This window comes from Cupressus sempervirens, chromosome 3 (assembly GCF_028749045.1).
Source record: "Cupressus sempervirens isolate cs-2001-9-10 chromosome 3, ASM2874904v1, whole genome shotgun sequence".
NCBI classification, from domain to species: Eukaryota; Viridiplantae; Streptophyta; class Pinopsida; order Cupressales; family Cupressaceae; genus Cupressus; species Cupressus sempervirens.
In genome coordinates, this window is record NC_143120.1 from 978,301,122 (window position 1) to 978,445,300 (window position 144,179).

Here is a 144,179-nt window from a genome sequence, read left to right on the forward strand (position 1 = left end):
TTTTAGGTTTGTATGAGTATCATGAAGCTAAAGTTAGTTTGGATGAAAATTTAGATGCAAAACAATAGTATCCTAAGAAGCAATTGGATAACATACAAAGGATATTAAGGAGATGATTCAAGAGTGTTGACATTCTAGTCATGTTTGTTATTAGTGACATACTATTATTCAGATTGTGAGTTCATACTGAGAATATTGTATAGTTAATAGTGTTAACTAAGCATTTTAGTTGCTACTGAGTCCTATACTTGCTACCGAGTCCTATGGATAGATTTCAATTTGAAGTGAGTAGTTACTAAAAATTTGAAATTTAGCAGTGTAAATCGAGCATTTTAGTGTATGCCAAGTTTACTAGTGTAAATTAAGTTATGCAATGCTTATCGGGTTCATAGCTAATGTGATGTGAATCGAGTGTTGACCAAGCAACTCAGTGTTAACCAAATGATTTAGTTTATACTAAGCTTGAGGTGATAGTGTTTATTGATCTATATAGTGTAAACCAAGTGATTTAGTTTATATGACAAGTTTTAGAGCATTTGTCGAGTCACCAGTGCAGACCAAGTTCAAGACTACTTGGAAGTGATCAGTATGGATCGAGCCTCTACATCTACCAAGTGCATGATAATGTCAAGCATTGATAGTGGATGCCAAGTATCAGAACCTCACCAAGTCAGTCTTTAGAGCCCAATTTTCTACACTTTGGCTGACTTTGTAATATTTTGTGTAAACTTGTATTGTGGCTAACTTTGTAATTGTGTAATTGGATTGATATATATGTAATGTATTGTATCACATCAAGAGCATGTATGGAATCAAAAAGGAAATAATGTAATAATCATAGAAGAGTAGAAGAGAAAATTACAAAGGCTACAATAGTATAAGGAGCAACAAAGATTCATCTATCATAACAAGGTGATTTGTACACTTAGATGAATCTCATTTAGGAAACCAAGTTGTAGATCAGATATCAGCTATTGTTTCATCCTAATAGGTGGATTATTCAAATCCTTTAACAAGGTAGACCTAATAGGCTTATGTAAATATCTTTACTGAGTGCATACTTTATTGTATATTTGTAAATCCTTTCACAAGGTGGAACTAGCAGTCTTTATTGCTCCTAACAGGGAAGATCATCAGAAGTAATCAATGTAAGCCTTAGCAGGCCAACTTTATACTACATTACTAAAGCTTGTGGGTATCATTCTTATCCCAATTTTACTTTCTATTTGGGAGGTTTCTGGGTCACCAAATCTTTTGTTAAAGTGTTATGTATGCTTTCATGTTTTTCAGTTTCAAATGCATAAAGTTAGATCAGAATTCATATAAAAGATTAATTGCTAATTGGGATAAAAGTTTTAGAGGTTACTGATTCACTCCTCCCCTCTCAGTAACTTAGCTTGTCATAATATTTCCAAAAATTGGTATCAGAGCATTGTGGTTCTCAGTGAAAAGTTTAACAAGCTTGAGCAAAGATCAAAGGTAATGGAGGTATTCATACTTGACAAGGCTATTGACAATGAGAAGCTATATTTGGAATTGGCTATTGGACAACTCAAGAAAGAAAAAGAGCAACTCTCCCAATCTTTGAAAAAAAGAAAAGATATTGAAATCTAGATGAATGATTCACTCTACATTGAAGAAAGAATTGAAGACATCATTCCAAGAAATTCAGATGAAGCTGATGAATAAATCAATGAACTATTGGAAAAGAATAATACTCTTCAAAAAGAAGTAAGAAAACTAAGAAAAGAGAAAGAAATTGAGTTAGTTAGATTGTGTGAAGTCATGGAAGAGAAAAATAAGATAAGAGAAGAGATAGAAGGAAAGAACAATGAAATTCAAAACCTATCCCTTCAGCAAGAAGACTTCATTGATCACCTTACCAATGCAAATAAAGAAATCATGAACCTGAGATCAAAGGATGAAGGATTACAGAATGATCTAAACATTTAAAGACAAACCAATGAAAGAATGTTGAAATCCCAAGCAGATGTGAATTAGTTAAATGAATAAAGTCACTTTAGACAAAAAGGAAAAGTAAGAATTGGATATACAGAAGGAGAATCATCCAAGCAAGGAGCTTAAAGCAACCAAAAACCTATTTTCAATTACTATGGTAAGATGGGTCATACTTCAAACAAATGTTGAAGCAATGGGAAAGAAAAATTCAATGGAAAATTATACTACTATAATCAACATGGTCATAGATTAAATGAATGCAAAGAGAAACAAATATTTGAAGGTAAATGTCACAAATATAAGAACCATGGGTACAAATCATTAGAATGCAAAACCAAGATATTGAATCTAGCAGAACAAATTGTGAAAGCTATATTTGGTTAGGACTATAACACTTGGTACATATTCCATTACTATGCAGAATTTGGACACATTGGTATGAATTGTGTAAAACATCACATGAGAAAAAGAGATAGTACCAAAAGATGTTTCATTTGTACAGAACTTGGTCATCTTGCCAGGAAAAGTATGAACACTAGAAAAATAGAAGATGAAAAGAAGGCAAAAGCTGATAACATCAGAAAACAAATGAGACAACAATGGGTTCCAAAATCTACCGAGACTACAAGACCTAATGATCAAGTCACTCAAGAATTGGATGACTCCACTATTTCCACTTGATTTCTCATAGGAAAACTTGAACTAGGCTACCAAAGAAGACAGCCAAATAAGTGCTAGCTGTTAGGAAAAAAGATCCATATTAGCATTCAATATGTGAAAGGGATCATCGAGTAAAAGGTACATGTTACTATTGAGTTACCTTCCTTATTGAGTGAGGTTGGGTCATAGACTCTACTTAGTGAGGTTGCGAATAATTGAGTTTTACATGTGGTCACCGAATGATGAAAGACTTTACCAAGTAATCAATGCAAGCAAAGTGGATGACAGTCTATTAGATCCATTTAACTTTCATACCAGACATTTATGGTGAAATGTGATAAAAGGAATGAGATCAAAGTCATTTTCACTATGAATTTTTGAGAGCAAATTATGCAGAGTGATCTTCAAGAGCATTCAAGTGATTTGAGAAAATTGTTGTAAAAAAATTTGAATTCTATAAACCCTACTAAGTGAATATGATAGCTACTAGTAGCAAAGAAAAATGAGGACTAGACATGCTAGTTCGTGGTGTAGAATGGAAGGCACTAGACTTCAAGCTCACTTTTGCAATCATTGAAACCCTAGACCTGAGTGGAGTGTAGTCAAAAATCCCTTCAAGATACTATTAATCAAAAAAATCCATTCTAATTTTAAATGTGTGATTCAAAATTTTGACACCCTAGAAATGGATAAATGTTTAATAGAGTTATGTGTTGATGGCATTTTGAAACCTGAGCACTAACATCTTGAGGCTAAAGATTTAACCCATATTCCTCACATGCCCTGTGATTTCCAAATCAAATGGATTAGGTATATCCTCAACCATTTGCACAACAGATAGTTGTGGTTGGAAAAAACTATTTTTAATACAAAGAAAATGATTCATAAGATCATCGGTCTCCCTATGCTGGTTAAAGTTAAAATGACAAAACCCTAGTAGAGTAGGATGGTAGGGGAATGAAGATTAGTAGTGTGACTAACATGGAGTTGATATTTAGCATTCATGTCATTGCACACAAGATCTATAATTCGAGTAGGTTAAATAGTGTGTCGTGTGAAGTAGTTGGCCTAGCATACAAAATTGTCAAGAATAACCTTTCTCTTGACCTTATTGACCTACTATTGAATCAATTCAACAAGAACATGGATAGCATCAAAACATAAAAGAAAAATCCATGTAAGTTTTTCTCTTTGGTGACATGCTTATTCTTTTATGTTCAAAAATTATTTCCATCAAAAGGTACTATTGTTTGGAGGAAAGTTGTGCCACTACTCTATCAGACTAATGAATATATTGCTGAGATGGGGGAAAATTAACTAGTATTATGGATAATTATTTTGATGCTTTCAAGGAGAAAATGAATAATAGATATCGAATCCCCAAGAAACTAGTTGAAGATTATAAGGATGATATATGTTTTATGGTGGATAGTGATAAGGTATACATTCAGGCAGTTAGGCCTAGAATTGCATGGGTGAAACCTCTAGGATATGAGATAAATATTGATGAAACCAATGATATAATTGAGGCACTAATTAATGGACTAGTTGACCCTAAGGCTACATACTTTGGAACATGTGATGAGGCTAAAGCCCAAATAGAACTAGAGATCAAGCTCCCTCAGGTGGTTAGCAAAGGCAAGAAAAGGATTCCCAAGTTAAAAAAAAGTTCTACTCTTTTGTTGATTGAGGGAAAATGTAAAGATGAAAAAGTAGAGGATGAAAAATTAGAGGAAGAGGAACCACTAAAGAAAAAAAGATAAGGTAATCATTACCAAGCCTGCCAAGACATCCACTACAGTATTCACCAGAAGATCATCTAGGAAGAAGGCAGACAAAGAACGGGGAGACATAATTTTCAAGAGGTCTCCAACCACATTTGAAGAGATGATGAAGTAATTGGAATCAAATTATGGGATAGAAAATTTCAAAGCATTAAAATATGAAACTAGAACAACTGATGAGAAAAGGTAGATTGAAGATATTCTGATATCTAAAATGGGCAAATGGAAATACTCTCCTAACCAGCTCACTCGAAAAATTCGATATGCTTTAATGGATAAAATCAAGCCAAGATGGGAACATGCAAAACAAACTGAAAAGGAAATTCATGAGAAGAATCTAAGGCAAATGATGTGAAATCTGACTGACAAGGAAGTCAAGGAATCTTTGAAGAAAAATGAAGAAAATTTGACTTTAAGATTCAATAGTTGTCTATTTTTTTTGAAAGAAATAGAGCACGTTGTGAAGAATGCAACAAACAGATAGAAAATTATTTATATCTTCTTCACAAACTAAGTGATTTTTCTGTTAGCATAAGTGATAAAGATGAAGATGATGATCAAGAAAAGGATGAAGAAAAAGATGATGAAGAGGTAACACATTTTGATAACGTGGATGATGAAGAGGAATAGAAGCAAGAGGCTAACAAGGAAGATGCACAAGAAGTTGAGGAAACTAACTGAGTTAAGATTGTTATAGTATTTATTGCCTCACTTCCTCACTCTCCAAGAAAAATAGTGACAACATCAAGCATGAAGAAAACCTTTGTAGGATTGATTGTCCATCATTGCAAGCACAAACATCCAATCAATCTTTGCACTAGTTCAACTTAGGACATCATTGACTAAAGTGTCAACCACTTCATCTACTGAGTTACACACTCTTCCCTCTTCAATAGTTTTGAATACATTAGTTTTGGATACATCAATTTTGGCTTTAACAAATACTTCTATTAATATTTCTACAATAAGTGCAGTATCAATTTTTGCAGCAAGACCCACTATTTCTACTATTGTGTCCATTCCAAGTACACAAGAAATAAGTGCAAGGAAAGTTGAGACCAAGCCTCAACCAAGCACAAAATTTTTGGTAAAGGTAAAGAAAAGGAGGATGTTGTTGATCTTGACTAGGAAATTGTGATTCCTAATTGGGATATTTCAAAACTCAATCCTGATCAAATGAAAACCTTCAGAGAGTTACTTCAAAAGAAAGCCAAACAACAAAGGCTAAGAGAGGAAAGAGGATATTTCAAAACTCAATCCTAATAAAATGAAGACCTTCTATTGAGGATGCCAAGAATATTTTAGTAGATGCTATAGATACAAAGATTAATTTTTCTTAGCTAGTTTTGTATCAGTTGGCAAAAGTAGTCCAAAAGTATAATGAAGATCAAGATGGACAAGATAAATTATTATAGAAAGAAAAAAAGAAGTTTGAGAATAAGGTCTTAGAACTTATTTCTCAAAAGATTTCCATTTACCAAGTAGAGTTATCTACTATTTTGGCTTCTCTTGAAACTTCTTGTACAAATGTAACTTTAATTTTTGTCAAATTATGTGATATTCCAAGTTTTACAAAGGAAAAAGAAAAGACAAATTGTCAAAGACTGATAAAGATCTTAAGGTGAGTGCTTAGCAATTGTAGCTTGACTCGAGTTCAAGCTCTACCCATTTCAAAAGGATCAATTTTTTGACAGATATGTTGTCAAAATTGCTTAAAGAAGAAGCTAGAATTAGATTTACTTTGGTGGATATTCAAAATATGATACTCCCTAACATAGATGTACTATAGAAGCATATTAATTATTCAAAAAATCTCATCCATGATAACAATTTCTCTATTGTAAACCATATGATTGAACTTTCAACAAAAGTATAGGTGGCATTACACACATGTAGGGGCTTGCAAGAGAATTGCCATAAGATATTGGAAATCATATTAAAGGTGTTGGTCTCAGATTGGTATTGAAAATTGAGTGTCAACACACTTAACCAATTTTCGTATAGAAGCCGAGTACACTATATATGCTGAGCTACAGTATGTACCAAGCCAACATTTTTATAAGTGTTGAGTCACAATTAATGTCAAGAAAGTTAGAATGTAACATGTGCTAAGAAAGCTAGAATCATACATGTGTCAAGCAAGATAGAATCATACATGTGCCGAGCAAGACAAAATGCAATATATGCTGAGCAAAGCAGAATCATATATGTGCCAAGCACTAGTAATCCAAGATGTGTTGAGTAACACAGGACCAACATACAAGTTTATGCCTTCAAAAACTTAGATGCAAACCATTTTTTGGGCCAACATAGAAGAATCTCGAAGGATATTTAAGATAAGAACAAATCTTTTACGTTTTCTATGCAATCAACATGTGGCCAATAAGAAAAATGGAGAAAGCATGCAACCAATAAGAAAAGTACAAGGAATGAGTGAGAATTAAAGATTCAATATGGATCATAGATCCATACCTAACCCTAAGTCTTTGAAATCCTTAAAAGGAGGACAAAACCCCATTGTATGTGTGGATGAGAGCAGTGTATGGGAAAACAATAGTGAAATTCAATGGGAAGAGTGAAAAGACTTAGAGGAATAGAGTCGTATTGCAACATCTAGTTTATGAAGAACTAAGTATTAGAATATCAAATAGATATTAGATCTCAGAGGATCAAGATCAAAATGAGCATAACCAATGCCTAAAATCAGCAATTTGAGATTGTAAGCTATTAGGTTTATTAGTCTAATACTCTCTAGAAATTGTATTAGAAGGAAAATCCAATGTTGATAGGTTAGCTTAACAACTAGGTTTGTAGATCCTTTAAAGAGGTGATAAAATCCTTTAACAAGGTGACACTTCAAGTAAAGTGTTTGTAAATCCTTTAACTAGGTAACTATTGACACAGTGCAAAGCCTTTAATAGGGTAGACCATCAGAGGTGGTCAAACATTATTGCTGTAGTGATTTTGTGGGTATCATCTCCACCCCAGTTTTACCTTCTCATTTTGGAGGGCTTCTAGGTTACCAAATTCTGGTGTTATGTGTTGTTGATGCATGTTCTTACTTTATGCTTATTTGATATGTTTACATGCATGAAGTTTATTTTCAGTTAAAAGTTTTTAAAGTTAAAAGTATGATAATTCTAATTCAAACCCCCTCTCAGAAGTATTCTTCCCATTTGATTATTCCAACAATTGGTATTAGAGCCGAGTCCTCACAAGAAGAAGCCTAACAACTTAGAGAAAACATCTGAAGATGGAAGTCTTCAAACTTGGGAAGATCATAGAAAATTAGGTGATTGATGTGCACCTCACTCTACACAACTTGGATGAAGCCAGAGAAGAATTGAGAAAATCCTTTAAAAGAAGGAAGGATATAACCATAGCTGAAAATGACACACACTAAAAGGAGTTTGATACCACAAAAGTGTTTGCCAATGGAGATTCTAAAGAATTTGATGCAGCAATAGAAGAGATAATGGAGAAAAATAGATCTCAAGTAGAAGAAATTAGAATACTCAACCTTGAACAAGAATCACAAGCCATAATTCTTTGTGAAGTAACTAAACAGAAGAAAAGAGCCATTGAAGACAAGGCCATGCTAGAAGATGACAAAAAAAATCTTACCAATAGACTGGAGGAAAAGACAATTGAGTTTGAAAGAATCTCAAACATGCAACTTGACACCCTAAGCTAGATGATGAATGCACATCATGAGCTGAATATGAAGGAAACTAAGATATCTACTCTAAAGATACAAAATGATCAACTACAAAATGACTTGAAAAGAGAGAAGGAAGTTGTAGAAAGCTTCAAAAAACCCAATGATTCTATCAAGTACTTTGAGTAGCTACTAAAATCACCAAGGGCTAGTAATGATACTTTAGGACTTAGTTACACTAGCACTGAACAAGAAGAATCATCCAAGATTGTAGAAGAAAGGAGTAAAAAGGGTAAGAAAACTAAACCTCCTGGCCATTTCTGTGGTAAAAAGGGACATACTTCTAATATATGCAGAAGCAAGAAGACCAATTAGCAAGACAAACCCAAGAACAAGGGTCATTGTCACAAGTGCAACAAGCAAGGACACTTGACAAAAGATTGTAGGACTAAGATTATCAGGACACCAGAATTTGATGGTCACTGCTACAATTGCAAGAAGTATGGACATAGAGCATTTGAGTGCAGATCAAAGCCTATGTGGAAATTAAATCAAGCAACAAGAGAAGGTAACCATGGTCATCACTACGATTGGGACTATAACACCAGGTATAGCTATCACTACTATCAGGAATATGGAGGGACTCCTAAAAATGGCATAAGGACACATTTTAGAGGAAATTATAGTAGATGGTTAAGTCAAACCACATGTTTCAATTGCTTAAAGACTAGCCATATCAGTAGGTATTGTCCAACAAGGGCCAAGGAACCCAAGTCAGAAGTCAACAAAGGAAAAGAGAAGGTAGATGTTGAACACATCAGAGGGAAAATGAACAAGACTTGGAAGAAGAAAGATGAATCTACCTCATCAAATGAAGGGATCACTTCACCTAATAGGTCAAGTGCTCACACCTCATCCAACTAAGGAAGGATAGATGTATGGAACTGATATACAAAGCCACATCATACATCAGTTCCAAGATAAACAAGCACTACAAAGAAGAAAATAGTATGAGAAAAGATGCCAAGTCAAAAACTTGAAGATTTTACAAACACTGTCGAGTTGTCCTCAGATGTCAAATAAATGTCAATATATGTCGAGTTGTCAATGGAAGCTGAGTGAAGTGGAAATCTAGTTAGTGCTGAGTAATGGAAAACTAATGAAAGCTGAGTCATGTTGAAACCTTCAGGAACTGACTGTATAACTATATCTACTAAGCATTTAATGCTAGGTTTTGAAAGGTATAAGGTCAATTTTTGATCATTCCACACCATTAAAATGTAGAGCAAAGATGAGAAGAGCATAGAAGAGATCAAAAAATAGCATTGAAGCTTTTGTATGGATTTCAACAAAAATTTAGCATCATTTTTGTCAATCTAATGTATTCTTCAAGTGTCGAGTTGTGCAGTGTTAAAGTTTAAATCTTTTAAAACCCTAGATCAGCAAAATGGCTTCTAGTTCTAAAAAACCTAAGGATAAGGAAGGTCATGAGGTCTCTTTAGTTAGTAATGAGGTCAAACAATCAAATTTTAGGCCAATCCCAGAAGTCACCTATAAAAACAACCATACTGGTGCACTCTCCATTATTCCGCCCAAAGTTGTTATGGTACAAGATGTTAGGAAGTGTTATAATTGTAAGATAGGAGCAATAGGAGATTTGAAATTTTTTTAAGCATATGATAAACTGTGTGATAATAGAATATTGAAGGAAGAATTTCAAATTGTTGAGAAAAAGGGTTTAACCAGTGCCCTAGTTTTCCCCACAGTTTTCAAGACCGAGTGGATATAGATTATCTTGAGCCAAATTAACAATGGATGTTTGTAGTTGGAAAGAGGACTAGTTAAAATAACAAAGGGGATAGTGCATAGGGTTATGGGATTTCCAACCCTAGACTGGCATAAGACCCTGAGAAGTGACTCAAAAGAGGCCATTGAAAGAAACACAAGGGCCAAATGGAATAAAAGGGGCATGACAATTGACACTATCACAGATCCCCTTTTGGATTTTACAGTAAGAGTGATTTCTCACAATTTCTATCAATCCAGTAGACTGAATGGTGTACCATGTATTGCTATGGATGTAACCTATAAACTTGTTAAGAAATATCATACATATGATCTAGCAGAACTAATGTTGCAACAAATATATGAGAACCTGGGAGCAATTAGAAGATCTAAAGGAGCTCAGTGCAAGTTTGGTTCGGTCCTTGTCTGCATATTCTTCTATGTTTTGGAAGAATTTCTCTCAATTGGTAAAGTGAACTGGAAATCAAACAAGTTAGTCATTACACAAATCAATGAGTACATTGAAAAAATGGGTGAAAACTTTGAAGCACAAATGACAAGCTATTTTGAGGATTTCAAGAATTCCATGAAGCAAAGATTGAGAATGCCAGTTTCCCTAGTGGAACAACATGTCAATGACATTTTCTTCTTAGTTAATATTGATTACATGTACATCCAAGTAGTAGTTCCAAGGGTGAGATGGCTAAGGCCATTGGGTTATGAACTAGATGTGGATGACTCATCAGTAGCAATAAGTGCATTTCTTATAGAGGAAATAGACAAGACTACCAAACCTTTTGGCACATATGATGTTGTAAAGTATAAAGTTGAAATAGAGTTGAAGATAGCCTCTATAATTAAGAGGAAAGATAAACTAGTGAAAAAGATAAAGAAGAAATTTGGTGCATAAACTAAAGGGACAATAGGTGCTAAAGAGGAAGAATAAGAAGAAGGTGAGAGTAAAGAAGAAGAAAAAGGGCAAGGCCCAATGGAATTAAGTCAAGGCTTAGGTGAAGATAAGAAGGAAGGTGTTGAGGAAGCACCGACACAAGTTGAGTCAAAGAAAAGAAAGGCCAAAGTACAGCCTCTAGCCCAGCCCAAAGCCAAGAAGGTTACAAAGCCTAAAAAAGCCAAGAAGACACCTACAACAAGAGCTACCACAAGGGCATCTACTCAAAAGGCCAAAGAGAAAACCAAAGAGAAGAAGAAGGCCACTGAGCAAACTAGTGAAGTGCAAAAGAAAAGGAGAAAGTATGTAGCACAAGTAGATTTTGATGATTAGGAGAAGACTGAATTAGAGGACATCAGCCAGTATAAAGTGGTAAGGCATCCTACTAAGTCACATATAGATAAAATCTATGAAAATATGAAGAATGCAGATTTTACTAATTTGAAAAATATTGATTTCAATAAATTAAGGAGAGAGGATCAAAACAAGATAGAAGAGTCAGTGTATGCCATGATGGTAGAATTCAAGTACACACCTCTTGAGTTAGACAATACTATGCCTATGGATTTATATGAGATTATTAAAAACAAGTGATATTATTGTTTAAAAATGGAGAAGGAAATAAGAGAATCAACACTGGCACAATTAATGCTTGATTTGACTAGAGGTCAAATAACTAAGGCTAAGAAGAAAAATGGTGGCAAATTTGCACCAAAGTATAGAGCCTTTAGTATCCTAAAAAATAAAATTGAAGATGTAGTAAATAAGTCCACACAATTGTGGAAGTCAATATACAAATCGACTGATGACAAGGATGAAAAAGGAGAAGAGGAGGATGCAAAAGAAAATAAGACAAAGGCTAGTGAGAAGGAGAAAGAAGACAAAATAGAAGAAGAGGAAACAAGAAAGGAGAAGAAGAGAAGAGAGAAGAAGAAAAGAAAGAAGAAGAGAATAAAGATGAAAAGGAGAAAGAAAAAGGTGAGGAGGAGGAGACACAAAAAGGAGATCAAATGGCAACAACTGAGTAGGAGTAGCAACAAGACCAAAGTGTGCAAGACACACAATTGCCACCTCCTAGCCCTCCTCATGTAACCATCACACCTAGAGACACTATAACTATAAAGGATGTTACTAATAAATCATTTCAGAACACTAGTCCACTAACTACAGAGGATCTCAAGAAGATCCTTCACTAATGAACACTACAAGCCCAATTATGTACAAATCCAATATTAGTGAGTGTTGATGAGCTACAAAAGGCAATAGCTGACTCATCAAGAGACAAGGTGAATCTATAAGAACCACTTTCCATCTCTATAACTACTAGTACTCAAATTTTAATGCTTCCACCACCAATTGCAATAGTAGATACATTTTTAATAGTTGATACCATAGTGCAGAAGCTGAGTGTAGAGGCAATGAAACACATAGAGAAAATAGGACGGATTACTACATCTGATCCTATAGTATAGTCAATAGGTACACCTTAGATTATTGTGATTGATCAGGGGAGAACAGATGAGAAAAAGGAGGGCAAATCAAAAGAAGAGGAGCAAGCTGCAATATAAACATTGGTAGAGTTACCAAAAATAGGAGCTCCTACAAAAACTCTTCAGAAGCCAAGCATTGAGATGATATCATTGCAAATCTCTACACTAGGTTCGAGCTCAACCAAAGTGACCAGGGTACTTCACTATGGAGACCCTAAGTTAGATGAAAAAATTTTCATACCTACTTATGACTCCAAGACAATTAGCATTGAGTAGATCATAGAGATGTAGGATGCATTGAATATGAGAAAGAGGCAAGAAATACTCAGGAAGGAGTATAAACATAAGCAAGTATTGCATGAGATTAAGGACATATTTATGGATTCCTTTAGCTTGCAGTCAATAGATGAGACTAAGCCTATAACGAAATAATTGTCAAATATTGTTGACTAGGTGACAAGTGAAGACAAGGAGACAAATGTGAAACTCATGGAATGGTCTGAAAGGAAGTTTCAAGGAAAAGTAAATGAGAAAATATCCAGTGGCATAGCACTTCAACAAGTTGAATTGGCCAAGAAGATTGAAAAGGTTGAAAATGTACTTGAGAATATCTTCTAATTTTACAATAAGCTATGTGATTTTTCCAATTTCACACAAGAGACAAGCCAAAGAATATTGAGCTTGGAGAGAAATACAAGGATTTCTAGCATGTAGCTACCAAGAGATCTAGCCCAAAGTGAGAAGCATTTTACCTAATCGCTTCACACCCAAAAGGAGTTAGTTGCACTCACAAGTGAAGAGGCCAATATAAAGGCCAAATTAATGTAGATTCAATCTTCCATAACCCCACATTTGGAAGTACTCCATAAAGAGCAAGTCTATGCTGAAACTATTTTAAAGAAATATCCTAATATTTCTACATTAGATGGACTTATACATCTTGCTGCAGAGACTACCATCCAACATAAGTCACGAGAAATTTCTTTGGAGAATTGAGATGCAACTCTTAAGATGATAATGGAGGTCAATAGTACATTTTTTGTGAAATATGGTATTACTCCTTAGCATCCTTTGACATAAGTGTCAAAAAGGGGGAGAAATAAAATAAAGGGGAGATATAATAAGGGAGATATAAAAAAGGGGGAGAATACTAAGTTTTTTTCCTTTTTTTTTTCATTCATATAGCCAAACAGGGTAGATAAGAGATAAGACATATTGTGGGGGAGATGCAATGTTTTGGGAATTGTATGGAAGGTAACACAAGTACAGAGTATAGAAATAGGGCAAAGGAAAAGAGTATTAGATACATTAGCACAAGAATTTTGGTTATAGGAATGAAATGGCACAATCAACATAGGGGGAGTTATAAGAATTTTAAGGTATATTGTTCCTTACAAAATTTTAAAGAAGTTTTTTAAATTTTGTATATATGTCAAATAGATTGGATAATGTACTCATAAGGTCAGATAAATAATGCTTAGTTAAGTGTTTTTGACACTCATGTCAAAGGGGGATATTATTGGTCTTATATTGGTTTTGACAATTGAGTGTCAACACACTTAACCAATTTTCATATAGAAGTTGAGTACACTATATATGCTAAACTATAATATGTGTGGAGCTAGAATTTCTATAGGTGTTGATTCATAGTTGATGCCAAGCAACTCAGAATGTAACATGTGTCGAGCAAGCTAGAATCATACATGTGTCGAGCAAGACAAAATGCAATAGGTGTCGAGCAAAGCAGAATCATATGGGTAAGTGCACCAAGTTGTGGTGCCAAAAAGATGACACCTTTTTTTTCATTCTAGTTTTGAAAAGTGTGCATGCACTATGGCTTGGGTGTGCCAATCCATAGTACATATCCACTATAGTGTGTATGCATTAAAGTGCATGCATAGTTTTGAAAAAAAAAATTTACAAAGCGCGTACGCGCTATTTAGAACTAAATTTAAAAGGCTTTAAATAGCACGTGTGCACTATAGTGCACACACACTATAGGGCACACACGCTATTCAAAGCTTTGCATTCTACCAAGCCTAATGTTTGGCTTTGCCTTGGGGATCCAACCCAAAGCTTTGGAGTCTTAAACTAGTCTGAGACGTGTTTTGCTACAAACATACAAAAAATGATTGATTTTTCTTGTGTGCTCTCCTTCAAGTTTCCTCATAATTGAGTATTGATAAAATCAAGTTACATGACATTGTAGGTCTCCGTGTTAGCTACACAACCATATAATTTATTTTTAATTTGACCTATTTCAAGCCTTGCATCTATAATTTCTTTTGAATGTATATCCATTTTTTGTCAAAAATTGACATGTACTAATTGGGCTGTAGATTTTAGCTCATTCATCAAATTTTGCAAAAACTTAATTTTTTAGAAACTAGACTCCATTCTACACACTTTGAAAAAAAAAAGTTTTGATTTTAGATTACTTTTCAATCATTTCTAGGGGGAGCACATAGGTATTTCACGTTTTTGGGATGTGTCTGATTAAAAAATTCATAATAAAAAATACACATTATAAAATTACCCAAAAATTTTGGGGATAAACTACATAGTGTTATTTAACTTTTGACTAAAGTGATTAAAGAATTTTGAAATTTTTAAAAAAATTTTAGGGGGGCCACACTTTGTACTATGTTATGTTTTATTGGAATAAACAGTACCACTTTCTGTGGACCCCTTTTTTGAGGACCTAAAACTAAACCATTTTGAAAACAAATTAGTAGTTTAGAAACTAGATTCAAAGGACTATGACTTTTGTTTTTGTCATATCTTAAAATTTTGAGTGTAACTATTTTCAAATTCTTGCTAAAGTCCAAAAATTGCTAATTTCAGGATAAAGGTGTCCACTTATACCCCCCTTTTGGCACCAGAACTTGGTGCACTTACTCATATATGTGTTGAGCACCATCAATCTAGCATGTGCTGAGCAACACAAGATTAACATATAAGTTTGTGCCTTCACAAACTTAGATGAAAAATATTTTTTGGGTCGACATAGAATAATCTCAAAGAATATTTAAGATAAGAATGAATCTTTTACATTTCCTATGCAATCAACATGTAGCCAATAAGACAAGTGCAAGGAATGAGTAGGAATTAAAGATTCAATATGGATCATAGATCCATACCTAACCCTAAGTCTTCAAAATCCTTAAAAGGAGGACAAAACCCCATTGCATTCATGGATGAGAGCAGTGTATGGGAAAACTATAGTGAAATTCAATGGGAAGAGTGAAAAGATTTAGAGGAACAGAGTAGTATTGCAGCATCTAGTTGATGAAGAAAAAAGTATCAGAATATCAAACAAATATCAGATCTCAGAGGATCAAGATCAGAATAAGCAGAACTAGTGCCTAAAATTAGCAATTTGATATTGTAAGCTATCAGGTTTGTTAGTCTAATACTCTCTAGCAATTGTATTAGAAGGAAAATCCTATGTTGATAGGTTAGCTTAACAACTAGGTTTGTAGATCCTTTGAAGAGGTGATAAAATCCTTTAACAGGGTAGACCATCAGAAGTGGTCAAACATTATTGTTGCAGTGATTTCGTGGCTATCATCTCCACCCCAATTTTACCTTCTCATTTTGGAGGGTTTTTGGGTTACCAAATTTTAGTGTTATGTGTTGTTGATGCATGTCCTTACTTTGTGCTTATTTGATATGTTTACATGCATGAAGTTTATTTTCAGTTAAAAGTTTTTAAAGTTAAAAGTGTGATACTTCTGATTCACCCCATCTCTTAGAAGCATTCTTCCCATTTTATTATTCTAACAAAAGGTACATTCAAATTTCTTGTCTCATTTTGGAATTACTATGTAAATACATATAGTATATATCTTTGGCATTAATGTCTAAATGGGGGAGAAGATATTGAAAAAAGATGATATAAAGAGGAGAAAGACGTAAAAAGATAGGGAAGAAAATTGTAAGAAATGTGTGGAGAAATATATATTGTATGTATAGTATGTTGTATATTATCTTTGGAGGAGTATTACCATGTACAAAAATGTATCCTTTTCCAAGAAAAAGAAAATTTGAAAAATCTCAAAAAAAGTATACTCTACTGAGTTGGAGGTGTAAGGTGATGGATAATTCAGTTTTGATTGATAAGTGTTTTTGTCACTAATGCCAAAGGGGGAGATTTTTGACATTTCAGTCATGTTAGTTATTAGTGACATACACTTATTCAGATTGTGAGTTCATATCGAGCATATTATATAGTTAATAGTGTTAACCAAGCATTCTAGTTGATACCAAGTCCTACAATTACTACCGAGTCCTATGGACAAATTTCAGTTTGAACTGAGCAGTTACTACAAAGTTGAAGTTCAACAATGTAAACCAAGAATTTTAGTGTATGCCAAGTTTACCAGTGTAAACTAAGTTGTGTAGTATTTATCGAGTTCATAGTTGTGTGATGTGAATGGAGTGTTGACCAAGCCACTTAGTGTTAACCAAGTGATTCAGTTTATACCAAACTCAAGGTGTAGTGTTTATCGAGCTATATAGTATAAAACAAGTGATTTAATTTATATGACAAGTTTCAAAGTATTTTCCAAGTCACTAGTGCAGACCGAGTTCAAGACTACTTGGAAGTCATCAGTATGGATCGAGCCTCTATGTCTACTAAGTGCATGACAATGTTGAGCATTGACAGTGGATGCCAAGTATCAAAACCTCACTGAGTCAGTCTTTAGAGACCAAGTTTCTACACTTTGGCTAGCTTTTTAATATTTTGTGTAAACTTGTATTGTGGCCAACTTTGTAATTGTGTAATTGGATTGATATATGTAATGTATTGTATCACATCAAAAGTATGTATGGAGTAAAAAAGGAAGTAATATAATAATCATAGAAGAGTAGAAGAGAAATTTTAAAAAGCTACAACAATATAAGGAGCAACAAAGATTCATCTATCATAGCAAGGTGATCTATACACTTAGAGGAATTTCATTCAGCAAACCAAGTTATAGATCATAGATCAGCTATTGTTTCATCCTAATAGGTGGATCAGTCAAATTCTTTAACAATATAGACCTAATAGTCTTATGTAAATCTCCTTATCGACTGCATACTTTATTATATGTTTGTAAATCCTTTCACAAGGTGGACCTAGCAGTCCTTATTGCTCCTAACAGGGCAGATCATTAGAAGTGATCAATGTAAGCCTTAATAGGCCAACTTTATACTGTAGTACTAAAGATTATGGGTATCATCCCCAACCCAATTTTACTTTCTATTTGGAAGGTCTTTGGGTCACCAAATCTTGTGTTAAAGTGTTATGTATGCTTTCATGTTTTTTAGTTTCTCATGCATAAAGTTAGATCAAAATTCATATAAAGGAATAATTGCTAATTCAGATAAAAGTTTTAGAAGTTACTAATTCACCCCTCCCCTCTCAGTAACTTAGCTTGTCATAATATTTCCAATGGAGAGGAGTACATGAGGTAAAGAATAGAAGAAGTATTTGATCAAGTGGAAAGACATACCGATTAACGATTCTTCATGGATTTCTTAGGCTAAATTTCATCTTATGTATTATTTTTAGAGAACAAAGTGTGAGATTCAATTTCTTATCAATCCTGGGTGTCTGATGAAGGATAATCTTAGGTTCATAGAAATTTTACATTGAAAAAATGTATTTTGTGTTCATTTTTCATGCTTTGCCAATTTTGTAATCAATTGATTATTTTACCAATCATTTGGTTGATCAAGTAACTACTTGTAATGTTTAGAGTATGATCTAGAACTTATCTATTTCCTCTTCCTAGGTTCACAACTTATTTGGATCATTATTTCTTGAGTTACCATTCATCTTCTCAAGTAGCATGTTCTTCAATAAGATTTCACACCCATTGGTGGATCTTTGGTAGTGCATTCAATGTTTTTTTTAGATCATGTAAGGGCTTGAATTTGGGACTCAAAGTATTAAAACATATAATGTTATTTTTTCCTTATGATTTGGACTAGCCCTAGGGTATGTGCAGGATCATTTTGGTTCAAACAATGTCATTAAGTAGCAATGAAAAAATAAGACATCAATGTTAGTCAACTTGATGTGAAATCTTATGGTGCCTTAGAAGGCAAGAGTTGTTGTGATAATGAATTTAAGTTGGCTCACCTTTTCATTAATTGTCCTAAATATGAATAGTCACATTAAGAACATGTTTCTAACCCTAGGAAAGATTTGTAACAATTTTTTCAATCCCAAGGGATGGGACTTTCCATGTATCGATAACTTGTTTTATTAACAAGTTGTGTTGTCAGGAATGAAAAGGTTTTTCTCTACTTTCTTTGTGCATTTTGCTTGAACTTGATGGTAGTATGGCTATGGAGATGATTTGGTGGTTGAACTTGGCGAAGAAGAACTAACGGAGAGTTCCAATTGTTGGATTAAACCACGCAAAATCTAAGATTCCATTAGAGATGATAAGGATGTGTGGACTTATATGAAAGGATGGAAAATTCTATTTATGGAGTGCATTAAATGCTATGAAGAGAAGGTATCTTGGCCATTTGTCAAATCTTGGAAGAATTGCCAAGTGAATTTTAATGGGGTTTTGTTTGAGGTCATAGAGGATCTAATAGAAAACACCACTAGTCTTTTTTTAGAGGGGAAAAATGGATAAATTAGTTGAGAATCATGGATGAGACAAGCTTGAGAAACAGGTTTAGAAGTAATGAAGGTCTAGTTCGATTTCACATCGGTTTTTCTCATGAGAAGCTTCCAGAACCATGGGATATGGTTTTTTATGTGATAATGAGATACATTACCATGAAAGATAGGTATAAGGTGATTTATTATTACCATTTCCCCATTCACAACCATATTAGGAATAGGGAATGTACGTCTTTTCCTTATAATTTCATTCAATAGAAGATTGTGCTTGGAACATTTGACATAAGAAAGAACAGGGTAAAATTTTTAGTGTTTACCACCAAGCCTAAATGTTTCTATTTAACTTTTATATAGGTGTCCACCCTTATATTTCTAGTCCAATCCCTTCCCCTCTCAAAATTACCAAGGTTTCCAAACTTTTTCCCCTTTTGGTAAAACCCAGATTGGTAAGGAGTCATCTAGTATTGGTAAGAAGGTTGAAATAGAGAAAATTGAGGTTTTTGTTGTACAAATTACTAATGATATGACCAAAAGGGTATTAGCAGAACTAGTAAGAGACTGAGAGAGAAAAAGCCCTCAACAAATCCTAGTAAAGAGAAAACCATTAATTCTAACTCCACAAAGAACTTTGGGAAGAAAGGTGACCCCCGACCCAAAAGGAAAGCCACTGGAAGAAACTATCGAGATTAGTATGAGAAAGAGACAAGTAGTGATGATAAGAGTGAGGAGGCACTTGGTTGGTGTCAGGATAGTCCTTTACCTTCCATTGTGTTTGATACTTTTAAAATTGAGACTAATTAACCTAGATTCTATGAAAGGTGGTGATATAGGTGAGAAGAGGATGGTCAACTCCCATGTTAGGATCCTTAATATAGAAGCAAAAATGCAAGGGGTGGAGAAGAAAATGGAGGGTCAAGAAGATAAGCTTATGGGGGATGATAGTTAGAAGGGGAGGAATATGGCAAGGGGTGATAATTAGAAAGAGGGGAATACTATAGGGCATGCTACCATTGACAAACAAGCTTTAGTTATTCTGAATCTCACCAAACTAGAGAGATCTATCGTTAGTCTTGTCAAGAGAAATGAGGTCCTAGAAGACAAGTTCGATAGGGTGGCCAAATTTTATGTTTGTGTGATGCATTCTACTACAACCACCCTTCATTTTATACATGTTGGGAAGGAGGAGAGAAATGATTCCAAGAGGATGGAGAAAGCCTATTTTCTATATAGCTTTTTGGCAGACATTTAGCTATGTCTATTACTAGAGAACTCAAATAACTAGAAGACAGAGAGTTAGCTCTTGGTCTCTTACTTTTCCTTTTTTTTTTAAATGTCTACTAGTTACTTCTTAGCCCATAATTCTTTATCTATTATTAAGCACTTAACTTGTTTCATGCTCATAAATGTTAATTGGGCTATCTTTTTCTATAATTATGACAATATGGTAGTTGTTAGTTGTAGTAAGCTTTTAATTATAAAAATATGTTAGTTTGAGGTTTTTGATATTAAGGAAGTGGGTTGTTTAATTCTATGAGAATGACTTTCGACTAATCTTTAGCCTTGCTTTTTTGTTATGGGCCAGCCTCATTTTGGTAACTTTTCAATATTAAAAACTTGATGTGAAATCTTGAACTAGTTATGAACTTTATGTAAAAAAATTCTAATAATAGGATTTGTAGTAAATTGAATGTAATTTCTAAAATACTAGCTCTTTTCTGATAAAATAATAATTTAATTGGTAAAAATTTGGACAATTCATGCAAAAGTACAAATATTTTAGGAAAAAAAAGAAATAGGTTTATATCTGAACACCTTAATCACAATCAAATGATAATTTTTTTCTGAAGATTCTAGATAGAAATAGTAGACTCATAGCTAGATGTGATGCATATTTCTTTCTTATTTTATTCTAAGTAAATAATTATTTTTGAATTTTGTGCTACAATAGTTTTTGGAATAAGAAAACTCTCATGTCTAAACACCTTGACTAATTGAAAAATACACAATTATTATTTTTGTTTTCCATATAGTAGGAAAACCATAGAATGTGATGTGTCTTTCAGATATTGAAAATCTTATACCATTTTAAAGTTATAACTTTTTTTTCAATCAGTATGTAAATCAACACTTTATATGTAACTCCATTAGAAAATAAGTAATAATTACATATTAAAGACATTGACACCAATTATGTCAATGAAAATATGATAATGTCCTTAACAAACCCTTTTCATTTCATCAAATTTAGATGAAAAGTGATTTTTTTTCCATATCGTCACTTGTTGGCCCCTCATGATCATGCATATACCCCCTATTTTGTTGTAATATACATCCTATTCTTGGAGCATATTCTTGATCTTGAGCTCAACTTGTATGTCACAATCTCTTTATATTGTAATTTATGTATCCCATGAGGTATTTTTGAAGGAATCATATATTGATTATCATTAGAATTGGATATAAGGTCTTTAACTAGAAGATGAGGCATGTATGAAGTTGGCATGTAAGGGCCTAAATTTGGAATTACAAGTCTTGAAACATGTAATGTCATTTGTTCCTTATGATTTGGACTGGAGCTATTTTGTTGTAATGTGTTTCATATTGTTGGAGAATGTTCTTGATCTTGAGTTTAACATGCATTTCATGATGCCTTTATGACACAATGCTAGGAAGCCAAAGGAGGCAACTTGAGCTATCCTTGCTACGAGTTGCAAACATAAGCTTTACTCAAATAATTAATAGGGGACAAGAGGCCATATTGAGCATCATATTAGGTATAATTATTTCCCTTCACATATAAATAAAGATATATGCCCAACTATGAGGCATTCTGGGTTGGGGCCATATACAGTTCAAGAATTACAAAATCTGAGTCCAAGCTCGCATTTTCTATCTTCTTTGCTCTAAGATCTAAGAAAGATTCTTATATAACTAGCTAAAAGACAAATTGAATGGTCAAGCATTTAATTATATTTCTGGTATAGTCTTGAAAGAGTAAACCAAAACCCAAGAAAATGACAATAGATCATGTACTCTTAGGAATAGGTCCAAACATAGGTCAGAAGTTAGCTCCCAATTGCACAAGATGCCACATCATCATAAAGATCTATGCCAAAGGAAATAACACACTATAGGAAACAAAGATTGCAAAGAACAACACATAACTAAAAGAATAGGAAACATTAGTACATATGCATTTGGGACAAGGATCAAGGATATGTCCTCAACATGATATCAACTACTCACAACCTAAAACCAAAAGTAGTAACAACTACTTTGCAAACAACTGACTATTATAGACAAAAAGAAATATTTTTGGTTGATGCAAGATTCTCCTACAACACTTTATATTATGATTTATGTATCCCATTCGGTATTAGTGAAGGAATCATATATTTATTACATAAGAATTGAATCTAAGGTCTCTAACAAGAAGATGAGGCATGCATGAGATTGGCATGTTAGAAGACTAATCACCAAATCTATGTAATTTATTTATCTATTAATGAATATTGATCTTTCTTGGTTCTCTTTGAATTCTTTTTTTGTCTATAGTGTTTACTCTTTTTTTATGATTAGCTTGATCTCCTTGAGCTCTCCCCAATCAGGAACTACATCACTTTTGATTATATTTTAGAGTATATTTTTGTCAAACTAGATCAGGACATTTATCATGCTTTCTAGGAAAAAGAATCTTGACAAGTGACTTTTATGGGAAGTGTGTCTTGTATTCTTTACAAATTTTATCAAGTATGTAATACTTTCAAGGTGGAGACTTTTAAACATATCAAATGTTAAATTGTGGTGACTGATCAAGAAAATACTTTACATACTTCATAAATTCTTTAAAAAAAAATTGGGCCCTCTTTTATGAAGATTTTTAGGCCGACATGTAATTATTAATTATAACCCTAAAGTGATAAAAATACTTGTATAAAAGGGCTTAGGGTTAGTGATTATTTCATAGTTGTAATGGAAAAATTGGTTCTTGTGGTGGTATTTAGCTGCAAAGGATTACGAATTGTAATTAGGTTGTAATTACTAGATCATAAATCTTGCTATTTGGTGGATGTAGCCTAGGGATTGGGTGAAGCATGTTAAATCTTGGTGTCTTATGTTCTTTTTTGTGTGATCTATTATTTTCTGATATTGGTTATATTTCCATGTTATTGTTATTTTTGTCTGTGGTTTATTCCTAACAAGTGGTATTAGAGCGAGGTTGTTTTTTAGGTATCCTCTGTAGTAAAGTTTCATGATTAAGTTGGAGTCTCACGGTTGAGTGGGAGCAATGGTAGACAAGGGTAAGCTAAGGGTCGATAGGTTTAATGGGCAGAACTTTCAATTATGGAAGATGCAAATGGAAGACTATCTGTATTAGAAAGATTTATGGAAACTAAATGATGAATCCAGGATCTATTGAATAGAAAAGCACTTGGAAACATTTGATTATAGTTGGTATCATTAGTGGCATTTAATATTACAAAAGTGAATACAATAGAAGAATTGAGGCAAACCCTAGCGAAATTAGATGAAAAGCCCTCTGCTTCAAACAAGGTATCTCTCATGAAGCATTTATTTAATATGAAAATGGTGGAAGGTGGATTTGTTGCAGATCATTTAAATGAATTGAATACTATTACTAGTCAGTTATCTTTTGTGTATATCAATTTTGATGAAAAAATTAGGGCTCTCTTGATTTTGTGTTCTTTTCCTAAAAGTTGGAATGACTTGGTAATGGTTGTGAGTAATTATGTTCCTGGATCTAGTACCCTAAAATATGATGATGTAATTGGTGTTATTTTGAGTGAGCAAACTTGTAGGAAAACCTCAGGTGGATCTACATCAGGAAGTTCTTTAAATGCACAAAGTAGAGGCAGATCAACTAAGAGAGAAATTAATTCCAAAAATTATGGAAAATCAACAGGAAAGTCAAAGGGGAGGAGGTCTCAATTGAGAGGACCAAATGACTATTGGTACTATGGGAAACCAGGGCACAAAAAGAAAGATGGTTGGAATCAAAAAAAAAATGATGGAGATAAACTAGATGGAGACAAGGAGGCAAATGTTGTAAGTAACAAATCCAAAGAGGATGCTTTTCTTTTTTCTTTAGAAAGTTTTGACGATTCATGGGTTTTAGATTTTGGTGCTTCATTTCATGCTACACCTCATAGAGGTTATTTCATTGATTATGTCCAAGGGAATTTTGGACTTGTTTATTTTGGTGTTAATGAACCCTGTCAAATTGTTGGAAAGAGAAAAGTTAAGATTAAGTTGTAGAATGGGAATCATTGGCTACTACATGAGGTAAGACATGTTGCAAGGCTAAGTAGGAATTTAATTTCAGCAGGGCAACTTGATGATGAGGGTTGTGTAGTTGCTTTTAATGATAAAAATTGGAAGGTTTCAAAAGCTTCCCTTGTAGTAGCAAAAGGTGTGAAAGTAGGAAACTTATATCTTTGTATAGGTCATATTGTTCCTTCTACTTTAATTGTTTCAGAGAAAAATGAATATTCAGGAACAATTGTTGTAGTTGAGTAGGGAGAACAAATAGCTACTGTAAATTCTAATACAACATTGTGGCACAAAAAACTTGGGCACATGAGTGAGAAAGGTATGAAAGTAATTCATTCCAAGAAATTTTTAAGAGGTCTGAAATGTGTTAATATGGATTTCTATGAAAGTTGTGTGTATGGAAAACAAAAGAGAGTGAGTTTTATGATAACTAGGAAGGAAAACAAAAGGGAGAAATTAGAGCTTGTGCATACCAATGTATGGAGAACGACTCATATATCTTCCCTTGGTGGCTCTCATTATTATGTTACATTTATTGATGATGCAAAAAGAAAGGTATGGGTTTATTTCTTTAGAAATTTGATGTATTTCAAACTTTTAAGAAATGAAAATGCTTGGTTGAAAATGAGACTGGTAAGAAATTAAAATGTCTTAGATCTGATAATGGTGGTGAGTATTGCAGTCATGAATTTGAAGATTATTGCTCCAATAATGGTATTCATAGACATAAAATTGTTCCAAGGACTCCACAAGAAAATGGAGTGGCTGAACACATGAATAGGACTATAATGGAGTGTGCAAGGAGCATGAGTTTGCATGTTGCGTTACCCTTACACATGTGGGTGGAGGCTATCAGTACTGCTATATATTTGATTAATAGATGTCTCTCTACTCCTTTGGGTTGTGGTACTCTAGAGGAAGTATACACTGGTAAGAAGGTGAGTTATTCTTTTCTCAAAACCTTCACTTGTGAAGCATTTGCTCACATAGATTCTGAAAGCAGAACCAAGCTAGAATCTAAGTCAAAGAAATGTGTATTTTCTGGATATGGCATTAATGAATTTGGTTATAGGCTTTGCGATTTTGAAAATCATAAAATTGTAAGAAGCAAGGATGTCATATTCAATGAGTAAGTGTTGTACAAAGATCTATTGTAGCAACATGAGAACAAAGAAGATGATTATGTAGTGCTAGATGAACTCCAAAAGATGATGTTCTAGCCATTCCTCATGATGTGCAACAACCACAACAAAAAATACCACACACACCAGTAATGTTAAATGGTCAACAAGGAAAATTAGACCTCCAGAAATATTTTCTCCCTCTTTGTAGTCTATTTTACTTACTAATGCTAATGAACCTGAATGTTATGATGAAGCTATGCAGGTGGATACTAAGATTTAGTAGGAGTCTGCAATGAAAGATAAAATGGACTCTTTAATGAAAAATAAGACATGGGATTTATGCAAGTTGCCTAGAGGTAAAAAGGCTTTATAGAATAAGTGGGTTTATAGGTTGAAAGAAGAGGAAGGAGGTAAGAAAATATTTAAAGCCAGGTTAGTTGTAATAGGATTTGTACAAAAAAAGGGCATTGATTTTGATGAGATATTTTCTCCTACTGTTAAGATGACATCCATCCATACTATTTTAAGTATTGTGGCTATTAAAGATTTGCATTTAGAGAGCTTGATATAAAAATAGCCTTCCTTCATGGTGATTTGGATGAAGAGATATATATGGCTCATCCACAAGGATTTGAGGTCAAAGGTAAGGAGAACTTAGTGTGAAAATTGAAGAAAAGTTTATATGGCTTGAAGCAAGCACCTCGGCAATGGTATCTAAAATTTGATAGTTTTATGCATGAGTATGGATATAGCAGGTGTCATTCAGATCATTGTATTTATTTTAAGAGTTTGGATGATGAAAGCTACATTATTTTATGATTATATCTTGATGACATGCTTGTAGCTGGGTCTAACATGGATCATATTAAGCGACTAATATGCCAATTAGCACATGCATTTGCTATGAATGATTTGGGGGCAGAAAAATAAATTCTTGGTATGAAGATTTACAAATATAAGAAGAATAGAAAATTGGTGCTATCTTAGGTTGATTATGTGGAGAAGGTGTTGCAATGTTTCTCTATGGAGAATGCTAATGCTATCAGCACACCTTGACCTGGTCATTTGAATTTGACTAAGGAGATGTGCCCCAAGACACAAGAAGAGGAGGATAAGATGTCCAAGGTACCCTATGCTTCAGTTGTAGAAAGTTTGATGTATGTTATGGTATGTACCAAGACAAATATTGCACATACAGTGGGAGTTGTTAGCAGGTATATAAGTCATCTAGGAATTGAGCATTGGAATGTAGTCAAATGGATTCTCAGATATCTGAGAGGAACATCCAATAAGTATTTACACTTTGGAGGCTCTACTACTAATTTAAAGGGTTATGTTGACTTAGATTTGGTAGGGGATATTGATACCAAGTGGAGTACTATAGGTTATGTCTTTACTATTGGTGGGGCAGCCGTGAGTTGGGTTTCTAGGTTATAGAAGATTAATGCTCTATCCACTACAGAGGCAACCAAGGAGATGATATGGCTTCAGTTCTTCTTAGAAGAATTGGGACATCCTCAGAAGGATAATTATTTTTTTATAGATAGTCAGAGTGACATTCATCTTGCCAAGAATTTAGCTCTATATTCAAAGACCAAACACATACAGTTGTGGTACCATTTTATTTGGTCATTTTTGGAGGTTGGACAATTATAGATAGAAAAGATAGATACAGATGACAATCCAACATATATGTTTATAAAGGTAATAACAAGGGAGAAGCTGAACTCCTGTTCAACTTCGGTTGGTCTTCTAAACTAAACATGGATAACAAAATAGCAAAGTCTAGGCTAGGTTGATCTAGTGGGAGCCTAATGGAGTAGCAACATAGCTACATGATCAATCTCCAAGTGGGAGATTGTTGCTTAGAGTAGAGCCTAATCAGTCCCCAAATGGGAGATTCTTAAATTGTGGTGACTGATTAGGAAAGTACTATACATACTTCATAAATTATTTAAAAAAAAATTGGGCCCTATTTTATTAAGATTTTTGGGCTGACGTGTAATTACTAATTGTAACCCTAAAGCAGTATAAATACTTGTATAAAAGGGTTTAGGTTTAGGGATTGTTTCATAGTTGTGATGTGAAAATTGGTTCTTGCGGCGGTATTGAGCTATAAGGGTTTACAGATTGTAATTAGGTTGTTATTACTAGATCGTAATAATATCAAACTTGTTGTTTGGTTGACATAGCCTAGGGATTGGGTGAACCATGTTAAATCTTGGTGTCTTGTGTTCTTTTCTATGTGATCTATTATTTTTTGATATTGGTTATATTTCAATGTAATTGTTATTTCTGTTTGTAGTTTATTCCTAACATCAAAAGATATAATTTATACCATTTTCACTTACATAATTATTGATCAATGTTTTCCTCTTCCCCTTTTGAAAATTATTTGTTCTGATGCATTACTATAGATCTAGATGTAGGAAAATGATGTTGTCTAGAAGTGGCTCACTTTTAAATTTGATAAACCATTGAAAGAATGCCCTATTTATTATAGAATTATCTCCACCATCTTTTTCCTCCTATTAGGGTTGTTAGCCTTCTTGGAAGTGTTGATGAGGCTAGAATGTTTTTACTCAAACTAATTGTGATTCTTGATTGTAAATGTCTATCGTAATTGGTAGAAAAGATGATGGATATCGGACTCTATCACAACATACTATATTACACTATACCTTTATCACTTTGAAATATGGAACTCTTAGAAGACTTTCTAGTGGATTTTCTAAATGACTCGTTTCTGAAAGTTTCCTTAGCTAGCATTTTTTCTTCTCTAAGACACAATGAAAAGATATAGATAAAGATGAGAAATGTTGGCTCCCTCTCATGGAGATTTTAGACCCAACTAACACAGGATAAATCCAATGATCAAGACCATTTTGATCTCTCTTTTTCTATTGGTTTTGCCTCTTTTGATTTTTTGTTTAAATAGTTCTAAAAAAAATTCTAGGTGTTAATCTTGTATGAACTTTAACTACGAATTCTTACCCAATAAATATATAAAATTAGTGTTTAATGTTTTAATATATTTTTTCTTTATTCACTAGACAAATAATAAATTTCTACGAATACAAATAGTTTCAAAAATTTCAAAATGAAAAAAGAACTTACATGGTCAAACAAGCCAAATTGTCTAGGACTAATGTCAATTTTGTATCTACAAACATTGAACATGTGCCTTGTCTTTTTAAGTGAGAGGTCACAAATTCAATTCCCACAAAAAATAATATGTGTGGTACCTCTTGTAAGAACAATAGAGTAGTCCAATATTATTATTAGGGCACCATAATATCCCTCCCTTTGTTTCTTTCTTTTTCCTGGCTAAAAGAACACGTGTCAAAGAAATGGTTAAACAAACTTATTGGAATGCAAATATACTATCTGAGGTAGCTTATCCTCAACTAACAGATCTTAAGAGGCTATGCAAGGCCTCTGACCATATATTCCAATTGCCATGACAGTCAGATGGGTATTGAGGTGGTCAATTTCTAGTCTTGGAGGCCATTAAAATTGGTTTACTCACAATTATCATCCCCGATCTTAACATCAACTCTAATAATCATGATCTTTAACACAGACTAACACTTATTAATTGAAACAAAGTTCAATTCATTCATCACATTCCTCTTATAAAGTGAAATAAATTTACAGAATATGATAGTCATGTCAACCTCATGACATAATTAGATTTTGACACACATAAGGGTGAAGTGTCTCAATGTGGGAATGGGATGATATTCTATAATAATACATCTAAATTGCAAATTCGATCATACAGTAATAGAACTGAAATATATATGCAAAAAAGTTAATCTAACTGTATTTTATTTTTATTTCTCGATAATGGATCTACAAAATTTTAGCTCAAAGAAAAAAACATATTCTCCCCACGATATCTCCATCTTGATACTATCTTTGATACAAATATTAAATAACAAAAATAAAATGCAACTACAATTTATAGAGGTCTTAGATCATTTCTGGAAACATCTACATTAGCCAACACAGGACAAATAAACTTTTCTAGAACTATAGATATGACTTCTAGAACTTTACCTAATCCTATATGACTTCTAGAACTTTACCTAACCCTATACGACTTCCAAAACTTTACCTAACCCTATTCATAATCCTCTTGAAATTTCTAGAATCCTCTATTATTGTTTTACAATTCATTTGAGTTGAAATTACACATTCCAACACCCCCCCTTAATTTCAACCTTAAATGTTATTACATACAAATGCCAAAATGCTTTCTTTTGCCGAATGCCAAAATGTCATTTTCCAATAATAATGCCTTTGTTAATGCATGCCTATCACTTGCCTCATCTGCCACAAATGCCAAAAATCTTCTTCGATGCCATGCTGAAAACCTTTTTCTGCTTTGATGCCATGCTGAAAACCTATTTCTTCTTTGACTTGCTCTAATCCCTTTCCAAATGTTGTTGTATTTCTTCTTACTCTTGAACATTTATACTTAAATAGACTTTTGATCACACTTGTAATCTTCTGCCAACTCGATCCGTAGCTCCATCCACAATTCATTTTGATACAACCTGCCATAGAATTACTTTTGCAATCTCTATTCCAACACATCTTTTCACTATGACTCTTTAAGCCACAAATATTACATGGATGTAGATCCCAACATTTTTCTTTTGTGTGTCCTTTCCTGTTACAATGTGAGCACTACAAAATATTTATGCCTTCAACTAATTCTCTTAAACCTTTATTCAGCTTTCCACTGCTTGCATCATATCCAAGACCTGCATATTTTGGCTTGACTGTAGTCTCAATTGGATTCCTTATTCCCTGTTCATCCTTTCCTAGACCTTTACCTTTAAAACCCATTCTTTCCATAATCTTTAAGCCAATACTATTATTATCATAACAAACAAGATTTGCAAACTTCCTTTCATCATGAACACTTTCAGCTTCATAAAAATCACAATTTTCAATCCCATAATCACTTAAATCATTTGTGTCACAAGATACATCACAGAAAGATGGATTAAACTTTAAATTTCTACTCTCTTGTTTTAGATTAAACAATTCAATCTGCAGCATACTATTTTCCTCTTGCATTTTCTTCACCTTTTCTTCTAAAACTTTGTTCCTTTTTTTAACATCATCAAACAATTTTAACTGTTCTTCTAAATCTTTATTTCCAATCTTAATATCATCAAACAACTTTATTTCTTGTTCTAGTTCTTCATTTGCATTTATATAAACACTCATTTGATTTAGAAAATTATGCCTTTCGACACTTAGTTCATTTCGTAGTTTTGTCAATTCTCCTTGCAAAACATCATTTTCACCCAATAATTTTACATTTTCTTTCTTCACCTTTATTAATTCTTCTTCTAAATTATTTGTCTTCTCTTTCTGAACTCTACTACCTTTTCCCATTGAAACACAAGAATTTAATGCACTTTGCTCTTCTTTCCTTTTAACAACCACAGGGAAATTTTTCAACTAAAATTAAATAAAAATTTGTACCATACCTATTTGCCAAATCCTTTCTCTTCCTTAGATCTTCAGCTTTGCTCCCATTTGCCCTTTGCCCACGATGACATCTACTCACAAAACAATGCCCAAATTTTCTACTGCTCAACACTTCTTGTTTTCAAAACAATTGTCTTTTCTATTACACAAATTAATCCTCCATATTTTCATCAGCACCAAAACATTGCTTCCTCTTTAATCAACAATTTTGTCAACCTGGGTCTGATACCAATTTGATGGATAGGCAGAGGACAAAAAAATAAATGCACAGAATAATACAATGTGCTGCCGCACAATAAACTATGTTATATTTCATTCCACTGTCATGTCTATTGTATTTACATTACATAATGCCTCTATTTATAGAGGTCTTAGATCATTTCCGGAAACATCTACATTAGCCGACATAGGACAAATAAACTTTTCTAAAACTATCTATGACTTCCAGAACTTTACCTAATCCTATACGACTTCTAGAACTTTACCTAACCCTATACGACTTCCAAAACTTAGAAGAGATGTCAATGCCTCCATAAAAGTCTATGTTTAGTGGAAGCACAAATTTATGATGACTACAGATAAATGTAAGCCTCTAAGCCATGAGCCCCTTCTTCCTTCTTTTCATATTATCCTTCCTTTTTCTCACCCTCGTTCCTCTCTTTATCTTTATCTCTGCTTCATTGTTCTTGCCATCAATCTTCCCATGAGAAAAATGAATGGGTGTCATGATAATGCGCAGGATTGGGGATGACACACTGATTCAACAAAGAAAAACACTTTCTCAAACAACAATACTGAATTGAAATATAATCTTCTGCTTATCTCCATAAATATATAGAGTAATTAGGAGTTCATCCCACCGTAATTCACACGCCAAGAAGAGTCTTTCACATGCCAACAAGAGTTTGAGACGTCAGATTAAGAAGATGAGATGGAGTTTTCAGTAGCAAATTTCTTCATTATTTCTCTTGATGCCTAAAAGTAGTTGTTGACCCCACATTTGTAGCTATGTTTGTAGTTCTACTTACTATTCAATATATTGTAAGTGGGAGAATGATGATGTTTTACCTGCTACGTTCCTTGCTGTGTAGTAAAGGGGACGCTAATTGACCGACTAAGTAATTGATGTAGAGTCACGAGCTATTATGAAAAGAGTGACATATAAATCTTTGAAATTGTAACGTCACTTCTCCACATATACTGACTTTAGAGGGATCTATTAATTATAATAAATTATTGGCAATTGCATCTTGATTTGCAATAGGTATATTTAAGAGGTGTGAAAGGTTGAATTGAAAGAAATTTAATCTATCTTATATAAATATATACATTTTGATTGTGTGAATTTTGATTTTTTGACATAACAGTCATTAGAGAAAAGAGGGGTTTTACGAATCATGAGGTGATCAAAATTAACATATGAGAACAATGAAAAACAAGAATATACCTCCCAAAAGAGTTCACAAAAAAAAAAACTTTGAAAAAATGAAGAGGAAAAAGAGCTTGTTTTTTGATAGATTCAATTTGATAATATTTTCATTAAATTCACGAGGGTTATAAAGTCTTATTATCCTTTGTAGTGAATAACTAACCGACATTTAACTATTTAACTAATTTATTTTATTTAATCTAAATGTAGAAACTAAAATTAATTTAATATACTAACATTCTCCTATTTATTACATTAATTTTCAAACAAAAATTGAAATTACAAGGGTTATTAATCCAACCCTTTGGAGACTTTGATGAAGCACCTTCATTAATCCTTTTTGCTTGCTCAAGAAAAACCAAACTAATTGCATCAATGGATCTCTTAACCACAAAATATGAAGTTATTCTCACAACATAAGTGATCCATATTCCCTCTGAAATTTGACATCACCTTCAAGTATATCTAATGCCTCCTCCAGTGTTGCACATGAAATGTCTTTCCTAGAAAGTCCACTTCTTTTTTGAGTGTGTCTAATGTTGCCTCTTGTGTTGTGGAAATAACCATCACTGATATGTCTTTTTCTCTGATGTATTTTCTCTAAAATTCCACATCACCTTTGAGTATATCTAATCTCTCCTACAGTGCTCAACATATCACCAACTAAAGTCCCCTTGTTCCTTGAAGAGACAATCCTGATGCCAAGCCCCCTCTTCTCTTTAAGGACACAAATGATTCAAGTTCCCTTCATCTTTAAGGATGAATCCACCAATCCCTAACTATACAATTACACAAATAGTTCCTTCTCATGCAATAATAATCCTTAAACAAGAAACTAGCTCAATATGATAGACACCCTCCTATCTTCACTGCCTCTAGTCTCCTATTGATCTCTTTTACTCTTTATCTATTAGTTCATTAATGTAATACCACATTATATATGATGAAGATAGTTTTAAAAATACAAGAAAACTATGTGCAAAGAGGACAAATGGAACCATAAACCTTACACTTTTTGATGCAATTAATTTGTTGTATAACTATATCCTACAATAGATGCAAGTTTATAACTTACACTTTCTAATGCAATTAATCATTATCCACAACTCTCAAACAATATGAAAATGTGGACTTCACAATAAATTTAGACTTGCTTTATTCATTGTACATTTCATTTTTAACATCTTTAAATATCATTGGGCACAATTGCTGCACCTAAGAGACCTCTTAGGTATCCCCCAAGACTACAATCTCAAACCAAGTGATAAGCACACCGAATTTTTCACCTTCAAGCAATTTGAGTTTGTACTTTACATTTGTCAAGCTTTTCGCTTCAATAAATTTCAAGTGTGAATAATACCACATGAGAAAAGAAACAATCAAAGAGCACACAAATTTATCCACAACAATGATGGATGGTATGATTTATTTAAAACTTTTAAGACTTCTTGTGACAAGAAAGTAGAATCTTTATTCAATTAAAAACCACATATTTGCACCAAAATCTTACCTAATAAATCTCAAACCCTCTCTTCCCATTAACATGAATCTATTAATCTCTTTGGCTTTAATAAAATAAACTTCTTTTCTATCACCCTTTATATTAACACCATATACATTTATGAACAAAGTAGTCACATGGTTACCAAATGAAAAAGAGGATCCAATGTATGAAACGTTGTCGCACATTCTTACATCTTCTAAAATACTAGATGATTCAAACTATTGATGTAGGTTGGCCCTCTATTCACAAGGACTATAAATGAGCATTCCCTCAATTGGATTTGGCTATATCCCCTCCCAAGTAGAGGAAGAAAAAGAAAAATATGATTCATTGATGCCACTAGTGATGGGTGGGATCCACATGAGCCATCCACCAACCCTGCTGATGTATGAGGTTCTAATGAAGGAGATTCCCCCTTAGCTAGCACTACTCTTGGAGCTTAAGGGATTTCTTCTTATTTTGTTTTCTATTGCTCAGTCTTCAGCCTTTGGGCTTTTATGTTATTTTGGTGAATAGTTGGCCCTTTTGGCCATGCTTGAGACGACATCTATCAAGGCAATTTGTTAGTGGATTTAGCTTTGAGCTACATATAAACACATTTTGTCCAACCATAAATTTATTTCTATGGACTCCTAGAAATATTGTATCTTACAACTATTCTAGTGATGGGATCCAAACTAAAAATAATTTAGGCAAGTCAATAAAAACCTAATTAATTTAATATGCCAACACCAACTCCAACTACTAATTTTTGAAAACACTACTACCTTTGAGGAATGGAATAAAAAGTTGTAATTTGTGGGAGCTTTTTTGCTTATCTGAACTTGTCTACATTAATATAACAACCATTAATTTTTTTTCTTGGATAGATTTGTGGTGTTGACCATGAAGTGCAAAATTTAAAGAGGAAGTAATAGAGAAGAGAAAATAATTGTAATGGATGAATATATATAGTCAATAATTAGTTTATATACAAATAGAGAAAAATATATATGTTTGTCAAGCTAGAACATGTGAATACATAAGAGTTTATAAATATCATATTAATAAGAGATAAATAAATTCATTAAGAAGAAATAAATACATTTTTTCTTCATTATATATTATAAATATCTATTGATATATGTGAGATAAATAAAATTAAATTGTTCATCTTAAAATGCAACATTATATTACATAAATACACCACGATTATCCATACAACTATTTGTTTCGCACTTTATTTGCATTTGAGTACTTCATATTTTATATTGCCATAAAAAAGAAGAAAATTTAACCCTTATAAATATCGTGTACTTTAGTACAAAATGCTAAATATTGATATAGATTTTAGGACTATTTAAAGTTGACTATAAGTTGTATCTATTGGAAATATAAGATAGGCTAGGTTACTCAGAGGGGAGGGGTGAATCAGGAACCAATAAAACTTAATTTTAACTCAGCAATAAATCATTTATATGTATTCTGATCTAATTGCATGCATAAAAAATTGAAAGCATTAAAACATTCATAACACATTGACACATAATATGGTAACCCAAAAACCTTCCAAATAGAAAGTAAAACTAGGGTGGGGATGATACCCACAAACTTTAGTACTACAGTTTAAAGTTTCCCTGTCAAGGCTTATAATGATCATTTCTAATGATCTACCCTTTTAGGAGCAACAAATAATACTAGGTCCACCTTGCAAAAGGGTTTATAAACATCAAATTCCTAAATCAAATTCCTCTATAACAATCAACTTACTGTGATAGATAAAAACTTTGTTTCTCTTTATATTGCTTGTAGCCTTTTCGCTTCTCACTTCTTCTTCTCATATATTCATACTTCTTATATCTATATGTATTCTTATTTGGATGTGATATAATACATTACATATATACCAATCCAAATTACAATTCATCAAAGTTAGCTACAATACAAGTTTCACCAAAATACACAAAGTCGGCCCAACTACAGGTACTTAGGTTCTGAAGAAAAACTCAGTAATGTTCTAACAGTCAGCAACCATTGTCAACTCTCAACATCGTCATGCACTTAGTAGATATAGAAGCTTGACTCATACTAATCATTTCCAAGATGTCTGAACCTAGTTTGCACTAGTGACTCAGTGAACACTGTGAAACTCAACATATAAATGGAATCACATGGTTGACACTACACAGCTCGGCCAACACTATCAGTTCAAGCTTGATATAAAATGAATCAATTGGTTGAGACTACATAGCTCAGTCAACACTAGATTGACATCAATGAAGCTGTAAACTTGGTAAATACTTAAAAAATCAATTTGCACTAAGAAACTCAGTAAACATTATGAAGCTCAGTTTACACTAATAATCACCAACTTGGTAGATATTACTCGGTGTGAACTAAATATTATTCTTGGAACTTAGTAGCAACTATAGAACTCGGTAGATCCTGAATTACTTGGTTAAAACTATAAATTGCAAGATAATCTTTGTATTTGCTAACCATCTAATTAATTGTGTGTGTCACTAATAAAAAAACTTGACTGTAATGTCATAAATCTCCCCCTTTGACAATAGTGACAAAAACATTTATCAAGAAAAACTAAATTGTCAAAAAGTTCAAAAAAATCTTTAGTCTCCATGCCATCTCTTCAAATCAGTAACATACTCTATTTTTGAGATTTTTCAAAATTGCTTTTGTAGGATATGTTTATCTTAATATCTATACATGTATATGTATAATATTATGATGCTCCCTGAAACATATATATTCAACATACTTTACATGTTATATACATATGTCTTATGTCTTTATATTACATCTTCTCTTCTTATCTTCTCCCCTTTTATTGCATCATCACATCTTCTCCCCTTTTACATATTCTCCCCCTTTTTGACATAAATGCCGAAGGTGTATGCTACATGGTAATGCCAAAATGTGACAAGAAGTCAGAATGTACCTTAAAAATTAGTGACATTGTGTTGTCCCAATTTTCTTGTAACACCTTGCTTACATGCAATGCAACCTAAACTTCTGTTAGTAACTTCATCATGTGATCAACTATGGAGAAGTTGTTGTCATGGATGAGAGTTTTGACATGTGCAATGTGTTTATGCAATGCATCCATGTTTGGAGGAATCATTCCTTGTATGTCTACAACTGTGGTCCTTATCCTGGCTTCTTCCCTTAGTAATTATGCTTGAATATTAGTTAGAAATCTGATCTTTGTGTAATGAGTAGAACTGTAGCTCAAGTCAAGTGACAACTAGTGTGCACTTTCCTTCAAGTCTTCATCTATCTTGCAGATTTTACCTTTGATTTTTTGAGCAAAGATAAATGTATCACATAATTTACTAAATTGAGAAGTGACATTGTTGGCAGAAGTTTCCAATGAGCTAAGAATAGTAGACAAGTCTACTTGATATAATGCAATCTTCTATACAACTAGCTCCAATACTTTCTTTTCAAATTTCTTCTCTACTCTTTGCAAAAAAAATTATTACCCATTTTAGATCTTCATTAAATTTTTGAGCAACTTCAACTAATTGAGCCAAAATATGTTGAGAAGTATCAACCTGAGTGTTGAGTGCATCTGCAAGTATGTTCTTTGCATCTTCTAGCACTTGATTTTCTCTGTTTCTCTCCTCTGTAAGCCTCTGTTGCTTAGCTTTCTTTTGCAATAGCTTAGGTCTACTATATGCATTTGATTAGGATTTAGAGTAGAGATATCCCAATTTAGGATATAACTATATCCCCATCAAGATCAATTTCCTCTTCTTTATCTTTGTCTTTGCTAGAACCTTAGTACTCAGTTGAGGCTTGCTCTCAACTATCTTTGTAATAACTACTTGTACACTGGGAATAGTAACAATAGTGGAAATAAAAGGACTAGTAACAAAAATAGATATTGCACTAATTTTTAGAAATACCTAGTTGTTGACTAGCCAAATCTGATGAAGGAGGAAGCACTAACTGCTTGGTAGATGAAGTGTTGTTCACTTTAGTTAATGAAGTACTTAGTTGAATAGGTGCAAAGATCGGTTGAGTGCTTGGATTTGTAGTATTTTCCACAAACAACTTGATAGAAGCTTTCTATGAGATTGATGGCTTTACAAATTTTCTCAGAGAGTGAGGAAATGAGGCCTTAACTGCTACTACAATCTTCTCAGTGTCAATTTTGTCAATGCTCTGAATCTCAAGGATCTTCTCCTTGGTAGCTTCATATTCTGTCTCCTCATCATCTTTATCATCATCATTTTTTATTCTTCATCATCATTGTCTTTTTCTTCCTTGTCATCTTCATCATCATCTTTATCACTAATATAAACAACAAAATTAGTCTTTTGATGAAGATTGTAGATATTCTTCCATGTAGTAGTGGCAGTCTTTACCACATTTCAATGTCATTAACCAATATCAAGAAAGTGTTAAATTTCAAAGTGAGTTTTCCTTCATTCTTCTTCATGGACTCATTTACTTCTTTATCATTACGATTTGACATGAGTTTCCTCAAAGTTTCCTCATATATATCCTTTGTAGTTTTCTTGGCATGTTCCCATCTCGACTTGATTCTTCCATCAGTTCATTGGAAATTTTCTATGAAAGTTGATTAGGTGAATATTTTCATTTACCTAGCTTAGACATAATCATGTCTTCAACTTGCTTCTTCTCCTCTGCATTTCTAGTCTAATATCTCAGTGATTTAAAATTTTCCATGCTAGCTCTAGAATCAATCTCTTTTAGTTTCTCTTGAAATGTAGATGGAGGCCATTTGAAAACAACATCCTTTGCTTCTTCACCCAATTTCAATTTCTTTCTAGATGTTCTTCTAGTAAATACTACAGTAGATGACTTGGTAGGTCTGATTATGATAACTATACCTTTCTTCTTGATTGGCTCTTCTTCTTCTTCTTTTAATTTAGTTTCATTTGCCTCATCTTCTACATCATCTTCTACCACATCATCTCCTTTACCTTCTATCAATAGGAGAGTAGAACTAGTTTGTATTGGTTTTTCTATCCTCTTCTTTCCTTTGTTCATAGCTTGAGGAAGCTTTATTTCTAGTTCAATTCTAGCTTTGGCTTCATCATATGTACCGAAATATGTAGCCTTGGGATCCATAGGTTTATTCATCAATGCCTCAATGATGTCCTTGGTGTCATCAATGTTAACCCTGTAGCATAGAGGCTTAACCCACACCACTCTAGGTTTGACTACTTGTATGTATACCTTCTCACAATCTATCATAAAACAAACATCATCCTTGTAATCTTCTACAAGTTTCTTGGGAGTTTTGAATTTTTTATTCATCTTTTCTTTGAATTAATCAAAACAATTATCCATGATATTGACATAGTTCTCACCCATCTCTATTATATACTCATTGATCTAGTATAGTACAGGCACATCTTTTCTCCATACAAATGTACCTTTTGAAGGGAAAAAAATTTGTACAAAGAAGAATAAATAGGCTAGAAGTGAACCAAACCTACACGGGTTATTCTTCATAGTTTTGATGCTCTTCATGTTCTTGTTGAAGTGGTTCTACATTAGCTCAACAAAGTTGAAGGACATGTTGTTCTTCACCACCTTGAGAGCCAAATCAACTGCCTCACATGATATGCTATTGAGATGACTAGAGCTATATATTTTATATGCTATCACATGTATTCCAAACATTAACTCCATGTCAACTACACAGCTAATCTTCATACCTTTTCCCTCCCATTCAGCAAGAGTTTTTCTTTCTATTTCTACCTGACTTAGGGTTTTGGTAGTATTTTCCCTGGTCAACATTGGGAGCCCTATGATTTGATGAATCATTTCCTTTGTTATGAGAATAGGCTTTCTCCAACCATAGCTACCCATTCTGTACATTACTAAGGATAAACCTTATCCATTTTATCTAAATGTCTTGGGGCATATGTGGAATGTGGTTTAAACCCTTGGTTTCCAAGTGTTGATGCTCGAGTTTCAACTCACCCTTCATACACAACTTTGATAGAGTTTCATCCATTTCTAAGGTTCCAATGTCTTGAATCAAACAATGAAAATGCAAGTGAATATCATTAACCAGTAGTATCTTTGGTGGAATCTGCGATTGAGCTCTGGTTGGATCAAGCATTTCTACAATTGTTGGACTTAACTTGAAGTTTGGTACCTTCCAATGAACTCCTCAAACCAACATCTCAGACCTCTTCTTGGCTTTGTTGCGGGGGGAAGCCATGCTTGATAAGGTTTACGAACAAATGGAAAACTTCAACATCAAATCATCTAGATTGCTTGGATGCATAGAAATCACTCTTCACATATAAATCTTTGAATATTCATGGTGACAAATGAATTTGATTTTATCCTTTATAACAAATTTCACTTTTAATCTTTGTAAATGCTTGGTGTGTTTGCTTGCTCTATGAAAGACTATCTTCCACTCGGTTTAATCTGATTGATTGGTAGAGTCATTCATGACTCAATATCCACACAATGACTTAATTACTCCTGACCTTTCTCTACTAGGTCTTGCAACCCGACCTAGCTTAGTAAGGTCTAGAATTACCGTAGACACTCGGTGATCCCTTTGCCTCTTGAATGCTGATATAGATCTTTCCTTCTAGTTGATTGGAACTTATGTAAGATGTCTACTTTGTAATCTTAGGTCCAGTTATCCTTGTGGAGATCAAGTAGAAATGCTTGAGTCACCAAATTCTCTAGAGATATGTGCTTCATTTCTTAGACTTGCATTCTCAGAAGATTTTAAAATCCATTGTTGTCTCATCTACTTTTTGATGTTGTCATCCTTGTCTTTCTTTTCATCTTCAATTCTTCAAGTATTTATACAGTTATTAGCAAGGTGTCCAAGTTAAATACAAATAAAACATCTTCTAATTGTGTCTCTTGTGCTCATGTGATGATTTACATAGTTTACTCCAATGTGTCCAAATTATCCATAGTAGTGACATCTCCACCATGTGTTGTAGTCCCAACCAAATATAGCTTTTACAAAATATGATAGGCATCTCAACCTCATGACATAATTAGATTTTGACACCCATATGGGTGAAGTGTCTCAATGTGGGTATGGGATGATATTCTATAATAATACATCTAAATTGCAAATTCGATCATACAGTAATAGAACTGAAATATATATGCAAAAAGGTTAATCTAACTGTATTTTATTTTTATTTCTCGATAATGAATCTACAAAATTTTAGCTCAAAGAAAGAAACATATTCTCCCCACTATATCTCCATATTGATACTATCTTTGATACAAATATTAAATAACAAAAATAAAATGCAACTACAAACTTAGAAGAGATGTCAACGCCTCCAATAAAGTCTATGTTTAGTGGAAGCACAAATTTATGATGACTACAGATAAATGTAAGCCTCTAAGCCATGAGCCCCTTCTTCCTTCTTTTCATATTATCCTTCCTTTTTCTCACCCTCGTTCCTCTCTTTATCTTTATCTCTGCTTCATTGTTCTTGCCATCAATCTTCCCATGAGAAAAATGAATGGGTGTCATGATAATGCGCAGGATTGGGGATGACACACTGATTCAACAAAGAAAAACACTTTCTCAAACAACAATACTGAATTGAAATATAATCTTCTGCTTATCTCCATAAATATATAGAGTAATTAGGAGTTCATCCCACCGTAATTCACACGCCAAGAAGAGTCTTTCACATGCCAACAAGAGTTTGAGACGTCAGATTAAGAAGATGAGATGGAGTTTTCAGTAGCAAATTTCTTCATTATTTCTCTTGATGCCTAAAAGTAGTTGTTGACCCCACATTTGTAGCTATGTTTGTAGTTCTACTTACTATTCAATATATTGTAAGTGGGAGAATGATGATGTTTTACCTGCTACGTTCCTTGCTGTGTAGTAAGGGGGACGCTAATTGACCGACTAAGTAATTGATGTAGAGTCACGAGCTATTATGAAAAGAGTGACATATAAATCTTTGAAATTGTAACGTCACTTCTCCACATATACTGACTTTAGAGGGATCTATTAATTATAATAAATTATTGGCAATTGCATCTTGATTTGCAATAGGTATATTTAAGAGGTGTGAAAGGTTGAATTGAAAGAAATTTAATCTATCTTATATAAATATATACATTTTGATTGTGTGAATTTTGATTTTTTGACATAACAGTCATTAGAGAAAAGAGGGGTTTTACGAATCATGAGGTGATCAAAATTAACATATGAGAACAATGAAAAACAAGAATATACCTCCCAAAAGAGTTCACAAAAAAAAAAACTTTGAAAAAATGAAGAGGAAAAAGAGCTTGTTTTTTGATAGATTCAATTTGATAATATTTTCATTAAATTCACGAGGGTTATAAAGTCTTATTATCCTTTGTAGTGAATAACTAACCGACATTTAACTATTTAACTAATTTATTTTATTTAATCTAAATGTAGAAACTAAAATTAATTTAATATACTAACATTCTCCTATTTATTACATTAATTTTCAAACAAAAATTGAAATTACAAGGGTTATTAATCCAACCCTTTGGAGACTTTGATGAAGCACCTTCATTAATCCTTTTTGCTTGCTCAAGAAAAACCAAACTAATTGCATCAATGGATCTCTTAACCACAAAATATGAAGTTATTCTCACAACATAAGTGATCCATATTCCCTCTGAAATTTGACATCACCTTCAAGTATATCTAATGCCTCCTCCAGTGTTGCACATGAAATGTCTTTCCTAGAAAGTCCACTTCTTTTTTGAGTGTGTCTAATGTTGCCTCTTGTGTTGTGGAAATAATCATCACTGATATGTCTTTTTCTCTGATGTATTTCCTCTAAAATTTCACATCACCTTTGAGTATATCTAATGTCTCCTACAGTGCTCAACATATCACCAACTAAAGTCCCCTTGTTCCTTGAAGAGACAATCCTGATGCCAAGCCTCCTCTTCTCTTTAAGGACACAAATAATTCAAGTTCCCTTCATCTTTAAGGATGAATCAACCAATCCCTAACTATACAATTACACAAATAGTTCCTTCTCATGCAATAATAATCTTTAAACAAGAAACTAGCTCAATATGATAGACACCCTCCTATTTTCATTGCCTCTGTCTCCTATTGATCTCTTTTACTCTTTATCTATTAGTTCATTAATTTAATACCACGTTATATATGATGAAGATAGTTTTGAAAATACAAGAAAACTATGTGCAAAGAGGACAAATGGAACCATAAATCTTACACTTCTTGATGCAATTAATTTGATGTATAACTATATCCTACAATAGATGCAAGTTTATAACTTACACTTTCTAATGCAATTAATCATTATCCACAACTCTCAAACAATATGAAAATGTGGACTTCACAATAAATTTAGACTTGCTTTATTCATTGTACATTTTATTTTTAACATCTTTAAATATCATTGGGCACAATTGTTGCACCTAAGAGACCTCTTAGCTATCCCCCAAGACTACAATCTCAAACCAAGTGATAAGCACACCAAATTTTGCACCTTCAAGCAATTTGAGTTTGTACTTTCCATTTGTCAAGCTTGTCGCTTCAATAAATTTCAAGTGTGAATAACACCACATGAGAAAAGAAACAATCAAAGAGCAAACAACTTTATCCACAACAATGATCGATGGTATAATTTATTTAAAACTTTTAAGACTTCTTGTGACAAGAAAGTAGAATCTTTATTCAATTAAAAACCACACAATTGCACCAAAATCTTACCTAATAAATCTCAAACCCTCTCTTCCCAGTAACATGAATCTATTCATCTCTTTGGCTTTAATAAATAAACTTCTTTTCTATCACCCTTTATATTAACACCATATACATTTACAAACAAAGTAGTCACATGGTTACCAAATGAAAAGGAGGATCCAATGTATGAAACTTTGTCGCACATTCTTACATCTTCTTGAATACTAGATGATTCAAACTATTGATGTAGGTTGGCCCTCTGTTCACATGGACTCTAAATGGGCATTCCCTCAATTGGATTTGGCTATATCCCCTCCCAAGTCAAAGGAAGAAAAAGAAAAATATGATTCATTGATGCCACTAGTGATGGGTGGGATCCCCATGAGCCATCCACCAACCCTGCCAATGTATGAGGTTCTAATGAAGGAGATTCCCCCTTAACTGGCACTACTCTTGGAGCTTGAGGGATTTCTTCTTATTTTGTTTTCTGTTGCTCAGTCTTCAGCCTTTGGGCTTTTATGTTATTTTGGTGAATACTTGGCACTTTTGGCCATGCTTGAGATGACATCTATCAAGGCAATTTGTTAGGGGATTTAGCTTTGAGCTACATATAAACACATTTTGTCCAACCATAAATTTATTTCTATGGACTCCTAGAAATATTGTATCTTACAAGTATTCTAGTGATGGGATCCAAACCAAAAATAATTTAGGCAAGCCAATAAAAACCTGATTAATTTAATATGCCAACACCAACTCCGACTACTAATTTTTGAAAACACTACTAACTTTGAGGAATGGAATAAAAAGTTGTAATTTGTCGGAGCTTTCTTGCTTATCTGAACTTGTTTGCATTAATATAACAACCATTATTTTTTTTTCTTGGATAGATTTGTGGTGTTGACCATGAAGTGAAAAATTTAAAGAGGAAGTAAGAGAGAAGAGAAAATAATTGTAATGGACGAATATATATAGTCAATGATTAGTTTATACACAAATAGAGAAAAATATATATATGTTTGTCAAGCTGGAACATGTGAATACATAAGAGTTTATAAATATCATATTAATAAGAGATAAATAAATTCATTAAGAAGAGATAAATACATTTTTTCTTCATTATATATTATAAATATCCATTTATATATGTGTGATAAATAAAATAAAATTGTTCATCTTAAAATGCAACATTATATTACATAAATACACCACGATTATCCATACAACTATTTGTGTTGCACTCTATTTGCATTTGAGTACTTCATACTTTATATTACCATAAAAAAGAAGAAAATGTAACCCTTATAAATATCGTGTACTTTAGTACAAAATGCTAAATATTGATATAGATTTTAGGATTATTTAAAGTTGACTATTAGTTGTATCTATTGGAAATATAAGATAGGCTAGGTTACTCAGAGGGGAGGGGTGAATCAAGAACCAATAAAAATTAATTTTAATTCACCAATTAATCATTTATATGTATTCTGATCTAATTGCATGCATAAAAAATTGAACGAATTAAAACATTCATAACCCATTGACACATAATATGGTAACCCAAAAACCTTCCAAATAGAAAGTAAAACTAGGGTGGGGATGATACCCACAAACTTTAGTACTATAGTATAATGTTTCCCTATCAAGGCTTACAATGATCACTTCTAATGATCTACCATGTTAGGAGCAACAAGGTCTACTAGGTCCACCTTGCAAAAGGGTTTATAAACATATAGTGAAGTATGCACTCGGTAAAGAGATTTCCAAAAGAATGTTAAGGCTATCTTGTGAAAGGATTTAACTATTCCACTTGTTAGGATGAACTAGTGGCTAATCTCTAATCTACATCTTTGATTTGCTAAATCAAATTCCTCTATAATGATCAACTTACTGTGATAGATAAAAACTTTATTTCTCTTTATACTGCTTGCAGCCTTTTCACTTCGCACTTCTTCTTCTCATATATTCATACTTCTTATATCTATATGTATTCTTCTTTGGATGTGATATAATACATTACATATATACTAATCCAAATTACAATTCATCAAAGTTAGCTACAATACAAGTTTCACCAAAATACACAAAGTCGGCCCAACTATAGGTACTCAGGTTTTGAAGAAAAACTCAGTAAGGTTCTAACAGTCGGCAACCATTGTCAACACTCAACATCATCATGCACTTAGTAGATATAGAAGCTTAGCTCATACTAATCATTTCCAAGTCGTCTGAACCTAGTTTGCACTGGTGACTCAGTGAACACTGTGAAACTCAACATATAAATGGAATCACTTGGTTGACACTACATAGCTCGGCCAACACTATCACTTCAAGCTCGATATAAAATGAATCAATTTGTTGAGACTACATAGCTCAGTCAACACTATATTGACATCAGTGAAGCTGTGAACTTGGTAAATACTTGAAAAATCAATTTGCACTAAGAAACTCAGTAAACATTATGAAGCTCAGTTTACACTAATAATCACCAACTTGGTAGATACTACTCGGTGTGAACTAAATATTATTCTTGGAACTTAGTAGCAACTATAGAACTCGGTAGATCCTGAATTACTTGGTTAAAACTATAAATTGCAAGATAATCTTTGTATTTGCTAACCATCTAATTAAGTGTGTGTGTGTGTCACTAATAAAAAAACTTGACTGTAATGTCATAAATCTCCCCCTTTGACAATAGTGACAAAAACACTTATCAAGAAAAACTAAATTGTCAAAAAGTTCAAAACAATCTTTAGTCTCCATGCCATCTGTTCAAATCTGTAACATACTCTATTTTAGAGATTTTTCAAAATTACTTTTGTAGGATATGTTTATCTTAATATCTATACATGTATATGTATAATATTATGATGCTCCCTGAAACATATATATTCAACATACTTTACATGTTATATACATATGTCTTATGTCTTTATATTACATCTTCTCTTATTATCTTCTCCCCTTTTATTGCATCATCACATATTCTCCCCTTTTACATATTCTCCCCCTTTTTGACATAAATGCTGAAGGTGTATGCTACATGGTAATGCCAAAATGTGACAAGAAGTCAGAATGTACCTTAAAAATTAGTGACATTGTGTTGTCCCAATTTTCTTGTAACACCTTGCTTACATGCAATGCAACCTATACTTTTGCTAGTAACTTCATCATGTGATCAACTATGGAGAAGTTGTTTTCATGGATGAGAGTTTTGGCATGTGCAATGTGTTTATGCAATGCATCCATGTTTGGAGGAATCATTCCTTGTATGTCTACAACAGTGGACCTTATCATGGCTTCTTCCCTTAGTAAAGGGGACGCTAATTGACCGACTAAGTAATTGATGTAGAGTCACGAGCTATTATGAAAAGGGTGACATAGAAATCTTTGAAATTGTAACGTCACTTCTCCACATATGCTGACTTTAGAGGGATCTATTAATTATAATATATTATTGGCAATTGTATCTTGATTTGCAATAGGTATATTTAAGAGGTGTGAAAGGTTAAATTGAAAGAAATTTAATCTATCTTATATAAATATATACATTTTGATTGTTTGAATTTTGATTTTTTGACATAACAATCATTAGAGAAAAGAGGGGTTTTACGAATCATGAGGTGATCAAAATTAACATCTGAGAGCAATGAAAAACAAGAATATACCTCCCAAAAGAGTGTACAAAAAAGAAACTTTGAAAAAATGAAGAGGAAAAAGAGCTTGTTTTTTGATAGATTCAATTTGATAATCTTTTCATTAAATTCACAAGGGTTATAAAGTCTTATTTTCCTTTGTAGTAAATAACTAATTGACATTTAACTATTTAACTAATTTATTTTATTTTATCTAAATTTGCAGACTAGCATTAATTTAATATACTAACATTCTCCTATTATTACATTAATTTTCAAACAAAAATTGAAATTGCAAGGGTTATTAATCCAACCCTTTGGAGACTTAAAGAAGCACCTTCATTAATCCTTCTTGCTTGCTCAAGAAAAATGAATCTGATTGCATTAATGGATCTATTAACTGCAAAATATGAAGTTATTGTCACACCATAAGTGATCCATATTCCCTCTGAAATTTGACATCTCCTTCAAGTATGTCTAATGCCTCCTCCAGTGTTACACGTGAAATGTCTTTCCTTGAAAGTTCACTTCTTTTTTTAGTGTGTCTAACGTTGCCTCTTGTATTTTGGAAATAATCATCACTAATATGTCTTTTTCTCTGATGTATTTCCTCTAAAATTCCACATCGCCTTCGAGTATATCTAATGTTTCCTATAGTGCTCAACATATCACCAACTAAATCATGCCCCCCTTGCTCCCTCAAGAGACAATCCCGATGCAAGCCCCCTCTTCTCTTTAAGGAAACAAATAAGTCAAGTTTTGTTTATCTTTAGGGATGAATCCACCAATCCCTGACTTTACAATGGCACAAATAATTCCTTCTCATGCAATAATAATCCTTAAACAAGAAACTAGCTTAATATAATAGGAACCCTCCTATCTTTGTTGCCTCTAGCCTCCTAATGATCTCTTTTACTCTTTATCTATTAGTTCATTAATGTAATACCATGTTATATATGATGAAGATAGTTTTGAAAATACAAGAAAACTATGTGCAAAGAGGAGAAAGGGGCATATGCACCGAGTTGTGGTGCCAAAAAGGTGACAAGTAGTTTTTTTTTCCTATTTTAAATAGCGCGTGTGCACTATAGCACGTGCGCACTATTACCAAAACAAAAAAAGTATATATGATGGGCTGCAGACCCACAGCCCATCATTTTCATTAGTATTTTGCTGTACTCCTACAGTGAGCAGCATGTACGCAAGTTGAAAACTTAACATTTTCACCACCATTTGCCAAAATGCCTACTCGTCGACAAAATCCAAGACCACAAGCGCACCCATGACGATGTCGTAAGTGATATAAACCTAACATTGCATTGTTTGATATGTTTTTCATATTGTTTTGTAGGTTTTTTATATTGTTGTGTAGGGTTTTTACAAATTTCATTTAGATTTGTTTATTTATTTGGATTTCAATTGATTTTTTATTAGGAAATGTCCATAATCAACCAAAAAATCCACAAGAATGTCAAAACCCTCAAGAACCTCAAAACCAAAACCCTCCTCAAGAAAAACAACAAATTCCACAACCTGAACCAATTATAAGACCTCTGCCTGGCACACAAGAAAATATAATAAATGAAATAGTGAGAGACAAAATTGAATTAGAAAGACTCACTTCTCGGTTGAAAGAATTCGGACAAACCAATCCAATGAGGACTCAATTGGAATCATCCCTCAAATCCATTAACACCCAGATAGCCTTAGTTAGTGGTTAGTTAGATATTTGGCGAGTTAAGAGGGATGAACAAAAAAGATTTTATGCAAATAAATTGTAATATGAAGATTTAAAAAAAAAAAAATACCAAAAGGTAGTATAGGTGCATTAATTAGAAAACCCAGTGAGCAAAATACTATTAGAGAGGGTACTAAACAATTCCCCATCCATTGGTGCATACACGATGCTATTAGAAATAATTTTTGGGATAGATGGTGGATGGTTTTTGATGCCCCTCCTTGCAACAATCATGAGGTCCCCATGTATTTTTTGAAGAAATTATATTGTGAGTTTGTCCTTGGGGAGATCCCCAATTATTTTGATATATTAGGCTCCCAGGGTAGAGGTGGGGGGTCATCATTTGAGATGTCAGGAGCACGTTGTGACTCTAATGTAGTTAGGGCACCTGTGGTCAAGCCTTAGTGCAAGCATGTGACTATTCCTTCAGTTGTGAAGGAAAATGTAGAGGCCAGTACTCTAGGGACCATTAATGCTTTGACACTGACCCTCATCCATTCCATGAGCCCATTAGTTGAGGGGGAGCCTTCTATGCATGATGGTCACATGTGCACTTCATGTGGATCCCTATGCACATTTGGCACTCATGCTGGAAATGGTGCAGATGATGGGCTTGTCATCGATCAGTTCTTGAACGACACATTTGGCATTGGCACACAGGGAAATTACAATTATAATTTACTAATTTGATCACATTTCATATGTATAGTGAATGATTAATTAATTAGCATCTATTGACATTGTTCAAAATTCAGGGTCAGAGTGTTGTTGGGCCTAGCAGCGATCCTCCAGGCCAATTTTTTGTCCCTTCCACGAGTCCTAAGGTATGTATCGATTTAATCATTTTAATTAATACATATATTTATTACGTAATCATATTAAGGATTGACAAAAAAAATTATGCATGTTACATGTTACAATTACATATATTTAGTTAATGAATTTGATTATATTTATTTTATGTTTCATGTTACATGTAACATGTATTGTATGACATGCAGCTCATGATGTCGGACACACCTCCTCATATGCGACAGTCTGTTGATAGTGGAGTGGCTGCAGTTGTGGCTAGCTCATAGCCACTGACGGAGGTATGAAAGAATTTTCTTTGTTTTAGTTGTTGTTAATAATAGTTAATCTCAAATTTTCTATGTTAACCTTTTTTTTATATATTACTATAGCTTTTATGGTTTTTACACAAGCAGTATGTATGTTAGGCCTATTGATACTCTTTTAATTATGGATCGAAACCCTGTTTTTGTTTTACTAAGTGGCAAGGGGTAGTTTTGTTTAATGGTTATCTGCTAATAGTAGGTCATTTTGTTGTTAAAGGGTCAGCCCCCTATTTTTGGCTACTTTTAATTCAAAAACTAGGAGTGAAGGTAGAAGTGGTAGTGAAAGAATTAGATAAAGAAGAACTAGGAGCACATATTGAAGTTAGAAGTAGAGAAGAAGTAGGAAAATCAAATAAAGGTATGAGGACTAAGAGTAGGAGATAATGAAATTAAAAGTAAAGATAGGAATATAAGATTGGTTGTATTCCAAGTTGATTGCAACTAGGAGTAGGACCTACAAGATGGAAGTTATATGTTTTCTATAAATAATAGTCAAGTTTAAAGATATAATTGGTGATATGATATACTCACCTTGGTCTAGTAGAGTCATAAGTGCAAGAGAATTTGTGTTTTAAATTAATATTATTCATAGGCCAAAGTCAAATGTTGAACTTTATAATAGAACTAGGCATATCCTTAGGATTCAAAGAAACTATAGTTTTTGGAATCAACACCATCAACTCTCCTTCACTATTTCTTTGGGATGAATGGAACTAGCATTAAAAAATTCTATATTCTTTCATTCTCATCCTCCTCCTCCTCCTCCTCTCATACAAAATAAACTTGGGTAAGATAACTTACTAGACTTTTGGATTAATGGCCCTTCTCTCTTCTTTTCATACTCTTATAGCTATGCTAGTGGGATAAATCATTGAGTATTTTCTTATCTTTTATTTTTGCTCTTTCTTTTCTCAAGTGACCACTTGAGCTTTTTCTATAGCTTTTTCAACACGATGCTTGAGATTGAGACATTTTCTTGAGTGAGGTCTCTTCAACTAATTGACTTGGAATCTTAGTAAGCTTTAGGATTTTGTTGTTCTTTTATGTATCCTTGCAAATGAATGTAATAGTTAATATTCTGGGTTTGGGAGCTTCTTTCCTTCAGCTTGGTGATATTTAATCTCCTTGTAGTTTTCCCAAAATCTTTACCTCTTTCTCATTTTTTCTTCTACTTTATTGTGTGCATGAGGTGGACACATGCTTCCAATAAAGTGGGGACTACATGTATCATTTGAAAAAGTAAGAACACTTATTTGGTATTAATTTTAGCCCCATTTTAATATACATTATGGGTTCCTACATTGATTTCACACTCTCCTAACACTCATTGGACCTTCAAATTATTATTTAAGTCCTATATTGATTCATTTTCTTTAAAAACTCAAGGTTACCCTTATCTATAAGTGTGCTTCTCTATTTCAAGTTCAATCAAATAATTCCTTTCATTTATTGGACCTTATCTTACCATTTATGACATGTATTTTCTCTCTAAACCCAAAAATAAGTTGTTAGGTCAAATTTCACACACTCTAAATATCTTGGACCCACAATCAAAACTTGGGTTGGAATTGGTGGGTATAAGATGACTTTGGTGATATTTACTTGGGTACAATATTTTTGTTGGTGATATGTGTATTTATAAGTGATTATATTTATTGAATTGTTGTACAGTCTCGTCACGCATGATTGTCCATGAGCATTTGAGGTGAACTTACAGAGTGACTATTTGTTGGTGGTAAGAAAATAATTTATTTTGTGTGTACATACATTTGATTTCAACGTATAATAAATATTGATTCATATCTACTTTCTTTGTATCAATTGGAGCTGGAGAAGAGCCTCAACAAGAGGTTGAGTGAGCGTGTCAGGAGGGCCCCATCATCTCTACTATCTTCCTCCACACGACGAAAAAGGACGTCGAGAAATTTTTTTCCTTCCCCTCATGGGAAGGAAAAGATGTAGTTGATCTAGACATGTATATATATAGGCATCAGTGGACATATTCGATACACATTTGATGTATATGACATTCTATATTTTATGTATGACATTTATTTGATTTATGACATTATTCGACTTATGACATTATCGGTTAATATATGACATGTTTGTTCATATACGACATATGATATGATATGTTTGTTCATGTTTGTTCATGTATGACATTAAATTAGATATGTTCGTGTATGACATTAAATTAGATATGTGCATGTATGAAATTAAATTCAATACCTAATCTATTCAAAACTTTGATAGAATATTGATTAACAATAAACTTTATCATTGTTTAAGCATAAGCTAATCATTTGCAATATGTCATTGCCATATGATTTATGATCTTGTTCATGTTTAAAGTTTCCGTTCTCTATTATTTGTTTATCAAGTTTAATTCAATACCTAATTAGTTTGAATTTTTGATACAATATTGATTGGTAATAGACTTTATCAAGCAATATTCATGGACCTCCTAGAAATTGGTCACCTAAATGAGAACCTTGAGATTTATTAGGAACTCCATTAAAGAAATCAGTAGTTTGAAATTAATCTATCCAACAAAATAGTGGTCTACAAATATTAGAGAGATAGACTTAATATTTACCAAGTGGCCATCCAATGCCAAGTGTTGTCGATGTATCTCCATTCAAAGTTCAATCACATGTTAAATAATAGACATTTTAGGAGTAAGAATAAGTTATCTAACCTTATTAACATTCTTTTGTATGAGTTCCAAGTAAGGTATCAAGAGTGCTTGAAATTCAAGACTTTGTCTTCTCATCTTGTCCATGTCTTTACTTAAATCAACCTAGATTAACAAAGGTACCTCAGTTAACTTAGAAACACTATTCTTTAAATCCTCATCAATATTTTTCAACTTTCTTTAAAATATATTGTGTCAAATGTAGTACATCACATAACTATTGGAGTAGGTGGATTATCTCCTTAAGAATATTTTCTAGCTCGGTTGTAATACCACCAAGTTCAACTTGTTGAGTAGCGATGGACTCATTTAGTTTCTCCATAATCTTCTTCTCTACTATTTTCTCTTCTAATTGTATCAAATTTTCATTAACATCAACATTAGGTGCACATACCTATTTTATAGGTAAACTTAATTGATCAATCATTGGAGTTTTGTCATTGGCTGGTGCATCTAGAACAATTTGTAATAAGATGTCCTTTACATCTTATAATACTTGTTTGTACTTCACTTCCTATCTTTCTCTTTTGCATCTTTCCCCTTCACAATTCTCCATAATTTATCATAGCATCAGAAACCATTTTTGTATGATCATAGATTGAAACTATGATAGCTTCATCTAATCTTATCTCTTTCTTGTCTTGTAATGTGATTGATCTTGTACTTGGTGATATAATTGGTTGCACTGAAGCCATCTCCTCCTTAGATTTCTTATTTTTCTCATCAATTAAAGGTTTTTCTTACTTTACCGACTTTTTTTTGTGCAAATATTAGGCTATTTAGCTAGTGTCCCTATAACAACATTTGAAACAACAATTTTGTTTAGTTTTGGCTATGCATATACAACTGTGTGCATTATTATTTAAGGGAATAGTGATAGTTACTAATCCATGTAACCCCAATAATGTTTCATTTTATTCATTATAGTCCTATAATAGTTGATAATTTCTTTAAGGATTTAACTAATTTTGACTTGGTTGTGCATAAGGTGCCTATTAGTCATATTTTGTGAATAAGGACTCTAAGAAGAATTTTGATCCTTTGCAAAGCTATTCTCCACATCAAACTCCCATGCTTGATCCAATTCAAGTGTCTACTTGTAAGAGACAACAAAGAAAACCTAATGGTTAAAAGATTAAGGAGAAAATTGACCTTGGTATTCAACCTACTTTGGATAAAAATTTGATAGATAGCAAAAGGAAAAGGAGTGCAAAAAGCACTCCTTAGAAGAATGAGGGACCTTTTGTGAAATGTTAGACAAAAGATCTACTCTCTAATCTAACTTGATGTGGGTGGTGCTAATGTAATTTCATGTCTCAATAATAATATTCTTCTATAATTGTAAAGTTGACTAAGTGGAACTCATTTCATGTTCATGTTGCAGGTGCTTCGGGTGGTTCATGTATTCTTTGGAACCATAAATATTGCACTGCTATATATTCAGTCTTTTCCTAACTAGTGGCAAGTAGTTGTTACTAATTTTGGTATGTCATTCACGGTGCTCAATATATATGGCCCTACTTCTACATGTGATGATAAGATAGAACTTTTGGATTCCTATTCTTAGGCTATTTTCAACATTGAAGATGATAAATTTATTGTGCCTGGGGATTTCAATGGAATTCTATCTCAGGATGAGAAAATTGAAGGTATATTCCCCCTTTAATTGTTTCTAAATAGAAGGGGGTTTATTTTTGGAAGAGAAACTATGGATGGTGCATTAGTTTTTCATGAAGTATTGCATTCCGTTAAAAAAAACTCCCTTCCCTCATGTGTCATTAACCTGACTATGATGAAAGCTTATGATAGGCTTCAAAGGGATTTCTTGCACAAATTTATGATAAAATTTGGTTTCGTTAAGAAATGATGTAAATGGAATATGTCTTTTTTAGAGGGTGCAAGATTTTTTGTAATTATCAATGGTTTGGTGATCATTTTCATGCAACAAAAGACATTCGACAAGTCATTAGAGAGATAGACTTAATAGTGGTCTAAAAATATTTGTTTAATAGGTTGAGGATAGGGTTTACCTGGCCACCTAGAGCTAACAGAGTAGACAGTTCAATCCCATGACGAAAGATGAGAGAGATTTGGCAATTGGCAACTTTGTACTAGCCAACACTATAAGTTTTAGCATCACCCAAGATGGCATTGTAAAATGAAAACAGAATGTGATCTTCAAAAAGTGAGAGAGGTTATTGTAGGTCTTTGCAACATGGTCCTATAGGAACTATAATCGCATCCATACCTCACACAAGCTCTGAGATATACCCCGTCAAAGATCACAGTCCTGTGGGATTTAGTGACCCTTGGGGACATTTCGGTTCAGCATGCCTGAGAATGTTTGAGTGTTGAAGGGGATAGGGTGAGGTTGAGGATAGGGTTTACCCAGCCACCTAGGATAGGGTTTACCCAACCATTTTGGGATTCTAGAGACATTGCAAAGTAAGATTTCTAGAAAGCCCTAGGGTAAAGGGGCTAGAAAGGAGGGTTTTGTAAAAATCATTGTAAATTTGATCATGAGACCCAAAAAAAAAAGGAATCCTTGCATTTGAGTCATCTCTTAAGACTTTTTTGGGTCATCGAAGTTCCAAAAGTCAAGGGATTGTGAGTTGCTTTATAAATGGCCTTAAACTAGGCCTAGTTGGTAGACTGAAATAGCCAATTTTGAGTCTTTATAATAGTTGGCATGTACTAGGTGCATGGTGCATGGTAATCTAGCCTTCTGGTGTTGTCAGTTTTGATTGTTCTAGAAAATCAGTTTCAGTTTGGTATTGGAAATAGTTTGGAGTTGGAGGACAAATGATGGGGAGGATCTTGAACAAGGTTCTAGCCTCAACTACTAGAACTCACTCCAGGCTTTCTCCTAGCCTCTTAGGGTATTTCTCCTGTACCCTATTCCAAGGGAATCTTCTCTCTATTCCCTTATTACACTAATCCTCACCAATCAACTCAAAACTCTATTTCACCATGGGGTCTCCCTAGTGCTCTCATTGCATCGTTCTTCACAACTGGCTTCCAAGAGTGCATTCTTGGCTATATTGAATTCCAAGGCTTGTATTAGGTCTCATTCAATATTTTTTAGGATCACTAAATGGATTGGAGTATTGGGTTTCCAATCGATTTGTAGATTGCATAGTTAAGAGGGCTACTAGGACTAATAACAAATTAGGCCTCCAAAACTGATTTTTGGCTTATATCTCCTCAAACCCTTAAGAAGAACTCAAAAAAATTTATGATTTGGGTACCCTTTTGGTTCCCCTTGAATATTTTTCAAGTTTGCAACACCTAGGTCATCCGTACAAGGGATTCCAGAAAATATGCCTATTTACAAGGGTTTCTTGTTTGTATGAATAGGAATATAGAGGGTTTTCCCTTCCACCACTCAAATGGACTCTAAATGACTAATCTTCTAGAATTAATTTCCTTCACTCACCACTCTTGCCTTCCATGAATTTGTATTACACCCAACTGATAGGGAGAAAAGGGATGAATCAATCATTGATTCATGTTTCCAGTCTACCTCTGAGACTTAGGGTGTCCTCCAAGATCACCACATGGATTTATAGGATCTTTTTAAAGCAAATATCCCCCAATCCTAAACCCTTCTCCACTATCTTGAGAAGTTTTCACTTCTTGCTATGTGCTAGGCTACCATTCTCAATGAAGATCATTCAAAACCTTCAATTAAACTAGGTCTTCTTGACCAATCTTACCAACCACTTGTAGTATCATGGAAGGAGTCTCACACCCTTGCAATGTACAACTTTATCATGTCAAAATAGGTTGTTGAATCCTTCTTCTTTACTGATTTCACCAAATTGCTCCAAAATAGAGCTACAAGGAATCAAAGGACAACTTGTTGCCCTATCTTGTTTGTTGGCCAAATGGATTGGTGGAGCACTATCCTTTCACCCAAAGAAAATCCTTTCAATCCTCTTCCAACCTCCTTCAGCAACCTGCAACAAAATCCACAATCTTGCAATGTAAAATGCTTATTTATGCAACTCTTCCCTAACCAGGCTTGCTTTGGCTCGCTTAGGGCAAGAGATTAAAAATGCTTGCTAGCATTTTCAAGGGCCCTGCTTTTTCCTGCATATAGTACATTGACTGTACTCACTATCCCCAAAAGGCCATACAATTCCTACGGTGGGATAGTAAATTATCTCATTTTCTTTACAACATGCTGTAAACTGAACAGCAAACTACCTAAAAACAAAAGATTTTTATAACTACCAAACGAAATGCTTTCAAGCCAAACTTCCAAAATAAAAATTGTTCTAAATCATGCCATCTAACATTATATCAGGTACATAATGAAAAAACAATGAAGGAAAACCTCAAAACTGGAAAAAAAAAAGTCTTTTTGCTCTTAAAATGCATGCTACAACACTTGTTTTTTTCAAAATGACAACTTCTTCGTCACTTTAGGGTTTGGGAAGTCATTTGTACTTCCTCCTAGGTCTTTTCCTTCCCTCCTAATGTATTGCATCAGCCTCTTTATGTTTTAAAGAAAAAAAAAATCCATTTTCTAGCAAAGGACAACATTTTTTTCAAAAATTGCAAAATTGCAATAGAGCAACTTTTGCAATTTTTCTTGCTTACATGCCTTTTTACACTTCCAACTTGTCAATTAGGTCACCCCTTAGAAATTTAATGCTAGAGACCCTTTACTAAGTTATTTACTCATCACTTAAGCTACCCATTACCCCATGGTAAGGTATACCTTGCCTTTTAGGCCATTTTGCACTCTACTTAGGACATTTTAACTTCCTACACCCCAACTACCACACTTAGGTCCAATGACCCTTATTAGTATTTACAAGAGCTCTCTTGGAGAACAAGACAACAAAAATAAAAGGTGAGGGACCTATGTTTCAAGGTGCCCCTGCACCACCAACACCCCATTCTATGCTCCTTTCAAACACTTATTTGCTGATTTTATTGCCTAGCCGGGTATGCAAACTTGCCTAGGGCCTCTTGGAAAAAAAAAAAAAAAACCTTTGCAAAACAAGACCAAAATACATATTTACATTTTTTATACAGTCTATTACTTGATTCCAAAAGGCCATCATGGTTCCACCATTGGAATTCAAGTTATAGATGTTTATTTGCTGATTGCTTTGTACAAACTAGCGAACTGGCAACTTTAAAAAGATTTTTCAAACTAGTAAAGAAACTGATAAAAAAAACTTCTAATCCCATATAGGGCCTTGGGTTAGAAATATTGATATTTTCTTTGTACGTGAAGGGTAATTAGGCCTATTTTGTTGAATCCATAGTGTTGGATCAAATAGTTGGTCCAAAGGAACTAAAAATGAGATTGCTATATGTTTTCATACTCCAATAGTAGTATTTGTAACTATAATTTACTTGTATGGGGTTTGGGAAAAATTGGTGAAAATAAGGAATGACATGATTCATAGCGATACTAAGATCAAGCCTAGATAATGTCCAAGTAAGGGGTTTTGAATAAACCTATTAAAGATATGCATTTAGACTATTGGAAAAACCTAATTGAGATATTTGAAGACCTTAGAAAGATTTGGGACAAGCCAATAAATTTGGTAACCCAATTTGAACATTTGGAGGGACCCTTGTGGAGAAGGGTAGGTATTTAGTTTAATGGTTTGAATCTATTCTTGAAACAAGTCATTTGCTGAATGTTCATTACTTCTTGGGGATCTAGTTTGACTCCTCAAATCATTGTTATCAAATCTAGTAGATCTATTGAGGGGTGCAAAATTAGTTACTTGTGTTGTAGATTGTTATATTGAGAAGATGCCTCCAAAAAAAAATATAGAAGGAGATACAAGAGCTGATATAAGCTACTAAAATAATGGATAGAGAGTTGAGGAAACAAAGAGACTAAGATGCAATAAGGTAAAGAGAACTAAGACAAGTAAGCAAGTAAAATGCAACCATCTTGGAAATCTTGGAAGCTTTGGAAAGGATTCCTATGAGGGATGTGCATGAAGAACAAGAAAGTGATGCTTAAGCACTTGAGAATCCTCATGGAGAGGATGGAGGGGACTTAGATCTTGAAGAAAGATGGATGATAAGGTTGTTGAAGATATTTCAATGTGGTAGAAGAAAGACAATAATTGATTTCCATATCTATCATGGCAAGATAGATAGTGAAGAGGTTTTGGGGTTGATAGATTCCCAAGAGAACTATTATAATTATGGAGATATAAGTGAAGTAAAATAAGGTAAATCTATACAAAACATAGCTAAGAGGGACAACATTGGCATGGTGGAGTAGTGTAATGGAAAAGAGGTTGTGTAAGGGTGGAACAAACATGACCAAATGGTGAAGGATGTGCCTCTTCCATCAAATAATACAATCCAAAAATAGAGGATAAGGAATAACTTGAAAGAAAAGGAGATGGGTTTGATGATCTACATAGAGGAATTTCACAAGTTGAGCATAAGAGGTAGATTAGAGCATAAAGACGAAAATGTTGTAAGGTATCTTAATGGGCTCATATAAAACTTGCAAAATGGGATTACCTTGATTTTTCCTAAGATGCTTAGAGATAGTTTCCAATTGGCTATAAGTGCATAATATATGGTCAATAGGAAGAAAGAGAGACAAGAAGGTGGTAGAGGAAATGCAAACAGAGGAAGGGGAAGAAAAACCAATAATATAGGAATAGGACAAGGAAGAAATGACAAGGGTAATGAACCTTTTTTTCTTATCAAAGAGGAGGCTATAGAGTCGGAGGAAGATTTTGTTTAGGTAGAGGAACATGGATGTTTATAGGAAGGGTAGGGAACACATCAATTAAGTGTCAATTAAATGATCAAGGTTAAAGGAAGATTAAGAAGAGGGTCAAGAAGTTAGAGCACATAGAGGTTCAGATCCTTATGTTTAACTAATTTTAGAGACTGAAGGATAAATGTTGACTTTTATAAGGGGAAAACAAAAAAAGTGAAACTAAAGATATGAATTTTTAGAGCACAATATAAGAGTCAAGATAAGTTGTGAATGACAAGAATTCATCTAGGTTCCAATGATAATTTAGTTTCATATGACATGGTGAACAATTTATATTTGGAATGGTCACCACACAATAGGCCGTATAGAGCATCACATGTAAGTAGTGATGATTTTCTTAAAAGATAGATGACTATGAGGTGACTATCCTGAATTGAATAACATCTCTAGGAATTGATTGAAATCCAGTTATATATGATTGTGCTCTACTTTAAACAAATGGAAATTCTGAGCATTCTAAATCCGTTTCAAGTCATTAGAATGTGACTTCCCAGAAGTATGTACTTATAACTATTTTAAACTATGTCAAACTCTTCATGAAAGCTATGACCCAAATACATCACCATTGTGTTAAATCTTCTAATATACATCTCCATTAAAATATGTTTGCTGGTGTAAACCTGTGAGGAATCGTTGGTCCCAATTTAGTTGTGTGTCACTATCAGGAATGTGAATTGATAATACCATTTCGCAGATGATTTTGGCATCTCACCCTTTATCACTTGTGCGTCAACTTTATTAGCCCTCTTCTTTGGTGACCTGCAAATGAAGAATTAGCACAGTAAAAAATCTAAGATAAGATTAATCCACTAAGATTAACACACATGGGATGAATATTCATAATCAACTATTAACCCTTTCCAACATTTTAACTTTATGATAATAATGAGTCAAAGTCCAACAAATTGGAATCCTTAGAGAGAACTATATTTGTCACTACCCCATTATCATCAGATCGAGACCTATTTTCCTTCTTACTTTTTGATGATTGTGATCCTCTACAATTCTAGGCATAAGATGATTAGCATACAATGGCACTTGAACAAAGAACACTAATAAATATTGAGGATGTGAATTGATAATACCATTTCGCAGATGATTTTGGCATCTCACCCTTTATCACTTGTGCGTCAACTTTATTAGCCCTCTTCTTTGGTGACCTACAAATGAAGAATTAGCACAATAAAAAATCTAAGATAAGATTAAAAAAAATGGGTCCTATTAAAGAATCTAATATAAATTCAAATAATGTATCTAGATTCTAAACAAATAAAAATTAAATCTCATCACTTACACATCATAACAATATGGTCCACCTTAGTCATGTGATTGTCTTGGGGAAGAGATTGTAACATTATATTTGGATCCAATTGATAACTTTTTATCTCTCTCCCTCTCTCCCTATTCAATCTAATGAGCCAACTGGATTTGCTCGACATTTTAATGTCTCAAGTATTGCCTCATAGTCTGACTCGTGAAATTTCCAAAGAATCTTATTATGTGGTTTTCTACCATATTTTATCAAGTGGAAATTTGATGCAAAAAAAAGGTTTGAATAATGAAGAATCTTCCTCTCTATTTGCCAATCCTCGAATAACCACAAGTTAGGATTCTTCATAGGATATCGTCTAAGCCATGTGCCTATTACAACCACCGCACCAACATGGTACTCTAAACCTTCACCATCTATAACTGAGTGATCCAATTTTTGTTTGGATTCAACACAATGACACAAATAACAATCTGTCCCTTCTTCTTTGTCTTTAGGTGCAATAATGGCAAAAACATGGCTAGCAGTGACAAATGTACAAAATACGGTCATTAATTCAAAAAATTCTTGGGTAAAAGTTATAAAGTTACATATTGAAATTACAAAGATATATATATATATATACACATATATATACATATATATATACATACATATATATATATATACATATATATATATATATATACATATATATATATGTATATATACATATATATATATATATGTATATATATATATATCTCTATATATATATATATATATATATATATGTATATATATATGTATATATATATATATGTATATATATATGTATATATATATATATGTATATATATATATATATATATATATATATATATATATATATATATATATATATATATATTACTAGGTTGCACTAGATCTGACAAGCAGTCAAAGTCAATAGACAAATCCATCTCTACCATTTTCAGTGCTTGTGGGGGATGATAGGTGTCAATTGGGTCCAACACCCATATATCCCAATTTTCCTCTACACTTGATGGACAATAACATGCCAATTTTTGTGTGTGGATACTCCATGAACCTACATTGGAGCTTCTAAAAGAGTGTAACTCACTAGATCCTGTTAGTGTGCAACAATCCTGATATAGTACAATGTTAGTATTATCTATCAACCAAAAAAATCTATGAACTATAGACTCAACTTCCTTACTTGGACCCATTGTAGCGTTACACCATTGGATGATGGATTTTGCATCTATCAATATTGCTCCATCTTTGTGCTTTAGTTCTTCACAAGCCAAGGCTCTTTTAATGCATGCACCTGCACCATCGTGCTCTCCCTTACCATGACCAACCTCTATGAAATTCCACATATATTGAATTCTACACAACCTGTGCATCCTGCTTGACCAATAGAACATCCATGCATTCTTGAATTGAGATGCACAATTGTCTGACCAAATAATGTCCTGACGATATGATATGCCACTGTTAGCCAAATCTCCATAAAATAGTTGAAAACAACCATGTACAAACTCCATAGAATGTGATCGATCATCATTGATGTAAAAATGGTACTCGCTCAAAATCTTCCTATCATCCTCTATACTTGTAGGTGAATGCATGAATGTTATGTGAACAAATATGAAAACCTATTGAGATGTATAATACTTTGCTTGCACCTCATTTTGTGGTTGTAGTGTGTAGATCTTTGCAAAATCTACAATTAAACCAATGGTATCCAATGGAAATGTGTCCTTGCACAACTTGAATTGCAAATCCAAGCATCATGCTCTATGGGTATGCCTTGCATACTCGTAAATAATATTTTCATGAAAAATCTTCATAAACTCATACACTAGAATCTTTTCAATGAATAGATCACATCTTTTACCATGTTTCCCATCTTTTAGAGCATATGTCACTGTCTTGAATTTTCTGTAATCTACTATTTCATTTCCAATTGCATGCATACTATCCCTATGTTGACAAGTTGATAAAAGTTGCAAAGAACCACAAAATAAGCATGTACCATCCAAGCATGATGTCTTGTAAAATTGTTGGCTATCCCCTATTTCACATAAAATGTTGGATATGAATTCCCTTGAAGATCTTGGTGGCTCTTTTATGTCACAATCCTGTAAAACAAACTGAGAATGCAAAACTATGCATATATGCCTAAAAATATCAAAATGGTTAGAAAATTCAATATGTATCCTACAACAACAAGTTGTGCATGTGTGATTTATGTTCACATAAAAAGGTTTACCCATCTCAAAAAATCTTTGACTTATTTGAATTTGAGGATACATACCAATAAATTTTGCAAAAAATTGTGTCTGAGTTGAGTCCAAAAATGTTTCGCATGTGGCTCGTGATTTTAGCTGGCAATCCTCCTTCTTACAACATCTCTTTGATTAGGAGAAACCCGTGTATTATTTTTCCAAAAAATTTTGATCAATGATTTCAAGGCTTCACTAATTTTTTTATCCTTTCATGGTAGTCTACTGCTAAATGTCCATAACTCTTTTTTTGTTGGATCTTCTAATCTCTCATGCCTTAGCATGGCTCTCCTTAGGGTACCTCTACCAATTTTAAATATTTTTCTTGTCTTTCTCATGAGTCAAGCTTTCTTCATTTGGCTACTTACTATTGTTGATGTGAGTACTCGTCGTGTGATATTACTATCTTTGGTACGTGATTTAGAACCCACTTTGTCATAAGCACTCATTAGATTCTTTACAATATTTCTTTCATTTGAATAGTCCATCATTCTTAGCCCAAGAATCTTCATGATAGGCCTAAATTTCAAATTTCTCATCATTTCAACAAATAATTGGCATTGACTTGTAATATTTAATTCTTCAAAAAATAATCTCCACATACTATTAACTTTTCTTTGACAAGTACACTTGCTAATCTTGTCAGGCATTGATTTCAAAATGTTAGTATCAATATCAATCAAATATTTTGGTCTTATAAAACAAATTCTAGAAGGTGTTCTAATCTCTTCAATTCTCTCAACATTTTGAACATCAATATAAGGCTGATTGTATTGCGCACCTTGAACTGAAGATGATGTGCCTTGGCAATAAGATGTAAAAGATGGAATATCACCTACTTGATGTGTTGATATTGTGCTTTCAACATGACATGATGGAGTGTGTATATCGTCGGATCTACAAATCAGTGTCTCTTCTACATGAGAGGATGATATGCTTTCAACATTGGAAGATGGTACCCCAACATTGGAAGATGGTGTAGTGGACAACATCACTCCAACATTGGAGTATGGTGTAGCTTCACAATTTAATTATCTTCTTGAGCGTAACAATCTCATTCATTCTTTCTAATTCTTCCTCTTTATTTCTTTGTACTTGTGGTTCTTGATCCTTTTTGAAAGTCAATTATTCATTATTGCTTTGTAATTTTCTTTGTTCACGTAGTAATTTCATTTTATCTCTTTTAATTGCCAAATCTCTCTCCCTATCTTCATTTGTTTTAATCTTTGGTTTCCTCCTTGGCATGATGATGATTTCTACATGTCAAATTATTCAAACATCTAAATTTCTTAAAATGTGTAAATTACAAATTATTCAATTACATATAAAAATTATAATTATTTGAATGAATACACAATATATATCAAATGACTTGTCAAATTTCTAACCATTCTGAAATAACATTTCATTCAAACATACAATTTTCAATGAGTTCATTATATATTAAATAACATGTCAAATTATAATCAAATTTGTATCTATATATTGACAAACAATATTTAAAATGGATTGCACTAACCTTTTCTATACAAGGAATATTCAAAAAGTCTTCAAATCACATATCCAATGATTAAATTTGGTGTTTTCTAACTTCCAAAAGTGTTGAAACAGTGTTTGCTATGTTGAAAGCCATGATTTATGTCGAAATAACAGAGTGCATAATAGACCAAAAGCAAGAAATGGATGAAACGGGCCCCAAGGTTGGTTTTTTACCATTTTTAGGTGATTTGAGATAGTGCATACGTACTATAGCACGTACGCATTATAAAGCGGGTACGCACTATATGAAATCACATCATTCCCCATCCTCCCTACTCCCCATCCTCCCTACTCTCTATCCTTCCTACTATCTCTCCCATCCCCTCCCTCTCTCTCTTCCTACTCTCTCTCCCCTCTCCCATCCTTTACTCTCTCTCACTCTCTCTCTCTCCCACCACCTACTCTCTCTACCTCTCTCACCCTCTCTCCTCTCCCATCCCTGACTCTTTAGATCTCTCACATGCACTCTTATCCCCCCTATCTCTCTCCCTCTCCCTCTCCTACTGCCTACTCTCTCTCTCCTCTCCCATCCCCTACTTTTTCTCTCTTACGCACATTCCCATTCCCCCTATCTCTCTCCCTCTCCCTCTCCCTCTCCTACTTCCTACTATCTCTCTCTCTCTCTCTCAAGTTCTCTCTCTCCCTCTCTACTCTCTCTCTCTCCCATCTTGTACGAGCTCTCTCTACCACCACCTACTCACTCTCACACTCTCTCCCATTCCCTACTCTGTCTCTCTTACACACACTCTCTCATTCCCCCTCTCTCTCTCCCTCTCCCACTCCCTCTCCCACCGCCTACTTTCTCTCCCCATCCCCTACTCTCTCTCTCCTCTCCCATCCCCTACTCTCTCACACTCACACTCTCTTCCATCCCCTACTCTGTCTCTTTCACACACACACTCCCATCCCCTCTCTTTCTCTCTCCCTCTCCCATTGCCTAATTTCTCTCCCCCATCCCTTGCTCTCTCTCTCCTCTCCCATCCCCTACTCTCTCATACTCACACTCTCTTCCATACCCTAATATGTATCTCTCATACACACACTCCCATCCCCCTCCTCTCCCATCCCCTACTCTCTCACACTCACACTCTCTTCCATCCCCTACTCTATCTTTCTCACACACACACTCCCATCCCCCCTCTCTCTCTCCCTCTCCCACCACCTAATTTCTCTCCCCTGTTCCTTGCTCTCTCTCTCCTCTCCCATCCCCTACTCTCTCACACTCACACTCTCTCCCATTCCCTACTCTATCTCACTCACACACACACACACACACTCCCATCCCCCCTCTCTCTTTCCCTCTCCCACCACCTACTTTCTCTCTGCCATCATTGTACTCTCTCTCTGCCACCCCTACTCTCACACTCTCACACTCTCTCCCATCCCCTACTCTCTCTCTTTCAGAGATACACACACTCTTATGCCCCCACTCTTCTTTTCTCCCATCCCCTACTCTCTACATTTGTCACACACACTCCCATCCCCCCTATCTCTCTCCCTCTCCTTCTCCCACTCCCTCTCCTACCACCTACTCTCTCTCTCTCTCTCTCTCTCTCTCTCTCTCTCTCTCCCTCTCCCTCCCTCCCATCCCTTACTATCACTCTCTCTCTCCCATCCCCTACTCTCTCTCATGCTCTCCCATCCTGTAATCTCACTCTCTCTCTCTCTGTCTCTCCCATCCTGTACGAGCTCTCTTTGCCACCACCTACTCTCTCTCACACTCTCACACTCTCTCCCATCCCCTACTCTGTCTCTCTTACATGCACACTCCCATCCTCCCTCTCTCTCTCTCCTCTCCCATTCCCTACTCTCTAGATTTGTCACACACTCCCATCCCCCCTCTCTCTCCCTCTCCCACTCCCTCTTGCACCGCCTACTATCTCTCTCTCTCAAGTACTCTCTCTCCCTCTCTACTTTCTCTCTCCCATCCCCTACTCTCACTCTCTCTCTTCCATCCCCTACTCTCTCTCACACTCTCTCCCATCCCCTACTCTCTCTCTCTCTCTCTCTCTCTCTCTCTCTCTCTCTCTCTCTCTCTCTCTCGTCCCCATCCCGTACAAGCTCTTTCTGCCACCTCCTACTTTTCTCAAACTCTCACACTCTCTCCCATCCCTTACTCTATCTCTCTTATAAATAAATACACATTCTCATTCCTCCCCCCTCTCTCTCTCTCAGTCCCTTTCCCACTACCTACTCTCTCTCATCCCCTACTCTATCTCTCTTACATGCTTCCATTCCACCTCTCTCTCCCTCCCACTCCCTCTCCCACCACCTACTATTTCTCACTCTCTCCCTCTCTCTCCCATCCCTCTACCATTTCCTACTCTCTCTATCTCTCTCTCCCTTCTCTCATTCTCTACTCTCTCTCTCTTTCACATACACACACACACACCCATCCCCCCTCTCTCCTCTTTCATCCCCTACTTTTTCTCTCACTCACTCTCCCTCTCCCACTCCCTCTCCCACTGCCTACTCTCTCTCTCTCTCTCTCTCTCTCTCTCTCTCTCTCTCTCTCTCTCTCTACTCTCTCTTACATTTTCACACTCTCTCCTATCCCCTACTCTTTCTCTCTTACACACATTTCTATCCCCCCTTTCTCTCCCTCTCCCACTCCCTCCCCCATCGCCTACTCTCTCTTCCATCCCCTACTGTCTCTCAAGCTACTTTGTCTTCCCCCTCTCCCATTCCATACTCTCTCTCTTTCACACACATGCACTCTCATCCTCTTCTCTCTCACTCTTCCTCTGCCATCGCCTACTCTCTCTCTCCCCCATCCCCTACTCTTAATCTCTCTCTCCCAACCTGTACTCTCTCTCACACTTCCTCTCTCTCCCATCCCCTACTTTCAATCTCTTTCCCCCATCCCGCACTCTCTCTTTTCCACCCCTACTCTCTCTTACACTTCCTCTCTCTACCACCCCTACTCTCTCTCCCATCCTATACTCTCTTTGCCACCCCTACTCTTTCTCACTTTCTCTCTCCCCTCTCGCATCCCCTACTTTCTCTCTATCTCTCTCTCACACACACATGGTCATTCCCTTATCCCCCCCCACCTAGTTCTCTTATGCAATTTAGGTCTTAATAGTGCATGCACACTATAGCACGCATGCGCTATTGATAAATTATGTTTTAGATAGCACGTGCGCACTATAGCATGTGTGTGCTATAGGGTACACATGCTATTGAAAGCTTATTTAAACCCAAGCCTAAGGCTTGGTTTTTCCTTGGAGATCCAACCCAAAGGTTTGGAGTTTATGAATAGGTCAGAGACGTGTTTTCCAGTAAACATACCAAAAATGATTGTTTTTTCTTGTGTGCTCCCCTTCAAGATTCCTCATGGTTGGGTATTAATAAGATCATGTTACATAGCATTATAGGTCTCTGTGTTAGCTATCTAACCATAGAATTTACTTTTAATTTGAACTATTTCAAAATTTTCATCTATAATTTCTTTTGAATGTATGTTCATTTTTTGTCAAAAACCATCATGTACTAATTGGGCTATAGATTTTAGCTCATTCATCAAATTTTACAAAAACTTAGTTTTTTAGAAACTAGACTCCATTCTACACACTTTGAAAAAAAAAAGTTTTGATTTTAGATTAGTTTTCAATTATTTCTATGGGGAGCACATAGATATTTCAAGTTTTTGGAATGTGTCTAGTTAAAAAATTCATTAAAAAAAAATACACATTAGAAAATAACCCAAAAAATCTAGGATAAACTACATAGTGTTAAGTAACTTTTGACCAGAGTGATTAAAGAATTTCAAAAAAAAATTTAAAATTTTAGGGGGACCACACTTTGTACTATGTTATGTTTTTTTGGAATAAACAGTACCACTTTTTGTGGCCCCCTTTTTGGAGGACCTAAAACTAAACCATTTTGAAAAAAAATTAGTAGTTTAGAAACTAGATTCAAAGGACACGATTTTTTTTTTTTTCATATCTTAAAATTTTGAGTGTAACTATCTTCAAATTCTTGTTGAAGTTCAAAATTTGTAGATTTCAGGAAAAAGGTGTTCACCTATACCCCCCTTTTGGCACCACAACTTTGTGCACTTACACAAATAGAACCATAAACCTTACACTTCTTGATGTAATTAATTTGACGTATAACTATATCCTACAACACATTCAAGTTTATAACTTACACTTTCTAATGCAATTAATCATTATCCACAACTATCAAACAATATGAAAATGTGGACTTCACAATAAATTTAGACTTGCTTTATTCATTGTACATTTCATTTTTGCCATCTTTAAATATCATTGGGCTCAATTGGTACACCTGAGACCTCTTATGTATCCCCCAAGACTACAATCTCAAACCAAGTGATAAGCACACCAAATTTTGCACCTTCAAGAAATTAGAGTTTGTACTTTTCATTTGTCAAGCTTGTAGCTCCAATAAATTTCAAGTGTGAATAGCACCACATGATAAAAGAAACAGTCAAAGAGCACACAACTTTATCCACAACAATGATGGATGATATGATTTATTTAGAACTTTTAAGACTTCTTGTGACAAGAAAGGAAAATCATTATTCAATCAAAAACCACACAATTGCACCAAAATCTTACCTAATAAATCTCAAACCCTCTCTTCCCATCAACATGAATCTATTCATCTCTTTGGCTTTAATAAAATAAACTTCTTTTCTATCACCCTCTATATCAACATGGTATACATTTACGAACAAAGAAGTCACATGGTTACCAAATGAAAAAGAGGATCCAATGTACGAAACTTTGTTGCACATATTCTTACATCTTCTAAAATACGAAACAATTTAAACTACTAGTGCAGGTTGGCCCTCTATCCACAAGGACTCTAAAGTGGCATTCCCCTGGTTGGATTTGACTATATCCCCTCCTAGGTTGGAGGGAGAAGATGGAAAAATAAGATGTTGTTCCTACTGCTATTGACAGGTGGGTTCCCATGAGCCATCGACCAACCTTGCTAATGTATGAGGTTTTGATTAAAGAGATCCCCCTTAGCTGGCACTACTCTTGGAGCTTGAGGGATTTATTCTTATTTTGTTTTTCATTTCTTAGTCTTTAGTCTTTAGACTTTTATGTTTTTTTGGTGAATAGTTGGCACTTTTGGCGATGCTTGAGATGACATCTCTCAAGACAATTTGTCAGGCGATTTATCTTTGAGCTACATATAAAAACATTTTGTCCAACCATAACTTTACTTCCATAGAATCCTAGAAATATTGTATCTTACAAGTATTCTAGTAGTAATATCCAAACCAAAAACAATTTAGGTATGTCAATATAAACCTAATTAATTTAATATTCCAACACCAACTTTGACTACTAATTTTTGAAAAGACTACTACCTTTGAGGAATGGAATAAAAAGTTGTAATTTGTGGGAGCCTTTTCTAAACTTTTTTGCATTAATATAACAACCATTGATTTTTCTCTTGGATAGATTTGTGGTGTTGACCATGAAGTGCACAATTAAAAGAGGAAGAGAGAAAAACACATAATTTAAATGGATGAATACTACATATAAAGGATATAAGGCTAATGTTGAGTAGAGTTTTATTGTTTATATAATATTTGTGGTCATGAGATTTAGTCTTATAATATATCTACACTATATATACAAATAAAGAAAAAAAAAATGTTTGTCAAGCTGGAACATGTGAATACATAAGAGTCTGTAAATATAGTATTAATAAGAGATAAATACATTCATTAATAAGAAATAAATACATTTTTGCTTCATTATATATTATAAATATCTATTGATATATGTGTGAGAAATAAAATTAAAGTGTCCATCTTAAAATGCAGCATTATATTACATAAATACAACACAATTATCCATACAACTATTTGTATTGCACTCTATTTGCATTTGAGTACTTCATATTTTATATTACCATAAAAAAGAAGAAAATGTAACCCTAATAAATATCGTGTAGTTTAGTACAGAATGCTAAATATTGATACAAATTTTAGGATCATTTAAAGTTGACTATAAGTTGTATCTATTGGAAATATAAGATAGGTTAGGTTACTCAGAGGGGAGGGGTGAATCAGGAACCAATAAAACTTAATTTTAATTCACCAATTAATCCTTTATATGTATTCTAATCTAGTTGCATCCATGAACAATTGAAAGCATTAAAAAATTCTTAATACTTTGACACACAATATGGTAACCTAGAAACCTTCCAAATAGAAAGTAAAACTAGGGTAGGGATGATACCGACAAGGTTTAGTACTGTAGTATAAAGTTTCTCTATTAGGAGTAATAGTGACTACTAGGTCCACCTTGCAAAAGGATTTATAAACATATAGTGAAGTATGCACTTGGTAAAGAGATTTACAAAAGATTGTTAAGTCTACCTTGTGAAAGGATTTAACTATTCCACATGTTAGGATGAACTAGTGGCTGATCTCAATTTGCAACTTTGATTTGCTGAATGAGATTCCTTTATAATGATCACCTTACTATGATAGATAAAAACTTTGTTGCTCTTTATACTACTTGTAGCCTTTTCACTTTGTACTTTTTCTTCTCATATATTCATACTTCTTATATCTATGTGTATTCTTCTTTGGATGTGATATAATAAATTACATATATACCAATCCAAATTAAAATTCATCAAAGTCACCTACAATACAAGTTTCATCAAAATACACAAAGTTGGCAAAATTGCAGGTACTCAGGTTTTGAAGAAAAACTCAGTAAGATTTTGACACTCAACAACCATTGTTAACACTCAACATCATCATGCACTTAGTAGATGTAGAAGCTTGGCTTATAATAATCACTTCCAAGTTGTTTGAACTCGGTCTGCACTGGTGACTTGGCGAACACTATGAAACTCAACATATAAATTGAATCACTTGGTTGACACTGCATAGCTTGGTCAACACTATCAATGCAAGCTCGGTATAAAATGAATCACTTGGTTGACATTGCATAGCTCATTCAACACTAGATTCACATCACTAAAGCTGCGAACTTGGTAAATATTGGAGAACTTAGTTTGCACTAAGAAACTTGATAAACATTATGAAGCTCGATTTACAATGATAATCACCAACTTAGTAGATACTGCTCAGTGTGAATTGAATATTTTTCTTGGAACTCGGTAGCAACTATAGAACTTGGTAGAGCCTGAATTACTTGGTTAACATTGTAAACTACAAGATAAGCTCGATAGTTGCTAACTATTTGATTAATTGTGTCTGTCACTAAAAAGAAAAATTGACTGTAATGTCAACAATATCCCTCTTTGGAAATAATGACAAAAACACTTATCAATCAAAACTAAATTCTCAAAAAGTTCAAAACAATCTTTAGTCTCCATCCTATGTCTTCAACTCAGTAACATACTCTGCTCTCGAGAATTTTCAAAATTGCTTTTGTAGGAGATGTTTATCTAAATATCTATTAATGTATATGTATAATATTATGATTCTCCTCGATACATATATATTCAATATACTTTACATGTTATATACATATGTCTCATGTCTTTATATTACATCTTGTCTTCTTATCTTCTCCCCTTTTATTGCATCATCACATATTCTCCCCTTTTACATGTTCTTCTCCTTTTTGACATATATGCTAAAGGTGTATGGTACATGGTAATTCCAAAATGTGACAAGAAGCCAGAATGTACCTTTAAAATTAGTGAAATTTTCTTGTTCCAATTTTCTTGTAACACCTTGCTTGCGTGCAAAGCAATTTGAAGTTCTGCTGATAACTCCATCATGTGTTGAACTATGGAGAAGTTGTTGTTAGGGATGAGAGTTTTGGCATGTGCAATGTGTTTCTGCAATGCATCCATGCTCAAAAGAATCATTCCTTGTATGTCTACAAGTGTGGCCCTTATCCTAGCTTCTTCCTTTAGTAATTATGCTTGCACATAAGTTAGATATCTAATTGTTGTGTAATGAGAAGAATTGTAGCTCAGCTCAAGTGACAATTGGTGTGCACTTGCCTTCAAGTATTCATCTATCTTGGAGAGTTTATCTTTGATTTCCTAAGTAAAGATAGACGTATCACATAGTTCACTAAATAGAGAAGTGACGTTGTTGGCACAGGTTTCCAGTGAGCTAAGAATAGTAGACATGTCTACTTGATATATTTGCAATCTTCTGTGCAACTAGCTCTAATAATTTGTTTTCAAATTTCATCTCTACTCTTTGCAATAATTTTTCTTGTCCATTTAGATCTTCAAATTTCTAAACAATTTCTACTAATTGAGCCAAAACAGGTTGAGAAGTATCAACCTTAGTGTTGAGTGCATCTGCAAGTATGTTTTTTTACATCTTCTAGCACTTGGTTTTTTCTGTTTCTCTCCTCTCTAAGCCTATGTTTCTTAGCTTTCCTTTGCAATAGCTCAGGTCTAATATATGCATTTTATTAGGATACAGAGTAGAGATATTCCAATTTAGGATAACTATATCCTCATCAAGATCAATGTCCTCTTCTTTATCTTTGCCTTTGCTAGAAACCTTAGTACTCAGTTGTGGCTTTCTCTCAACTATCTTTGTACTAACTACTTGTACATAGGAAATAGTAATAATAGTGGAAATATAAGGACTACTAAAAAAAGTAGATATTGCACTAATTGTAGAAATACCTAGTTGCTAAGTAGCCAAATCTAATGAATGAAGAATCATTGACTACTCAGTAGATGTTGAGATAATGGGTATTGCACACATTGCATAATATTGTTATATTGTATTATTTTATTTTATTATGTAATATGGTATCTAGATGGATGTGTAACATGTAAAAATTCCCATAGGATATACTTGATGAGTTGTATTGTAACATTGTGATAATATTTCATGTAATTATTTAATATTGGGAAAAAGAATTAAATTTTTAATTTTAAATGTGGGGTCAATGGGTTAGGTAACACGTGGTTTATGTAATACCACTTGGTGGTTTTGTGGGACTTGCTACTATATAAGCAGCCACAAGGGTAGTTGTTGGTGAGTGAGAAGGGAAAGAGTTGAGCGGGACATGACTTGACAAGTTAGCCAAGGGAGCATTTGTGAAGGTTGGAACCATGGCATGGGATGTGTGGATTCATGATTGTTCTCATGGTTTTCTCAGTTGTGGCTATGGCTTTGAAGGCTTCCATGGTTGTATTGCAATGGTGTTTTTTGCTAAATAATACATGGTGATGGATGCTTTTGGAGGCTGGGTTTTTCCCTCAATGAGGGTTTCCTGGGGAATATCTTGTGTTACATTTTGTGGGTATGTTGTCTATTCTCTTGCATGTGGATTTTAATTACATATTTATTTCAGATTTATTATGGGTTATGTGGAAACGATTATATTCTTTGTTGCCAAGTTTCCTTACGGTAGATGAAGTGTAGATCACTTTAGTTAATGAACTACTTAGCTAAATAGGTGCAAAGATTGGTCGAATGCTTGGATTTGTAGTGTTTTCCACAAAAAAATTCGATAAAAGCTTTCTATGAGCTCGATGGCTTTAAAGCTTTGCTCAGAGAGTGAGGAAACAAGGCCATATCTACTACTATAATATTCTCAGAGTCAGTTTCCTCAATGCTCTGAATCTTAGGGGGATTCTCCTCAATAGCTTCTTATTCTTGCACCTCATCATCTTTATTATCATCATTTTTTCCTTCTTCATCATTATTTCCTTTTTCTTCCTCATCATCTTCATCATCATCTTGATCACTGATATGAACAACAAAATCACTCTTCTGATGAAGATTGTAGATAGTCTTCCATGTAGTGGTGGCAATCTTAACCACATGTTCAATGTCATTAACCAATATCAAGAAAATCTTAAATTTCAAAGTTATTTTTTCTTCATTCTTCTTCATGGACTCGTTTACTTCTTTATCATTAAGACTTAGCATGAGTTTCCTAAGAGCCTGCTCATATATATCCTATGACATTTTCTTGGCATGTTCCCATCTTGGCTTGATTCTTTCCATTAGTTCATTGGAAATTTGTTATGGAAGTTGATTAGGTGAATATTTCTATTTACCTAGCTTAGACATAATCATGTCTTCAACTTGCTTCTTCTCCTCTGCATTTCTAGTCTAATATCTCAATGATTTAAAATTTTCCATGCCAGCTCCAGAATCAACCTCTTTTAGTTTCTCTTGAAATGTAGGTGGAGGCTATTTGAAAACAACATCCTCTGCTTCTTCACCCAATTTCAATTTCTTTCTAGATGTTCTTCTAGTGAATATTGCAGTAGATGACTTGGTAGGTTTGGTTATGATAACCTTACCTTTCTTCTTGACCGGCTCTTCTTCTTCTTCTAATTTAGTTTCATTTGCCTCATCTTCGACTCCATCTTCTACCACATCATCTCCTTTACCTTTTGTCAATAGGAGAGTAGAACTAGTTTGTCTCAATTTTTCTATCCTCTTCTTTCCTTTGCTAATAGCCTAATGAAGCTTTATTTGTAGTTCAATTCTAGCTTTGGATTCACCATATGTACCAAAATATGTAGCCTTGGGATCCATAGCTTCATTCAACAATGCCTCAATGATGTCCTTGGTGTCATCAATGCTAACCTCATAGCTTAGAGGCTTAACCCACACCACCCTAGGTTTGACTACTTGTATGTATACCTTGTCACAATCTACCATAAAACAAACATCATCCTTGTAATTTTCTACAAATTTCTTGGGAATTCTAAATCTCTTATTCAAATTTTCTTTGAATGAATGAAAATAATTATCCATGATACTGACATAGTTCTCATCCATCTCTGCTATATACTTATTGATTTGGTACAGTATAGGTACATCTTTTCTCCATACAATTGTACCTTTTGAAGGGAAAAAATTTGCACAAAGAAGAATCAATAGGTTAGAAGTGAGCCAAACCTACACAAGTTATTTTTAAAAGTTATGATGCTCTCCATGTTCTTGTTGAATTCGTTCAACATTAGCTTGGCAAGGTCAAAGGACATGTTGTTCTTCACCACCTTGAGAGCTAGATCAATTGCCTCACATGATATGCTATTAAGATAAGTTGAACTATATATTTTATGTGCTATCACATGTAATCAAAAATTTAGCTCCATGTCAACTACATAGTTGATTTTCATACCTCTTCCCTCCCATTCAACAAGAATTTTGCTTTCCTATTCGACCTGACTTAGGGTTTTTGTAGTCTTTGCCTTGGTCAATATTGGGAACCCTATGATTTGATGAATCATTTTCTTTGTTATGAGAATAGGCTACTCCAACTATGGCTTTCCATTGTGTATGCGACTAAGGATAAACCTTATCCATTTTATCTAAAAGTCCCGGGACATATGTGGAATGTGGGTTAAACCCTTGGTTTCTAAGTGTTGATGCTTGGGTTTCAATGCACCATTCACACACAAATTCTCTAGAGTTTCATCCATTTCTAAGGTTCCAATGCCTTGAATCAAACAATGAAAATGCAAGTGAATATCATTAACCAATAGTATCTTCAGTGGAATCTATGACTAAGCTCCGGTTGGATCAAGTGTTTTGCAATTGTCAGACTTAACTTGAAGTCTTATACCTTCCAATCAAATCCTCGAACCAACATCTCAAACCCCTTCTTGGCTTTGTTGTTGGAGGAAGCCATGCTCAATAAGGTTTACAAAAACATGGAAAACTTCAACATCAAATCACACAGATCGCTTGGATGCATAGAAATTTCTCTTCACATATAGCTCCTTGAGATTCACGGTGACAAATGAATTTAGTTTTATCCTTTATAAAAAAAATTCATTTTTTATTTCCATAAATGCTTGGGATGTTTGTTTGCTCAGTGATAGATTATCTTCCACTCAGTTTGATCTAATTGTTCAACAGAGTCATCCATGACTCAGTGTGCACACAATGACTTTTTTACTGCTGACCTTGCTTGGTTGGGTCTTGCAAGTTGACCTAGCTCAGTAAGGTCTATAATTTCCTTAGATACTTAGTGATCCCTTTGCATCTTGAATGCTGATATGGATCTTTCCTTCTAGCTAATTGGAACTAATGTAAGATGCTTGCTTCATAATCTTAGTTCCAGTTATCCTTGTGGAGATCAAGTAGAAATGCTTGAGTCCCCCAATTCTTGAGTGGCATGTGCTTTATTGCTTGGACTTGCATTCTTAGAAGATTTTAGAATCTATTATTGTCTCATCTACTTTCTAATTATGTCAACCTTGGCTTTCTTTTCATCTTCAATTCTTCCAGTATTTATACAATTGTGGGCAAGGTGTCCAAGTTCTATATAAAAAGAAAAATCTTATAATTGTGTCTCTTGTCCTCATGTGATGTTTCACATAGTTTACTCCAATGTGTTCAAATTCTCTACAATAGTGACATCTACACCATGTGTTGTAGTCCCAACTAAATATAGTTTTTACAATCTATTTTTTTGGGTTCAATATCTTGGTTTTGCATTTAGAGAACTTGTGCCCATGCTTTTTGCATTTGTGACATTTTCTTTCAAATTTAGGTTTCTCTTTGCATTCATTAGCTCTATGACCATGCTTATTGCAATTGTAGTATTTTCTATTGAATTTGGATTTACCATTACTCCAACATTTTTTTGATGTATGACCTAACTTACCACAGTGATCTTGCAAGTAGGTCATTAATTCTATTGAGCTCCTTGCTTGGATAATTTAGCTTCTTCTGTATATCCAATTCTTGCTTTTCCTTTTTTTTCTGTCATGGTTTTTCTCATTCAATTGATTCATGTCTACTTGAGATTTCATCATCCTCTCATTGGTTTATTTTTTAGTGTTTAGATCATTTTTTAATCTTACATTCTCTTATCTTAGATTCATGATTTCTTCATTTGCATTGGTAAGTTGATCAATGAAGTCTACCTATTGAAGGGATAGATGATGAATTTTGTTATTATTTCCTTCTATCTCTTATTTTATCTTTTCTTTCTTCTCCATGACTGCAAAATATCTTATTGACTAATTTTCTTGTTCTCATTTCAACTTTCTGACTTCTTCTTGGAGTTTACCATCCTTTTCTAATAGTTCTCAGGTTACTTCATTAGCTTCATTTTAATTATTTTCCTAATGGATATCTTTGATTATTTCTTCAGTGTAGAGTTTTTAATTCATCTATACTACAAGATCTTTTCTTCTTTTTAAGGATTGAGAGAGTTGCTCCTTTTCTTTCTTAAGTTTCCCAATGGCCAATTCCAAATCTAGATTTTCATTATCAATAGCCTTATCAAGACTAAATACCTCCATTTCCTTTGATCTTTTCTCAAGCTATTAAACTTCTTCTTTGAGAACCACAAAGCTTCGATACCAATTGTTGGAAATATAAGATAGGCTAGGTTACTAAGAGGGAAGGAGTGAATCAGGAACCAGTAAAACTTAATCTTAATTCACGAATTAATCCTTCATGTGTATTTTGATCTAATTGCATGTATGAAAAAAATGAAAGCATTAAATCATTCATAACACTTTGATACACAATATGGTAACCCATAAACCTTCCAAACAAAAATTAAAACTAAGGTGGGGATGATACCCACAAGCTTTAGTACTATAGTATACAGGTGGCTTGTTAAGGATTACAATGATCACTTTTGATGATCTGCCCTATTAGAAGTAATAAGGACTACTAGGTCCACCTTGCAGAAGGATTTATAAACATATAGTGAAGTATGCACTTGGTAAAGATATTTACAAAAGAGTATTAAGCCTACCTTGTGAAAGGATTTAACTATTCCACCTATTAGGATGAACTAGTGGCTGGTCTCTTATATGCAACTTTGATTTGCCAAATGAGATTCCTTTGTAATGATCAACTTACTGTGATATATAAAAACTTTACTACTCCTTATACTACTTGTAGCCTTTTCACTTCACACTTTTGCATCCCATATATTCATACTTCTTATACCTATGTGTATTCTTCTTTGGATGTGATATAATACATTACATATATACCAATCTAAATTATAATTTATCAAAGTTGGCTACACTATAAGTTTCACCAAAATACACAAAGTCGGACCAACTATATGTAATTGGGTTCTGAGGACAAACTCAATGAGGTTCTAACACTCGAAAACAATTATCGATTCTTGGCATTGGCATGCACCTAGTAGACATAGAAGCTTGGTCATACTAATCACTTCCAAGTAGTCTGAACTCAGTTTGCACTGGTGACTTGGTGAACACTACGAAACTTGGCATATAAATTGAATCACTTGGTTGACATGACATAGCTTGGTCAACACTAGATTCACATCACTAAAGCTGTGAACTCAATAAACACTGGAGAACTCAGTTTGCACTAAGAAACTAGGTAAACATTATGAAGCTTGGTTTACACTGATAATCACTAACTTGGTAGATACTACTCAATGTGAACTGAATATTGTTTGTGGAACTCGGTAGCAACTATAGAGCTTAGTAGAGCCTTAATTACTTGGTTAACATTGTAAACTGCAAGATAGGCTTGGTAGCTACTAACCATCAAATTAAGTGTGTGTGTGTTACTAATAAAAAAACTTGGCTATAATATCAACAATATCTTATTTAAAAGCATTTTTTTTAAACAAGAAATTCTAAATCTCTTCTAGACCCTTTTATAAGAAAGAAGGATAAATGATCTACCAAATCTAAACAAGAAAAGAATGTGATTAGATTGTCTCTCAAGGACTGAGAAAAGCACTAGAACATAATAATATAATTAGGAAAATTGTATTTGTACACAATCATAATCCACCAAACAAAAAAATAGGTAACCCATGAAGGTTTTAACCCATACTTTAGTGAACTCCTTGAATGAGAAGTAGACTAATAGTGGATTTTCCTACCATTCTTAGAAGGAAAAACAATTCAAGGACTCTAATTTTTATTTTTAAAATAGGTTTCTCTCTTTATAACTTGGTAGAATCACCAATTGGAAATGAGATATTTTCACAACAAATCCATTTAATGAGGTAGAGGGTCTCTATAATGATCATTCATAAGGAACACCACTTTTAGAGGTTTTGAAAATGGTGTAGAAATCTAACTAATCTTAACGGGGGAAATACCATGGTTAAGAATATTTGAGATAGACTAGTACTAGGATGGATGGCCTCCTAGGAGGGTGCAATTATTTAGCTATATGACATCACCTAGATTCGATAAGTGCTAAGTTTACCATTAATTCTAACAAGAGATGGGTTCTTCTTAACAACTAATCATTAACTTGGTCTCAATAAATTTGAAGAATAAACTACCATGCAATTAAGTGTTAATAGCACTATCATAAATGGAATTGTTATGGAAATATATTGTACTAATTAATTGATGAGCTAAAGGGGACATATAATGAATGTTTCATAAAGAACAATACTTATTGAAAGTTTTTCAAATTAGATAGGAATTAAAGTGTGAATAAATTATCTAGCAAGTCCTCCTAATTCAAACCACTTCTTACTATTTATCATATTTAAAGTGGAAGAATGATTTTTTCAATTATTGCTTACATTTTTAATGTAGTAAAGGTGATACAAAATTGATTTACCTAGTAATTAATGTAAACAAATGAGCTGTAAGGAAAAGGATTTCATAGAAACCTTTACAATTATAACTTGAACTCTATAGTAACCTTGATTTAGAGAGATTTTTCATTTAAATAAAACTTATAATTAACACTTTTGGGGATCCTTTTTAAGATTAGAATTGAAGACATCTAGTGTGAGAATTTCCCATGATCTACAAAGCAATCTTTTAGTTGAATAAAAAGTATATACAAACACATTAAATCCAAAGCCTAGTTTGGAAAGTACATAAAGGATTAAATGATCCTCTTAATCTTTTAATTATGACTCTAAGAAAAATTGATATACTAATTCTATAGACACATTTAAAAATAAAAACCAAAAATCTTTGTTTTACTTATTGAAATTTTTTTCTTTGTTTAGATTCAAATTTTGTGATTTTTCTTTAAGGTTGAAAAAATTGAATTACAAGACCTAATAGTTGATTTTTCAACTCCTAACTTCTAAGTTTATCGATTCTCCAAAATATATTTTTTTAGAGCTTCCCCATATTTTTGTGTTTTTGTACTTCTCAACATGAAATATTAAATGAGAGGATAGATTTAAACATAATAATTTAAATGCTTGGTCAAGCTTATTAAAAAAATTGAATCACCCTTAGTTGTGTTATGATTTATTTTGTTCCTATTGTTACCCTTACCTTTATTCCTAATTACAAGAATGGGTTTCAACTTCCAATCATGATATTTAAATGATGTTCAAGGTTTTACAATCACATTAGAACCCATAGTCCTAGACTTGAATTACTTCTTTGTAGAATGCATAAATGAAGAGATCTTCTTGGGGAATTGCGAAGAATGGAATGCACACAACACCACCTTGATTATATTTTTGTTCTCCATTATTTTTTGACACTTTCTTGAGGGACTTAAAATTATAAAAAACCTAAAAAATATCAAGAATGTGGCAGTGTAATGAGAGAACATGAGTGCACACTTTAGATTTATGATGAAAAACACACACATTTGCAAAAAAAAAAAATATATATATATATATATATATAACTCACTCTTGTGTTAATGAGAAGAACTTATTAGAAATAATAAATTTCCCCTCACTAAATTAATCCTTGTTCATAAATTTTTTTTTATTTATGTAGAAAATTTATTAGTTCCCACACCCGCCATCCAAAAAAAGATAATTCCCAAATAACAATGGACTAAAATTAAGCCTCCTTGGTTGGAAGGAACAAAGGGTAAAAGTCTAGGGCCCTAGAAGAAAGTTCAAATTCTGCCACAAAATACATGTGGGAGGCTTTCAAACCCCAACTAATTAAGTCATATCCCAAGGCCCACCATCCATCACTAATTGAGTTGTATTATAAGATTAAAGTAGATTAATGCTCAAACATGAGGGAATAAGAGCTAAAGGACACATGTCCTCACCATTCAAAGGAGAACATGTTGTAAGTGTGCTAGGTGAACTTAAGTAAAATAATCAAAGTTGCATTAGTTGACACATGCACAATAGAGCATTTCAATTCCTAATTGATTCTACATTGAACCAAAAACTTTCCAAAATGAACATTGCAGGCTTCCAAATATTCCTTAATTATTTTGATGTACCACATAGAACTCCATAATCTATACAAATATAAATAAAAAATTGTAATAACCTCAATTAGAGAAAAGTCAAAATTACCAATAAGATCGAGAAACAATGTCCACGTAGGAACAATGATTGGGTTGATTAATAAGTTAAATTTAATATTCGATAAGTTGTGAAATTTTTCTTCCACTAAATTAACATGAGGTTTTGGAGTAGAATCAATGACTCTCCCACCATCTACTCAATGATGACAACATGTATGAACAAAAGCTAAATATGCATGGATGACTAAATAGATATAATTTAGACTCACTATACATAAATAAATTAAATACACTTTATCTCATAAATTTTATTCAAAATTTATTTTTGTTATTTCATCTTTCTATTTGTGGATACTAGAAGATGAAAACTACAGTTTCATTGGGGAAACCTATATAGAATCTCCTAAATTTCTTTCTTTCTCTTACATATGTACATTCAAGTCTTCAATGAGATGAAGTGTTACAATATGATAGCTTACTTTTTGAGTTTTATATGATAGAAGTGTTGACACACTATTATACAAATAACATGATAACAACTTTGGCTAAGAGGCATTTTCACTAGTTATGAGTTCCATTTTGTATGTGTTTTATGCCTTTGTAGTTGATTTTTAAAAAAAAATTGTTGGATAGCTGAAATTAAATATTTTTTATTTCATACTCCTAAATATTTTACCTTCAACAAATAAATTATTTAATACTTTTCATAAATTAAACTTATATTTGGTAAAATACCCTTTGCCATTTGAGGTGATCAAAGACTACTGTCTCTTTGAAACATTTTCTTCTTGTAGATAGTGGATCTCATCCCTTACATACATATGTGTTGATAGTATATATGACACTCTAATTCAAATTAATGGTGTTGAGAAATTATGATCTTCCTATTAGTAGCTAGATATATGTTAAGTGCACTCAAGTTGGAGTAGAACTACAATTTGTGACCTATTGAGAAGTCTTGATGCTTCACCTATGTGAACATCACCTAGATCCAATGACTTCTAAGTGTTGCACTCATTCTCATGATATATGAATTTGTATTAACAACTACTTGTAAAACATGGGTCAATGAGTTTGACTCAAAAAATCCACAATTAAACGCTAATAGAAATATCACAATTTGACTTGTCGTGGAAAACATCCTTATAAATAGATATGTGTTGACAAAAAATTATAATTATGTGTTGGAAAACATCTATTTTAATTTTTTAAATCAGTCAAAGCAATTGATTACATTGTTAAGAACTCTTTTTAATTAACATCTTAACTATACTTAGCATGTCATCTTTATAAGAGCATTTCTATAATAACTATTTTATTAGAGTTTATCAAAATCCTTTTCAAGGCACAAACTCAAAAAATATACATGATCAACCATCATATATTTGATCAGTAATATCCTTGAAAGAACTCGATCAACTTTTTAACTTTCGTTGCTAATTAAACTCATGAAAATTGTTGGTTTAACTTTATCAATGGCTAGGAATAGGTCTCTTATTCCCTTTAGTATGTTTCTTAATAAAACACACTTAGCATTGCCTCTTCCCTCCTTTTTCTCTATAGCCCTTTCGAATATCACTATTCTTGATTCATATCTTGAAATAGATAACACAAATCCTTTAGTTTAAATTTTTTATTAATATTCAATTTCAACTTATTTCTAATACTTCACCATCATATCCCCTTTGTCACAAGTATAAATTATTCAAACACACATTTTCTAACTTTTCCCATTGTCTATCTCCCTAATTTTATTTTTCACAACTATTTTTCATAATCACATCTCTATATTTTTTTCTCCTCTTCCATCCCTACTATATTTGTATAATTACAATTGTAATAATTTAACATTCTTTATCTCCCCTATTTCAATTAATATGTTCTTTAAATCTTTCCAATCAATATTCATCAAAACTTATTTGTTTTGTCATGTTTCTTAATGCTTCTTATCCCCATAAGGTGGATTTATAAATTCTAACTACCATATTTTATCTCAAATGGTAAACATTTACAAACCTATGAGGAAACTACAAATCTTAAATAACTAAAAGTGCAAGACACAAACCTTCAAGCTTAACTACGCCATCTTGAATCTCAAACAACTTAACCTAATTGTAATTTTCTACATGGCATCATATAATTTATTTAATAATTTATCTTTGGTTAAATATAAAAATAAAGGAAATTATTCGTCATTAAATTTTAGTGGGAATTGATCAATGTTGCTATAAGTGCATCAGTTAGAACTTTATGTAACAATCAAGGTAGGGGCAAAAAATGTGAAAATAGCTATTGGAGTCACTGAATATTAATCCCCTATCTGAAATGATTATTTAACATCCAAAAACTAACTCACCACTAATATCAAAAAATAACACAACTACAACTTCACCAATGAAAAGTACAAAAATAAATTTGCAACATAATGATACAATATTTTTGGACAAATTGTTTTAGAAAAAAATCTAAGAGAAAATCAATTCTATAGATGAGGAATTATAATAAACTTTAGAAACTAAAGAGCTACAAAATTCCTTGCCTCTTGCTAGCAGAACTCTGACAACCGCTGAATTTTTCCCACTATCATCCCCAACACTACCACTGTGCCCTTAGTAACACTGCAAGATTATTTGTTATCATTACAAACTCATTTCCTAACACTACAAGCACTTATGAAACTTGTGTTTTCCAAATGTCTCCTGCCCCCCTTTTATACTACTCTTTTTGGAAAACCAACAGATAGGATTGGTTTTTAATCAATAGCTAAGACTAAAAATAGCCCAACAACTAATAAAAATATTAATTTCTATTTGCTTCTAAAAGTTGTCAATTATTTAACAAATGATTGTCCCTACTCTAAAAAAATAGTAAGGAAAACAATCAGTTACTAAATAATCACATATGGAAAAATAGTTGTCCAAGTTAACTTAGCTAACATTCCCTCTTAGCGAGGAATTTGTTTTGCATGACACCCAAATTATCTCTAAAGAACATGAATTTGGCCTTCCCTATTGCCTTATTCAGAATGTCTTCTACCTACTCCTCTAAATGTATGTAATCTTTCTAAATAATTCCCCACTATACACAATCTTTGATAAAGTAATATTTCATGTCTAATTTTTAGACCTATCATGAAACACTAGATTCTTAGACAACTTGATGTAGCTTTGATTGTCACATTGTATCACAATAGTCTAAATTCTCTAACCAAATAAGACCCCTAATAACTTTTGAAGCCATATAGCTTTACTTGTTTCCATGCTAGCTAATATATATTATGCTTCTAATAAACTTAGAGCCATAGACTTCTTCTTCCTACTGAACCAAGAGACAACTCCCAATCCTAAATTGAAATAATAACCTGAAGTGCTACTTTTGTCTGTTGTACTTCCTACCCAATCTATGTCAGTATAGCCTATCAACTTGATTTCTTCACCTGAAACATATCTAGTTACATACTCAACTATAACATGTAAGTAATGTAGCACATGCTTAAGCATTCTCCAATGCATTCTTTTTAGTTCAAGTATTAACTAACTAAGAGAGTTTACTGCAAATGTTATATCTAGCCTAGTGTTGACAAAATACATAAGTGAAGAAATTAACTTCCTATACAAGGTGGGATCTACATCCTTTTCTCTAGATGTCTCTAACTTCTTCCAGTTATTGATCATGGGTGTAGACATGGTTTTGCAAACCTCCATCTTGATTCTTCAATATTTCAATGCAATATTTCCCATGACCAAGGAAAATCTCTCTATATATTTTTCACACTTCCATGCATAGAAAGTATTGTGCATAAGTCTCAAATCCTTCATCTTGTACTCTTCTACAAGGCCTATTTTGAAATCCTCTATGAGTCCTAGTTCACCTATAAGAAATAGGTCATCCACATAAAGAATATGAATGAGAGCCTCATCCCCAACCACCAAGTAGTAGATGTCAGCATCTTCTTCACTCTCCATACAACCAATTTCCTATAAATATATATCAATGTGCTCATACCATGGGAGCCTTCTTGAGTCCATACAAGGCTCTCTTCAATCTACATACGTGAGTTTCTTTGTTCTGTACTACAAAGCCTTTTGGTTTCTCTATGTATACCTCCTCCTTCAACTCACAATTAAGTAATCTTGTCTTAAAATCCATTTGATGGATTTTCCATCCCATATATCCTACAAATGAGATCACAACTCATATAGAAGTATACTTAGCCATTGGAGCAAATGTTTCCTCATAGTCTATTCCCTCCTCCTCATAGAATCCCTTTTCTATGAACCTTGCCTTGTATTTTTGATGCTACCTTCTACACTATGCTTTATCTTATAGATCTAGCATGATTCCCTATCCGGGTCTAGTCACTATCTCCCACACATTATTTTTCAATATTGAGGAATATTCCCCAATTATAGTATCTCACCATACCTGATGCTTTGTAGCCTCCTAATAGATGGAAGGTTCACTATCTACCAATTGACTAACTGATTCCACTTAGTCATTGAACTTGGTTGGTTGTCTTTACTATCTAGTACTCTTCCTAGGAACTTCTAGAAACATCTGAGTATCCCTTTGTGTATCTTGAACCTCATAGTTCCTTTTTCCAACTATAGAGGGTGAAATATCAACATCTATGTCTTCTTGATGCATGTCCTATTGCACCAATTTATCCATATTCTTTGAATCTTCACCACATTAACCTACACTTGTATAGACATTTACACTTGAACTTTTTTGCCCTTAACCTAATTTTGGAGCTTCTATTGGCTACTCACTTTGATCATTTTGGACCTTCTAAATTCCTTATCCTCCATAAACTTGACATCACATCTGACAATGATTCTTCTAGTCCCTAGAATAAAAATTCTATATGCCTTTGAGGTTTCACTATACCCAACAAAGTACCCCCTCTATGCAATCTGGTCTAACTTTGTACTTGTATCATTTGGAATATGACAATATGCTAAACTCCCAATTATCATGAAATGACCAACATCTAGCTATTTCCCTATAAAAGATTCCTTTTATGTCATCTTCTCTACTATCTTGTGTGGGACCCTTCTTTGAATGTAAACTATTGTACTATAAGCCTTCGCCCATAAGTAGTGGGTCATGTCCTAGTCATGTAGCATAGCCCTTGCCACCTTTGATATAGAATGATTATTCCTCCTAGTTACCCCATTCTATTATAGATTGTAAGGAATAGTCTACTCTCTCTCAATTCCTTCTCTAGCACACAAATCTTGGAAGACATTTCCTTTATACTCGCCTCCATTATTTGACTAAAGAACCTTTAACTTCCTATTGATTTCTCCACAAGAGCCTTGAACTCTTGGAACTGACTGAAGACATCATCCTTGGTCTTCATCCTAGATAAATTATCAATAAATGCACTCATATCCTCTGAGATACTTTGTCAAAATTAGTCCACATGCATCTCAATGTACTAGATCAAGAACACTCTTACATTTGATGTCACTCCTTGGAAAAGATGTTCTCATATACTTCCCCAATACACATCCCTTACATACATCATCATCCTCTATGCTCACCTATGGAATAGTTTTCACTGTATCACAATGAAATTTAAGTTCTCTACGATGAATATATATGGCCCATCCTCCTATGACATAGCTCTCTAAGATCTCTAGGATTATCAAACTATAACCTATAAAGATGACAATTGCTAAATCCAATAGTTATTGGTGATTTCCAATCATTATGTTTGATTAACACATGTACCACTCTAAAGAGTATATTATACCCCTTATCCTAAAGGAAAAATGTAGAAATTAGATTCATAGCTAAGACTAGCACATGCAACACATCATGAAATGGAATTATCTTTCCATTCTCCCTCTGAAATTGACTAGTCCATTTCCCAATTGAGTTGATTTTGGACAAGTTTCCCATAGAAATATGGATATTTTCATTCTCCTCCTTATAACTAGATAAGTACTTTCTAACTCATGTCATATGAAATGATGCCCCATTATATATATACCAAACACACTGCAAGGTCAAGCTAATCATACAAGCTATGGGAAAAAACTCATCTTCCATTCTACTAGAGAGTTCTTTTGTGGTTGTTTAATATGCCACCTTCTTCTTTCCATTATTCTTTTGCAACAAATCACTGACATAGTGGACATGTGATAACCAAAGAACTTGATCTTAGACATGTCCTTCTTTTTGTTTTGTGAATTCAATCATTTTTTAGACCTATTCTTTGCTTTCCCTTTTATCGCCAGGGCAATGTTCTCTTGTTCCACCTCACTTTTAATTCTCTTTTTGGCTCCATTGACAAGACTTAAAGTCTAAACTCCTCCTGGGTAAAATTGCTCCATAGTTGATCCCAACTCAATAAGGTGTCTTGTCCACTCACAATTTGAACAAAGACACTCCACTACATAGTAAGTCCATTTAGGGATATTTGTACTAGCTCATCATCATATGTATTATCTCTAATAGATGCTAACTCATCCTTGAAAATTCTAAGATTGGTGGGATAAATTGTGACATCTTCTCCCTGGTTCAACCAGGTAATCTTCAACTTTTATCTGAGAATCATCTTCCTATTAGTGGTAGCATTCGGGCAAAGATTTAGAATGGCATCCCACATCTTATTTTTTGTATCTACCTATAAGATATGTGGAATAATATGATCCTTCACACCATGAAGGATTATCCTCCTCCCCTTGGAATCATTCTTCTTCTATGTTGCAAGTTGTGTTGCATCTATGGGTACAATTACAACACTAGTAACATAATCCTTGATACCATTCTCTTCTAACAATAAATAAAGTTTGGCCTTCTAGACACCCAAATTTAAGGCACCATGCAATCTATCCCAATATCTCAAACTAGCTAAAGTCATCTCAAGGGATAATTTAAGCAATAATAAATTTAAAGAGATCAAACTAGGTTTTATAAACCCTCAATTTCTTTCCTAGGTCAAAAAATTTCTACCCTTAACACTTCCTTGATACAATGTAAATATGTTATTTCAGTTATTCACTATTAATATCCCATCTTGAATAATTATTTAACTATTGAAAGTTAACTCACAACTAATACCCAAAAATTATACAACTACAAATTAACTAATAAAAAGTATAGAAAGAAATTTGTAAGAAAATGACTATATTTTCACAAAATTGTCCCTAGAAAACCCCCTGAGGGAAAACTAGTTCTACAGATGAGGAAAACTAGCAAAACTCCAGCAACCTCCCAATTTCTGTCACTGATATTTCTCCATTTTTACTACAACACTATCAGTGCATTATCATTGTGTCCTTACTAATAGTGCAAGATTATTTGTTATTAGTACAAATTCAATTGCTAACACTGCAAATTCTTATGAAACTCATGTTCTTCATATGCCCCCTGGCCTCCTTTTATACTACTCCTATTGGAAAACCAATGGTTGAGATAGATTCTCAATCGACGACTGAGATTAATAATAACCTAACAAATAATAACAAAATGTGTTTCTAGTTGCTTCTAAAATAGGTCAATTATTTAAAAAATAATAGTCCCTACTCTAACAAATTAGTTAGGAAAACAATCATTTACTAAATAATCACATATGGACAAACAATTGTCCAGGCTATCTCAACTAACAAAATAATATTCTAATAACTTCTGTCCTTTTTTTAAGAGAATTGTAATTAAAATTCTAGTTTTGCCCCACATGTTTTGTTCACTTGAATTCTACTCACAATTGAATTATCTTATGTGTCGCTCGTTAAAAAGTAAGAAGAGGATCATTATAATAGTCAAATTACACTGAAGAAAGATCAATTTTGAGGCTATTTATATTATTTATAATTTTTAAATATTTACATAAAGTGTAATCTAATATTTAAGTAGAGTAGGATATCAAAATTCAATTGTGAGAAGTCCATTTGTTCACTAGTAGTTACAAGATTTTGTGCTTGTAACAATGAGCAAATAGGTGTTTACTAATATATTTTAAAATTATAATTTAATAGGCATAAATTAAATTATAATTAATTTTTACTTCAAGTAAAATAAAATTTAATGATTAAATAAATATTATTTATTTATTTCTAAACTAATTTAAAGTCTACCAACTTAAATATATGACTAAAATAATCATTTAAAATATCTCCATCAAAAAATCTATTAAAAAAACTAACATGAGAAATATATATATATATATATATATATATATATATATATATATATATAGTAGCTCCTACCACAAAGATCCTATTCACTAAACTTAAAATCAATATTATTTTCTTGTAATTTCTAAGTAGGTTGTGTTTCATTTTTTGCATCAACATTTTAGATCACACTCTCTCTTCCATCATTAAAATGAGAGAGCCGAAGGCGAAAAATACAAAAAATGATGGTCATGGATCATAAGATGTGATCTAATATGTTGATCCAAAACTAGAACATGATCTACCTAGACAATACCACAAAACAATTTCAATGGATTGTGGAAAACTACTATCTACAATAAAAATCAAAATTTAAAGTGAAAAAATAGAAAAAAATTGTAATAATTTAAAAACTAAAACCTCAAACAATTTGAAAAATTAAAAGAATTAAAACTCAAATAAACAAGGATAAAAAATTGAGTTAAAAGTGGAGATAACAATTAATTAATTCTCTCAATAAATATGAAAAACCAAGAGTAAAAAGTGGAAATAAATTAAAATTGATAAATTAAATAAAAGTGTATATAACTAAATAAATAATAAATAATTACTACTTTAAATAAAATAATATTTAAATTTTTTTTTAAATAAGCAACCAATAAATAACAAAAGCTAAAAAATAAGATTTAATAGTAAAGACAATAGCTAATTAAGCTAAATAAATAAAAATATTTAAATAATGTATGATATGTCTTTACATTAAATAAACAAGAAAAAATAAAAGAAAATAGTGGAGATAATAAATAATTAAATCAAACAAATAGAAAAATCAAGAGTTAAAAGCAAAGTTTGACAAATATTGGCCACAAAATAATTCACGACAAGGGTTGACAATTTTCAGAAGGCTCACAATTTTCTGGCTTAAAATTTAATTTAATAGGAACAAAGTTCCCACACATAGTCTATCGCTAAACAATTCAAAACATGATTTCAACAATTATGAAGAATATCAAAATATACAATTTAATATTTGAATGATGATAATAAATATATATTAAATTCAAAATATAATTTAGAAAATTGTTAAGAATATGGAAATGCAAATTGTCTTGAGTCTTCTTTAAAGGAAATAAATTAACTTGGTATTTTAAATCATTAACTATGAATTACATATAAATTAATAATAATATTTGTAAAATAAATGATACTTCTTATGTAGTTTTCTATTAAGAAAAAATAATGATATGAAGACTAACAAATTCAATTAGATTATTTTATTTAAGACTAGTAGATGAGATTTAAAGTTAAACACTTGCTAAATATCTAATGAAATATTTTTCATGTTGGCATATAGAATGTTCAAGTACTAACGCTTTTTTTTTTTCACCTTGCAGTTTTAGTAGTCAATGATATATCACAAGGCATCAAGTGTTATGATTAAGATTAATCATGAAAGGGCTCGAACCCAACAAAATAGTAACATCAAGCTAGAAGGCAAATGAGAAAGGAGGAAATCAAAAGAAATAAGACCACCAAAAGACTCTAAGGAACAAACCCCTTTTAAAAAGTAATAATTTGAATGAAGCTACTGGGTATGTGGAGGATCATAGTGTGCCAAAAAGTGGTGATCTAGAAAATATGTAGTTATGAAATACCTCAAAGCATTTCAAAATCCATTCCATCATTTTTCCCACCCATCCTCATACCAAAACAAAAAATTAATACATTTATAAGTCCTAATATATATCTTTGGATACCAACCCTACTTGGCCAACTTTAAAAACATCCCAAAAAACATGTTTTTGGTTTGTTATTGTGTGTTTTTTGACTTCAAACATGTATATGACAACTTTTTTTTCCAACCAAATTTGATGAAACAAAAAGGGTTTCTTAAGAATATTCTTAGATTTCTATAAATGTAATGCATGTCAAATTACGAGTTCAGTAAACTTAATTATTACTTATTTTCCAATGGAGTTACGTATAAAATGTTGATTGACACACTTATTAAAAAACAACTATAACTTTCAAATGGTACAACATTTTTGAAATCCAAAAGATGCATCACATTCTATGCTTCTTATACTATAAGAAAAAGGAAGAAATATTAAATGTTACATAGTTTTGAATTAGTTAAGGTGGCCAGACACGAGATTTTTCTATTTCAAAAATACTATAGTAGAAAATTCATAATTAATTATTTATTTAGAAAAAAGATACACTAAAATATGCATCACATTTGGGTATGAGTCTACTTCTTCTATCTAGAATCTTATTAAAAATATTATTGTTTAATTTGAATTAAGGTGGTCAATGTTAGTTTGTGGTGACTGATTAGCAAAGTACTATACATACTTCATAATTCTTAGGGTTTGAGATTTTTATATAATGTGTGATGTGAAAATTTTTTCTTGCAGTGGTATTGAGCTATAAGGGATTATGGATCGTAATCAGGTTGTAATCACTAGATCATAATAATAGTGGACTTTTTTTTGGTGGACATAGGCTAGGGATTGAGTGAACCACATTAAATCTTGGTATCTTGTGTTCTCTTCTATGCGATTCAATATTTTTTGATATTGTTTATATTTGCATGTAATTGTTATTTCTATATGTCTTTAATCCTAACAAGTGGTATGAAAGTGAGGTTTTTTTTTTAGTTATCCTCTACAAGAAAGTCTCATAGTTGAGTGGGGGTCTCACAGTTGAGTGGGAGCAATGGGCGACGAGGGTAAGTTGAAGGTGGAGAAGTTTAATGGGAAGAACTTTAAGTTATGGAAGATGTAAATGGAAGACTATCTTTATCAGAAGGATTTATGAAAGCTATTAGATTGAAAATCCAAGAAATAGGGAACTATGATAGATGTGGACCGAGAGATTTTAGAGAGAAAGGCACTTGGAAGCATTCAATTATGCTTGGCACCATCAATGACATTTAACATTACAAAAGAGAAGACAATGAAAGAGTTGATGGAAACCCTAGAGCAAAATTGTATGAGAAGCCCTCCGCTTCAAACAAGGTATTTCTCAAGAAGCACTTATCTAATATGAAGATAAAAGGTGGATCTATTGTAGATTATATAAATGAGTTTAATACTATTACTAGTTAGTTATCTTCTATGGGTATTAATTTTAATAAATAAATTAGGGCTCTCTTGATTTTGTGTTCTTTGCCTAAAAGCTTGAATGAATTGGTAATGGTTGTGAGTAATTATGTTTCTAGATCTAATACCCTAAAATTTGATGATGTCATTGGTGTTATTCTAAGTGGGGAAACTTGTAGGAAAACCTCAAGTGGATCTACATTAGAAAGTGTTTTGAACACACAAAGCAGAGGCAGAATGATTGAGAGAGGAAGTAATTCTAAAAATCATGGGAAATCAAGAGGAAAATCAAAGAGGAAGAGGTCTCAATTGAGAGGACCAAATGATTGCTGGTACTATGAGAAACCAAGGAATAAGAAGAAAGATTTCTTGACTTGAAGGAAAAATGAAGGAGAAAAGAAAGATGGAGACAAGGAGGCAAATCTAGTAACAAATTCAAAGACGATGTTTTGCTTCTGTCTTTAGAAAGTGTTGATGATTCATGGGTTTTAGATTTTGGTGCTTTATTTAATGCTACTCCTCATACAGGTTATTTTATTGATTATGTCCAGGGGGATTTTTGGCCTGTTTATTTGGGGGATAATGAACCCTGTCAGATTGGTGGAAAGGAAAAAGTTAAGATTAAGTTATAGAAACATGAGGTAAGACATGTTCCAATGCTGAGTAGGAATTTAATTTCAGTAGGGAAATTTGGTGATGAGGGTTTGTTTAGTATCTTTTAATGATAAAAATTGGAAGGTTTCAAAAGGTTCCCTTGTAGTAGCAAGAGGTGTGAAAATAGGAACCTTATATCTTTGTACAGGTCATATTGTGTCTTCTACTTTAATTGTTTTAGAGAAAAATGAATGTTCAAGAACAGTTACTGCAGTTGAGCAAGGAGAACAAATAGTTGTTTTAGATTCCAATATAGCGCTATGGCACAGTAGACTTGGGCATATGAGTGAGAAAGATACGAAAGTACTTTATTCAAAGAAAGTTTTACTAGGTCTGAAATGTGTTAATATGGATTTCTATGAAAGATGTGTGTGTGGAAAATAAAAGAGATAAGTTTTGTGAAGAGTGGGAAGGAAAAGAAAAGTGAGAGATTAGAGCTTGTCCATATAGCTGTATGTGGACATGCTTAGGTATCTTCCCTTGGTGGATCTCATTATTATGTTACATCTATTAATGATGCAACTAGAAAAGTATGGATTTACTTCCTTAGATAGAAATCTAATGTATTTCAAACTTTTAAGAAATGTAAATGCTTGGTTGAAAATGAGATTGGTAAGAAATTAAAATGTCTCTAATTTGATAATGGTGGTGATTATCATAGTCATGAATTTGAAGATTATTGATCCACTAATGGTTTTTTTAGATAGAAAATTGTTCGAAGCACTCCATAGGAAATTGGAGTAGTTGAATGCATGAACAAGACTATAATGGAGTGTGCAAGAAGCATGAGCTTGAATGCAAGGTTTCCCTTAAACATGTGGGTGGAGGCTATCAATACTGATGTATATTTGATTAATAGAGGTCCTTCTACTCTTTTGGGCTATGGTATTCTAGAGGAAGCATGGACTGGTAAGAAGGTGAGTTATTCTTTTCTCAAAACCTTCAATTGTGAAGCATTTTCCCATATAGATTCTAAAAATAGAACCAAGCTAGAAACTAAGTCAAAGAAACATGTATATTTTGGATATCACGTCAACGAATTTGGTTATAGGCTTTGGGATTTTGAAAATCATAAAATTCTAAGAAGTAGGGATGTCATATTCAATGAGAAAGTGTTGTACAAAGATCTGTTGCAGCAACATGAGAAGAAATTAGATGATTATGTAGTGCTTGATGATACTCCAAAACATGATGTTAACAATTGAAACAACAAATCTTACACACTCCAGTGAATGTTAGATGACCAACAATGCTAAGTAAACCTCTAGAAAGATTTTATATATGTCTACTTCTTATTTTTGTCCTAAATGTTTTGTACTATTGCATTAAAATTAAAAAATTTGACCAATCAATTTTCTTTCTTAGTTAAGGTATAGTAGTTTAGAAACTAAATTCAACTTCCTAGAGATTCTTTTCTCTCAACTTTTTGATAAAAAGTTCATAACAATTTGAAAATTGCATGTCAAGTTGACATTACCCTGATTTTTTGATTTTTCATTGCCAGTGAAGGGCATAGTTTGGTTGGCCATGATCTTACACATACCGTTGAGAAGTGGTTAAAGGAATCCTTATCCTTGATAGAGGTTACATTTTCAGCATAGAGAAGTTTAGAAAAGAATTTTAAAGCATCATTTAATAAGTCTTACAATTAAAATTCTTTGTAGCTAAAGTAAATTAATACAATAAATTAAAAACTTACAATAGATTTTGAAAGGCTTCCCATAAGTTTCTAGTAGACATGCTACTTGAATAAAAAATAATTTAGACAAAGAAAGAGGCAACCAAGATCTTGGAAATTTTGATTTTGCAAGGAATTGAGAAACCTCTTAACCAAAATAGAACTTTGAACAACAAAAGAAACAAACAAGAGATTTCCAAACACAAAAAGATTCATCAAGTTTTTAAAAGCACAAGGAATCCTCTTACAAGACATTCCATTTTAAACAAGCAAGTTTGTAAGAATGAAGACAGGTGGTGAGGCTTCTAACCATAAACCATCCTAGCATGAATCATCATAAGCTAAAATTTATCAAATAGATGTGTGGTTATAGAAAAGGTCCCATCTACTTTTTAGGTCTTAAGAGGAATGTCAAAAACCACTAGCCAAAACCTATAAGATCAAACCAATCAGAAGACCCCTCCTCAACAAACATACACTTTTCTACATTTATATGCAAAGATCCTTCTTCAAAAGGAGAAGGTGAAGAAATGAAATAAAAGTTGGAAGAACACATAATTATAAATCCCATCAGAATAATGGGGAAAGAAAAAAATAGCTATATCCACATATGTAATTGACCTAGAAGATGACAATGGGATTCAAAGACATCCCTAAACCTAAATACTGGTATGTGAATGATGCAAACATAAAACAACACAATTAATTGGAGGGAAAAATAGTTAGTCATCACAATTAGAATATAGAACTAACAAAACTACTTCTATTGCCCAAGACATTACAATGGTACACCAGAAAATGGCAAACAACTACAAAGGAACTACTTGTATTACCTAAGACATAGACAAAACAACCCGATCATAATGTTGAGCCTAAACCAAGTGATGATAATGTTGGAGAGCATATAAAAAATCATGTTTTAGTAAAGTATGTGAGAAGGCACCATCCACAAGATCAAATTATTAGAGACAAGAGTATTGGAGTCATAAAAAGATGTAAGTTAAAGGATAACACATATTTGATTTTTGAATTTGAGCCTTGAACTAGAATAGAGGTACTTGATATTGCTGACAAGATCAATGCTACAAATGAGGAGATAAATCAGATTGAAAAGAATAATACATTGACATTGGTACCAAGATGCAAAGACAAAAATGTGATTGGAACTAAATAGCTATTAAAAAACAAGTTGAATGAGAAAGGAGAAGTTGTGAGGAACAAGGAAAGACATGTTTGTAAAGGTTATGCTCAAGAAGAAGGAATTGACTATGGAGAGAGCTTTGCACCTATTTCTAGATTGGAAGGTATTAGAACACTATTTGTATATGTTTCTTATAAGAGATTCAAATTTTATCAAATTGATGTTAAGTATTCTTTTCTAAATGGAATTCTAGAGGATGAAGTCTACATTAAATAACCTAAAGGATTTGTGGATCCAAATTAGAAGCACCTAGTATGTAAACTAAAAAAAGCCCTGTATTGATTGGAGAAAGTACTAAGAGTATGGTATGAAAGATTGCATTCAAATTTAATCAGAATTGGATCTTTTAGAACAAGTGATAAAAGTAACTTATACTTGAAGAGTGAAGTCAAAGATAAGGTACTGATTGTAAAAATATGTGTTGATGATATAATATTTAGTGGAAATGATTTATTGTGCAAGTCATTTGTAGATCAGGCAAGTAAAGAGTCTAAAATGTCCATGTTTGGTGAGATTAAGTTCTTCATTGGTTTACAATTTCATCAAACACAAGAAGGAATATATGTGACTCAATTTTAAGACATTAAGGAGATATTAAAGACATATAGCATGGATGAGTCAAGGCTAGTTGGAACCCCTATGGTACATGGATAAAAATTATCTAAATAAGATGAAAGTTTTGAAGGGGATGAGACACAATATTGATCGATGATTGGAAAGTTGAAATATGTTGTTATTAGAAAATTTGATATTGCACATGTAGTTGGTATAGTTAAAATATTTTCAACCAATTCTAGGAGACACATATAACTGCAATAAAGAGGATATTTAGTTATTTTAAAGGAACAAAGATTATGGACTATGGTATAAGAAAGAAGGTGATTTTGAAGTAAGAGTTTATATTGATGCTGATTAGGATAGAAATGTTGATGATAGAAATAGTACAAGAAGTGGAGCTATCTTTTAAGGAGAAAAATTGGCTACATGGATAAGTAAGAAACATAATTGTATTTTCTAGTCCATTGTTGAAGTTGAGTATGTGTTGCTACTATTAATAATTCAAATATTGTATGGATTAAGAAGTTGTTGGAAGGTATGCAATAGGAAGTCATCAAACATAGTAAAATCTATTGTGACAATACAAGTGTTATTAAGGTATCTTAGAACCCTTTCATGCATGCAAAAATAAAGCATATATCTATCATGTATCACTACTTGAGAGAGCCAGTTAAAAAAATAAGTTAGATAAGAGTATGTGAATTCTAAGGAGAAGATTGCATATATACTCACAAATTCATTTCCTACTGATGCTTTTGAGTATTTGAGAGGAAAGTCAAGGTCCTTCATCTATCACAGATTCACTAAGCAAGGATGCATGTTGCATTAATTCATGGATGATCATAATATCTTTATGGAGTTGATGTAGGAGTTAACTATTCAGAACCAATCCTAGAGTTCTGAAATTTTCTTTAATGAAGCGAATGTAATCTATACATACAAGGTGCAAGATATAAATATAAGTTTTTAGAAGTTTCTCAGTGAATCTTTTAGTTACCTTTGAGATTGCTCTCAAAGGGGGAGTGATTGCCTATGAGAGATAATGTATGAGTTAGAGGTATTAATTGGTGTAGTGTGTATAAGATAATTAAGTGATGTATAGTCAAAGGGGGATAATATTAAACACAAAAGTAGAAAAGGGAGTGACTAGTGATGAAGTATATGAAACAAAAGAAACAAATATGTTGATTTTTGAGCAAGGGAAAAATGCATAAAGATGGAGTTGAAGCTAAATGAGTGATTAAGTACACCCAAAGAGGGAGAAATAGTAAAAGAAGAGAATGACTTGAAGATACTATTCAGCAAAGAAGATTATTCTAAGGGGAATCATTTCATGTTGCTAACCAAGAAAAGAGAAACATGATGCAGAGATCATGAAGCTACAGAGAACCATCAAACCCAAAGAAGAGAGATGAAGATTTTTTGGTATATGGTTTATTATTTTATAATGTTTAAATCCAATGTAATTTATGTATATTCTTCCATAAATACCAAAGGGGGAGATTATTTACACCAACTAATAATGTTTTTAATGAATGTGAAAGAGTCATATCAATTGTTATGTTGTCATTGATGCCAAGCATTAAATGGTGAGACATTATGCTAACTAAGTTGAGTTCCATAACATTAGAGTTACACTTAAAATTATTTCTTCTTAATCCCACTTTATAGATTATCTAATCTACTTTCATGCATAGAACATAAAGAAATAAAGTAATTACACCATAAGACTTTGACACAAGAATTGATAATCCAAAAAGCCTCCAAGTAGAAGGTAAAACTAGGGTGGGGATGACACCTACAATGCTTCACTACTACAGTAATAAAGTTGGCTTGTTGGGGCTCACAATTGATCACTTATGGTGATCTACTTGGTTAAGAGTAAGAAGGACTATTAGGTCTACCTTGTGAAAGGATTTATACAATACAATAAAGTATGTACTTGGTTAAGATATTTTGCAAGGATTGTTTGGTCCACTTGGTTAAAAGATTTGATTGATGCACCTATTAGGATGAATCAGTGGATTGATATTTATTGTATGACTTGATTTGCTGGATAAGATCCTTTGATGCAAACTAATCACCTAATTGTGATACATGATTCTTTGCTTTTCTTGTATATTGCTTGTAGCCTTCTAACTACTTTTCTCTTTCATATTCACTTTTATGTAATATTCTTGAATACATACACATTATTTGGATAAAAATAATAATTTATGTTTATATGCATCTAAAATAACTACATTAACAAGTTGGCTACATAATAGCTTCAAACAATAATTTACCAAGTTGTCTCAATGTTGATACTCGAGTCTAAATAGAAAGAAAATGGAAACCCTACTCACAACTCTCATTTCCAAAAGGAATGATCCAAATTGATTAAACACAAGAGAGTGTTCAATGCAAAAATAGATCAAGTGATGGAAACTAGCGAGAAAGGAGGGTTATATGATCATTCTATTGTAGGGGAGTATGTGCTTAAATCCTAAAATAGATAAAAGACAAATACTAACCTTGAATTAAGAAAATGGCATTTTTGATCTCTGTATGTAGTTTCTAGAAAATTTGCATCCCAATTCACACTGGAAATGTTGAAATGGAGAAAACCCATAAATCTTTTACCTTTTTAAATGGAGGTGGACCTTGACCCTGTTGGCAGGGAACAATATTACCCTAGGGCACAATTGTACCCCAAAATTTTGACCTTGACATGCACTATTTCAATGAAATTTTTGTTTGTGGCTCTCACAAGTTTGATGAAAAGGGTATTTGAATCTACAATCCAATTTGTTGCTCCACACCTGTATCTATAAGAAAAATGATTTTTTTGTTGGATGGGGGTTTTGCCTCAATCAAACCCTAGTTTGGAATTAACCTTGAAATATATGCATAAAAAAAAGTAAATGGAACTATTCACCTTGCTTATGTGGAAATCCATGTGGAGGATTTGTATCCTTGAATCCACAAGTACAGATGCTCCAAATATATGTAGAAATAGATGTAGGATTTCTCAAGTCAATGGCATTAGATCTTCAACACCAATCTTGAATGTATCTTTGCATAGGAAAAGGCTAGGATGAATATTGATGGAGAAATCTTCAACAAGAGGGTGCCATAGAGATTGAATCCTTTAATGACTAACAATGGATCTCCTTGATGAATTGGATACTTGAACACTTGAATACTAATAGATCTTCACTTCATATAATAATCAAGGCACAAGATAATGGTTAGATGTAGATATGTGTGGATGCTCTTCATAAAAGGTATATCATAACTTTGCTCATAGAAAGTGGATAGATTGTAGATGTCAAAAAGAGGGAAGAAGGCTTCCTTATATAGAGATCTAGGGCACTAACTCTTTGAGAAGGCTGACATAGGAGCATTAAATCCCATTTAACCTTAACCCATAAGAGTAGACCTAGATTAAATGTAATTTAAGAAATTCTGAAAGCCGAAACAACTGACCCAGAAGTAGGAAAAGAAACTTTTTGAAGCCCGAGATCCCAAAACTCCCAAGAATTGAAAATAGGACCTCGGGTCAAGGACAAGATCAACCCTACCTAGGTCATGGTTGAGAACATCTATGACCTAGGTCAGGGTCGAGGTTGAGCTTGACCTAGAAGGTTGTCCTTGACCCAGAGGCCAAAGTCCTCACTTTTACATAGCAATTTGTCAAAAATAGGTTGGAAATAGAGAGAGAGAAGTAGAAGATAGGGAAAATATCCAGATCCATGCAAAACCCCATTCAAGGCACTTAACATGACCCCAGACCACTTACTTAGAGGGATAAATTCTCTTAACATGAAAGTTCTTCCATTTTAAGATGATATATAAACCCCCCACTTTAGCAAGAGTATGGACTCGATGCAAACTTTTGGTAAAGTAGATCATAAAGAAAAGATAATCTTATTAAAATCAATGGGAAAAAGAAATTCTCAAGCCCCTAGAGACTGAAGTCTTCATCAACTCTAAAATCACAATAAGAGAGACATCTCTAGAAAAAAGAGAAAATAAAGAGAGTGTGATTATATCACCTAATGAGAACTTATGTTGCATTATGAACCACACAAGAAAACTGTGCAACTAGAAAGAAGGAATTGAACCGCCTAGTGAATGTGGCTACTCACTAGTCAACCCATCAAGGATTCACCCTTAAGAATATTATATTTTATAAGAGTAAAACCAAAAGAGATCCAATCTTAAGGACACCTTCAACCTTAAGGGATAAAAAATATTTGAAACTAGAGGGATCAAGAGATCCTAAAATATAAATCCATTCTTTAAGGATTAGTCACAAATTTGAAAGGGATAAAAAGATATCTTGAAAAAAATTATATATATGTATTGAAAAGAGCATTTGTGAAATAAGTAAGTAGAGCGTATGCCCCCATTGATTATGTTTCCACTATGAGATGCCCCTAGATGAAGAAAAATACAGGGAAATACCACATAAACATGTACAAAGAACACATAAGAGATCTACCTATTGTGGGGTCAATATGATCATAAGATAATATATATAATATTATTACAAATAAATTGACATCATTCCCCAAAGAAAGCAAAACTATAATCACAAAGGAGGAAAGATCACATACAAAGAAGAATCTTTTCGAATCATGACCTAGAGACCAAAAAGAATCAGTGCTACCAAGTTGCAAATCCAAGCAAATTACACAAGGAAACATGTACAAACAATAGCGCAAGTGCAACAGAACATGAAATAACATATTGAAGAATAGAGATACATATAGAGGAATAATACAACAGGTTTGAAACATATCTAACAACATTTAGCAAACATATCATGTGAGAAACACAATACAATAGACAAACACAACAAAAGCTACCATGAAGGAATAGTCAATCGAGCACACTACCTATTGTTCCTATCTCATTGTATACCATTTAGGGAAGGTGGGTAGCTCGCAAGAGGGACTATATCCAACACAGTAGGAATAATAGTTAGTTCTAAACAAAGATCCTCTTGACAATCACAATGTTCAATACTAGGTGTAAGTGTTAATTGTGAGGAAAGAATATTAGGTAAATCAATGTTAATTTTAATAGTTTCATATTCATCATTAACATCATCAATATCATCAAGAGTATCTTCATCATCTAGATTAATCAAAATACGATCTAAGATATGAATAGAATCATTAGAATCATGTAACTTAACATCATTATTAGTAACAACTTCCTCTAAAATATGATGCATAGTTGTATCCAAAGAAGGTAAAGATTTTTGAAGAATAAAATTATGAGCTTTAGCTTGAACATGACACTTTTTACGATATTCATTAGTAGATCGGTTATGTATTTTTTACTTAAAATGTGTTGAGAACTAGGAGGAACAATTATTGAAGCCTTCATAGGTTCTATAGGAGGATTAATTAAATTACTAGCAAACTAACAAGCAATAGGATGAACTTGATTAACAATTATAAAATCCATACATAAAGAAGGTACGGAAGGTGTAGGCAAAATACCATGGTTAAGATCCTTAGAAGGTAAGCTTAACTCAAGAATCTTTCATTGCTTATAGACTTGATATGAATGGAAAAGATGATCAGGTTGAGTAGAACATGAATTAGGTAATGAAGGCCACAAGAAGTCAATGGTAGCAACATCCTTAGGCCTAGAAGTATGGTATAAGCTATGATTAACTATCTTTACTTTGTCATCATAAACAAACTTAGGACATTTATGAGTAGGTGAAGCAACAACTTGCATGGTCTTTAGGCATGGTAAACCAAGCTTAACTTGAAATTGAACAAAAGTAGGACCAACAAAAGAGGTGGTGTTCACAATATTTCCACAAATTTCAATCAGTAAATAAATAGAACCAAATGATGGATAAACAAAAATATTACAAGTTTGAATCCATACATTTGATTTATCATAAAAATCACACTGCAAACTTTTAATTAAAAGATTTTCTTCTTTAATAACATTGACTAAGGAAGTAGGATCAATAAGACAACTATGAGTAGGTATCTAAAAAATCTTACCATATATATAAAGGGAACCATTAGGAGCTTTAATAATCTCAGAATTATCAAAGGTAATCAAAAGTTCCTGAGGTTGTTTTTTCTTAGGTTGTTGTCAAGGTTTAGGTTGACACTTCAATTTATGCTTAGGTTTTAGTTGAGGTGGAGTTGAAACTTGAGATTGAAAAGGAGGTTGAGACTAAGGTGGAGATACAAATTGAACCACATGCTCCACTTGATTAACCATATGATTAAGATCATCCATCTTCAAATCATACACAATAGCTATAGAATATGGTTGATCAATAGTATTAGTATCATATATAGGTAAAGGATTCATATAGATTTGAAATTTTTGATTAGGATGATAAAAAAATCTATTCCCACTACCATAAAAATGATCAAAAAATAAAGCATTAGAATTAATTAATTCCTAAACCTTATGTTTTTAAGAATAACATTTCTAAGTATCATGACCATTCTGGTGATGATATTGACAAAAAGCCTTCGGATCAAAAGATTTAGCCACCATTGTAGTAGGTAAAAGATGATGAATAAGAGGTAAAGTAATCATATTAGCAGTCAACAACCTATTCATAATAAAATATAAAGATTCAAAGAGAGGAGTAAATTTATGATTCAATTGAAAAGAAGTGGATGCAAAAGTGGCATTGTGAGATGCAATGACAAATTGATCAACACCTGCATTTGCTTGGTTATTTATTTTGATGTATAGTTGTTGAATTTTTGAAATTTATTTAGATTAGGAGAAACATCACTTTTATCAACAAGAACATGAGCCAGTGGAGTGGTGCTCTCAAATTGACTCACTTGTAATTGATAATTATGAAGTGTTGCACAAAATTATCGAAAAGAAGTAAATTTAGTAATAAAAATCTTATCTCTAATATCCTTTTGCAAATTTGAAATCAACATATGTTGAATATCAATATCAAGAACAAGATAGAAAATTTGAGCATGAAAATGCTTAAGACTACCAATAAATTCAATTAATTTTTCTTTAGAGTTTCGTTTACGATGCATCAAATTAGTCAAAAACACTTGTGGGACAATATTGTATTGAAATTGTTGAATAAAAGCATTAGCAAGTTGAGGAAATGAATGAATAGAATAAGGAGTCAAAAATCAAAACCATTATAAGCCCTTGTCATTAAAAGTTCAAGAAAATAAATTTGCTAAAGTCCTATGATCACTGCAAAGGATTTGAAATTTCTTAACATGATGAGTAGGGTCTTCCCTACTATTATAATTCTCAAGATGAGGCATATCAACTTGCTAAGGAACAAGAGTACGAATAATATTCTGAGACAAAGGACTTCCCATGTCACAAGTAGGGATACTAAACTTGTTTTGAGTCAAGGATACAAGTTGTTGTTGTAAAGATGCCATAGGAATAGAAACATTAGAAACACTAAGTAAAGTGTAAGAAGCTATAGGAATAGAAGACATAAATTGAGGAACACTAGGAACTACAGTTGGTAGAGGAGTAGAATAAGTAAAAGGAACATTATGAAAAGAAGGTTGTTAACTATGAAGAGACACAAGAGGAACACTCATAGGAATAGAGGGAATTGTCATAGTCACCAAAGAAGGAGTATAGGTAGGAACACTAGGGAAAGGAATAGAAGAAAGTTATACAATAGTGATAGGAGGAGTCAACCCTAAACCTTGAGCTTCTTGAGCTAAAGGTTTAAGTACATTAGAATATAAAAGCTGAGTAATGCCACAAAAGATATTAACATCTTGGTCAACATCATGAAGAAATTTCTTAAGAACCTCAATAGCTTGAATAGAATCTTAAAATTATGGTTTTCTTGAAGAAGCCAATTACCCTTTTTATCAAGTTCATTTGAAAGTCTTTGGACTTTTTCAAGAGGAACTCTTAAAGCATCATCCTCATCATCAGATGAGTGAGAAGATTTTTTCTCCATAAGAGGATAAGAATTAGGAAGAATCAAAGTTTCATCTGGATTCCTAAGGAAAGGAAAAGAAGACCCTGGCTCAAAAGTACCCATAAGTCTATGACTTCGTCTAACCCTAAGATTAGAAGTAGGACTAGAAGTAATAAAGCTCATAAACCAATACAAGGAAAATAAACTAACTATAAAGAAAAAATATTTTTTAATTTTGAAAGAGATCTTGCAATTTGTTGGTATTTTTGAATTTAAAATGCAAGAGCATGTAAACTAAATCTAATCTCAATGCAAGAAAATACCTAACAAATATAGAATGAAATATAACACTGCAAAATAGAATAGGTGTTGGGTGATGCGACGCGCTCCCTGTTCACTAACAGTCATGGCTTTTGGTGCAACGGCAAATGGGCCCAACAATTGGTATTAGAGCCTGGTTTTGGCCTGGTCATGGGTTCAAATCTCCCCGGTGTCTTCCCGACCCGCATAAGCACCTAGTATGCGTGTCGAGGGGGAGATTGTTGGGTGATGCGACGCGCTCCCTTGCCCACAGGTGGTTGATTATGTGGTGTTCCATGTTCACTAACAGTCATGGCTTTTGGTGCAATGGCAAATGGGCCCAACAATAGGGCATTTTATTCCACAAAAGAAAAGAGGGTAAACATGCCGGGTTCACCAAAATGAATAGAAAGAAAATGGAAACCCTATTCACAACCCTGATTTCCAAAAGGAATGATCCAAATTGATTAAACACAAGAGAGTGTTCAATGCAGAATTGGATGAAGTGATGGAAAATAGGGAGCAAGGAGGGTTACATGATCTTTCTATTATGGGGGCGTATGTGCTTAAATCCTAAAATAGATAAAAGAAAAGTACTAACCTTGAACCTAGAAAATGTTGTTGTTTGATGTATGTATGTAGTTTCTGGAAAATTTGCAACTTGTTACACATAGGAAATGTCGAGACGAAGAAAACCTAAAAATCCTTTTCCTTTTTGAAGGGAGGTTGACCTTGACCCAATTAGTGGGGCATAATCTTACCCTGGGGCACAATTGTACCCTAAAAAGTTGACCTTTACCTACATTTTTTTGACAAAAATTTTGTTCACAGATCTCGCAAGTTCAATGAAAAGGGTGTCTGAATCTACTTTTCAATTCATTTTTCCACACTTGTATCTGCAAAAAAAATAGTTTTGTTTGTTGGATGGTAGGTTTGCCTCAATCAAAACCCACTTTGGAATTAACCTTGAAATATAATTGAAACAATAAATGCATAAACAAAGTAAATGGAACTATTCACCTTGCTTATGTGGAAATTCTTGTGGAGGATTTGAATCCTTGAATCCACAAGTATGAATGGTCCAAATGTATCTAGAAATGGATGTAGGATGTCTCAAATCAATGTCATTAGATCTTCAATACCAATCTTGAATTTATCTTTGCATAGGAAAAGGCTTGGATGAATATGGATGGAGAAATCTTCAACAAGAGGGCTCCACAGAGATTGAATCCTTCAATGGCTAATAATGGATCTCCTTGATGAATTGGATACTTGAACACTTGAATGCTAGAAGATCTTCACTTCATAGAATAATCAATGTGCAATAAAATGGTTAGATGTAGATATGTGTGGATTCTCTTCATAAAAGGTAGATCATAACTTTTCTCATAGAAAATGGATAGCTAATAGATATCAAAATGAGGGAAGAAGACTTCCTTATATTGAGATCTAGGGCACTAACTCCTAGAGAAGGCCAACATAGGAGAATTGAATCTCATGTAACCTTAACCCCTAGGAATAGACCTAGATTGAATGTAATTTAAGAATCTACCATTCTAAAATCTGAAACAACCAACCCAAATGTGGGAAAAGAAACTTTCCAAAGCCTAAGATCCCTAAACTCCCAAAAATTGAAAATAGGACCGTAGGTCAGGGATGAGGTCAACCCTACCATATGTTAGGGTCTAGGTCATCCTTGACCTAGGTCAAGGTCGAGGTCGACATTGACCCAAAAGATAGTCCTCAACCTAGAGGCCACAGTCCTCAGTTTCATAGACCAATTTGTTAGAAATAGGCTAGAGAGAGAGAGAGAGAGAGAGAGAGAGAGAGAGAGAGAGAGAGAGAGAGAGAGAGAGAGAGAGAGAGAGAGAGAGAGAGAGAGAGAGAGAGAAGCAGAGTAGGGGGAAAATAACTAGATCCATGCAAAACCCCATTCAAGGCACAAGTGACATGATCCCAGACCACTTACTCAAAGGGATAAATGCTCTTAACATGAAAGTGCTTCCATTTTAAGATGATACAGGGTCTAGTAGCTCATTCGGGTGATATGGAGATACTTGGGCACCATTGTCAACTCTAATGACTCTAGCACTACGTTGACTCTAGATGCTCTATTCACATTGATTACTTGGAAAACTTAGCTAACTTGGTTCACACTACTCTACCTACTTAGTTCTCATTATAAAACTGCAATGCAAAACTAGCTTGGTTAATACTGGAGTTTAGATGCCACTCTTAGCTTGATTTACACTAAAGCTTAGTTAACACTATTCTATCTAGTAGCTCAGGATATACTATCTTCGATAATGACTTAAATGTTTTGGAACTTACTAAAAATATATCTTTCATAAGTGTCAACAATCTTCGCCTTTGACATTAATGACAAAAACACTTGTCATGCTCAAAATATTTAATCAAAATCTTTTAGTCAAACTTTCCCTATGTAAGTGCTTTGTTATGTAGCTCAATTTGTACTTGGAACTCTACAACTCGGTTTGAACTAAAAACTCTATTTTTGATTTTTCAAAAAAAAAGAATTGTTTATCTACTTTTTACATATCTTATATACAATTCCTTATACATATTTACTCTTATATACATATTATCCTTTATATGGAGATATACATACTTTCCCCCTTGATTTTTTTAAAAAATTCAAAAATTTACAAGTTTATGCCAAAATGAGAGAGAAAATCATGATGTACCTTCAAAATTGAAGACATGGTCTTATCCCAGTTATCTTGCAATATCATTATGATGCATAGATCAATCTAAAGCTTGGTTGATAACTATATCATGTGCTCTGACATTGAAAGGTTTGTGTCTTTGACTAATGTCTTTGCATGTTCCATTGTGTTCTAGATAATATCCATATGGGAAAGCACCATATCCTAAATGTCTATCAAAGTTTCTCTTATTCTAACCTCTTCTCTTAACAATTTTGCCTAAAGATCCATCAAAATTTTGAATTTTGCAAAATGATTTGAATTGGAACTTGGGTTAAGTGCTAACTGAATAACACTAGCCTTTAGTCCATATCACTCAATTTTACAAATAAAGATACAACAATATTTACAACATTTTCCAATGTAGCCACAACAATAGATAGCTCTACTTGGTCAATAGAAATTTTCTATTCTACATTTTCGAGAACTTTTCTTTTAAAAATCCTTTTAGACTTTTCTAGAAATTTGTCTTTTCCATCTCCATCTTCATTGAACTTATGTACAATTTCAATTAATTTTTCAATGATAAGAACATTTTCATTTACCTCTATAGATAGTGTATCCAAAATTATTTCTTTGATGTCCTCCAAAACTTTGTGTTGGTGTAAATACATATTTACTATTTACACTTACTTAAGTTTACTTAGATTAATGCATATTTATTATTATTTATTTATTAGTCACCTAGTAGTATGTGTACTCTTATGAGTTGTCATGTTGACAACACAGGAGTCTATGCCTCTTTTATGCACATGGTGTCTACAACACAGGAGTTAGCACACTAATTAAGCACATGGTGTCTACAACCTTGTCATTCTTATCCACTCATCTAGAATGATGGAAAAGGCATGTACTTAGTTGTCATGATGCTTACCTTATCTCCTGGTTCCTTCTAGAGACATTCTAGGTGCTTCTTGAGAGGCCTTTATATACAGACACTCCTAGTGTGTTTGGATATACTGAATAGAGAAATGTATTAGGACATACCCTGATTAATTGATCATATCCATTTTTGGTCTACAATTGTGGTCGTGTTTGAGTTCTTAGTTCCTAGGTGAAGTTTTCCCTAAGGAAAATGCTTACATGGTATCAAAGCTCTTGGAGATTTTCTCATCGCATAGTCATTCGAGACCATTGTTGCTTCAGCACCTCAGCTTGAATCTAGAGTACTGTAGAAATTGGGAGTGTCTAGAGTGAGATTTGACCTTTCCATTATGTCTGAAATGCTGATTCGATGAAGATCAACTATAAACTTAGGTACCCTAGGACAAAGTTGATGGTGAGGCAAACTTTTTTTGCAAACTAGCACTCAAAGGACCGATTTTCAGAATTGGTATGATCATTTTAGATCTGTACATTTAATTTTCAGATCTAGATATTTTTTCATCTACATCTTTGCTTTTTTTTTTGGATTTGCATTATTTTTTGGAATTTTTTTGGCCATCAGGTCATAGGAGAGAATTTTTATAGGTGAAGATTAAAGCTTGTTGGTGCAAATTAGATATTTGCATCACATTTAGAAGGTCCCAAAACCCCTAGATTGGATTTTGTTTCATCCAAATTGGACATCTGAGGAAAAATTGAGAGCCATTTGATTTTTGGAGGCATGGTGGTGATTCAAAAAAAATAACAACAGTAGTGATTTTCAAACAGTGATATGTCCCTCATACAGACTCCTTTTTGCGAGAATTTTTTTTTCCTTTGGGGTAGAATTTCATGATCAACACATTGGTGTAGGTGGTTTGAGATTTCTATTCTTGAATTTTTTTGCAACTCATAAATCCCAATTTTTACCACTTAGAATGCTTAGTATAGGCTCATCTGGACTCCAAATCAAGTTCTTTTTTTTTTGAAAGTGCATTTTTTTGTCTACTTTCCATATTTGCAATCATATTATAGGTTTTTTAGACAAGAATACTACTTTCAAAAATAGGCCCTAAATTGGCAATTGGCTACCCAGTGCCTAAATCATTCATTGGCAGGGGGGTTCTTTGATTCTTTGGAGGTTACATTGATCAGTCCATCATGGAAGAGGAAGATTTGATTTACCTGACACCAGACAACTATTAGGAATGGAGTCAACTTGTTATCAAATTTCTCAGACAACACAATGCACTGCCATATGTGAGAGACTTTCAATATGATATTGACTAGATTGACATCATTTGGCATACTCTCTTTCTATTTATGGATGATGACATTCTAGATACAATGTTTGACATTAAGTCATTTGATCTATATGCTTTTTGGATGTATCTTTGGGAGTTGTACAAAGATCCAAACATTCCTCCATTCCCAGAAGATCTCATACCTCTAGTTGCAATTGACTCCTCTTCAAATGAGATTACACCTCTAGCTCCTATTGCTCATACTGATCCTATTCCAACCACAGATGCTTCAAATTCAGTGTAGTAGGACCCTTTATGTCTTCCTACTCTACCTTCATGCGACGACTTCCTTTTTTCCCTTGTAGGCCTATTTAGGGAGTCTCACATTCAAGATGTGGGAGACATCCTAGATGATATTTGTCTTCTTTTTGAGGAGAATACTTCATTTATTTCCATAGTGATAGATTCATGTACTTCAACACAGCAGGGTACACATGGTCTTCCAGCTTCAGGTGATGACTTCTTGACTGACATTTTAGGTTTGTTCATAGAGTCACACACAATGGATTTGGAGGACTTCTTTGATGATATACCACTTCTCTTTGTTGAGGATGATCCTTCTACAGTTGTTGAGAGGGTGCACTCTGACCCTCATGTTCATTCTCTACATGACCAATCTTTTTGGCCCAATGTGATTGTGGATACTTATGTAAAACATCTACAAGAGGTCTCTTTGTCATTTGAGAAGACTGTTGGTTTTTCAAAATAGGTTCTACATCACTCCTTTTTTTTATTTACACTTCTTCTCAGTAGTTTTGGAGGAAGCCATCATCAACATCGATATAGGGACACTGGACATTCATCTTAGATATTCCTTCTCCATATAGGGGATGCATCTCCTTTGTACCCTTGCATTTTTTTCTTCAAAAGGGGAGGAACATCATTCAAAGGTCATGGATCAGGTTCTACATTGGAGCATTTCTCACTAATAGACACAATACCTTTAGGGGGGGACTACCTCATCTCCTTCTTCTCCTTTTTGCAAGGGACTTTTTTCTCTTAGGAGGTTTTGTCCTCCATTTTTCTCTTGTATATACTTGATGTATGTCATAGTGGGGGGGTCTTGATTATTCCATCCATCCATGCATCCCTTTTCATCTCTCTTTTTAGGGGAGGGTTTTTCCCATGAGGATTTCCCTCTTTCTCTACTTTATGAGAGATATGCATATCATTATGTACGTGGGTACCTAAAATGGCCTAGTAGCTAGGACCCATCGTGCACTTCATCCTAGTTTTCGTAAGCTTAAGGGCATTCCCCTAAGTTGCACTTGAGGGGGGTTGTTGGTGTAAATATGTATTTACTATTTACACTTACTTAAGTTTACTTAGGTTAATGCATATTTTTTATTATTTATCTATTAGCCACCTAGGAGTATGCATACTCTTGTGAGTTGTCATGTTGACAACACAGGAGTCCGCACCTCTTTTATGCACATGGTGTCTACAACCTTGTCATTCTTATCCACTCATCTAGAATGATGGATAAGGCATGTGTTTAGTTGTCATGATGCTTATCTTATCTCCTAGTTCCTTCTAGAGACATTCTAGGTGCTTCTTGAGAGGCCTTTATATACAGGCACTCCTAGTGTGTTTGGATATATTGAACATAACAATGTATTAGGACTTACTCTAATTAATTGATCATATCTATTTTTGGTCTACAATTGTGATTGTGTTTGAGTTCTTAGTTCCTAGGTGAATTTTTCCCTAAGGCAAATTCTTACACTTTGCTTCTATTTCTTTCTACTCTTAGCATCAGCTACTTGGCTCTTTTCTTCTACAGTTCTCCCAAAATGACCATTTTTTTAGTAGATAGATTAGATTGGTCCCAATTTGGAATCACAATCTCTTCATCAAGTTCAGTGTCATCAAAATTATTTCCCTTACCTTTGACCTTGGTAGCTGATGATGGTATGATTTCTTTTCCTTGACCTTCATCACTCTTTTCTTCATTGCTCAGTTGAAGCTTGACTATCTTGTCTCTTTTCTTGGTTAGGCTTGCTTATTGAGAAGTTAGAGCTAGTTGCTTAGTTACCACTAGGGTAGACAAAATATTTTCTTTTTTCTCCTTATCACTTAGTTGAATTATGTTCAACTCTTTTGACTATAGCTCAAGTGATGCCTTGTTTAATTTGGAGCTTGATGGAGTGGGTGCTTGGCTCGGAGAGGTTGGAAGAGATGCTATTAAATCTAGTAGGTCTCCCTCTTATTTTATGTCAAAAATATTTTCCCATAAACTAGATGTGGACTATACAGAATCCTCAATTTTATTAGACAAAATTTGAAAGGCTTTGAATCTAGGAGTGTGTTTGCTTTCATGCTTAGAAATTTCCTCCTTTCCTTCCTTCTTAGAGAGATTTGGCATTAGCTTTCTTAGGGTCTACTCTTTGATGTCTTTCTCTATCTTGATTGCATTATCTTAATGGTAAGAGAAAACCTTTAGCGGAAATTTAGGAGCTTTCCCTATGAGTTCATTAGGGTCATATTTCCACTTTTCCATTTTCTCCAACAATGTATCTTCAATCTATTTTTGCTCCTCCTTGCTTCTGGATTTATGTTTCAAGTTTTTAAAATCAGCCATGCCATCTCCTTCCTTTATTAGTTTCAACCTTTTCTCAAGAAGTTGGAGGGGGCTTCTTTAGTGTGATAATTGGAGTTTTATCTTCATCATCATCATCATCATCCATCCTTAATTTCCTTCTTGGTTTCCTAGGCTTGGCGATAATAATGACAAGAGTAGAAGACCTTGTTGATTTTGTTGATGGTGTCTTTGCCTTCTTCTTTGGAGTTTCCTTCACCTCTTCTTCTTCATGATCACCTTTCTCTTCTTCTTCCTCTTCTATATCATTACATTTTACTTAGTAAGCATGAGAGGGGAATCAAATTTGGAAAATTTCTTCTCAAGGTTTTCTAACATTTTCTTTCCTCTCTTCAGGATTTGAGGAATCTTAATCTCAAGTGAGATTATGGTTTTGGCTTCTACATAGCTTCCAAAGTAATTAGCCTTAGGATCCACTAGCTCATTAACAAGGGCTTCAATGATGTCTCTAGTTTCATTGATGTTAACTTCATAACCCAATGGTCTCACCCATGCAATCATAGGTTTGAAGTTACTTGAATTTGAACTTTTTCATAGTCAATTAGGAAACATGTCTTTCTCATAATTATTGACCAATTGTTTAGGGATCATAAACCTAATTTTCATCTTCTCCTTGAAGTTCTCAAAATATGCATCCATGATGCCATCAAAATTCTCACCCATCTTGTCTATGAAATCATTGATCTGATATAGTACAAGTGTGTCCTTCTTCGATACAACATTTCCTTTGGATGGAAAGAATTTTTGCACATAGAAAAATAAACACATCAGAAGAGAGCCAAAATTAAATGCATTAATCTTTGAAGCTCAAAATCTCTCCATGTTCTAGCTTAGCTAAATGTGATGTAGCTCGGCAAGATCAAATGACAGGTTCTTCTTTATCAACTTGTGTACTAGGTCAACTACTTGACAAGGGACATTGTTGAGTCAACTTGAACTATAGATTTATTGAGCTATGGCATGAATTATGAAATTTCTTTCCATGTCAGTTATATTATTAAACTTCATGCCTCTGTCATCCCATTCAGCTCGGGTTAGGTTAAGCCAATTCTCCTCATGCTAGGGTTTTGGTTGCCTTGGACTTCTTCATCATTGGGTAACCAATTATTCGATAGATCATCTTCTTAGTGATTGGAACTAGTTTCTCAAGCTAGAAGGTCATGTTGTGGACTTGGCTCAATATAAACCTAATCCACTTTACTTGAGAGTTCTTTGGCATGTAGAGGATCTTGGTTAAACCCTTGACATCTAGGTGCTTATGTTTAGGTTTCAATACTCCATTCTCACACAACACACTAAATTCCTCATCTAGCTCAAAATTACCCAATTCTTGAATTGAATAGTGGTAAAATGACCTTAGATCATGGATTAGGAGTACCTTCGGAGGGATGGCCAACCATTGTCCCTTGGGATCCTTCCCCTCAACTATTGCAGGGTATAATTTAAAGTTAGGTGCTTTGCAATCTACATTCTTGACCAACATCTCAAAGCCCATCATGTTCAGTTTTAGAAGAACTCTAGATGGTAAACTTGCTCAAAATTTTAGTTCATTAACAACTTCACTCAAGAATGCTGGGGGGCTTGAAGAATGCTTTTCATAGTTTGATCTCTAAATTTGTAGTGAAACAATAAATCTTCAACTTCTCCTTTTATCGACATTTCAACTTTTAGGGCCTCATTAATGCTCTATACTATGGTAGGTGAAATAATCTTGGTTGATGAATGTTAAACTCATAAATCATTCATCTATCGAGAGACTCAGTTAAAACTTCGAACTACAACTCAGTGCGAACTATTCATCACGAAGCTTGGTTAAACCATCTTAACTTAGTAGAGCTTGAAAACTTAATTAAAGCTTAAACATGGTAAAAATAGTTATTCCTCTATGCATCTGATATGCTATTTTGGACTTTCTTTTTGCTTGACTAGAACTGATGTGAGATCTTCTTTTGTTTTTGTAGTTCCAATGATTTCCTTATATTCTTAGTTGGATGTGGATATGTCACTCAACTCATTGACTTAGGGTGTCAACAAATTTACTAATTTGGCTTAAGCTCTCTGGAGATTTCCTCACCCATCTCTGCCTCATTTGAGTCCTAATCTTATCATATCTTGCTTTATTTTCATCTTAAACTATAGCTTAGTTCATACAATTCTTTGTTAGATAACCAAGTTCTTTGTGTACATAACATATTTTTGTAGGTTTACTTTTTCTATGACGATTTCTCATACGGTTAGCTCCAATAAGTCCATACTCTCCATATATATAGCATCTATACCAAGTGTTGTAATCTAAACTAATAAATGCTCTTGGTATTGGACTAATGATCCATTATCTTGTTTTGCATCCTAAAGATTTATGACCTTGTTGTTGCATGTAAAGCACTTACCTTCAAACCTTGTTTTGTCTTTACATTCACTTTCTCCATGAATAGGTTTGTTGCAATCGTAACATTTACCATTATACTTTTTCTTTCCATTGCTCCAACATTTGTTTGATGTATGTCATAACTTTCCACAATGACTACATATAGGTCTTTTGTTCTTTTGAGCTCCTTGTTGTGATGATTCTCCTTGTTTAGTGTAGCCCAATCCAACTTTCCCTTTGTGGCTTTTCTGAGATAGTTCAACCAACTAATCTATGGTTTCTTGTGATCTCATTATTCTTTCATTGGTTTCTTTTTTCTCTAAATCATTCTTCACTCTATCATTTTTTGTCCTTAAACTGATGGCTACTTGATTTGTATTGTTCAACTAATTTATCACATTTTCTTGATGTAGTGAGAGCTGGTAGATTTCATTATTCTTTTATTCTAGTATAGCATTGATTAATCCTTTGTCTTCTTCTGCAATCTCTTTATCACTTTTATCTTTGTTCTTTTTTTCCATAACTTCACATGTCCTGACTGAATGAATCGCTTATTCTCTTTTCAATTTTATGACTTCTTCTTATAGAGTAAGGTTCATTCCAAGTGGATCTTTTATAGTTGCATATGCTTCTTCTAAACTTCTTTCTCTACAAATATCTTCAATTATTTCTTATGTTTATAGATTCTCATTCATCTATACTGCCAACTCTTTTCTTATATTTAGGGAATGAGAGAGTTGATTCTTCAGTTTCTTGATTTCTTCCATGGCTAGGTGTAGATCTAGTTTGTCATTCTCAATAGCTTTCTCTAGCTTGTACACTTTTCTTTCTTCTAATATTTTCTTTTAAGTTGTTAAAGTAATGGTAAGAGAACTAGGCTTTGATACTAATTCTTGGAAATGTAATGATAAACGAGTAACTAAGGAGGGGGGGGAATTGAAAATCACTTAAACTTATTTCTTCTTAATCCCACTTGATAGATTATATAATCTACTTGCATGCATAGAACATAAAGCAGTAAAGTAATAACACCATAACACTTTGACACAAGAATTGGTAAGCCATAAACCCTCCAAGTAGAAGGTAAAATTCGGATGGTCATGACACCCATAAAGCTTCACTACTATAGTAATAAAGTTGGCATGTTAGGGCTTGCAATTAATCACTTCTAGTGATGTACTTGGTAAAGAGTAAGAAGGACTATTGGGTCCACTTTGTGAAAGGATTTATATAATACAATAAAGTATGTACTTGGTTAAGATATTTTGTGAGGACTATTAGATCCACCTAGTTGGAGGATTTGATTTATACACCTATTAGGATGAATCAATGTATTGATCTTTGTTGTGCAAATTGATTTGTTGAATAAGATCTTTTGATGTAAACTGATCACCTAACTATGATAGATGAATCTTTACCTTTCTTGTATACAACTTGTAGCCTTCTAATTAATTTTCTCATTCATATTTTCTTCTATGTGATGTTATTCAATACATATAAATTATTTGGACAAATAAAGTAACTTATATCGATATCCATCCAAAATAATTGCATTAAAAAGTTGGCTACATAATAGTCTCAAACAATAATTTACCAAGTCAGCTCAATTTTTATACTTGATTCTAGTAGCTCACTTAGGTGATATGGACATACTCAAGCACCACTATCAACTTGGCTGACTCAGGCACTCGGTTGACTCTAGATGCCTTACTCACATTGATCACTTGGTAAACATAGTCAACTTGGTGCACACTGCTCTACTTGCTCGATTGTCATTCTAAAATTGGAATGCAAAACTAGCTTGGTTAACACTAGAGCTCAGCTGCCTCTATTAGCTTAGTTTACACTAGAGCTTAGTTAACATTGTTTTTTTTGGCTATACTGTTTTCCATGATGACTTAAGTGTTTTCTCACTAATTGACAATATGTCTTGCCATAGGGTCAACAAAGTTTATTGTATTCAATGAGTGCTTGAATGAGTTAGACTTTGACAATATAGCATGGGTTTGATTATTTTAGATGACTTAAAAAGTTGTTGAGATCATGTATAAGAAAGATGGTTTGGTTGGTGAATTAATAATTATAGTCTTAACTAAGTGACTAAAGTTATCATCAAGCACCCAATGAAGAAGTGATGAATGTGTAGTATTGATCGAGCAAGATCAGTATTAAGCGAGCCAAGTATTGACCAAGCGGGTGTAATGTTAACTAGGCAATGAAAATGAAGAATACGTCCAAAATATTTAATATGAGGGTGACATCTTATAAAAATAAAGATTCTTCAAGAATTTTTCAAGAAAAAGGATGAAGTTAGTTATGAGATCTAAAGCTAAAGTAATTCAATGATAATCTGATGAAGGAGATTTAATGATTTGAATTGAAACACATAGTTCTAAGTAAAGGGTAACATTTGAGTGCCTAGATCCAATGAATATAAACTAAATGAAGATAATCAACTGTGATTAATTAGAAAAACCTGGAAGAATCTAGTGAAGTAGCAAAAAGAATTATATTTAAGCGATGAACACATTGTTCATTGGTGTTGATCAAGTTGAAGAAGGAAGTTGATAGCTAGAGGATAGCTTATTTGGATTGCACTGTGAAGATTAGGCAAAGGAAGTGCACTAAGTTTATGTGTTGTTGAGTGGATCAACCAAAAGGAATAAGAAGGAAGAAAGATGATGAAATGAGGATAGAGATAGAGTGAAATAGATATCTGAACAAGCAAGGGTAGTGCTATAATGAAGAGATCATTTAACTATTACTCTCTAACCATTGTAGCATAAAATATCTTAAATGAGTGGACCCAATAATCTTATTTCTAAATCCATTTTATGGTGACATTCAATTGAATGTTTTGTAAGTCCTTTGAAAAAAGCCACTATATAGATATTCATGAGTGATAAGGTCTAGATGATCTTTTGTGAAAATCCTCTAACAAGGTTTAATTAATAATGTATTTGTTTTATAACATTGTTGGATCCTACTAGAGATATTTATAGAAGAGTCAAATTTTTGGGTTGCACATCCTATTTGGTTTTTATAGTAACTGGGTTTCCACATAATATACTTGTGCCAAAATTTTGTGGATTCTTATTATGTTTCATGTTATCTCAAGTTTGTATTGTTCGTTGTTGGAACTTGATATAACTTGAAATTTTACTCTAATACTTGGTATATGAAGTTAACTATTTACTGATATGTTTACTAAGACATGGAGATGATTCATACCTTGAAACTACTAAAACAATGTTATAAATTTATAAATGTCAAGAAAAACCTGAAACTGCATTTGAAAATAATAAATATACTACATAGCAGTGTTAGAAAATGAAGTAGTATGCATTTATTCAAAATTTCATGCACTGACATTTCTACTTTGAATAAGCAAGCCATACTTGTTCATGTTGATTAAGAACTCCCTTTCATAATTATTCTTGAATAGTACTCACTAATTCCTCAACATTGTAATTTTATAATGTTTTCCATTAAGGGTTAAGACAATTTTTTTGCAAGGGACCCAAAACCCCAAAAGTTGACAAGAAGATATAGTAATTATGTCCCAAAGCATAATAGTGGCTAACAAAACCAACATCCCTACAACCAAAACAAGCAAAAAAATCCTACAACCAACCCACTAAGATAGGTAGACAACTAAGCTATAGTATCCAAAAAACAAACTGAAAGACTTGAGTTACCATGACACCAAAGGTTATGCCATTTCCTTAACTTTTCCATCTATCTCCTCCTTGAACTCTTTAATTCTGGTTGTACAACAACCTCAATGTCTTCCTAACTAGAGCTAAGCTAGCCAAAAACCTTTTTCCTATGCTTTCTCTTAAAATTTTCCCTAGAGTAATAGAATTCCTTGCAACATCAAATGCCTCCAAATCGAGGACCAAAAACTTCCCAACTTCTTGATCCACCTTTCCCACCAACCTATTCAGGTAATCCATAGTTGCCTCTACTAACCATTAGCAGTTGATGATAGCATAATTGACAACATTTTCCATTTTGTCAAATCTTTCTTTTAGATCTTCAAGCCCACTATCTTTATTACTATCAAACCCTTCCCTCTCCATCTCACTCTCAACCAACACTCTACTTTGAATCTCTTCCATCTTTCCTTGTAGAGCTTCGTATTTTTTATTTAGGGTCTTAACTAAATTGAAAGTTCATGTTTCTCCATCTAAAACCTATATAGAGAAATGGATTTCACTAATTGCAATAGCCCAAAAGGAGGGTCTACCTTAATATCCCTAAGATCATCCTGATAAAGTTTTACATTAACCTCATTCAGGTCAACTATTTCGATCATCAAATAATTATTGTCATTCCTTTCCTTCACCTTACCCCCATCACACTCAACCTCTTCATTCTAAGCACAAATTTTAATAATTTTATCACTAGAAATCTAGGGAGAAATTTTCATAATGTTACTATCAAATAGTAATTTGACACTTGAGCATCAAATTCTATGAAATGTTTCCCAAATCTATGCATTAGATTAATAATCACACGTATAAATTTTCATTGCAAGATAATACATTACAATTTTTATTTTTTTAAGTTTCAAAGTTAATGTTTAAGGCCTTAAAGAGGCTTGAACACGGTCATAATCATTATTGAACATCAAATTCTATGAAATGTTTCCCAAATCTATGCATTAAATTAATAATCACACGTGGAAATTTTCATTGCAAGATAATACATTAATTTTTTTTTTTTTTTAAGTTTCAAAGTTAATGTTTAAGGCCTTAAAGAGGCTTGAACATGGTCATAATCATTATTGAAGTGATTTGTAGTCTTATAGAGTACTCCACAAGCATTCCAACATTACAGATATTTTATCTACAAAATTTTCAAATAAATAACCTAGCACCTCTAGAAGTTGGGTTTTCTTAAATTAAAAATATAAGTGTTGGACAAGTAAATGATTTGTAAATGGGAGTTACCCATTTTTTATGTGAATTAAACACATCAATAAGACATATAAGCTTGGAGACAAGTCACATTGTATTTGATGATTTTAGATCTTTAAATGGTAATTGTAATTATAATTGTGTAAGTCAGCAATTGTCACAAAGCAAAAACATATTTGAAGGTTTGGCTTATTTAAGCTTATGTTTGACATCTCTCGAGCTTTCTAAGAATTCATCTTCACCATGACCATGTTGGAAGCATTTGACATAGCACCAAAAACTCGAACTGTTAATGCTTGGTACAAATGCAAGATTTACCCTTTATTCACGAGAGGTGCTAACCACCAAGTCAACAATCTCCCCCTAAGAACTTACTGAGCCTTTAGCATTAACTGAAAGGAGACCCAAACCTATGACCTAAGGCTTTTATACCACTTGCTGGAAGCATTTATCATTGCACCAAAAGTTCAAACTATAAACACCTGATACAAATGCCAGATTTACCCGGATCCAAAAGCAATGCTGACCACCAAGTCAACAATCTTCAAAAAGATGCTGACCACCTAACCAGCCTATACTTTGTAAATTCCTAAAATGACATTACCAGATGTGATTGTTGCAACTATCCAAGTATACATGTATACGCATTGTAGAATAGTGTACTATCTTACAAAATTCGTCAGAGAAATTTGATCCCATGGAAACAGCATCCTACTGGCTATGCATTATTCCATAATGCAAGCTTTGGAACAGGACATAGATGCTCTAGTAAAAACTGTGGAATTTTTCTTTACATCAGCCGAATCAAATAGAGCATCCTACTGGCTATGCAATAATGCAAGCTTTGGAACAGGACATAGATGCTCATCTAGTCATGGAACTTGGTCAAATATTGTAAATTATCGACTGCTATATTATGGACACATCTGAAGTATGTGGAACTATATAGCACATGGATACAGTTTACATATCGCGGATTTTGGGAGAGATGACAGGTGCAGATGCATAAAACAGAGAATCCAACAAGCTAGAGATTGTAATGTATCCTCTACCTTTTGCATTAGAGTTATTAAATGATGAATGTATATCATATTGTGTTGTGTTTCTTGATAGAATTTAGAGAGTTCCTAGCAAGAATTTATCTCGTGAAAGGTAAAATTTTGGAAGGAGAAATGAAATTTCGTAGGAAATCTTTTGAATCTACTCAAATTTTAAACTGGGCAAGAGAACAAAATTTGGAAAGTCATCAAAGATTTTGGAAGGTCAAATGTTGTTATCAAAGGAGAGGAAGTCGGGGCAAGTATTAGCCTGATAATCTTTGGACATTTGTCAAAAAGGCTAAGAAGAAATAGTTGGGGTTACGTATAATATAGAAGACAAGAAGGTAGCAATTTGAGAGCTAGAGAAAGGGAGAAGCTACCGAGAACACATTCCAAAACAGCGATAAGAGAAAATCATGAAAAAACCACTCGGAGAGGTGTCTAGCAACTAAGAAAGCAAAATAATTATTAAATATATGACATAAAATATGAGGAGAGTGGGAGCACGGTGCTGCCTGTGGCTAAGGTTTCAGATGCTGTGAAATCTAGCGGGGAAGATGGTGGGGATACGGATGATGCTAAGCCAGATGGAAGGAGGGCCTCCCTTATGCCTGCCCATTGTTGGGTCATTGTCCGTTGGTGCGAACTGTGGGTGGATTCAACTGCAAAGTGGGGGACTTGGTTGTCATTTCCTTCCAAGCCCTTTGGGGATGACATTTTCTGTAGTAAGATGCTTTATAGAGAGGGATCCAGTTTGGTCATTTATGGGTTCACCTCTGGATAATGGGGTGTTTTCCTTAGTGATGACCGCTCTGTTTGTGATCTTGGAACTTTTGATTCATGCCTCTCCCTATTGCATCTTGAAGTGTTGTGTTGTTGGGTTACCCAGATCTGGGGGTTTGATGTTGTTTTATTTGTTGGCAGGTTTTGCCATGGAATAATGGGGATCTATCCCTGAAGGTATTTCATCTTTTGGGAAGTCTGGTTTTTGCCCCTCCTTTCTTCATCCAGGGGTGTTTTTCTTTGGGATTTACCAATTTTGGGGGCTCTTTTGTGGTTTAGTGGTTGGAAGTCATGGATCTCTTCACTCTTCCTCCTTATCAAGCTTTGGTACTTCTTTCATGATGCATATCGACTAGTTTCTTAAGTGGGCTCTATTTTTTGGTTTTGTCATTAGTTATCAAGTGGTTGTTGTTTCTATTGAGATGAACTCTCATCTTCAATTTCAAAAACACCTTCAATTGGTGCTTTGGATTGAAAACTAGTTTATGTTGTTGTACAGTATGCACACAACTCTTATTAAGGAAGAGATATCATCTATTGAGGTGGTGATATATTGTGTGGATGTTGTTGATAGTTGGTTGAACAACACTACTATTTTTTTAAGTGCCATGAAGTTGGAGTGGTTCCAAAAGAGGGTTTTCTTGGGGTTTCTTTTCCTCCTCATTATCCCCATTGAGGGGGGTTTCCTTGTTCTTAAGGGGGAAGGAAGTTATACAGTTAGGAGTGTTGCTTCTTCTAAACTATGCTTGTGGATTTGGAGTGTTCCTCCAAAGTGGATGTGGAGTTTGTTGGTGGAGTCCTCTACAATCTTGAATGTGAGATTGACTCCTATAGAGGTGGAGTTGATTCTGGTGTTTTTGGTGGTAGAGGCTAGTTTTATTAAAGGGGATGGAACTTGGGTGGCCACTAGAGATAGTGTGGATGTTTGGTAGATTCTCTCCCTCAACCTTAAATTCAAGATCTTCCCTCCCCCTACTGCTATTGAGGAGGACCCCTTCGCTATTGAGGTGGGAAGGGAGTTTGTGGGGGGAGTAAAGATTTTTTAGATAGTTGACTTGAATTGGTGGTCTTGTTGGCTGTGGACCTATAGCAATAAAGGTGTAAGAAAAATAGGCTACTCGTTGCTTGTGATTTGTCTCTGGGCCTTCTGAGGATGAGTTTGCCTCTCCCTCTTAGTTTCTTTTTTCTCTTACGACCGAGTGGTTGTTATTAGTTTTAAAGGGCTCACCTAGGTCCCTTGTTCTTATTTTTGGGTTGAGATTGGAGCTAGTATGAGGGGCTTGTCTCATGTTGATCCTTAGCAATGCAAACTATTGTTGGTGGATTTTCCACATTTGGATCTTTGTTTTTGATAGAGGTAGACCTTAGTTGATGTCTCTATGGATGTCCTACACTAGTGTTGTTAATTTCTTGGTTAATAGTTTCTAGTGTGCTTTGTTTGTACCTCAGATCAACACCCTCTTGCTTCTTTTTAAATTCAAAAACTAAAAAAGAAAAACACAAAGGAGGAGTTGAGAAATTTGCTGAGAGCTGAGGGGTAAAATACACTCAAATATAGTATGCACAACAAATATTAAGTTAGGTATTGAGGCATTCAGGGTCATCAGCACACATTATATATTAAATTTTTTTTATTTTTATTGTAAAATGTCAATTTATTTTGATTATTTATTACTTTTAGTTTTGGAATCAAGTCTTAGTGTGTGACGTTTAAACATGTAGGTATTAAGAAGTGGACTCATAAACATAGTTATAAAGACCATGTGAAAGAATTGGAAGAGCTGCAACCAAAGGACACAAGCCCAAAGTGTTGTATCTATGGTTGATTCACTATGGTGACAAGCATAAACAAATCATAAAGGTTGCAAGTTTATTTGGAAAAGGGGAAGCACCATACATTAGAATAATTCCTCATAGAAGGTAAACAAAGGATGAGACAACACATATATAATTATGTAAACCAGTTTCTAGATTAGATTGTGTGGAGATTTTTACCATCAACGTTTCGAATCACACTACGTGATCCATCATTAGGATGAGAGAGCAGGAGATGTCACATAAAGTAAGTCATATATATCCAACCAATGAATAAGGAGGATTATTAATGGTTGAAATCGGTATTGAATTCAAGTTGATTCTCATACTTGGCAAAACTCAATGAACTTAATGAAATTTAACTTGTAAGTTGTGTTATTCTAAAATCATGTGAAGTTGTTTTCTAGTTTGTTGCAATTGTATTCTTAGATGTTTTGTGACATTGGAGGTATTTTTGCCTTGCATCAAATGGTATCAAAGTGTCTATTCTTAAGCATGTAGATATATTGCTAAACATGAGGTAATCTAGAACTAGGACCTATAAGTAGAAATAAAAGTTGTACTATAAATAGCCTAGAAAGCGTGAAATAGTTTGTACTTATAACTATGAAGTGGTTGTAGATAGCTCAAGAGGATCATTGCAGTGTGAAATCTTGATTAATTAAGAACTCCAAGCTGTAAAGAAGATAATTATTGCGAGAAGTGATTTCAACTAAAGAGATGTTTTATTTTAAAAGGAAGATAAGGTTCTTAACGAGGAGGTTGCACTATTTCATTCTTGAAATGATACAAGGTAGAAAGTAGATGATGACAAGAATCCAATGACAAGATGGTTGCATCCATAAAAATATAGAGGATAGAGCAACCCATTAAAGTGCAAAGGGGGAAAGAAATGACGTGAGAGATGAAGAGGAGGAGAAAACAATGTGATCATAATGGATAATTAGTTGGTGAGTGAAGGAAATGACTGTGATGAAGGAGAAAATACCTAAGAGATGTAAGCTGAAGATGAAGTTCAAAATGTGGATTTGGAGAATGATTGAGAACTTGATGGGGATGGTGAAATGATTGAAGATTTGAATGAATAAAAATATGTAGTAGCGATTCATAAGAAGCATGTAGTTGCGATAATTGAGGAAGATGTTGTAGTAGTGAAAGTTGAAGACGATGTTACAAAAAAGATAATCATTGATTTTTTTTATTTTTACAAAGAAGATATCATCAACAAAAATAGTTAGGAGATGGGGAATTTATAGAGATTTATTAGAACTAAATGTTGCATATTTGTATTAAGATATGTTATGTTTGTATGTGGAAGTGGCAAAGGATATTTTTTATTATATTTGGTGTATGAGATTAGTTTTTGATGTGTCAAACTCATAGAGAGAATATTGGAGAGGCCATTTTATGGAAGGGGTTGCATAATGGTGGGGTAGATATAATGAAGGAGAAGAGGAGAGGATATAATCTTTGGTAGAGAAAATTTTTACATTGTGGATAGGAATCCACAAGTGGAGGGAAGTGCAATGAATAAATTCATCGAAGCACAATGACTCTTATCATGACAAAATACTAAATTAGGAGGAAAAAGATATTCATTTTTATGTACCCAACATAATGAAGGAGTTTTTCATTGGTTCTTTATAGCCTAGAAGGGTAATCCTATTAACTAGCACCATGTTATATGAGTTCAACTCATGATTTTTTTATATTTGATATATCTAATGTAGCACCTAAGTGGGTTAGCAATCGACACCAACCAAAAAAATGTTCACGTTTTTGTTTACTTTGGAATTTTTTTCAAGTGTCTTAATATTTATAGGATTTTTTTTTCTTTCGCCCATTGTGATGCCTAAACCTCTTAACTTCTAAAGATGTGATTACTAGATACTTTATACTTGCAACTAGTCATGTATACATGTATCTAAAATATAAAATGATGGAAATCATACTGCACTGTGTGATAATATACCTTGAAGAAATGTGATCTTATGGAATGCCATGTCATTGGCAGGGCTAAAGCCAATATCCATTGTTTTTACTAGCATCCTCCCATCCGTGACAAAGTGGGAGCTATGGAATAAAGCATGGAGATTCATAAGGTCATATAGAGATGTTCATCAATTCGTATAGAATTTATCTAGGTATTGTGGTTGTGGCTTCATTATTTAACGTATCTGTAAGATATGGAAGCATGAAACTAGCACGTGAATATAGTTCAAAAACCATTGCATATGAAAGGGATGAAAAATACACAAGAATATGAGAACTATTTATTACAATAACTCTTCCCACAATTCATTTAGAGCTATTATATTATGAATACATAACTTACTGCATTTATTTCTTATAAGTGAAGCTACACAGTTTCTTGTAAAATATTTCCCATGAAAGGAAACATGTGGAATGAGAAATTGATTGTCACTAGGGAAATAATTCCAATCTACTCGAATTGTAGACTAAACCAACCTCTATTCTAATACCCCTAGGAAATATATTCCCTTTAGTATTCTATGGGTAACTATAGAAACCACAACCACATTGGGCCTATTTCGAAGATGGTACACAACAAATCCAAATTCAGGGTTAACTTCTTAATAGCTAAAGAGGATTTCCCAATAACCAATAGACCCCCACATAAAATAGTAGAGATATCCTCTTCACATGAGAAGGAATAAGAGAGAAAAAAAACTTTTAGTAAAGCCACAACTTCAAATTCTATTTTCTCCTCACATGCTCTTTTACAACTTAATAGGTGTAGGACCCATCAACTTTTCCCCCAAAGATAGAGCCATAAGAGAAATATGATGATTTATGATAGGATCTAGGACTAAAATAACATATTTTCCCTTCCTAGGGTTGAAAAAATTATCAACCAGGCGAAGGGTTGATTTACTAGAGGGTTTAATCCCCATAAGCAATGCCTATGTTTTTAAGTGCACCTCCCACCCCCCCTCCCGATCCTATTCCCTTTGATAAGGCACTGACCCTATCCTAGCTTTTTAAAATTCAAACCCCCATATTTTTGAACATTAACAAGGTTTGACTTTCCATGATTGAAATAATTACCTTTTCATCCCATTATATCTATGACACTTGCCAAATCTATAGCATAGCTCAACTTACCTCCTAACTCGACATGAAACCCTAGTATCTTGTCAACATTCCCAAAATCATTGTCCTCTAAATCTACACAAGTGTGGCCTATGTCTAACTCTTTGTCCTTATTTTCTACATTGTCCCACATCCAAATTTGCCATTGGGGTTCTGATAGAAATTTAGTTGGAACCTTACCCTTTACCTATCAAATGCCTACACCACTCATTCTTGCCAATTCCTTACCATGTTTCTCTAATACTTAGTATTCTTAGATATAGAAGATATAAACTAGATTAATTCTACTTGTATATTTAGACTCGCTAGTACAACAATGTAATCTACAACTATTTTAAAAAGTGGTACTTTGTATCTTATGTATTTGAATTAAGTTGAATTGCTAGCTTCTATAATAATTGTTTATTTAGTTTTAAGCCGATAGGCTTTCTCCCTATGGGACTTTAGTCGGAATTTTCTGAGTTCCCGGCGGTGTCGGACGCCGTTAAATAAAACCCGGTCGCGCCATTAAAATACGGAAAAAGCCAGTTTACCGCACTTGTCAGACGCTGTAAAATCTGGAAATCAGTAAAATTCTTTCTGACTCGTCAGTAAATGAAAGACACGGATCGGATTGACTCAGCAGCAACAGGAATTGAGTTATTATTAGCACCCGCATTTCAGGATTGTGATATCGATCCCATTGTAGGTACACAGATTTTTAATCCAATCTCTATTACTTTTGAATGTAAACTGGAGGAGTCGGAATTCTTGAGGGAACTAGTATAAGTTCTGTTTTTATATGCATTTGTTACCCAGATGTAAAAGTTCAAAATACTACCGCTGATGTTTGCTTGAGCTTGAAGGGAAAGAGGAGGCGGGCTCCCACCAAAACCAAGCTTCAGTCCTGCATTCAAATGCGAACCTTCACAAAAAAACCCCGAAAAGCAATGGAATCACAACACAAGATTCAAAATTTTGAACTTGCCTAAGAAATCTGCAGAGTTAAGACCATTGCTAAATCTGACGGTTGCTTTCCCAGCAGGATAATCCACACCATTGTGAGGGAAATTTGGTTTAATGAGGGATAGTGTTATGTGGTTGTTGTTGCCCACGTCTATCAGAGAATCTCCAAAGACGAACACGGGCGGCACAAGCTGTGCATTCTGTGCATCCACAAACAGGGCTGCAATTATGAATGCTCTTATCCACAATCTTGACAAAAAAATCAATATATTATTATACGTGTAGTCACGAGTGATCTGTTGCGCCTCCTTTTCAAGAAACAAGCAGCCGTATTCACAGTCAGAGAATTGTGTAGAAGGAAAAGTTGGGGGATTTGAAAATATGATCACAACAGACTATCAATATAAGGGTCCTTCAAAAACTGCACAGCAATCAGCTTTCCTCCTCTATCAGAGAACTTGGATTTACAAATTGCAATAAACTCCATGCCTCCTACCCTCCAATCCCTGCAAATGCTACCATAACCAATCCTCAAATGCCTCCTACAAAGAGGTAAGAGGAAGGCAGGAGCCTCGAACAGAACACATCCATAATCTTTCCATTCTATTATGAAAAAATTCATAAATTAAGACATGTTCAAGTTTAGGATTTATTATGTGGCTCAAGTGCGAGCTCGGATAAATTTGCACACCTATGTCAATTATCAATTAGTTTTGGATCCATTTTGAGAGAATAAATTAAAGTAATTACATAACAGCCTAAGGAACACCTTGTGTAATAATGTATTCCTTCCTCTAACTTAATCTCACATGCACTTCCATATTTTGGTTTTCTGCGATTCCATCTACACCTATTCTTAAACACTCACCTCATTACTAGTCTACTCTTCCATGTACCAATTTCGAATCTCAAGATATAGGATTCCTCTTATTAGCTTGGTATTGTAATGTGTGAGAACAACCCTGTATGTTATCTAACCTAGTTGTAAATATATTAAAAAATTAATTTGTCATCTCTTGCCCTTTTCCACTAGAAAATTCGAGCTAACTTTGCCTATGTCAATATGACAATTTACTAAAAGAAATAAATTTTGCATTTAAATCACTTGCATGCTTGCTTGAGGTCTACCAACACTTGCAATTCAAGATTTTCTCTAAGATATAATTTCTAAATACAACTAGTCCTTACACTTGAATAAACATCAAAGATGCACGTGGATGAAATTGTGATGACACATATATATGGTAGGATCAAACCTCACAAAATAGATTTGATCTAAATTTCTAAAAGTATCATTTCTAAACAATAAACACAATAGAACTATCTATTTTTCATATGCAAAATAACTGAAGTTCATGTAACATCAATTTATTTTATATAGAATATTCATTTTTTACTATAGTTGATTCTCTCTACTATATACAGTATTAGCATTTAATAAATTAACATAAACATAAGTTCTTTACACCATGTGAGAAATAATTTCATTGCATTTTCTTTATATTTTTTATTTTTTCTATTTTTATTATAAAGGTCATCCATGGTTAACAAATAGCATACCAAATGCCTCTCCTAGATTGGATTAAACTAAATCTCTATGGGTCATCTAGGAGCAACCTAGGTCAGGAAAGTGGGGATAGCCTCTTAAGGAATTATAAGGGGAAGGTAATGGTTGCCTACACGGTCAATTTGGGGTTGCAAATAGTCTACGTGGTTGAGATGTTGTCTCTCTACCATGTTGGAGCTACTGACTGGTAAAATTTTCAAAAAAAATTTTTATTGAAGGTGACATACTCAATGTAATCAATATTTTGAAGTACACTACTATTGTCGACTGGAACATGAAAGATATCATGAATAAGATTAGATAGTTACTTGCCTCAATGGACAAAGTGTATTTTCCTCACACATATTGAGAAGGTTATCATTCGAAAGGCATGTTTGCCACTATGGGAAAGTTTATTGATAACATCAAAATATGGGAAGACATGTCATCAAACCCTACAAAGGCCCATGTGGTGACCATGTAGGATCTCACCAACTTTGAGTAATGATGACTAGAAATTTATTGTAGATTCTATTTTGTACACCTTTCTTGGTTTTTGAGCATTCCTTGCTTCGCTCTTTTAAGTTGCAATTCTGAACTTTGGTTGTGGCTTGCCTTGTCTTGCATTTTCCAATGTTGGGTTCTTGTGTTAAGAAGGTTTTGTGTTTATAGTAGAAGAGTGTTGATGCTTTGCAGTCACGAGGCCAAGATGGGTGGGGTTCTCTACCAAATTGAACTAGATGAGTGTGTGGAGTATAAAAATGACCCTAAGCTCTTGGAAATTTTGGAGAAGGGGAAGATAGCGACCTTTTTTGAAGGTATGAAAGGCTATAATCTAGAGTTTTCTCAGAGAATTGTCATTTCGTGGGATGATGGGAAGGTCATTGTGGGTTGTGTTTCATTTGTAGTTTCCCTTGAGAATATTGTTGTAGTGGTGAGTTTGAGCATGGAAGGTTTTCAAATCCCTTGCAACATAAAGATGCCCTTTAAAGAGACTTATAACTAGTTTATGGATCCATCAAAGAATATTCTTAGGTTACAATCTAGATTCAATAGGGAGAAAATTCTAGGTCTGTGGAAAACTGTGGCATTGATCCTCATCAATTACATCACCTGTGAGGGGATATATAAATGCTTCCTCCCTCATTTGTTTCCAATGCTTAATCATTTTAGGAGGGATGATAAGTGTTCTTTTTCCTTACTATATGTTCTCTTCACTCTCCATTTCTATAGAAAAATCCAAGATTAAAGGTTCCCCCACCACCACTCCTTTTGTATAGCATATTGTTTAGGCTATATGAGTTTCAAAGGGATCTCATTCCTCAAAATGCCCCTCATCTAGTTGTGAAACTTAACAATCTTTTTTTTGCTCCTATTTTCTCCTCGGTAAAGCATTTTCAAACCCCCCTTCTAACCCTTAAAGAAACCCCTATCTTTGGAATGCGTATGAATTCAAGCCACAAAATAGAGCACAAGAAAGATGAGCAACAAATTAGTAAAAATCATAAATTTGTTTGCTTCCTTTATTTGTCATATATTTAATAATACACAAAAATATATACAAATTAGACATTTTCCATTATTTTTTATTAATATTATCTCTTCTTACATCTTATTTAGTTGATAAGAAGTTATTTTAAAAATAAAATTAACTATTCATTTAGTGTTAAAGTGGTAGAAAATTGATACAATTTAGTTAAACTAAACATCAATTATTTGTAGCATAGTCAACATCCAAAATGAGTAGTATTTATGTTATTTAAAAATTATCTGTTTACATACCCTCCTTGTATGAATTGCATAGTCAAGTATAGTAGTCACCACTAACTACCAAGAATGTCAATGTATCAAACATAAGTGAATAACATAGTGTTGCATCTTTCAAAAAAAAATCAATGTAACCTTTCATTGGCGCAACAAAAATGATAACTGATCTCATTCTATTGGGGATTGAACAAAACAATTTTGCGGAGATTGAAACACTTAACATACAGTTTAGCCAAATCAATACACAATGCAAAGGATTATATTCTTCAACACACATAGGAGAATCACTAGTGAATAGATAAGACAATCTATTGTACTCTCCCTGTGTTATTTAATCGCAATATTCATAAAAGATATCGCAGGAGAAAGTAACGACACCAAAAGAACAGAAAGCACTCTAGGGAGATAATTTCTAGAGAAAATTGCCTCTTCCTAATTTGTGACATGTAATAATTTGAATCAAACTCATTGACCCATAGTATTCAAATTTAAAGGCACCTATTAACAAAAATGTTAGATGTAACTTTGATCTTAACTTTTATAAAAAAATTTCTAATTAAGAATTATATCATATTTTAAAATTTATAAATGGGATGAATTAAAATTTAAGGTTAGAGAAATCAATATTAAAATTATATATGTAGAAATCTTAAGAGAATAAGATGATAATTTTGACAAATTAAACATTGATATATTTGATAACTATAGCAGATTTGTAAGTGTTTATTTTATTTTATTTTATAGAAGTATTATTTATTGGGCAGACATGGATATATGGGAGGATAAGGGGAGAGAGGCTAGAGAGAGTGAATAAGATGAATAAGATAAAGAGATATAGAGAGGTGAAAAGTGTTGCATTGATTCAAAATCAGAGAGGAAAAATAGAGAGAGAGAGACAAAGAAGTAGGAAGGGGGAGGGAGAGATAGATCAAGAGGAGAGAGTGGGATAGGGGGATGAAGAGATATAATAAAGATATTTGAGGTGATAGATAGTGTATAGATCATTACATATAGAATATCAAAGAGAAATTGAGAAAATAAAATATAGACAGTGAGAGTTAAAACTTAAAGAAAGAGGTATGATAAGATAGATATCGGGGTAAAGGAAAATGTGTATGTGTGTATAAGAAAGATATAAGGAAAGGATATGGAGATAGATAGGGAGAGGGTGTAAATTAACTCGAGAGACATTGATATAAAAACATAGAGATACATAAATATAGAGAAAAATGGAGATAAAAAGATATAGATGATGAGATAACAATTTATGTATTCCAATAGTGCCAATTACATTAGGTAGTCGAAGACAACTACCACTCACCATGTCATGGGCTATCACAATACACAAATCCCAAGAACTCATGCTACAAAAAGCAATAGTTTATATCAGTGGAATTGAAACACAAGGACTCATTTTTACAGCTATATCTAGAGTAAAAAAAAAAAAGATGGTCTTCGTATCCTACCTGCTTTGACTTTTGAAAGATACTAAAAAATGAAAAGCAATCCATATACAATTATATGCAAAAAAGAGGAGGACCGCCTATATCAGATAGTTCTTCAGACAAAGTGTTTGTATTCTGAGTGTGATAAGAAATCAAAATAACAAAACTGAATCAAACATATTACATAAAGAGCATACTCAAGCAAATACTCAAAAGTACATAAGACTATCGGCGTAACCCCTTGCACCATCAAAGGTGCAAGTGCTAGTATTATACACACCCTAATTACCCACTAGCAACTACTAACAAAGTTTGTTAGGTGATTTTCCAAATCACTATCTACCTCCACCACGGGCATATTAGGTATAATTAAAGAGTTCTTATTGAGGTATGACAAGTCAAGTGGAATCTGACAAAGCAACAATTTTTGTCGGTGTCTTCTTTTATGCAAGGATATGAATTATAATAATATGTCAGTATTATCTTGATCTTGGACTACATAGAAAGAATGTGACATGTGGAGCAGCATTTAAGATAATGACCTAGGGATGGGCCACGATTAGAAAGGTGAAGACTTGACTCCACAAACACGAGAAGACTTTAATGAAATTTCCAGGCTCCTTCCTCCCCATCATGGTATCATTTTTCCCATGATCTGTTCACACGTACCATTACACCAAGCTAACCCTAATTCTATTTAAATTGAGGGGTTTCCCGGAAAGAGGAATGGAAGTTTGTTAAGAGATAAGGTTTTTTCAGAGAGCTTATTGGGTTTCCTCATTCCATCAGTGTCATCTCAAATCCTGCGCATTTGTATCATGAAAGAGACCAACCTGGCTTCCTGCCAAATTCATGGCGGAACCCATGAACCGTACTATCAAAAGAGGGACTACAAGGAGAAAAATGAAAGGTAGACTGAAAATTAAAAGGAAATAAAGTAAATGGTAGTCATGAAATATGGTATATGTTTGCTTGTTTGTCCATAACAATGATTCTCTAATGTAAAGGCATAGCTGGTATAAGACTATGTGCATGTTTAGTTTCGTACAAATTTCCTCACTGTATTTGTGGCTGTGCTCCATTATGATATCATATCAGTGGAATATGTGTAACCTGCCTTTTTGGAATATGGATATCGCTATTATATTATATCATGAGATCATTATCCTTGTATGAGATTATATTTCATTTCATTTCATTTATCAGGGGAATTATGGTCCTAGCCATGTGACCAATTTAAGATGCTGTAGTTATGATTATATGTAGCTCGTCTTAGATCTTTCTGTTCAGATTATTCTGGATACAGCTCTATTAATACAACAACTTAGTTTTGATTAAGAAACGAAATTTTCTTTCAGTTGCTCTATAAATGAAATATTTATACAGCTTTTTCAATAAGGATGTATGCTTTTTGTGAAAACAGTTGAAGGATTGTAATAGCCAGTCACTGAAAGGACAATATAAGTAGATCCACTCTAAAATGTAATATAGATAAATCTACTTTTAAAATGTTTTTCCGTTTTTAAAAAAAACAGGACCGTCCTTGAAATATTTATTCTTTCTTTAAAAAACAAAAACTGACGGCTAGCTTTAACCATCATGTAAGTTTCACTCATATGGTCTTCTTTTATCTATATCGATTAAATCAATCTGAATAATTTCAAGAAGTATTTAAAATCTTGAAAATAACCATTTTAGATTGATATAGTCAAAACCAATTTTTAATATGAATCTAGATAGTATCCTTGTTTAAACAATATCAAACTAGAGAGGGCAAATTTCATATTATTCAATAATAAATAAAAATAAATAAAATTGTGAAGATGGAGGAATACATTTGTTTCCCATCTTTTATTGATTACAAAACAGTGAGTCAATCGATGTCAACCAGTCAACACAGCGAATCCAAAGTTCAATCCTAAGCACAAAGAATCTAAGTAATCGCCCGAGTATAAAGATTAAAGATAAAGATGGTGATAACTTTTTAAAAGATTGTTACTGATAATTTTTTATTTATTGAAATATGCAATTTTATTCATAGAAAGGAATATTTTACAAGTATATGTAATTAAATACAAATGTTGTTCTAATTAATAATAATATTGATTCCATTAGATATGAAGCAGTGTAAATAATACAATAGATGATGTGCCAGACTATTTCCAAACCTCTTCCAAATAATCGGGTGATTCCATCTAAGCATTTGCATACCAATCTTTGCATCCATCAGTATTGAAAACTAAATCAACACTACAACAAAGTGCTTGTATTAGGGGTTGAATAAACCATAACATTTAGAGTTGATTCATAAGTTACAAGATATCTATTCAATATAGAGTTTTAATCACAATGCTCCTTTGGAAAGACATGACAACCTCCTTAAAATAACTCTTAACTCTTTTATGCAATGCATTATGCTTGAGATCATCTAACAAAAGATTGTTTGACCTATACTTTATACTTTTCTTCAAACACATTCAGCTAATTTTGTAGGACATCAAGTGATGTTCTATGCCCAAATTTGGCATGGAAAGAAGCTTGAAGGCTAAGGAGAAGAGAGAAATCTGAAGTGATAATTAAGTACTCTACTTGAGAAGAGTGGAGAGTGCTTGAAAAGGAAACCATAACCTAATTTGCCAAATGTGTTTGAAGGAATGCATGATAATATGAGGGGTCAATAAAAGACCAAGACATTGTTTGTTGGACCAAGCTTGTTTGAATAAATAGTTTTCTTAATTTTACATGTATAAACAATAAATGTTTTATTAATTTATAAATATTTTTGGGGGGTTGGCAAAAGCCCTGGGCCAAAACCTTTATTTAATTAATTACATGGTTCCTCCAATTAAGAGTTCCCAAACTACAATATGTATTTGATAATAGTCTTTGTAACTTTGATATATGTTTTTAATCAACTTTCTTTTATTGCTTCTTATTTTCTTTGTGTGTCTTTGATAAATGGCTTACAAACGTTAGTTCTTGAGTAAGATTGTTGTTAGATTAACCAATTGAAAGGTTTAATTGTATAAGGTCATCCTTGAATTATTAGAGAAAATATTTTAACAAAAAATTAAGACCATATAATATTAAGAAGAAAATGACTATAACTATAATCTTCCTTATATCTTTATTAAAACATTTTTTGGCTTTCTTAATTATATCTTGTTATGTATGACATATCCTTGATTAACGTCTTAATTTGGTGACTAATTTAGAAAGAATTATTCTCAACTATATTCTTGTAGCTAGATAGTAGATTTGTGAATTGATTATTGGTGGTATCTACTTCTTTATTTTCTTCTCGATAGACTCAATAATATTAGGATATTTAAACACTATAATAACATCTCCTAATGAAATTTAACTAAGGGCACGATCTAACCTCATTCTTTTTCGACGATCTTCTTTCTCAAATATTATTATCATAATATTATTTCATCACTTACCCTTTTCTATTTTTTTAATAAATTTTAAATAGTGAAATATTATTTTATTTATTTCTAGCCAAATTTATTTTTAGCTCTCGTCAACATAACATATCTAGTTTTGTTGAAAAGAATTGTGAAATTTTATTTTCATTTTTAACCTCCTAGCTAGAAGTATTTTAACAAGTATTTATGAATTATTTTATTAGACAGTCAAAACACTATTGAAATTACATAATTATCTTCTTATATAATATTTATAATAATTGTTTAGGTATTGCTTTTATTATTCTATTTTTTTCTTCTTGAAAAGTTTAATAAGTATTATAAATTAATATGTAACTTATTATTTTATTAATGACATACATAAAATCTTTCAAATTGTCTTGAACGTGTTATCTATAATCAAATATTTTATGGAAAAGAAAATCTACATGACTCATTATTTGAGATGCCAAATAGATAATAATTTAGTTTTGCATTTAAAGATTTCTTTTAGCTTTTGAATATATAAAATAATATCTTCAACATGTTGTTCTATTTATCTTCTATTTAGATAGGGTGTTGAAGATTTTTTGATAAGATATTTTTTATAGATGTGTCATTATCTTCTATTTAGATAGAGCGTTGAAGATTTTTTTATGATATCATTTTTATAGATGTGTTGAATAGAATTTTTGGATTTGATAGTTTTTCTATTATTATTTTACTTTCACTTGTATCAAGACTAAAGGATGGGATAAAGATCCTTATATTCATCTAATGTATAATCATAAAATATTTATATTATTAACATTTTCTTTTAATAGTCAAAGTTCATACCCAAGGTGTTTCATGAGGTAATTCCTCTCCTGATTTTTTTTGAATGCAAATGAATTTGATAGTGCATGCACTTGGTTAGAACAAAAAACCTTGATTGGGTATTTTGTTTGTCGCACTCCTCTTGAAAGCATGTTGTAGGAATTGGTTTCCAAGGTCTAGACACTTCAGTGTGTCTACCTTAAAGGCATTCAAAGCCTTACTAAAGGATTTTTTCTTTTCCTTTTTGGTAGTCTTGGCCAAGTTGAGCATGTTCTTATTTGAGGTCCTTGGAATGTCCAGTCCTCTCTTCTAGTTTTTTAGCATTGGTAACGTGATTTTGTTGTTTCTGATGACTGCAAGATTAAGGAATTTGTATGGGTGGAGTTCCTTGGGCTTCCTATCCCATGCTAGTCCATTTTGCAAGCCATTGTGCAATTTGTTGGCAAAGTTGTTTGCCTAGAGCCAAACAAGTTTTTCAATGCTTGGCCCCAACATAGGGTATGTTAGCATGAATGTCGATGCTATGGGCGAGCATTGAAGAAAATTGATATGATGTATTTATAACTATGTTTTTCATTGATGAAAACATAGTAATAAGTTTGTAAAAGACTAATAGAGCAGTAGATTGTGATTTTTGTATTGAGAACATTATATTACTTATCTAATGATGCACAATTACCAATGCATACTATATTGTGTATTTGTTACAAGGGCAAGTGTGCATAACCTAATGTGACAATGTACAAAAGATATGGTTGATCTATAGAGAACCATATTGAAACAGAGTATTAGGAAAGCAGTTCCTATTGTATGATAGCTATAGTTCATTACAATTGTAGTGAAGAGTTGCATAGTAAACTGGAGAGAGTATACTAACCATTAATGATGTTAGAGAGTGCACATGTACGGAATTCGCATGTGTGAAAGTTTTTGTATAACTATGAGCTGACAACATTAATTAAATGTGTATTTCATTTAATTAATGCGTGGAAGCTGACTCAAGGATTTATTATTGAGCATGGTATAAAGGAAAGATGTTTTCCATGTTTTATATATCAAAAGTAGAGAAGACTTGTGAATTACTAAGTAACAAAGCAATACAAAAGAAGAGTAACTTACCTATGTGTGTAAGTGACCTTAAGGGTTATTGTTACTGAGTTCAAAGTTCCAGATCTTATTGCATGATCTAAAGGTGAAGGAGTCTAACATACTGGATAGAGGAAGAAGTGAAATCTTGTTACACATCTATTATTCTGAAAGGAATAACCAAGGTTAATTTGATAGTGGGTTCATTGATTTGATCCTGAAGTTATTTGGACAGTGGGTTCAACAACCTTCCACAACTCCTAACAGGGATTCAAAGTCTCCTAATAGGGACTCTTTGTACTAAATTTTGTAATAGATTCCTAAAAGGGTCTATCCTCTAAAAAGGAATATTCATATTAGTACGTCATTTTGTGGGCATCATTCCCACTGGGGTTTTCACTCTGATTAAGGGTTTCCCTACTCAACATATCTGGTGTAATTGTTTATGTGCATCTCTTTGTGGTTGTTATTTACTTTGGTTGAATGGTCAAGATTGTTTAAGAGGATAAATGTTCTAAATTGTCATTTAACTGATTCACTCCCCTCTCAGTTATATTGGTGGACTATTGTTTCTAACAATTGGTATCAGAGCATTAGGTCCTTGAAGAAAAAGTTTAACAACTTTGGGAGATCCATGGAGAACACGTTTAGAAAGGAAAGTCTGAGATTTGATGGCACAATTTATGATAGCTAGAAGAATAAAATGAAGACACTTCTTTTGTCCATGGGTCCAAGATATTGGCTTATAACCAAGGCATCTAAAAACATTATGGAAGAAGACAATCTTGAAAGTTGTATTGAGGAACAAAGAGAAGTATTTATGTGCAACATAAGGGCAAGCAAAGCAATATTGTCAGCTCTACATGAAAGTGAGTATAGCCAGGTAAAACAACTCAAAACATCTCATGAAATTTTGAAAACCTTAGAAGATAATTATGAGAGTGATACACATGCAAAAAGTGTTAGATTACAAAATCTGCATTTCACATTCCAAGATGCTAGAATGATGGAAGATGAATTTGTAAGAAGCTATATTGGTAGAATATCTGAGATTGTTGTAGGAATCAAATCTCTTGGTGGAAAGAAATCTGATGATGAAGTAATATGGAAGATTTTGAAAATTCTGACACCACCTTTCAAGAAAATAACATAGATGATTCAGGTGATGATACCCTATACTACTAATTTCACCAAAGAAACATTGCTTGGTAGATTGAAAGTAGCTAAATTTGATCTAAAACAATCTAGAGAATTAGCAAAAGTTGAGACAAAATTTAGTGTATTAAATATTAAACCTAGCAAGGAACACAAAAGCACAAGGAGACATTTCTATTAGTAGCAAGTCTATTGAGGAAAAGATCCAGGAAGGAGTGGCTCTTCTTGTGGAAAGAGAAAAAAATGGTACGAATATCTTTAAATGTTGGACATGTAATTAATATGGTCATTATGAATCTAAGTGTCCTAAAAGAGAAAGAAAGTATAAGGGATGATTCAAAGCTAGAAGACCTAGAAATTGTTTATATGCTAATGAAGAAGAAGAAGAGGAATATGATCAAAACGAAAGTGAAGATGAATTAGGATTCATAGCTATAAAGGAGGATGATCTTGATAGAGAGATTAGAGAAGAAAGCACACTGATTTCACAAGTTGAAAGGAAAGATTGGATCATTGATAGTGGTTTTTTACATCATATGACTAGTGATATGAGCAAATTTGTCAAATTTAGAAGCCATGATGGAGGAATTGTCAGAGTAGGGAACAATGCAACTTGTCACATTCAGGAATTGGATCTATCGCACTTGATGGTAAAACAAATACTGATTATGTTTATTTTGTTAATGGACTGAAAAATAACTTGTTAAGTGTTGGACAACTTATGAACAAAGCTTACCAATTACAGTTTGGTAATGACACATGCATCATCAAGGACAAGAAAGGAAAATTGTTTGGTATTGGCACAAGAACTAGAGGTAATGTATTTCAATTAAACACCACTAAAATAACATGTTTAGTAGCTAAAGTTGACAATAGTTGGCTATGGCATAGAATATTTTGTCACATAAACTTTGATAACATTGTGGAAGCTAGTAATGCACTTGCTATGAGAGATTTACCTAAGATCACTAAGCCCACTGACATTATTTGTAAGGAATGTATCTTGGCTAAGTAGAAGAAAGTTTCATTTCCTAGCAAGTAGTTTGGTACTACAAAAAAACTAGAATTGGTTCATACAGATTTGAGTGGTCCCACAAGAACAAGAGGATTCTATGGAGAGAGGTATTTTATGATTTTTGTTGATGATTTTACCATAATGATGTGGGTAGCTTTTCGCAAATAAAAATCAGAGGCATTTGAGAAATTTGGGATATTCAAGAACAAATTAGAAAATGAATCTGGAGTTAAAATCAAGAGCTTAAGATATGATAGAGGAGGATAATTCACTTCTAAATATTTCAATATCTACTGCGAAGAACATGGAATCATGAGATAGCTATCTTCATCTCATTCACTTGAGCAGAATGAGATTGTTGAAAGAAGAAACAGATCAATTGTTGAAGTAGCAAGAGCTATGCTATTCCAGAATGATGTACCAATTATTTTTGGAGAGAAGCAGTCAATACAATAGTATACAGACTAAATAGAGTATAGATTAGAAAAGGTATGGAGAAAACATCTTATGAGTTATGGTTTGGTTACTCACCATCAGTCAAATATTTTAGAATATTTTGAAGCAAATGCTACATTAAAAGAGATGATGATATTGGTAAGTTTGATCCAAGGAGCAATGAAGGTATGTTTCTTGGCTATTCATTAAAAAGTAGAGCTTATAGATGTTTCAACTATAGAATAAAAACTATGGTAGAGTGCGCAAAAGTGAGAATAGATGAAAAGTTTGGCACTAAAGAGAAGATGATGGATTATAACTTTGATGAAGATAATTTTTCTAGGATGACCAACATATGTACTGAATCATTTCTCAAGACTAACAATGACTTGTAGAATAATGTGCAAACTGAAGAAGTAAGAGAAGAATAGAACATGGTACCTGAAATAAGAGTTGAAGAAGCAACTCCTAGCCCAAATAAGAATGTGATAAGAAATCATCCGGCTGATCAAATAATAGGAAGTAAAGAAAAAAGAGTAATGACAAGAAGTAGAATCAATGAAGAACTATGCCTAATATCTCAAGTAGAACCAAAAAGTGCAGATGAAGCAATCAAGGATGATCATTGGATAAAAGAAATGGAGGAAGAACTTCAATAGAAAATAAAAAATGGTAGATGGGAATTAGTTCCTAGACCCAAGGACAAAAATGTGATTGGCACAAAATGGGTATTCATTAATAAAATGAATGAACAAGGAGAAGTAATAAGAAACAAAGTAAGACTAGTATGCAAAGGCTACTCTCAGCAAGAAGGGATTGACTATGAGGAAACATATCCACCTATAGCAAGAATGGAAGCAGTCAGAATGTTCTTTGCATACGTAGCAAATACAAATTTCAAGGTATATCAAATGGATGTTAAGTCAGCATTCTTGAATGGAGAACTTGAAGAAGAAGTTTACATTAAGCAACCAAAAGAGAAGGATATGGTTTGTCGATTAAAGAAAGCCTTGTATGGATTAAAGAAAGCACCTAGAACTTGGTATGCAAGGTTGAATAAATACCTAAAAAAACTTGGATTTGCTAAAGGGACAATAGATAGCAACTTATACTTGAAAGAAATAGAAAATGGTTTGTTGATAATCATTATTTTTGTTGATGATATCATTTTTGGAAGAAATGATAAAGCTAGTAACAAATTCTTAGAAGGCATGAAGAATGAATTTGAGATGAGCATGATAGGAGAAATGATTTTTTTTTAGGATTGCAAATTGTTCAAAAAAAAGAAGGAATCTTTATTTCTCAGAAAAGTATTTGAAAGATTTGCTAAAAAGATTTGGATAGAGAAAATTGTAAACCTGTTGCAACTCCTATGGTAACTGGTCACAAGTTATCAAGCAAGGATTAGACACCTACTATTGAACTAAAGAAGTACATATCTATGATTGGAGGATTGCAGTATCCAACTCAGAGTAGACTAGATATAGATAATGCAGTTGGATTTGTGGCAAGATTTCAGGTTGATCCTAAAGAATATCACTACACACATGTAAAAAGGATATTTAGATATCTAAAAGGAACATCTGATTATGACATTTGGTATTATAGAAGTAGTGATTTTACCCTTTGCACTTATATTGATGTTAATTGGGCTAGAGATATGGATGATAGAAAAAGCACCATTGGATAAACATTCTTTCTTAGTGGAAGACTAGTTTCTTGGCTTAGCAAGAAACAAGATTGCACTTCACAAAGTACTATAGAGGCAGAATATGTTGCAGCATCAAACAACTATAATCAAGTTATATGTATGAAGTAGATGATGAAGGACATTGAAATTACATTCAAGGAACCTATTATTATTTATTGTGATAACACAAGTATAGTAAGCATGTCTAAGAATCCCATTTTACATTCTAAGACTAAGCACATCTCTATAAAGTATCATGTGTTGAGAGAGAAAGTTTTAGAGAAATAAATTAGACTGGAATATTACTAAAATTTTCAAAAAGGCCTTACCAAAGGACACATTTGAGTATCTTTAAGAGGTATGCTTGGGGTTATGCCCCTGCTTAATTCTGAATAGAAGATGAAAAAATGCATCAATCCAGGGTACATAACACCATTGTTAGACTAGACTAAATGCTAATGCTTCCTCAATAGGGAAGTATCTATGATGAACAAAAGCAAAAAAGGACTTCTAGTAATTGGTAATTGGTATGCAACAATATCTTTAGACACTTGAGTTGTTTATGGATTTATATACAAAAGTTGTAAAGCAACAGACTAGCTTGTGGTTGTGCTGATAAATTATTGTATGTTCAAGAAATTGAACCATTTGCGTATTATCTTTGACATTGATGTCAATGGGGAGAAAGTGACATGAAAAACATTCTACGCAGTTCAATTGAGAAGAAAGCAAAACATGATGGTATTTTTGGAACTTAGATGTTTTTCATCTATGTTGCCATCAATGCTAAAGGGGGAGATTGTTAGTATGAATGTTGATGCTATGGGGGAGCACTATAAAACATTGATTTGATGTATTTATAACTGTGTTTGTCATTGATCACAACATATTAATAAGTTTGTAAAAGACTGGTAGTGTAGCATACTGTGATTTCTATATTGCGAACATTATATTACTTATCTAATGATGTGCAGTTACCAGTGCATACTACATTGTGTATTTGTTACAAAGCCAAGTGCATAGAACCTAATGTGACAATGTACACAAGATATGTTTGACCTACAAAGAACCATATGAAAATAGAGTATTAGGAAAGCAATTCCTATTGTGTGATTACTACAGTTTATTACAATTGTAGTGAAGGGTTGCGCAGTGAACTGGAGACAATATACTAACCATTGATGACATCAGAGAGTGCACATATAAGAAGTCACATGTGTAAAAGTTTGTGTAAAATTATGAGATGACAACATTAATTAAATATGTATTTCATTTAATTAACATGTGGAAGCCAACTCAAGGATTTATTATTGAGCATGGTATAAAAGAAATATGTTTTCCATGTTTTACATATAAAGAGTAGAGAAGACTTGTGAATTACTAAGTAGAAAAGCGATACAAAAGTAGAGTAACTTACCTATGCATGTAAGTGACCTTAAGGATTATTGTTATTGAGTTCAAAGTTCCAAATATAATTGCATGATCTAAAGGTGAAGGAGTCTGACATACTGGATAGAGGAAGAATTGAAAGCTTGTTACACATCTATTAATCTGAAAGGAATAATACCAAGGTCAATTGGACAGTGGGTTCATTGATCTGATCTTGAAGCTATTTAGACTATGGGTTCAGCTACCTTCCACAACTCCTAATAGGTTTGGAATCTCTTAACAAGGATTCAAAGTCTCCTAACATGGACTCTTTGTACTAAATGTTGTAATAGACTCCTAATAGGGTCTATCCTCTAACAAGGAATATTCATATTAGTACATCATTTTGTGGGCATCTTTCCCACCGGAGTTTTCCCTCTAATCAAGGGTTTTCGTAGTCAACATATATGGTGTAATTGTTTACGTGCATCTCTTTATGGTTGTTGTTTACTTTAGTTGAATGGTCAAGATTGTTTAAGAGGATAAATGTTTTAAATTTTCATATAACTAATTCACCCCCTCCTCTCAGTTATATTGGTGGACTATTGTTTCTAATAGTGTATGTATTGAGGTTGACCTCTCTAGTGACCTCAAAGAATTAGTGGAAATTCAGATAGGTGGTACCACTTTCACTCAGAAGGTGCTTTACCTAAGCCTCTTGAATACCTTCTATTAGTGCCAGTCTATAGACCATTATCCTTTTTGTAATATTAGTGGAATATG